Raw genomic sequence first — 126,123 nt, 5'->3', positions numbered from 1 at the left:
GAGAAATAATATATTTGCTTTCGGATCTTAGCACCCATTTAACTCTCTGTGGTGTTACATTTGTTTCAAACCTTCTGTTATTTAACACCCAGGATATCATTTGATATTTTAACTTCGTAATTCAAACAGTTTTATATAAAAGGATATTTTTTCATCATTCCTCATCCCCCAGTCAAAACCCCTTAGCGGTGTATTGTTTTAAGACCACTTCTTATTTGTATCCTCATAAAAAGAAATCAACTTTTTTTACACCCCCCTTAAACGGATTCCCTCCCCCCAACAAAGAATGCGTGTTTTTAATTTTTAATGGAGATTCCAAATAAAAATTTTCACGTCCATAACATCCTTTGTCTCCGTGATATAAGTATCCTCATAAACAAAGAATTAAACTCATAAAATAACAAATAAAATTTACATATGATAACAATGACATTTACAATAAGATACAAAAGTTGAAAACTAGAAAAGCGGCTGGAACTGATGAGATTTCTGGGGATATACTAAAGACAATGGGTTGGGATATAGTACCATATCTGAAGTACTTATTTGATTATTGTTTGGTTGGAGGAGCTATACCAGATGAATGGAGAGTTGCTATAGTAGCCCCTGTGTATAAAGGAAAGGGTGATAGACATAAAGCTGAAAATTACAGGCCAGTAAGTTTGACATGCATTGTATGTAAGCTTTGGGAAGGCATTCTTTCTGATTATATTAGACATGTTAGTGAAATTAATAACTGGTTCGATAGAAGGCAATTCGGTTTTAGAAAAGGTTATTCCACTGAAGCTCAACTTGTAGGATTCCAGCAAGATATAGCAGATATCTTGGATTCTGGAGGTCAAATGGACTGTATCGCGATTGACCTGTCTAAAGCATTTGATAGGGTGGATCATGGGAGACTACTGGCAAAAATGAGTGCAATCGGACTAGACAAAAGAGTGACTGAATGGGTTGCTATATTTCTAGAAAATAGATCTCAGAGAATTAGAGTAGGTGAAGCTTTATCTGACCCTGTAATAATTAAGAGAGGAATTCCTCAAGGCAGTATTATCGGACCTTTATGTTTTCTTATATATATAAATGATATGAGTAAAGGAGTGGAATCGGAGGTAAGGCTTTTTGCGGATGATGTCATTCTCTATAGAGTGATAAATAAGTTACAAGATTGTGAGCAACTGCAACGTGACCTCGAAAATGTTGTGAGATGGACAGCAGGCAATGGTATGTTGATAAACGGGGTTAAAAGTCAGGTTGTGAGTTTCACAAATAGGAAAAGTCCTCTCAGTTTTAATTACTGCGTTGATGGGGTGAAAGTTCCTTTTGGGGATCATTGTAAGTATCTAGGTGTTAATATAAGGAAAGATCTTCTTTGGGGTAATCACATAAATGAGATTGTAAATAAAGGTTACAGATCTCTGCACATGGTTATGAGGGTGTTTAGGGGTTGTAGTAAGGATGTAAAGGAGAGTGCATATAAGTCTCTGGTAAGACCCCAACTAGAGTATGGTTCCAGTGTATGGGACCCTCACCAGGATTACCTGATTCAAGAACTGGAAAAAATCCAAAGAAAAGCAGCTCGATTTGTTCTGGGTGATTTCCGACAAAAGAGTAGCGTTACAAAAATGTTGCAATGTTTGGGTTGGGAAGAATTGAGAGAAAGAAGAAGAGCTGCTCGACTAAGTGGTATGTTCCGAGCTGTCAGCGGAGAGATGGCGTGGAATGACATTAGTAGACGAATAAGTTTGAATGGCGTTTATAAAAGTAGGAAAGATCACAATATGAAGATAAAGTTGGAATTCAAGAGGACAAACTGGGGCAAATATTCATTTATAGGAAGGGGAGTTAGGGATTGGAATAACTTACCAAGGGAGATGTTCAATAAATTTCCAATTTCTTTGAAATCATTTAGGAAAAGGCTAGGAAAGCAACATATAGGGAATCTGCCACCTGGGCGATTGCCCTAAATGCAGATCGGTATTGATTGATTGATTGATTGATTGATTGATTGATTGATTGATTGATTGATTGATTTTCAATTCATTTACCCACCCTTAATTTGATGTTATCAAAACAAAAGAATGCTTGTTTCTTTATATTTAAAGAAGATTCCAAATACAAATTTTCATGTCTGTAACATCTTCAGTTTTTGAGATACGAGTACCCTCATAACAACAATTCAATCCCTTTTCAGTTCTTTTACACCCCTTTAAGTGGATTTAACGAAAACAAAAAATACGTGTTTCTTTATTTTTAAAGGGGACACCGGTCTTGAGGCACGTACAGATTTACCAACAGTGCCGCGCAAAACCATTTTTATTCCCCCGCGAAGTAATATGATTGGCTAACTTTGGTAGCTAAGAGAATGACAGCGCTGCGAGATATTGAACTGAAAAATTGCAACGCAAAATGCATTTAGTATCGTGGTATCCGTAATGGAAAGCACCTTATAAGAACAAAAGAAGATAATGTTGGAGTATGTTAACGATGATGATGTGGATGCTTGTTGTTTAAAGGGGCCTAACATCTAGGTCATCGGCCCCTAATGGTTCGATAAGTAATAATATTTAAAATTTACCCACTGACTAGAATTTAAAAAATGATGATGACAAAAATAATAATAATAATTTCGTGTGGCTATTTCTAGCCGAGTGTTGCCCTTGTAAGGCAGACCCTCCAATGAGGGTGGGCGGCATCTGCCATGTGTTGGTAACTACGTGTTTTTGTGCTGGAGGATAGTGTTGTGTGTAGTGTGTGAGTTGCAGGGAAGTTGGGGTCAGCACAAATACCCAGCCCCCGGGCCACTGGAATTAACCAATGAAGGTTAAAATCCCCGACTCGGCCGGGAATCGAACCCGGGACCCTCTGAACAGAAGGCCAGTACGCTGACAATTCCGCCAACGAGTCGGACATGACATAAATGATTGTTATAAATTTAAAATAATCGGTGGATCTACTTCGCAGTGCCTTATTTTATAAAATAATTTAAAATGTATTTAAATCGAATATAAAAAGGTGAGTAGAGGACAGTTTTGTTCGTCTGAAAATACTGTGTAAAGCCACTACGTTAAATCTTATTCATTCCATTCTTAACACTTTACAGCATGAAATATTTTTCGATTCCGTTTGGTGACGAAAATTTCAAGCTTTAATTTTCAACTGGCGTTCAATATCTTAGACTTACCAAAATTTCTTAAGCGGACTAATGCCTTAACACTCGTATGTGATGTCGTTTGCTATAATGGAAGATAGCCTATACATGATTTTTCGCAATTTTTCGCTAAGGCTTTAACATTCAAAGACCGATCCCTACTGCCTACTTGCCGGATATTGACGGGATTTGAATACCTTTGCTTGTAGTGCTGTTTTGTTTTATCGTCTGCTATGTAAAAAAAAAAAAAAGGCATCACTGGTACATGTGTTTAATTGATTGTACAGTTGAAGGTGTGCCGTAAGATTAATTCTTTTCACAATCTATATTAATTTGCACAGGGCAGAGAGGTGTTAACCCATCAGAATATGTAAACCGACGTTTACGGATCGTTTGCTATAACCGAACAACAAATTTAAGCATTTAAGAAATACCTTAAGTTAGGTGAGCTTTCTTATAAAAAAGAAAGAGGAACAAACGGAAAAAAATATATATATACCGATGAGTACACCCAACGAATTGTTGAATATGTTAATTCATTCCCAACACAAGATAGCCATTACTCCAGCAAAGAAACAAAACAGTATTAGGGCTCTGATTTAAACAGAATTAAGACACAACATAGCTTTTAATGATAAACATCATGACAATAAAGTTTCCTACAAATATTTTTGTGAAGTATTTACAGCAAAATTTCCTGTCTTTCGTTTCGCCAACCACGAACTAATACATGCAACTAAATAGGAGCAGTCCTACTGATTTCAATCAAAATACCATCTTGAATTACATCTCCGAAGAGCTAAAAAAGATCACATAAAATCACAAACCAGTGGCACTTGTACACTTAGTATCGACCTGTAACAAGTTATTTACCCCCTACATCGACATACAGTACAATAAAATATACTATTCCAGAGAGCTTTTAGTTTACAAACGGTATTCACGTTGGGGACAACAACAGTGCGTATAATTTTCTGGGACACGAAGATGTGACTGGTAGAGGCAGCAATGAAATTTCTCCAGCTGTTTTAAAGGCTTTGCATTGTAAAACCAGCCACAAGAGAATTTTTTTTCACTGTCAAATGCGGCGCCCGAAACAAAAGCAAGATGCTGCTCTTTTGATGGTTTTATTTAATTTCAGAAGGGTTAATTGATGCAGTTGAAGAAAAATTTCTCGTTAGAGGATATTTGTATTTAATCTGTGATAGTGATTGTGCACAGATACAACAACGAAAGCGAAACACACGATATAAAATACCCCTCGACTAGTTAAAATTATCACTTCTGCCGTACTTGACGATCCTCTAATGGAAAACAATAACTTTTATGACATCAAGAGAGCAGCTGAAGCTTCACTTAATACACATAAAATAAACATATCTCAAGTCCAATGGATAAATGTGAAAAAAGTAAGCCTGGAACAGTAACGACAAGGAAGGCTTTCAAAGATGTAGAAGATTGGGCTTAAACTCGTGTTTTTAAGAAGGATGCCACTATAAACAACATAACATCTTACCTTTCACTTTTGCAGTACACTAACAGGCTCAGTGTGGTTAAAAAGGACTTAAGGGACATGATGGGCTATTTAAAAGATGAGAGTATTTTTTATGAATAATTATTAAATCACTAATGTTCTTGAAGTAGGTCTGCCATACTTACAGAAATTAACATTCACTGATTGAATATTATTGTGAGTTCTTTCTTGTTATTACAATATCTTTTGTACTTTATGGAGGTTATAATAACATTTTCATTTTAAGACACAGACAGATATTCAAGTAAAATATATTTGCACATGACAAGCTCAGTGTGGATAAAAAGGACTTAACGGACATGATTGATTTAAACATAGCTCCCCTCGCGTGGCAATCGTCACTATTCTACATTGCCTCCGACATATTATTAGTTCAAAAAAGAAAGAGATAACAGGGAGGAGTGGGAGGTGATACTACAGGAGTTTGGTAGTTTGTTAGAAAAATATACACTGACTGACAGAGCAAATGCAACACCAAGAAGGAGTGGTCAGAACTTTATGCCAATTGCAGGGTAGACTGACGTCACTGAGGTATGCTCATGATGTGAAATGCGCCGCTGTGCTGCGCACGTAGCGAACGATAAATGGGACGCGGCGTTGGCGAATGGGCCACTTCGTACCGTGATTTCTCAGCCGACAGTCATTGTAGAACGTGTTGTCGTGTGCCACAGGACACGTGTATAGCTAAGAATGCCAGGCCGCCGTCAACGGAGGCATTTCCAGCAGACAGACGACTTTACGAGGGGTATGGTGATCGGGCTGAGAAGGGCAGGTTGGTCGCTTCGTCAAATCGCAGCCGGTACCCATAGGGATGTGTCCACGGTGCAGCGCCTGTGGCGAAGATGGTTGGCGCAGGGACATGTGGCACGTGCGAGGGGTCCAGGCGCAGCCCGAGTGACGTCAGCACGCGAGGATCGGCGCATCCGCCGCCAAGCGGTGGCAGCCCCGCACGCCACGTCAACCGCCATTCTTCAGCATGTGCAAGACACCCTGGCTGTTCCAATATCGACCAGAACAATTTCCCGTCGATTGGTTGAAGGAGGCCTGCACTCCCTGCGTCCGCTCAGAAGACTACCATTGACTCCACAGCATAGACGTGCACGCCTGGCATGGTGGCGGGCTAGAGCGCCTTGGATGAGGGAATGGCGGAACGTCGTGTTCTCCGATGAGTCACGCTTCTGTTCTGTCAGTGATAGTCACCGCAGACGAGTGTGGCGTCGGCGTGGAGAAAGGTCAAATCCGGCAGTAACTGTGGAGCGCCCTACCGCTAGACAACGCGGCATCATGGTTTGGGGCGCTATTGCGTATGATTCCACGTCACCTCTAGTGCGTATTCAAAGCACGTTAAATGCCCACCGCTACGTGCAGCATGTGCTGCGGCCGGTGGCACTCCCGTACCTTCAGGGGCTGCCCAATGCTCTGTTTCAGCAGGATAATGCCCGCCCACACACTGCTCGCATCTCCCAACAGGCTCTACGAGGTGTACAGATGCTTCCGTGGCCAGCGTACTCTCCGAATCTCTCACCAATCGAACACGTGTGGGATCTCATTGGACGCCGTTTGCAAACTCTGCCCCAGCCTCGTACGGACGACCAACTGTGGCAAATGGTTGACAGAGAATGGAGAACCATCCCTCAGGACACCACCCGCACTCTTATTGATTCTGTACCTCGACGTGTTTCTGCGTGCATCGCCGCTCGCGGTGGTCCTACATCCTACTGAGTCGATGCCGTGCGCATTGTGTAACCTGCATATCGGTTTGAAATAAACATCAATTATTCGTCCGTGCCGTCTCTGTTTTTTCCCCAACTTTCATCCCTTTCGAACCACTCCTTCTTGGTGTTGCATTTGCTCTGTCAGTCAGTGTAAATTTGACATTTTTTCGTCTTTTTCTGAGAAATACAACTTTTTCTCTAAATTTTAGTTTTGTCACTTAGCCTATTATATCTTTCCACTCCTCAGGTGTACAGAGTCTTTAATAAAACTTCACCGGGACGATCTCCATAGTAACTGTCTTTACAGATCACGGAGCTAGTTACCTGCTCTTGGACTTAAACTTTCTCATGGCTCCCGCTGCTATTTCCCTTACATTTCCACTGCACTGCAGAAATATATAGAGCAAAAATTCGTCATTAGCCAATATCGTGTAAAAAGAACCGTAAGAGAGATGCAACGAGTTCGATGATTTGGGGCCCCTTCCGAAGCATCCCCTCCTGATGAATGTTTTCGGACAATTCATAGCTAAGATCTTACTCGAACATAATTATTCTAAGCTGAAATGCCAAGTTATAACATTCACCACCCATTTTCGCGTGAAGCTGTAACAGACACACACAGATATTAACTCGGCGAAGGTCATAACAATGACGTCAGTATTCTTGTCAGAATACCGACTGGAATATCGCTGTTGAAAACAAAGCTACTGTATCATATGATCTTATGATTTATAAAGTTACACTTGCTTATGATTTACAGACAATACTACTCTGGTGTTCAAATGGTGCCAAGTTCCAGAGCTGGAATGACCCAGCCACAGAGAGTGTTAAATACTGCCCTGCCATTTTCCGGTAAGTGCGCACAATCCTCATTCCTACCAACACCTCAGAGCATGGCTCGAATAGTTGGAATACTATGAGGAAACCGTGTGTCACGTACAAGTAATTATTAGAACATAATAAATGAACCAGGCGAATGGTATGTTAAAAAAAAGAATGTTATCTAACACCCCAGCTACTTCCCGCCAATATTCAAGCAGGCTGTTCTACTCGGGACACAGAAGTAATCTCATTTATCGGAGATGAGTGGCAGCAGAAGAGACAAAGCACACCACAACAAACAATAATAAATGTAATATTATTGTTGATCAGTTTTATGAGCATTCGCTATTGTGGGTCCTCACATTTAGTTTTCTTCTGACTTTGTAATATTAGGGCATTTAAATGTAAATTGAGTCCTTCCTTCCATCATGACCCCTTCTCGTCTTATTCTTCAAGCGAGCGTTCCTGTACGATTTTTTCTCACTTTGACAATCATCTTTACTCTTTTCCTTGCCGATATGGACTGATGACTGTTGTGTACAAAAGCAAACACTTGTACAAACACGAACTTAATTTTATTGATTCAAAAAAGTATTTCTTGCTGGTGATCATAAACAATTAGAAGGCCTATGTACATTATTTACAATGATGCTTATTACTTATTAGAGTGAATGACTGTTGTCAGTTCCTGAGCGTGCTTTAAGTCACAATAATATTCTCGTTGCCACAACACAAATATTAATATTAATCTTAAAGCACATGAAATCAAAAGTAAGGAATAAAGTCCTTCTGTACAATAGAATAAGTCACGAGTAAACTGGAGCCAAAGGATACTACAGTGAGAGGGAGAAAGGGAATGACTGATTGCGCGTGCAGAGGTGACATCTCACAACCTGTGTCGGTCCACCTGTCCAGACCACATTTTCAAATAGGGGGTATCCTACGTGGCGCAGTACAGTGTAGACAGATTGGGGTACGGCAATGCTTTGCAGCTTTTCTTTCCGGGGGCCCCCGATTTTACGCTCCCCCAGCATGGCAATCGTCATTATGCTACACTGCCTCCGACAAGCTATTAGTTCTATGAAGAAAGAGGTAACAGGGAGGAGTGGGAGGTGATACTGCAAAAGTATCCGCCTGTTTCCATGCCAGACATACTACCAGATAGATGTTTGTGTTGGTGAAGTGGTGTTGAGGAGAGGTATTAAGTGTCAGGGCCTACATGGTGAAACATGACTTTTGGTAGATAGCGCATGCAAGGATGTGGGCTGGAAAAATCCAGATATTGTGTTAGTTAGGAATATATGTCATGCAGTCATGACCATTTCCTTGCCATTGTCAATTATTATGGGGACCAGTCCTTCTTGTCACTGCCGGGTGCGGCTCGTGACCACTAGCGTCTGGGCTTTGGGCCACAGGTTCGTCCTATTGTCTAGGAGCCAGTGGTCGCTGGTGCCAAGTCTCCGTTTGGAGAAGGGGATTAAGAGCCAAGCCTTACGTACTGCAAGGAGCTATCTTCTTCCGCCTGACGATGTGCCTCTCGTACGGTGTTACTGGAACACACTTCTCACTGCAGCTCTGTAACTGTGCTAAGGTAATTGGGTACAATATATTTACAGACGTCCGTTAGAGTGCGGGCTTTGCAGCTCATGCTGCATGCCAATTTAAAGTGTAAGTTGGCGTGATATCATTATCCAGTGCTGCATTTTGGCGTGGTGGCTGCAGATGTAGGTGCGTGGCGCGCAGCTCAATAAGGGCACCACAGCAAAGATCAGGCTGTTTTTCACCTTAATACAATTACGACAAAAACCACCACTACTGCCAGTAAGCACCATTTAATATTTATTCGTTAGCGATGCTCAGTGTTAGAGTAACAGCGCCCACGGCACCACCCGCATTTAAGTCAGGTTTAGAACTTGATTTTGAACAATGTAGGTAAGAATAGTGAAGAGTGAACTTACCTCTGGTCAATTTCTCTATCACGTTTACTCTTTCTTCCCAGCCTCTCGATCAATTAGTGTGTCATTTTCCATCGACAGAGAAGGTTACTTGTACTTCCAATAAATATCGTTGCGAATTTTATTTTAAGTGCATTAGACATACTTTTCTTTCGGCGTGCTTTCTTTCATTATGCCCTACCCTCCACCTTAACGAATTTTATCTCAAAGGGTGATAAAATATTGTATAACGATCGTTGGACTTGCACCATTCATGGAGACCAATAACTGTTTTCACCCTAATCCACCCAGCTGTATCATGATCGACATGCGAGCTCTAGGGTCCATATGCTCCATTAAAACGTAAAGGCGCAATTATCCAGCAAATTCTTAGAGCTTCGAAAAAATGCATACACTTTTGCGGAAAATGTAACTTTAAATCACGCATTTATGCTCCACTTGGTACGACTAAGTGTTTTGGGTTTTAACAGATCAAGCATGTACAAAAACACTAAAATGAAAGCCATTGTGTTCCTAGAAGACTACTGGACTAAGGAAGATAATGCACATGATTTTTCTATTTGTATACATACATACATACATACATACATACATACATACATACATACATACATACATACATACATACATACATACATACATACATTATCACTATAGACTGTTATGCCTTTCAGCGTTCAGTCTGCAAGCCTCTGAGAATTTACTAAACGTCGCCACAATCCTCGATTTGCAACTAGTGTTGTGGCCTCATTTAGTTCTATACCTCTTATCTTTAAATCGTTAGAAACCGAGTCTAACCATCGTCGTCTTGGTCTACCTCTACTTCTCTTACCCTCCATAGCAGAGTCCATTATTCTCCTAGGTAACCTATCCTCCTCCATTCGCCTCAGATGACCCCACCACCGAAGCCGGTTTATGCCTACAGCTTCATCCATCGAGTTCATTCCTAAATTAGCCTTTATCTCCTCATTCCGAGTACCCTCCTGCCATTGTTCCCACCTGTTTGTACCAGCAATCATTCTTGCTACTTTCATGTCTGTTACTTCTAACTTATGAATCAGATATCCTGAGTCCACCCAGCTTTCGCTCCCGTAAAACAAAGTTGCTCTGAAAACAGACCGATGTAAAGATAGTTTCGTCTGGGAGCTGACTTCCTTCTTACAGAATACTCCTGATCGCAACTGCGAGCTCACTGCATTAGCTTTACTACACCTTGATTCAATCTCACTTACTATATTACCATCCTGGGAGAACACACAACCTAAATACTTGAAATTATCGACCTGTTCTAGCTTTGTATCACCAATATGACATTCAATTCTGTTGAATTTCTTACCTACTGACATCAATTTAGTCTTTGAAAGGCTAATTTTCATACCATACTAATTGCACTAATGTTCAAGTTCCAAGATATTAGACTGCAGGCTTTCGGCACAGTCTGCCATTAAGACCAAGTCGTCAGCATAGGCCAAACTGCTTACTACATTTCCACCTAACTGAATCCCTCCCTGCCATTTTATACCTTTCAGCAGATGATCCATGAAAACTACGAACAGCAAAGGTGAAAGATTACAGCCTTGTCTAAACTCCTGTAAGTACCCAGAACCAAAAACTCATTCTACCATCAATTCTCACTGAAGCCCAATTGTCAACATAAATGCCTTTGATTGATTTAAATAATCTACCTTTCATTCCATAGTCCCCCAGTATAGTGAACATCTTTTCCCTCGGTACCCTATGCTTTCTCTAGATCTACGAAACATAAACACAACTGCCTATTCCTCTCGTAGCATTTTTCAATTACCTGCCGCATACTGAAAATCTGATCCTGACAGCCTCTCTGTGGTCTGAAACCACACTGGTTTTCATCCAACTTCCTCTCAATAACTGATCGCACCCTCCCTTCCAAGATGCCAGTGAATACTTTGCCTGGTACGCTAATCAATGAGATACCTCGATAGTTGTTGCAATCCTTCCTGTTCCCTTGCTTATAGATAGGTGCAATTACTGCTTTTGTCCAATCTGAAGGTACCTTACCAACACTCCACGCTAATTTTATTACTCTATGAAGCCATTTCATCCCAGCCTTCGCACCCTACTTCACCAGTTCCGGTCTAATTTCACCTATTCCTGCTGCCTTATGACAATGGAGTTTATTTACTATCCTTTCCACTTCCTCAAGCATAATTTTACCAACATCATTTTCCTCCTCCCCATGAGCTTAGGTGTTTGCAACACCACCATGATGATTTCCTTTTACATTGAGAACACGTTCAAAATATTCCCTCCACCTCTCCAGTGATTCCCTGGGATCTATTATGAGTTCACCTGCATTACTCAAAACACTGTTCATTTCCTTTTTCCCTCCCTTCCTAAGATTCTTTGTTACTGTCCAGAAAAGATTCCCTGCTGCTTGACCTAGCCTTTCCAGGTTATTACCAAAATATTCCCATGACTTCTTTTTGGATTCAACAACTATTTGTTTCGCTCTGTTTCTTTCATCTACGTACAAATCCCTGTCTGCCTCGGCCCTTGTTTGGAGCCATTTCTCATAAGCCTTCTTTTTACGTTTACAAGCTCCTCTCACTTCATCAGTCCACCAAGATGTTCGCCTTTTTCTAGCTTTACACACAGTTGTTCCTAGGCATTCCCTTGCTGTTTCTACTACAGCATCCCTGTATGCCACCCATTCACTTTCTATATCCTGAACCTGCTTACTGTCTACTGTTCGAAACTTCTCACTAATCGTATCCATGTACTTCTGTCTAATTACCTCGCCCTGGAGATTTTCTACTCTTATTCGTTTGCAGACAGATTTCACTTTCTCTACCCTAGGCCTAGAGATACTTAGTTCACTACAGATCAGATAGTGGTCTGTATCATCGAAAAGTCCGCGAAAAACTCGTACATTCCTAACAGATTTCCTGAATTCAAAATCTGTTAAGATATAGTCTATTATGGATCTGGTACCCCTAGCCTCCCATGTGTAGCGATGAATAGCCTTATGCTTGAAGAATGTATTCGTAACAGCTAAACCCATACTAGCACAGAAGTCCAGCAAACGCTTCCCATTCCCTTTAGCTTCCATATCATCCCCACATTTACCAATCGCCCTTTCGTATCCTTCAGTTCTCTTCCCAGCTCTCACATTGAAATCGCCCATTAGCACTATCCTATCCTTGCTGTTGACCCTGACCACGATGTCACTCAATGCTTCATAAAACTTGTCAACTTCATCCTCATTGCAGCCTCACATGGTGAATACACGGACACAATTCTTGTCCTAATTTCTCCAGCAGACAAATCTACCCACATCATTCGCTCATTTACGTGCCTAACAGAAAATATGTTGCGTGCAATGGTATTCCTTATAAAGAGCCCTACCCCAGACTCTGCCCTTCCCGTTCTAACACCCGTCAAGTACACTTTATAATCTCCTATCTCTTCCTCATTATCTCCCCTGACCCGAATATCACTTACTCCTAGCACATCCAGATGCATCCTCTTTGCTGACTCAGCCAGTTCTATCTTCTTTCTTCCATAAGCCCCATTAATATTGACGGCTCCCCATCGAATTCCATTTCGTTCGCCAAGTTGTTTCCAAGGAGTCCCTCGCCTGTCCAATGGGAGTGGGACTCCATTACTCCCATAGGTCCGAGGCTTGCTTAAAGTGTTCTGAGCTCGGTAAATTCATGAAGCAGGATGCCACCTCACTTGCACATAGTCCAAGTGAGGATCTCTCCTCTAACGGGTTATGGACCACCGGTGAATTGTATAGTCCTAGCCTCCTGAGCACAAGGAGGGCCACGACTCAGAATATGTCCGAGATGCCCACTTCCATTCCATAGCAACTGGTATCCCGACTTTCACGACCACTTACTAGGCCACTCGGCCGTTGCCCATGGTTCACGAACTAGGACGTGGCTACAGTAGAATTAAATGTACACGCGGCTGGGAATATTTTTTAACTCTCAGGGACACTAGACTCAAAATTTACCTGCTGCCCTCATACGCTACCGTGCTTAAATATGACCTACTGTATAACAATTCGGTGGGAACATGCTTTCTAATGGTAAAATAATTATCGACTGCCATTCAGCTATTCTCTCTATTACCCCCTCCCCCTCACACACACAAACACACACACACACATACAATCACAAACTTCCTCTCTTTAAGATATTACTATAGATTAGAACTGTGATAAATAGGATAACCATTTAGCCAACTACTTATATTTTAGGATATATGTGAGCTTTAATTCTTAGAACATTAACCTGATCCAAAATAACTCTTGGAACAGCATACGTCATATTGAAGTTCTGCACATTGAACGATGATCAGCAATATTCTTACAACATTAGATCTGGAATAAGAAATAGCTAGTGCTTAAAAATAAGTAGTTTATTTCAATTTATTATAAATACAAGATACAAAATAAAGTATACAAGAAATAGTGCACGCACTTTGGTGAGCTTGGTTCTAGTTTTGAATCAACATTTCACATGAACCCACATGAAACTGCACACATTCAATGTATACAAATTAGCAGCATAGCACAGTTCCTGAATATTATTGATAAAATTATCATTGATTGTTGTTTTAAGAAAGTACAGCAACCATCCACTGGTCTCACGCCATCGTAATCACATCAGTCTCGCTAAAATTGCTCTTTATAAATTCCATATATTTTAGGATATAAGTATATAATTTACATAAATACAGAATAGGCAATCAAACAAACAGAAAATGTGTGTGTCATTTTTTGTCATTTGCATGCGATCAAGTATCATTCAGTACAATTAATACGTTATTAATTTACAAATCGTTTTTACTTTTTTTTCATTTCCTACGACTGATCTTGAGATGGATGCCATCCTTGGAAGCCGTGACTATAGAGCTAGGTTCATATCGTATTGGTATAACTGTGCGCTTGCTTGGTGAAAACTGGAAATCCCTCAGCAGAGTCGCCATTCCAAGTTTGGCTTGCAGGAGTCCAAATCGCATACCTGAAAATGGAGACACATTTATGAGGATATTAAAAAAAACATTTGTGAGGGATCCAAGGATATTTAGCTAAAACTTTCAGAAGTTAGGAGTTTGGCTTCGGTTATGTCAAAACTATTTGAAGAGTAAGGAACAGTTAACGGAAGTTATTTACATAAACTAGGGTCAATACTCTGAGATCCAATCATTTCTACCACTACTGAAAAACAGAATCCTATAAGGATTCATTCTCCGCCCTTTATTTTTCATTGATATAATTTAATGATATCCCACAGCCCGAGGCCAGTTCAGATGTTGTATTACGTGCTCTCGACTTGAGAAAATTATGTACCTGTAGCTCTAGATAAGATTAAGGGGATTATTTATCAAATAAGACGACATTTGCAAAGTGTAAAATATAAACTATTTGAATCCATCTCTGTAAAATTTGACAGCAATAAAATAGAATTCTTTGCAAGTGGGATGTAACCTTGCAAACTGAACAAAAAAAAAATATCTCGTTCATAAATTGAAATGAAGTTCTGATTTAACTGTAAACAGTAACGTAGTAACATAGTAATACGTAAATAATAATAATATAAGCCTCGACAACCCCTTCAGTGCATACGGTCCTCAGAGATATCGTGGCGGCATAATGTTGCACAGAATGTTGTAAAGTTACTGATCCCGTCCTTTCTTTCAATTGGATCATCAATCAGCATCACCACTTCTCACGTATTTCGGTACTCTTCAACATTGGACAACTATAACTGAATTTACACCGTTTACCTAAGCATAGAAAGCGAGCGCCAGCATTTTCTAGTAGCTCTCGATTTGGGGAGAGATTGTGACCATTGAGATACCATCCGAGTCTGGCACTGTTCCCACTTGTGCCAGGATTCTCGGTTACAACGTCGTTGGCCATTATTGTTTCCTTCCGACTCAGATGGTATTAGGTTTGCTAGTTCTGAGTATTTCTTGCTTTCCACACCCATTGTAAACCTCATCTTTATTTTGACGAACTTATTTTCCGAAGGATGTACCCTTTTCCTTCTCCTTCCGATTAGATTTATGAGAGGGTGGGTACCTAACTGTACTTCCCCTTGAAACGATTTTATCCACCACTAATCAAATGTGCAAGAAACCAATAACCTTTCTTACTAGCTTTGGCTCCCTTACGTTTATTAGTGATCCCATGAGTCACAACATCCTGCAGTGTTCATGTAACACAGCGCAAGTTCATGGAAGATGAGCTGTCGCTTTCATAAACCTTTGCTTTTCGTTAGATTTTGCATACAACACCTTATAACGAATATAATATTGTACCAGTCTGTACTGGTCCTGATCTGTTGGGAAGGGAAATATGCCATGTATAATAGAATTTATTCTTTTCGTCATTCGAACGGGTTGGGACGAGAAGCTTTGGGGCTGTCCTTGACCTTGAAACGCAGCCAGGGGCTGACAGTCGATCCCTTGAAGCGGTATGTTTCTTTCTTCTTCCGAGTGCTTGCTGCAAGCTAGGCTATATGAAGGTGAACGCATCGAACAGTATTCCAGAATAGATATTTCTGGAACTCTCATCGGGGAGAGGGATTAACCGTTGATCGTCAAAACAGTGCATAACGTCCAATAAGAGAGTGTTTGACGTTCACACGTACCTGGAATACGAGTTAATATGAACTGTGACAGTCTCTCTGTTATATGATACTTCGCTTATATTCTCTTCTTGGAACGAAAAATCTCTCGTACGAAAGGCTTGCACATTGAATATTCTACTATATTACAAGTTACCAGTTTAGAAGATGGGAAGTAAGACATTGTGCTGGTCTCTGCTACAAAGGAAAGTTGGACTTTATGAAAATTCAAATCGGCTCGCCTGAAGCAAAATCGACTTCATGCTGCATAAAACATTCAGTCTTCCAGATTACAATTTCAGGATTAGTGATGTAGTGATTTAGTTCAAGCTGCAGTCAATGCACCACGACATAAGTTAAGAATAATTCAAGACGAAGACTTTTGTGCTATAAACTGGTCACAAGCACATCTTAACTTCTTGTTAGTTTCAGCTAATGGAAGGAAAAACCAAGAGGACATCGGTCTTCAGTCCACCACATCGTTGAGGGATCATCATATTGTACACACCGGGAAGAACGGAAATCCAGCCGAAATCTCCAACGCGGGGCAGCACAAACATCATTTGCACTTAGACGGGATATGCTGCCAGGACCATGGAGTGGATCACCCGAAACCATGAACTACAACATCCGACACTATGAAGAACTAGATGAAGAATTGACTCCCATCAGCCAAATATGAGTAAAATTTTATGTTAACATTCCTTCATTTCAGTAGATTATAGTACGATCTTCTTAAAGTTGATGAATGAAATGAAAACCTACAACCTGTTTTCCAGTCATTGACCGGGTCAGGGATGGAATGAATGAAGCAGATATAGGCTATTAGTACGATGGGGTCGCCACTCCCAAAGTGATTTATTAATGACTGACAGATGCTATGAAATGAGAATGGAGAGTGTTGCTGGAATGAAAGATGACAGGGAAAACCGGAGTACCCGGAGAAAAACCTGTCCCGCCTCCGCTTTGTCCAGCACAAATCTCACATGGAACGACCGGGATTTGAACCACGGTATCCAGCGGTGAGAGGCCGACGCGCTGCCGTCTGAGCCACGGAGGCTCCTCTTAAAGTTGATATTTACTATTATTTTGCGGTTGTATAGAAATCTTTTCACTTACGTATTTATTAGTTGTTGGTTTAATAGAGAATGTCTACTGTAGTTTTGATTGAGAATGGAGTGCAAGTAGTGATAATTAAAATGATACGTATCATCAAGTAATTAAACTAAAAATAAATGATGTAACCGACAATTAATACATTAATTTAATAATTTGGAATTATTTTGTATCCAATTTTGAGTTGTGATGAATTTACTAGTGGCATAAATGGCGCTATTCCTGGAACATTTTCACATGTTAAAGACATGGTCATCAATTCAAGTTCATATCAATTATGGCCTAAAAGTAATAAGCTAATAATAAAGCTGAAGGTTATCAGAATAAAATCCAGAATAATTTATAAAAGCGTTGTTGGGCATATAAATAATGTTATGATTGGGAAAGGTTGCTACTAATGATGATGATGATGCTTGCTTTTCGAAGGGGCCTAACATCTAAGGTCATCGGCCCAGTTTGTTAATGAAGCGAATAAGCGCTCAATTCAACCGGTGGAATAGACGGTTTGGCAGAGTCCATTTTTGAGTTTGGAGATAGTAAATAAATGAGTAGAATGATTTTCTAATGAGCACGTGTTGCCATGTGCGTGCAACTGGGAGCTAAATTAATAACTAATCATTCTGTAGCATGCTCAATCACAATAAATAATAGAAGTAGCTATTAATCCCAGACGAAAGGTATTATATGGCAGAAATTATAGGAGAAGATATCTTCCAGTTGAATTTCTAATGTGGCATACTGGTTTGAAACAGAATGTTAGTGCTCTAAAGTGATTTCTAAATGATTCATTCACCCACTGAATAAGTTGAGGACGTATAATTCGCGAGGCAGGAGAAAAATAAGGTCATCAATTGAATAATTGTTATGAAGAGTATTTAATAATCAATGTTAAAAATCCGAGAAATTTGTAATCACGAACATACATTCATTTGAGTGTGGGTTGTGTGGATTAGATTGTGTTTATCGCCATTCATATCTCCTATATTTCTTTTGCCAAGTAAATATTATTAAGGGACATCAGAACTTCAAATGTTCTGCCACGCCAGAAGGTTCAGATCAGTGTCGAACCTAGGAATTTCTAATCGTGAAAAAAGTTACATTTTGCTTTGTTATGGCAAGATAACTTAATACTTGCTCAAGTGATATGTCATTAAGAAATTATAGCGTTAATACAAAAAACATAATCTTATTGTGTTCTATTGATAGGACCAGCCAATGAAACGAAATTAATAGACTTTATACAAATTAAAAGATTGTGAGTAAGGAAACAAAAAGTCAGGATTGAAAGTTCATTTCATTCATAAATTAATCTGTAAAGTTAAATCTGTGCGGATCAAAATAATGTGTATTATTCTAATAATGAATTCTTAAGAACTTTCATGATATTCTGATAGGAAGATTTAAGAAGGAATTAATTTGTGAATAAAAATTAAAGTGACAGAGGATTAGAGAATTATTAATAATTAGAAGATCAAGTCTAAAATTAGCTACGGACTAATTAATCCTGCTGATAAAGTTAATAGGAAGGAAATGATTGATGAATTTATTTACGAATTAAAAATAATTCTTAAATGAAGCCATAAAAACTGTAAATATTATAAATATTGTAAATGATATTGACGAATGATTTGATTAAGAGGATATTAATCAGGTTAATAAGAATTTTTTCAGATATTATTCAGAATTTACGTGAGACATGATTGTAATATCTTTTAACATGACCGCATGGTCAAGATGACAATTCAATTCATGTTGAAATCGGACTGATTTATTGAATATCAAAGCTCTGTTTGTGATAATTACACCTGAAAAGTTCAGAAAAAAGATGAATTAAAGGATGTTAAACCTCATTAGAGGAAATCCAGATTATTAAGCTTTAGCCTAGACTATTTATACTGAGCTCGATAGATGCAGTCGCTTAATTCCAGTATTCGGGAGATAGTGGGTTCGAACCCCACTGTCGGCAGCCCTGAAAATGGTTTTCCATGGTTTCCCATTTTCACACCAGGCAAATGCTGGGGCTGTACCTTAATTTAGGCTACGGACTCTTCCTTCCCACACCTAGCCCTCTCCTGTCCCATCGCCGCCATAAGACCTATCTGTGTCGGTGCGACGTATAGCAACTAGCAAGAAAAAAAAAGAGAATATTTATAGATGGAAATATTCTTCGATTACTAACAAGTTTTAAATTAATGGGCCGGTCCCGTGGTGTAGGTGTAGCGTGCCTGCCTCTTACACGGAGGCCACACGTTCTATTCCAGGCCAGGGCAGAGATTTTTACCTGGACCTGAGGGCTGGTTCGAGGTCCACTCAGCCTACGTGATTAGAATTGAGGAGCTATCTGACGGTGAGATAGCAGCCCCAGTCTCGAAAGCCAAGAATAACGGCCGAAAGGAATCGTCGTGCTGACCACACGACACCTTGCAATCTGCAGGGCTTCGGGCCGAGCAGCGGTCGCTTGGTAGGCCAAGGACCTTCAAGGGCTGTAGTGCCATGAGTTTTTTTAATTAATGGATACATGTTTATTTTCAATAATCTTTACACCCGAGATACTGGAACCAGGTAGAAAGAAACCCACATTTTTATGAGGAAACTAGCTCAAGTTATTGTAAAAAGTGAGATTTTGAGAATTGTTTAAATAATTTCGATTCCAGAAGTTATCATCAAGCAAGAACTATGCTATGATATTTTATTCAGTTTAACAAATGTTAATCTGTGTTGAATTTTCTGTGTCATTTGTCAAATGCCTACAGTCTCGCACACTTAATGTTTACAAATTTGTTAAAAATGCCCGTCATAAAATGTGATCTTCACTCCCGAACGTGTCATGCTGGGATACCTCATATCTGCTGGCTGAGCTGCCCCGGACAAAGGGGTTAACATACAGTACTTCTTGAATAACAACCTGATATATTGCGTTTTGTACCGGTTGGGCCAAATCGTAGCTGATGTCAGGCTCAGTTTAATTTGTGCCTGTTTGTTCGTTTGTTTGTTTGTTTGTCTGTCTGTATGTTACAACTGGATAGATAAATATTCATGAAACGTGATATTATGTTTATAATAAGGGCGAGTAGGATCATATCTATAGTTGTACACAAAATAAACAAGAGGAGCTTCAGATGGTACCTAAAATATATAAAGCAGTGTATCTCCTTCACAGTTGATTTTTCACGATAACTGCTCATGAAAACATTTATTAAAAATATAACTTAAAATCGTTTCGTTCAATATGTTTTCCGATAAAGTGAAAGTTGAGGGAAATATCAGTGGTGGTCATTTGAAAGTTTAAGTCCAAGAGCCGATAATTTACCCTAAGATGAATTATACGGAGATTACCCCGGCAAAGTCTCAGGAGCGTTATACATTCGTCTGCAAATTTTGAATATCAACTCGACACTTGGATGTTTTACCATAAGGAATAAATCAAATAGAAAACAGCGATAATGCAAAAGAATTGAAAATGCAAAGGCCCTAGAGAACCAAGAAGCGAGTATGTCATGCCCACCTATGTGCTTCAGAATAACAGGAGCAATATGAGGGATAGACAGAAATATAATCATGGACATGCTAGGTTAATATCCCATTAAGGATGGGTATAACAGATAGTTTTTGACTAAGACAAAACATGTTTGAAAATTGAAACGAAAAAAATGTGTTTAGCTCTTCTTGTTTGATATCGGGATATATAATATCATCTTACTCTCTTTCGCTCTGTATGGGAATTAATTTGAGCTCTAACTGAATAATGCGACTGGAATATTATAATATGGAGAACGTTCCATTCAGTATAGCTCTTTGAATGGTATAGAATGATCCTTGAAAAGCTAGGTCGTACAGCTACTGTGGAGAAACACTTCTTAGGTCATTTGTCACCGATTATATTTACCATGTTACTTGCATATGGGTTTCATTTTCTAGTGGCACAATAACGATATAATTAATATCCTTTCTATTGATGTAGATTATTAAGAAATTCAAGGTATGCGATCCTTTCGATAGAAATTCATTAACTTGCTGTAAGTCAACGACAATATGCTCCTGTTTCTAAACACCTCGAAATGTCACCGAACTCACCTAAGATCTAACACGCTATCTTGGCAACAAAAGGAGAAAAAGAGTCGTTGCACGCTACCCAGATCAGCAAGTGAAAAATATTTAGGAGTTTGGACACATTTACGAAATCTCTTACTTAAGTACCAATAAAGCAATTTTTTCAGATAAAATTGTTAGATTAGCGAATGTGCGTGAGAATCGATTGTCCTAGTAGAATTCCATAAATGCCATATTTGATAACGATCATAACAATCTAACGTTGTGCTTGCTTAACATTAACTGCGACGGAAATCACATGAAGATAGATTAAATGCTCTTAACCTTCGAAGTTTGCCTATCTTGGTCATTGTTTTATTAATTGATTGACTGTATTTTTAACGAAGGCATTGACGTTTTTATCTCCAGTTCATTAGTAATGTAAATTAGCGTCCCCTGCCGAGGTGTTACAAACATTTTCAGGCACCCCTCCACCCCCCTCCCCTATGGAGGTGGGCTGCATGTACCTTTTCAACCACATACTAGCCCCACTGCTAATCGTAAATTTCAGGCAGTAACGGGTATCGAACCCAAACATTCGGGGATGGCAGCAAATGACGGTTACACAACGGAGGTGGATGGTTCATTATTGAAGAAGTATTGACTTCCTGAAGATCGTATGTAGTATGTAATGAAAGATGAGGAAAGGAAGAATATTTCATAGATATGGCCAACTCAGTCCTGATTGGAAAGGAACTAGAAATCATTCCATTTCGCCAAGTTGGTACTACTAGTGTACACTTAGTTGAACTTATTAGGTTAATCGAAGTGTTAGATACAATACAATTGAATCTTACCAATACAAATTCGAGGTCCTTCACCAAAAGGCAGGTAGGTGAAGCGATGTCTACGTGCTGTATTTTCCACATCAAATCTTTCTGGGTCGAACCGCTGAGGATCGGGGTAGAGTTTAGGGTCGTGGTGAAGCGCAAACACAGGGATTACAATTCGTGTTCCCTCTTCTACGGTGATATTCGTCTCAGGGATGACGTATGGCTTTGTGCACACTCGGAAAAGGGTACCTAGGGCAGGGTATTTACGTAGAGATTCTGAAACATACAGAAGAAAAATATATTGATCATAATCATACCATGCTGTACAAATAAACATACATGATACATCTATTGTGTGAACATAGAAGCCAGGCCTAGCTGACTCTGCGACTGTGGTATACCTCTTTTAGCACCCTCTAAATGAAGACTTGTTTTTACGTAGCTAACGAATTAGCACTATTCTTCAACATACAAGAAATGGTTACATTTTTTCCTGCCACTCCCGCAATTGTGATTCACCGCTCCCTTTTCTTAGTTTCAGTTGTACTCATTCCAAAGACCACTCTCTCTGTTATATCAGAATGTTCTTTGAGTCGCTATGTGCTTTCGGAGTACACCATATAGTGTGACATTTCAATACCTGGTTTTGTTGAGCGCCAGACGTTGTAGAGAAAGGCTGGGGGATGAGGTGATTATCTTTACAGTTGGTAATTACCAGTTAGAATAACTTCCAGCAAACTATCGCATTGTGAATGTGAATCCCTCTTCTTTAATGGTCTTTATTAGCATCTGCGTTTGACAATCATGAAACTAGTATTTTCACAAAGTCTTCAGATGAATTCCGATTATATCTTGACAAGAAGAATTGTGCTATTTATGTATAAGTGGATTTTATTCGCTCTTCCCTTTAACTAACAGACTAAATCTTTTTAATATTCAATGAAGAATATTCACGATCTCAATTTGTATTTATGCAATATTTACTGCAAAATGTATGAGTTATTAGTTATTTTACACAGAGATTCTGATCATGGATGAACTGTTGCGAACCTACAGTTTTAATATTGAAGGGAAGGAAGGACACTGTTATAGTGAGTTCAAAGGAAAATCGGTGTTTATACTGTGTGATAACAGTGTATTGTTACGTGCCGGCCCCGTGGTAGCACCTTTCGGTATTTCCACGAAGGGGCTGGTGACTCAAGATGACCTGGAATCTCCCAGCCGGTCTGTGGGGGTGGGGCCGGCCTTTCTGTGTATTGTTCTCGGCGGCCGGCTTACCTGTGAGTTCCTTGGAGATTCAACGGACATGTTCTGCCTGTAGTGACATCGCGAAATTTATGGATCAAATCACGTGAGGTATAAAAAGGGAGACTAGCCGCGGACAGTCAGTCAGAGTTGGACTCCATGTGGGAGTCAGTTTTAGAGTGAGTTAGAGTTAGGCTCCGAGGTGGAGCCAGTGTGACACTCAGTGAGTTGGGTTTCGGTGGATGGGCTGAGTGCGGCAAAGGTGCTGACTGTCGCTAGTGTCCCACCGAGGTTTGAACCAGAAGTTGTGTCGGAGAGACCAGCGATTGCGTAACTGCTAGCGATAGAACGGCAGGCTGTACTGCGTGTTCGTGATTCTGTGGACTGAGGATCGCCGTGACCCAGCGAGAGAACGCGCTATCGTGAGTACGAGGATAAATGGACCTGTCTTAAGGTCACTGCATGGGACTGTGTGAAGTGTGGAGTCCAACCAACGAACAGTCGTTGTGTGTTGTATAGCTAGCTGTCAACGCACAGTGGGTGTAGGAGGTGGCTGGACTTGAAGGAAAGGGAAAGTAAGGATTAGTGCCCCAGGTAAAGGAACGGGCTTGACAATTACTGCGTCATAAGGTAGAGAGATTTTTAAATAGACTGGTAATTAGTAGTGGGGTCATTCATTACTGGTTAGAATGTGTTTGAATATGTGTGTGTGCATTTATTAGGACCGGGCGAGTTGGCCGTGCGCGTAGAGGCGCGCGGCTGTGAGCTTGCATCCGGGAGATAGTAGGTTCGAATCTCACTATCGGCACCCCTGAAGATGGTTTTCCGTGGTTTCCCATTTTCACACCAGGCAAATGCTGGGGCTGTACCTTAATTAAGGCCACGGCTGCTTCCTTCCAACCCCTTGGCCTTTCCTATCCCATCGTCGCCATAAGACCTATCTGTATCGGTGTGACGTAAAGCCCCTTGCATTTATTAGGCCATCCTGAAATGAATTAGAGTAATGAAACAGATGGAGTTTTATTCGTAACAAAATGGTGTCAGAAGTTAGAATAGACCCCATATGTGATACTTCATTGTAATCAGCGGACCAGGTACTGCTGGTTTCGACCGCCATTGGGAACATTCGAGAACGTCGGTATATAGTGAATGCACATTCATATTTTTTTTTCATCTTTTATTAATTACATGCCAGTTCAGACCAGAGGCCACAAAGAGAATGGAGGCACCGTTAAATACGCTCTCCGACATGATGAAGAAGATGGAAGAGAAGATGGAAGAAAATAAAAAAGAATGCGGTGGATAGGATAGAAGAAAATCAAAAGATGGTGGAGAAGATGGAAGTAAATCAAAGGAAGATGGAAGAAAGTCAGAAAATGACGTTGGAGAAGTTGGATGTTGGCTACAGGGAGATGTAAGAAAGCCAGACGAAGATCGTGGAAAGTCGGGAGAGGTGGATAAAGGAGATGAAAGACGGCCAGAAGAAAACAGAAGACGGCCAGAAAAAACAGAAGACGGCCAGAAGAAGACGGAGAACGACCAGAAAAGGAAGGAAGACTGCCATAAGGTGCCAGACGACGGCTGAAAGAAGACTGAAGACGGCCAGACTAGGGAGGAGGATGGTCAGAAGAAGTCGACGACCACCAGGAGAAGACGAGAAATGGTCAGAAGAAGACGGAAGATGACCAGAAAAGGACAGAAGACAGCCAGAAGAAGCTGGAAGACGGCCGAAAGAAGACTGAGGACGACCAGGATAAAATAGAGGGCCAGAAGAAGATAGAGGACGACCAGAAGAAAACAGGGGACGGACAGAAGAAGAAGGGTGACGGACGGAGAAATGTCGGCGAGGGTCCACGTGAGATAAAGCATGTTCCGCTGGTCGACGCTCTGCCCCCTGGGCGACTGTCCTAAATGCAGATCACTAGTGATTGAAAACATTCAACATCCTCAAGATCTGTGATCAGTGGCACCACTGTATAACACGTGTATACTGAGGATTTGTTGTAATAGTGATTCATTTGTCACGGACGTCGGAGATCAGATGGTGCTTAGGAGACCTGTCCGTGCGCACCCTGTTTAGACTCTGCAGGCAGTAACTGTGCTGAGTTTAGAGGTGAACAGCGTTTGGAACATTCATTCCCTGCCGGCGAGTACGTGCTGTTGTGGGCCTGAGGAAAGCTTGATAGTCGTATCGACGAATTGCTGCACATATTAGGCACATTGTATCGGTGGTGTGTCACTGCTTTCATTCCCACACCCATAGACCAGGCTCCGGTCATCCGTGTAGTACAGACGCACGTCAAGGTGGACACAATGTGCAAGCAGCGATGGCTGATCGAATATCATCCAGGAACGAAATCCGGTCACATGTTGCACCTGATGTGCCACTGGCAGGATCACGATCACGTGTGCCTGTTTCGAGGCTGTTACTGATACCACAACAATGCCAAGCACGACTATACTGGCGTCGTGAAAAAGTCGACTGGAGAGGAGAATGGCGCTCTGTTGCCTTCAGTGACAATAGCAGGTTCTATGCAAGTGATGGACGTACACATGTACGGCCTATTCCAGAGTGCATTCGCCCACGACACCCAGGTGAGGGGAGTCATCAGTTACAACTCGCGGTTACAGTTAGTGTTTCTGCAGCTTAAGGGTACGTCCAAGATGCACGCTGGTTTTCTGAGTCAGACAGTCGGCTCTGAATGTCTGACTCCGAGTAGCAGGTGGGATGTGGCCATTATGAAAGCTGGTTGTCAGCGCAGACAGAGCTGCCACAAAAGAAAAGATATGAAATACAACTGATCAGTGTAGCATGGAACTAACAAGAGAACAGGCTGCAGCTCTATTGCTGCTAAGTGACAATGTTACAAAACGAATGAGAAGTGATATACATCCAATTAATGAATTAAGATCTATTTATGGGGAGTACAAACACCTTTTTCCACAGTTACTTGTCGACGAAAACAGATTTTTGAATATTTCCGAATGAGTTCGGATACGTTTTGTTTTATTTTGTTAAAATTTGAACACAAGCTTACGAAGAACTGGGCGAATTACCACACTCAACACGAAAATCAACAGCCTGCGCGGCAGGTTGTCTGAAACCAGAATGAACGAATCATTCCGGTAAATATCTGAGTCAGACCACCAGTGCGCAGGCTTCCTGCGCGCAGGTGCATTATGGCCAGTCCCGCTTAAAAACACAGGACATACTTATGTCGACTCGGTGCCGACTGTCTGACTCAGAAAACCAGCGTGCATCTTGGACGTACCCTAACGTAACTGGTGCCCGCTACATTGCACAGGTTGTTGCCCCCGTGCTATCGTTATTTCTCGACAGGACAGTGCACGTCCACATACAGGTTGCTCTACGTAGTATAAAACAATGGTACTGGCCAGCAATATCACCTGATCTCTCGCCAATTGAACACGAATGGGACGTGATGAAGCGGGAACATACGTGTTCTCCACAGTCTGGAAGAACTATTGCCAAATTGATTGGGACAGTCTACTGCGGAATGCTATTCGCCAAAGGGGGTGCACTGTGTATTGATTGACTGTTTGGGCACCCTTTACTCTGACATGTGTGTTTCATTTTGTCTATATTTGTAATGATACACTCATGAAATGATGAAGTACCTGTCACATCACTTGTGAATAAAGCGACCTTGTCCTTATGGGTATTGCATTTTTTTCGGCGGTGTATTATCTCAGAAACATTCACTGTCAAAAATTAACATTAAAGTAAGGAATTACGTAAATTCACAATGAAGTAGAGAAAAATAAGACGAGCAACTCATTTGAGCCAGCCATGTTTCTATAGCAATGCTACCACTATAACTAACGTCCGCCTCCGTAGCGTAACGGTTAGTGTAATTAGCTGCCGTCCTCGGGGGCCCGGGTTCGATTCCCGGTACTGCCAAAAATTTAAGAATGGCAGGAGGGCTGGTATGTGGTTGAAATGGTACATGCAGCTCACCTCCAATGTGCCTGAAAAGAGCTGCACCACCTCGGGGTGAGGACACGAGTTTACTTACTATAACTAACGAATTTGTTTCTACAAGTTAGAGGAAACGAAAACCTTCTCTGACACTCCGTTTAGAAAATGTAGATGTTTCAAGAGAAGTGTGCGGAAACGGAAGTAAACATCAACCACTTGCTTCTGGAGAGCAAATTTAATCAGGAATTTTAAAAACATATTTTGGTATGTAAATCATAGTATATACAATTTGTATTTGTAACGTTCTAAACATTTTCTGACGGCTTTGTAGAAGAGGATACAAGGATCGCCCACATGGGTTTGTCTTTTAACGACCAGTCTAACTGCCAGGGCTTTTACCATCAACTATGTGAGTCACTTCGTAGCATTTCTTCTTCATGACATATTGCCGTCCTGTTCGATAATTGATTCTGTATAATCATTCATTTTTATCTACTGATACCAACCAAACACCAGGTCAGGTGTTATGGCATAGTTTAAGGAACATGTTCCCTAAAGAAGCCTTTCCTTTATCTCCGTGTCGAATATTAATGAACAATTATGGAATTTGCTGCAATTAAGTAAAGACGATAAAATTTAGATTGGATTTCAAACTATTGTCATCGAATTCGTAATCGACGTTGACGGTGCACAAAGGAAACGCTGCTTCTATTCACAGCAATTCACCAACAGTTGGTGCAGGAAAGTCTTATCTGCTCTACCGTTAATGGACTGAGAAAGGTATATTAGAATAGTCGCCTTCAAAGTGGGAGCCGCAGAGAGTCATAAAAGGGGACGCCGAATCTAATCGAAATATTTATATTTCATATTCTATAAAAGGAATTTGCATTCCTCAGATTCTCACATCCATGAACGTAGGAAAGAAGCTCATCTACTGCCATTCAAGACTAATAAACTCGTACTTCTTGCTGTCTTATTTCACAAGAACTGACCAGTAGATCCTCCTAGCACGTATTCTGAGAAAAGGTGCTAGTAACATTTCCCACACAGCACCCTTTCACCCTTTCACCCGCCACCCGCAACGATATCAACTTACCAAGCACTTAACAAACACTAATGACAATAGGCCACTTGACAATGTGACCGCCACTTCCTTACAGGAATAGATTCTTCTATTTCTACCATTGTCGACTCGATTTCAGTCACGCCTTTGCAGTCAATTCAAAGACAGTGAGTGAACAGGTGAATTTTGCTGCATGTTTAGTGGAAATGGTTAGCCCGATTTACAATAAACTGATATAGTACAAGTACCGCCATACCCATTGATAAGTGGCTTATTATCAGTGGTAAAAATAAACCCCATGGATGTGACTTATCGAGTGCTTGACCTCCTTAGAAAATATTCAGTAGTAATAAAGAACAAGATTTGAATTTAATCAAAGTATATTTTTCTTCTGCTACCACAAGCGACATTAATTCTATACCTAAACACAAAGTGCGTGGATACCAAGACGATTATTTGAAATTTGCTTCTCCAGCATTGTTTTGAATAATAGACAGAAGCAAATACTATAGATCTCGTGAACCGTTTTTGTGCAAAGTATCCTATGAGAAGTGTAAGAAAGGAAAGAAGAATAAGGAGGGGGAGTGGGCGCTAGATATTTCATATTTCAGAAGGGGGGCGCGACTGAAAAAGTTTGAAACGCCCTGTATTAGAGGGCCGTCTTAGTATAACAAACTCGTAGCACGAACAAGCCAACCATTTAAATTCACAGGTATTGTACTTCAGAGTGCTTTCTTTATGGGAAGATCGGCAACTTACCTAGTTTCAAAGTGATATGTCTCTAGTGTCCCTTTTAGTTCATACTATAGATAAGTTCTCTATTTACATCCAGAATGATTAGAAGCTTACCCGAGATCACTTTGTCCAAGTATGGCATATCCTGAAGTGTTTCGTAGGTTAATTTTCCACCGTGTTGTTGTAGAACTGTCTCCACCTCTTCTCTGGCTCTCGCCTGAATATCTGGATTGAGAGCCAGTTCGTATAGAGCGAAACTCATCAAGGTAGAAGACGTCTCGAAACCAGCCAGGAAGAATACGAAAGCTTGGGCGGCCAACAAGTTGTCTGTCATATCTATAAATAATAGTGAAGATTTAAGAATAACTAATCTAATGTAAAATTGTTTTATTTTTACTACGCACAATTAGTAATACTTACTGATATCATCTTTGGCGTTGGTGGGATCATGGCTGATTTTTGTTTCGTCTTCGTCATTCAGTTTTCCTCTCTGTTTCAGTTGAATCAACAAATGCATAAAATCATCCCTTTTTATGTTGTGTTTTATCCTATATTGTACAGTTTCCTTCACTGCATTCAGAAAAAAGTCATCCACTTCTTTGCCTGCCAAACTAAGGTTCAGAAGTTTAGCTAATGGTTGAAGGAAAATAATAGTGAGGCGTCGGATTAAATTGGTAAAGGTAGCCTCGAACACTTTGCGTCCCATGCGGCGAAATTCAGAATCAGAATCCTTCATAGAGTTCATCTCCAAACCAAATGCACACGTACCAATGATATCTGTGGTGAACTGTGCCATAACTTCACGCATTTCCAGCTCCTCTCCTTTACTAGCTGGCTCCTGTAGATAGCCACGTAGTTGTTCGCTGCACTCTGCCATCAGGTGGTACATCATCTTCATCTTACCGGACGTGAAGGTTGGAGTGAGCTTTACCCGAAGTGCACGCCATCGTGGGCCTGGTAAGTTAAAGAGATGAGCACTCAATGGCTGATTTTCCTCGTCTACGGGAATACCGCGGTCGTGGAAAGAAGAGAAGTTCTTAACCATGACATCTTTTATCAGGTCAGGATCTCGCAGAAGAAGGGTAGGCTCTCTGAACTGGAATAAACCAACAAATCTCTGCCCTTCGAATGAATCGTATATTCTCTTGTACAAAATGCTTTCATAAACTTTTCCCAGGACTGCGTCTTTGATATTTCCAAAGAATGGAGTAGGTTTTTCAAAGGTGACTCCCCTCTTTTTCCAGTAATCGAAATTCCAGGTGAAGTACACATATAGGAGAGTCAACAGACTAGCCACTCCAACGCTAATGTCCAGTAGTAAGGACTCGAACAGTAGGGCCATTTTTACCTGTGAAGAAAACAGATTTAATATAGTTAATATATGTTTACTCATGTTATTCAGAATTATTTGGCTCAAACCGAGTGAAAGGCTACGCGGTTAGGTTCATATACCTGTCAGCTTGTATACGGAAAGTACATGGTTTGAAACTCACTGAAGATGCTTTTCATTCCTAGTTCTCAGTCTTTCCTATCGTATTGTCGCCGTAATACCTAGCTGTGTCCAAGTAACGTAAGGATAATAATAATAATAATAAAGGTATATACTTAGGTTGGGGAAATATGTGAATTTATAAGAACTGTATCCATAAATCTATTTAGCATTTAGCACTTATAGAACGGTGCAGCGACTGAGCGACGTAGAATACTAACAGAGAGTTCTAAAAATCAGGAAGTATTCCTCCAGAACATACAAAGCAAGAACATCCTTAGATGTAGGGATAACATGAAATTAAACAATTAATCTAGAAATCAAAGGAAGTTATATTGTAAACGAAAGAAGTACCATCTATATTAAGGACTGTCTAGAGACATGGAGTAAAATTTTAAAAAAGACAAGAAATATGTTCACCTCGTTCATAATGTTAGAGAGAAAGCAAGCTTATTTTAGGTGACGCTGGCATCGTAATCAGGATTACGTGACCACCTGTTTTACTTGCATACCGAATCAGAGGGATGCTTTTGCGTCCATATGCATTGGCCGGGATGAGAACTGCGGCCGTCCTAGTGAGAAGTCAGTGACGAACGTATTCGTCTCTACTATGTTCCCGACCCTCGTTGCAAAACTTCCATTTGGGAGAAGAATATTCAAAACAGGTCCTAGCGAGCTGATCTTTCATCTGTGAGCTTACATTCGGGAGATAGCGGTTTCACACCAGGTAAATGTACCTTAGTTAAGGCCACGCTGTGTCGGTGCGATGTAAAGCAAAATTGTAAAAAAGAAAATTAAGTTATGTATTGCTACACATCTCCATCGTATTATTAGGAATAAACCACTGCCTGTTTTATCGATTTAATTTAAGTCAGGAATACCAATTAGTACATACACTTACAATTATATTCGATCATAAATGACCTCACTCCAACTTATTAACGTCAATTTACAAGTCTCTGGCAGGAGGACTGCAGCTGGGCAATCTTTACCTGGTACTGGCTATAATGCTTATTGACAGGCTTCACTTTGCATTTTCGCTCCGCACGGTCAGTCATCTCACACGCCACAGCTGCAGGCAGACAGGTTTAAACACGGGACTGCTGACCAACACAACACACGACGATTGTTCCTTGACTTAAATCCAGAGGAAATCCACCACTTACACAATGAACACAGTCCGGCCGCTCCAAACAGTCAACTACTCAACACTAACAATTAAAAACATCACTCAACATTGCTAACGATCACTACAATACTCCGCACAAGAGCGACAATTAACACGGCTCCAGCTCTATTCACATCAACTGTACCACACACGGACTCCAGGGCAGTCCACACATGGAACTCAGTACTCCGTATTCCAACATGACGAGATACAGGCACTGACCCTGGTGGAACACCCACCACACACTCGAAACTCCAACACAACTACTGACTCCACGGCAGTACACACCCAGTATTCTGCTTAATACACGACGATATTCTGATTGCTGTGAGATACTGACAACAGCCAGCACTACTGACATCCCACTCCCATTATTGTCTGGTCGTTATACCCTGATGGAACTAGAATTATGGGGGCTCGACCGTTATGGGAACATTCTCGTTTCATATTCCAGAAGGCGCAAGGAGAATCCAGACGAAAGCACAGTAGAAGGAGAGCCCGTTGCATATCCTCGTGCTGGCTGAGAGGTCCCCGGCATGGCTTAGTCATTTCCTCAAGGAAATACCGAAGGAGGCTACGACAGGACTGGTACGTAACAGTATCAAATCGTTCAGAAAGAATTACTGTACTACATACACCTGCTGGTGTGTCCAAACTTTTACCGTATCCGATAACAGCTGAATGACCCACCAGGACGAGAATGACAGGAGATCGTGGAATATTTGATTAGGACAGTAATAGTTTTCTTTGTTAATTTCTATTGTTTCCTTATGTTTACCTTAAATCTCTATAATAATCTATGTAGATGATCTTACACCAATGAAAACCAAGAGATATTAACATGATTGAGAGAAAAATTGAGAATATTTGGAATATTCCTACAGCGCATTTACTTACTGTAGGAACCCACAGCATGACTATTTGCAAAAGGGGGACCACTTACTTTTTTCACATAATAGAACTTGTAGTTCAATATCGTAATTATAAAAAAGAATGTTGGATGACATTATTTTATGGTTAATGTATTAATGCTACCGAACCTCCGCATTTCACGCACATAACTTATTAATTAATGGCGCGTGGCTTCCGGAGAGACCTGGTGCAGGTCTTTTGATTTGACACCGGTAGGCGACCTGCACGTCGTGATAACGATGAAATGATGATGAAGACGGCACATACATCCAGTCCCCGTGCCGAGGAAATTGACCAATTATGGTTAAAATTATCGACCCTGCCGCGAATCGAACCCGGGACCACTGTGACCAAAGGCCAGCACACTAACCATTTAGCCATGGGGCCGGACACATAACTTATTAGGCAATAGGCCAATAGTATAGTATATTACGCAGGAGCCCATAATGGCATTTATTAAGGCGAGAATATCTCTATGAAACGAGTGTTTAATGATAATCTTTCAGTGCAACACCGTGCGTGAAACCGCCTACGAGTAGGCTACTTCAAGATTCCAGCATTCCAAGACAGCGGGTTCAAACCCGGAAGAGGCAGCCGGATTTTTGAAAAGTAAAAGAAAGTCCATTCGACGCTCCATGTCGTACAATGTCGGTTTGTACAAGATCTCTGGTGACACATTTGGTGTTCACTCGACAAAATTCATTAAAACTCAGCCATAGACGCCCAATAGAGATTCGGTTTTTTCTGCCATCTAGTAGTCCTAGAGTAAAACGGAATGTCGAAATTGACAAGCAGACAGCCATATGGCGCTCAAATTGAAATGTCTGCACACGGTAGCTGAGCCCGCACGATTCTTATTAGAATTATATAGAATTGTGAATGAACATACACATGGAACAAGACTGAGGCATGTAAGTTATTTTCAGGTCATCAGGTACTACAACAAGTTGTAGTTCCTAAATTTTAGATAAGTTGCCCTCAGAACTGACACACTTGAACACAAAATATCAACCAAAAAACATGCGAAACTATGGATCATAGATAATAAAATTACAGTTTAAAAATTTGTTCATGAATGAAAAAAGTACTAAAGACTTACCTATTTTGAACGATACTTTCAGGGATAGAGAAAAACTCACAACACGGGACAAAATAACAATGCTAATGCAAATGTACAGACCTTATTAAAGTTGTAAATAGTAAGTAGCCTATTGCAACAATGTATACAAATGTGAAACAACCTCACCGGCAGATAAGCACATCAAGTGTTTTGCAGGTGTAAATAATTGCAATTATAATGCATAATATCCTACGTTATAAATAAATAAATAAAAAATAAATAAATAAAAAAAATAAATAAATAAATAAATAAATAAATAAATAAATAAATAAATAAATAATCTATACATTTATCCTAATAATTTAATCCCACAGTGTCAAAAGCTTGAGTGTTTCTACCATTGCTATGGATATTATTATTATTATTATTATTATTATTATTATTATTATTATTATTATTATTATTATTATTATTATTATTATACTCTCAAAAATATTTGCTATGAATCAGTCATGAACAATTGCTTCATTTATGTATATGATGGTTTCATATTTGGCATGATTGTTTCAGCACTGCTGTGATAATTTCGTCTCGTAAAGATTGAGATCATAGAATTTTTTCCGAAAAGATTCAAGGAATTTACGGATCATCCCGCAAGACCTTGTTAGAAGTCCTGTTACTTCTAGATGTTTCAGATTATATTTTTTTCTCAATATACCCAGTTTTTGGCTCGTATATATTCTTTTTTTCAGTATTTACTTCTTCTGGCTGATTTCTTCGAGTTTAAAAATTTAATTCTGATGATCTCTGTGTATGCTAAGATTTCTGTGCGTCTAATAGAGCCGTTCATTGTAACGCAGGATACTTCTCTTCAACATCCCATGAATTGCTTTTCAATGCTGCCGGGATTAGTGTCCTTACTTGATGGTGTCGAAGTTTCTAAGATATAAACCACGGTCACATTACCTTTGAAGGGTTTCATTTCACGGCTATCCATATCTGCATCGGTAACCATCCAAGGACCGACCGCGTATTATCTTACTACCGCAACATTTCCATTCATTTTCAGGCAGGTAACACATGACTTGTTGGCTATCCAGTGACCTCACTGTATAAACCCCTTGACCCTACTCATACAATGCTTTCTAAATATTATACTCACTCTGACAAAGAATTTTCCTAGTAGCTGATAATCCGTTGTACAAGAGAGATACAGATTATTACATTATGCTTTAAATTCTTCTTCTAGAAGCCCTAAAGTTTTCACATGGGGATTACTACATCACAGATTAATAAATAAATAATAATATTATAATTTTTAAGATATGCCTCCCAAGATGCTCGTACCAGACCCAAATCTTTTAACTTCTTACAGGTATATAACATTCTATTAGATACGTCTTATGGTAAAAGCAACATTTATCCGTATCTCCTATCGTAACAGTTTTTTTCCGGAAGTTGTTGAGTTGGTGCCATTTCCAAAGGGTATATATATTTTGGTCATATGTACTGATTTAAAAAAATGAGCTTCCGACCATAACGTAGCATTGGTGCTGACACTAAGTTTCCAAGCTGATTTTAAATATTTAATATGAATGAGACACGATCAAATGTTATCTCTTATTTGAATGAAACACCTAAATATTTAATGGATTCACCTTATTTGATGCCTCTTGCGAAACAATTGGTATAATGAGCCAGGTTCTTTTCTGTTAGTTTTCCCTGTTTAACATTTATACAACCCGATTTGCTTTCGTTGATTTTACCATCATCACTAGTTCCAGAGCTGCGGTCATGTTATGTCCTATTACAATATTATCTGCGAAAGCAGCTGAGATCGTTTTTCCAAAGTGTTAAATTAAAAAGAAATGGAGATAAAGGTGACCCCTGGAAAACTCCCTTATGCAGCTCAATTGTATCAGAAATTTGATTGTAATGATGTATTCTCATGAAGTCCCCCCTTGACAAGACTTAACTAAATTACGGAGTGATGCTGAAATTGGTTGAGAATCTATACGTTTATCCCAGTACTCTAATCCCACAGTGTCAAAAGCTTGAGTTTCTTCTACCATTGCTATGGATATGTTGGCCTTATCATTTCTAGTTCTTCGCAAACATCAACCAAAGAAGCATTATCAAATGATGTATAAATCCTCTCTGATTCTCACGTGCTATGAGCTAAGTTGTTTACAGTACCTCTGGACAGGGTTGTACGCTGTTTGTCACCCGCCGCCTGTTCGGGTGTAAAACAGACACCAGGGATCTTGAGAAAGTGTGGTAGAACTTCATGCTCCGTTGCTATGCATGCATTGAGACTGGCGGTCGTCACTTTGAACAATAATTGCTATAAACTACGTTATTGTTATGCGGTCTAAGCTGTGAATATCCATGTATGTATGTATGTATGTATGTATGCATGCTGGGTATTCAGCCCGAAGGCTGGTTTGATCCTCTGCAGCTCCGCCAAGAGCTGTCATAAATAGCCTAGGCGTCACTGAAGAGGCGTACTAGGGAAATGAGGAGTGAGGTAGTTTCCCGTTGCCTTGCTCACCGAACCAGCCGTTGCTATTACATATCAGTCTGCCAAGCCCACTGAAATGCATGCACCAACCGACCCTATGAGCGATATTTTCACACAATTCATAACAGGGATTGGCTACATAAGCAATGGTATTACTAGCATCACTCATACCTCAGTCACTTTCATATTGTCAAAGCCAAGGATGAGACTGAGACAGGTCAATGAAAGTAACAAATTTGATATAGCCCATACCAGAAGACATAGTGCACTGTAAACACTACATCTCACCAGCAAAGGCACTGTATGTCCATAAGACAATAAATATGCATTTCCAGCTATTATTTTTCGTATCTCAATATAATCGGTCGTGGACCCACTATCATCTGTTTCAATTTGACCCAACAGGTTTGAGACACTCTGTATAAAATATGGCCGGCCCTGTGGTGTACGGGTAGCTTGCCTGCCTTATCTGAAGGCCTGTAAATAATACGTCGACTGTCGCTTCATCTGAATACCTAGATTATGTCCTGCTGTTTGTGTACTCTGGTCAAATATATTATTGAAGATAATTGATGTTTATGGCAATCTATAAACATATTTAGTAGCCTCCTTGGCTCAGGCGGCAGCGCGCCGGCCTCTCATGGCTGGGTTCCGTGGTTCAAATCCCGGCCACTCCATGTGAGATTTGTGCTGGAAAATCCGGAGGCGGGACAGGTTTTTCTCCAGGTACTCCGGTTTTCCCTGTCATTTTTTCTTCCAGCAACACTCTCCAATATAATTTCATTTCACTTTTCATTCATGAATCATTGCCCGACAGGAGTGCGATAGGCTTCGGCAGCCGGCACAATTCCTATCTTCTCCGCTAGATGGGGGCTTCATTCGTTCCATTCCTGACCCGGTCGAATGACTGGAAACAGGCTGTGGGTTTTTTCATTATGCTGTTCTCAAGGAAATTAATAAATACAAGGGCACGTATGTGCGAGAAAGTGGAAGTGATACAACGGAAACAATATGAGTATGAGCTATATTTTCCACTATATTAGAGTGTTGTCAGTGGTTGTAGGTGATTATAGGCAGCTATGATTGAATGAAATTCCGAATACCCTTAGAACGGATTGGTAATTCATGAGCTAAATAGTCATCAAATAAGAGAAAAATTAATACTTTAACAACAAGCTCTCTTCCTCAGAGAACTGACATTTTATGGTCGCTCACCAGAATGAAGTTAAAGAAAATTAAAATTTTCGTTCAAGATAGTGAAGAAACTGCTCATATACTAAAGAAGTACATATTTATATATGTAAAATTGGATGTTTGTATATTTTAAGTTAATAGACTCAAAAAGTACTGGACCGATTTCGCTGAAAATTTCACAATTTGTTCTTATTACACCTGAGAGGGATTACGAAGTGGTTTGAACGAAATCTGATTGATAGTTCGGCACTGAGGATGAGAAGGGGTGAACAAGAAAATAGGGGAAGATAAGCAAACCGCAAGACAAGTCTGATCAGCGGGTTGCCTGCCCAACAGTATGTGAAGATTATGATGTCTTTCTTAATTATTTATAAAGATATAGGCTATCGGTTATACGGAAATACTATTTCATAAACCTCTCGATAGCTCCATACCCTCGAGTAAACCTTCATCACAAGAATACTTAAGGGGTGTACCGGGAGCAGCAGCTACAGGACTGGCGAGCCGAACATGTCCTTCCTCCACTAAGAACCATCTTCCTTCCTTCATCCTTCCTTCCTTCCTTCCTTCCTTCCTTCCTTCCTTCCTTCCTTTCTTTCTTTCTTTCTTTCTTTCTTTCTTTCTTTCTTTCTTAATCCGTTTACTCTCCAGGGTTGCTGTTTCCCTCGGACTCAGCGAGGGATCCCCACTCTACCGCCTTAAGGGCAGTGTCCTGGAGCGTGAGACTTTGGGTTGGAGATACAACTGGGATGGAGGACCAATACCTCCCCAGGCAGTCCTACATACTATGCTGAACAGGCGCCTTGTGGGGGATTAGAAGATAGGAATGCGTAGACAAGGAAAAGGGAAGGAAGCGGCTGTGGCCTTAAGTTAGGAATCATCCCGGCATTTGCCTGGAGGAGAAGTGAGAAACCACGGAAATCAACTTCGAGGATGGCTGAGGTGGGAATCGAACCCCATTCTACTGAGTTGACCTTCCGAGGCGGAGTGGACTCAACTTCGAGGATGGCTGAGGTGGGAATCGAACCCCACTCTACTGAGTTGACCTCCCGAGGCGGAGTGGACTCAGTTCCAGCCCCCGTAACAATTTTCAAATTCCTTGGCAGAGCCGGGAATCCAATCCTGGCCTCCGGGGGTGGCAGCTAATCACGTAACCACTACACAGTAGAGGCGGACTACTAAGAACTATACGCTAAAATACATCTCTGATATAGCCGGATTTATACTAATTTGAGACAGATAATATTGTGTACGTAAAGAAAAAGCGAGCAATTAGTTTCAGAATTGTGGCTTTTCTTCTGGGTAAAATGTATTTTCCTCCAGAATGCTCCAGGTGTAACTTATGCTATGTTATGTTATGTCATGTCATGTCATGTTATGTTATGTTATGTTCCGTTGTATTAAGGTGTTGTTTGTGGTTGTAGGTGCAATTGTATGGGCCTTGAGAAAGGTACCATCCCGAAATTTGCCTGCTGTTGAAATGAGAAACCACGGGAAAAAATTCAAGTATCGTCGACGAGGTAATCGAACCTACCTGTCTCTCGAGTACAGAGGTCGTATGAATGACTGGCCGTGCCGCCTCATGGGCGTTTCTCAGTACCTTACTTAGTAATTCTTTATCATTCCAAATATCTCTAAACCAGTAGTCTCTTATTCCTACCCTGTCTAGCATATTTTCGTATTTGTTTACTCCGTAGATCGTTCATCTGATGTTGGTAAATTATTACAACATTTGGGGCATTGACATGGGAAGGGTAGAGTGTCATAAAATGTGAATTTTACGTGAGAAGAAGGAAATAGTTTTTCCAACAGTCTGAAGCAGATGTTACTGAAAATAAATAATGTAAAATCAACTAATACATTTACCGGTTTAACACCACAATTTATGCTAATTATGATTCGGGCACAAACTGTGACATAAAATACGTTGTGAAAAATCACTGTGTAATCAGTTTATCAGCTGAAGTGTATGTTTCAAGCGGAAATTTTACGATAAAACTTTCATCCAAGATATCCAGCATAGCCAATAAGTAATTCTTTCCATTCGCTGATGGTTAGTCTCCTTCCGAGTGGTTGTAAGGTCTGTATGTTGCTGATCACATGATAGGATCGTCCTCTTAAGGATAATGTGTTCCTTCCACGGTTCTAACTCGTTGAATGATTACCTTGTCTTGAGTGAGGAAAGTTCGGTTCTTGAAATTCTTATCCATCTCACAGTGATAATAATAAGGCGATGAGTATTTAAATATCTCTTGCTTTCCGTTGCAAAGTCTCAAAAATCCCCGGGCATCATCATGATTACATGAAATGGTCGAAAGTGTTTAGCCTTCCTGATTATTTGCACATCTCCTTCTGGAACTATTAGAATATTGGCCACACGTAGTACCTATTTTTGAAAAAAATAACTAGAATGAAAGTCATATCAATATGTTGACTATAATGACTTTCCATTTTGAATAGAATAAGTTTTGGAGACATTCTGGCAACTGAAGTATCACTATGACGAACTATAATAGCTATAAACAAGGTTTAAACGCAGTTGACTTTCAAAAAATGGCAAAGGTTGTAGACCTACCTAATTCCACCAGAGTCACGCGCTGAGTTTACTACCTTCTCTATGCCAAACCTCGCGGACTTAACACAGGTTCCGTCTTGCACCAATCGTAGAAACTAATCTACTGCACCAGTTGACTTCCTACCTTTTCCATGCCGTTGGCATGAGTGTTTACTACATTTTCCATGAAAAATTTTAATTTTCATTTTTTTACTTACTACCTTTCCCATTTCAACGCCTCATTTCCTACTGTTCGCCTTCATTTTTATGAATACTTCATTCATATTATATCTACACTGGCGGTCAATCAGAAGTGGATCACTTTGTATAAACGAAATCGTAATTGTTAAACACCAAATATTAGAGGGAATTGTTCCATTAATTGCATTAATTTTTATATTAAGGCAGTTTTAAATGTGTATTTTGCAGTTTTGGAAAGGAATTTGATGTTTAGAGATCATAAACTTAAGGAGCCACTTTTTACCTCTGTGCTAGACACTCAATTTTGTTGCATCGACTAGCAATAACATCTTTCAAGTTTTACGATACTGGGGTGGAAGCTATTAGTGGATGATCAGTGTGTGACACAATATATGTCACAAATGAACATTGACCTTCAGTTTCTCTTTGACATTTGGCAAGTTAAAATGCCTCTTAACGCAGAAAACGTTGCCTTGTTAGATGATGGACGCAGCATTCATTATGCGACTAATGCCATCTGTGCAGGTAAGGAAGCGTCCAGCATGTTCTAAGACGATGTCGAGAACTTGGTATCTACTACAGTACGACCTGCATCAGGCCGTCAGGGCTCTACATCTTCTAGGGACGTCAGGTTTCTGGTCGTCCAAGTCTTGAACGAACGTAAAACTACCAACGTCCACGCCAGAAATTGACTCGAGACAGTAAAAGATGTCACTGTGACTCGGAGGACAGTAAGACGAAGACTCCAAGAAGCCAATTTGACCTCAAGAAAACCTAAAACTGGTCCGCAGCTTACCCCTAACACAGAGCAGCTCGATTACAGTTTGCGCGTCAGCATCAGAATGGACTGTGGAGCAGTGGTCAATGGTACTGTTCACAGATGTGTCACGATTATGTTTCCGGTCACCTAATGGTAGAGAGAGTGTGTGGAGAAGTCGTGGGGAGAGATATTCGTCTTGCAACATCTCTCAGAGGTCACCATTTGTAGGTGGCTCCATCATGGTATGGACCAGTATCAGCTTTGAGGCCCAGACGGAAATTCTTTTCAACAGCGGAAGTGCTCTGAATGCATGCCGTTACATCGTAGAGGTGTTAGCAGAGTAGGTGAAAACTTCATCCTGATGCATGATAATTCATGCCCCCATTCCGCTTGCTGCCTGGCGGAATGTCTACGCGACGTCATGATACGAACCCTCGACTGGCCAGCTCGCAGTCGAGACCTCAGTCCCACAGAACACTTCTGGGATATGCTTGTTCGAAATGTCTGGCGTCACAACTTTGACACCCTCAACGAAATGGGGGCAATACTACTGGAAGCGTGGGCGCTCATCCCCTAGGAAACGACCCAGGACTAGCTAGCATGTTGCAAAGGATGGAGGCTGCAATCATCGCCAGAAGTTGAAACAAGGCTAGATAAGTGTAGAGGGTCATCAAGTAAACTTTCAGTGGTATATTCATAAGTTTTCTCAGTGTTATGCATTGTTAATTTAAGGAAGTGACATTTTCATAAATTAACCTACAGCATCTAAGGATATTTTGGTTAAACTTAAAGAGAAAAGAACTGCAATAATCAGCATTAAGTATGCAGAGCACTGGTTAACTTCATTTTGAAATAATATGTTGTAAGAATTAAGAAAATGCAAGACTTAAGATAAATAAATTTTTCTTAAATTAAAGCGATCCACTTGTTTTGTCCTCCAGTGGGGTATTCGTGTTGGTAATCACAGTATATCTTGACATAGTATTATAAACCAATAATTAGCAGTGTATTCTGGTAGTTCAATTATTATTTTGCTAGCTCTCAGCTTGCATTCGGGACATAGTGGATTTAAAATTAACCGGCGGAAGCCCGGAAAATAGCTTCTTGTGTCCATTTTCACACTAGGTAAATGCGGGGATGTATATTTATTAAGGTCACTGTCGGTTCCTTCCCAATCTTAGCCCGTTCCTCTCCCGTCGTCTCTATAAGACCTGTCTGTGCTGATGAGACGTAAAGCAAAATTTTAAAAGAGATCAAATCGTCGTTGCCGGGACAAAACCTCCTATGTGATAATATTTTTGGAGATATACTGACCCGCAGCACATACATTATGAAGAGCGAGAATGCCTTGACAATATTCACACAATATTGTACCTTAGATGACAGAACCTTACCGGCCAGAGTCCTAAGCTAAAATATTTCACCTAGGAGGTTTTGTCCCGGCAGCGACGATATATTATTTTGCAAAACTTGTCAGCTGCCTTCTTCCATACACCAGTTTCCTTCCCCATGCAATTATCTGGATTTTATAGCCTATTAGGATTTGAAATATATCTGAAAGAACAGGTAATGGAAGTGAAATTAAAGATTTGACAACTCGTGAAATTTGAAGGAGAAAATGCCAAACATTTAATTTTCAATGGCTACCTGCAAAATAATTTTACATAGGCCTATATCAGGGCCTCTCAGGGTGCATGCGCGTGGTGCATGCACTGTGCACGGTGCAAAAGACGACTTGGCTTGGTTGATCAGAGTGCAGACTCCCACTCCTCGATTTGGAGCAATAGCGCTAACTCTCTCTTTCCTCACGCCTGTCTCGCTCGCTCCCCCTGTCTCCCTCTCCCCCACTTGCGCCGTAGCGCTCCAAATCCGGGCTGAGTTGAGCCGAGTATAGCCTAGTAGAGCCGAGCATAGCCGAGTAGCCCAGAGACGAAGCGTTGATCCGAGCCATACCAAGCGGCACCGAGCGGCACCGATGCACAGTGCACGGAGCTCTTGCGCCTCGCTCTGCACGCGTGAGATTTTGGGCGTTTGAGAGGCCCTGGCCTATATATACACACGTTTCAGGTAATGGTAACGTAACTATATATACCAATATTATGATTATGTTTTTAATACATGATATGTACATTAGTATATGCAAATAACAGCCTGTCTCCTTCTTCTTCCTCTTCCTCTGCCGCTTTTCCAACACCTGTGGATTCGCAGGTGCGGACTTTGTCGCACATGTAGATTTGGCCTTGTTTTACGATAGGATGCCCTTCCTAACGCCAACACTATATGCAGGGACGCAATAACTATTGCGTGTTTCGGCTGTGGTTGGTAGTGTGATATGTTGTGTAAGTGTTAACAGGAGAGTATTGGAAATGGAACAAACACAAACATCCAGGGCCGATTGCAGAAACGGCATTTAGACGATGTCTTCGGTTAAACAATGCTTAAGTATGGCTGCTGCATTGCAGAGACGTTAATTATCACTTAGACACTGTCTAAAGGCGATGTTCAACCGGCCATGTTTAAACACTGACGAGAGCACTGTTTAACCTCAAATGGGAGGAGTGAATGACAATCTGAGGTTATGTACCATGAAATATGCAATTTGTATATCATGTTGAGACAATTCCGGGAAGAAAGGTTAGTCCGACGGGCTCTCTGTGGGCCGCCCGCTGCTAAATCGCAGCAATTCATTTGACATGCACCGAGAGATAGATCTTAAAATAAGGTTTCGCTTTTCGAGATACTTGTTTCTTGAGACTGACAAAGTGACAGACCAGTAACTGTCAACTTTAATACAATTCTTGGCTACCTATACAGTATATTTTATTATATATATGGGGTATTTTCCATGGAATTATAGGTCACTTCGACTACATATATATCAGAATTACGTGTCCCGATCGTCAGAGGGCTGTCACATACATCAACCGGGAGGGGTTCACTTATATTCACTGCCAAGTAAACACACATTATAGTGAAAATTAAAAAGTAGGTTGTATGGGTTTTTAATGAATATAATCGTATAAGTTTTCGGCAACTATCAGAGAGGGAAAGGCAAGGGGTGGTGAACATTTTTTTTTGCTTTACGTCGCACCGACAGAGATAGGTCTTATGGCGACGATGAGGCAGTAAAGGCCTAGGAATGGGAAGGAAGCGGACGTGGCCTTAATTAAAGTACAGCCCCAGCATTTGCCTGGTGTGAAAATGGGAAACCACGGTAAAACCATCTTCAGGGCTGCCGACAGTGGGGTTCGAACCCACTATCTCCCGGATGCGAGCTCACAGCTGCACGCTCCTACCCGCACGGCAAACTTGCCTGGTGAACATTGTTGAAAGAGGACTGGGGAAGAAGAGCCGTGGCCATAATAACAGCCCTAGTATTTGCCTGGTGTAAAAATAGGTTAACTAGAGAAAACTATCTTCACGGCTGCCGATGATGAGTTTCGAACCTACGATCTCCAGAACGCAAGCTACATCTATATGGCCCGTACAACACACTTGGTTACACATTGCTATTGCTTCATATTCCCTTCGTCGAAGCTACCGTATTTATGAGTAAATTACACTCACTGTAACAACGCTATAATGAAACCCACACTTCCCCGTACGGTGGCGTGTCTATAATATTATGAGATTTAATTTCCACTGGAAGCGATGCTCTTATCTGTGGTCAAGTCATGCTCAGCTATATTTGAGTAATGTGTAGGAAGGCAAGCAGCTGACTGGCGTTCGGCGCGCGCACCGACGAATTTCATTGGTTACGACGAGCAAAGATTTGCATGAAAGATACTTCTGTCTCCACTTCCAAACCAAAATTGAAACTTTAAGCGATGTCTAGTTAAACATCGACTGAACATTGTTTATGCAATGGAAGATCGTGTTCGACCTGGACGTTATTTAGGTAGACGGTGTCTAAGGCTTAAAACTAGTCATCGTTTCTGCAATCGGCCCCCAGTGTCCGGGCCAGAAGAACAGGAGAGTGTTCGGACAAATACAAACACCCATTGTCCGAGGCGGAGTATTTAATCCGACGGGATTAAAACCGAATTCGAAACCCTCTGAACCGAAAGCCCAACGCTGACCATTCAGCCAAGTACATGCACTGTGCAAATAGTATCCCATGGAGAACATACAAACAAGATTTATGAATACATATGTTTATGATATGTATGCATACAATCTCATGTCTTGCAGGATATTTTGCATTTGGTGTTCGATGCAGTTGAATCCACTTTGTGGTTGTCAAATGTCATCCAGTGACGAAATTTCTGTTAATGTGTCCAGTGTCCAGCTTGATGCAATAGAAATGCATGGAGGAAGGGAAGGACATCAGAGAGTTGGAAAAGATTTGGTGTGGATTGTTTTCCATGATATTTTAGTGATCGAAGGTCTGCTGGATGTAACCTGGGAGTAATATGTCAACGGAGGAATCATGTTTAGGAATTCATCGTGTTCATCACCGCCAGCAGCTCTGAAGATTATGCGATAACTCGATAACTGTTGGGACTAACCTTAATAAAGTTCACGGCTGATTCCTTTCCAGTATTGACCCTTTCCTATCCCAGTGTCACCGAAAATCTGTAGTCTTTGTGTTAGAGTGATGTCGAACCGTTTAGGGAAATAACATTTTTTTAAAATACACCCGCATGTTAAAATGTTTGCAAGGCATTTATTTTAGTGCTAAAAGAAAAAAAACGGCAGTTAGTGAATATGAATCCCTTACGGTAATGGAAAGGATTCCTTTTCCAGTCTCCATTTCTCTCCGAACCATCCCGTTTTTGCGACTCCTTAGAGTTCAGTAAACCTTTCCTGTAAACACTTCACGTGAAAACCAATCTTGCTCTCAAGAGACATGCAAATGTTCCCTTTTACTATCATCGTCTAACAAAGGCTCATGGGACACATTAAACGAGCATAGCTGGGCTGAGCGGATCAGACTGTTGAGGCGCTGGCCTTCTGATCCCAACTCTGCAGGTTCGATTCTGGGTCAGTACGGTGGCATTAGAAGGTGCTCAAATACGCCAGCCTCGGTGTCGGTTGAATTACTGGAAAGTAAAAGAACTCTCGTGGGACAAAATTACGGCACCTCGGCGTCCGGAAACCGCCCATAGTACTTAGTGGGGCGTAAAAAATAACATTAGTATGGTAGGTAAGGGTTATTCTGCCCGAAGGCAGGTGCGAATCTCCGCAGAGGTGTTCCTGAGCCGGAGTTTACGTGCGGTAGGGTGGCCAGTTCCTTTCCACTCCTCCAGTCCCTTACTCCCAACCAACAGCGCGTGGCAACCCATCCAACATTAGTATGAAGTGATCATAAATAGTTCTGTTGGATTTTTTGCTAGTGGCTTTACGTCGCACCGACGCAGATAGGTCCTATGGCGACGATGGGATAGGAAAGGCCTAGAAGTGGAAAACAGCGGCCATGGCCTTAATTAAGGTACAGCCCCAGCATTTGCCTGGTGTGAAAATGGGAAACCACGGAAAACCATCTTCAGGGCTGCCGGGAGTGGGATTTAAACCCACTATCTCCCGGATGCAAGCTCACAGCCACGCGCCTCTAACCGCACGGCCAACTCGCCCAGTTGTTGGATTTTCAAGGTGTGTTATGCTATCAGTAATAATACTAATAAACTTACTAATAAAAATATCCGTGCGATTTGCAAATGTTTTAATATACATAGAGTTGTCTAACTTCCGTCACTTATCTTTATTTAGCATAATAGAAGCTGTCGCCAATGAATCACCTTCAAATGCAATCGGCACCGAACTCCGTACCTTGGTAGCAGAGGGTCAGCGACTTACAGACTAATATCACTAAGCTCGGCTATTACACAAGTAACCAGAACGTCATGAAGAAAGGCTGATGATCTCTGATTTTATAATAATACTCTTTCAGAGGTACAAAACATCGTCAAAACAATGACTTCAACATCGAGACCTTTCTGTTTTCTTACAAGTTGTTTTACGTCGCACCGACACAGATAGGTCTTATGGCGACGATGGGACAGGAAAGGCCTAGGGGTTGGAAGGAAGCGGGCGTGGCCTTAATTAAGGTACAGCCCCAGTATTTGCCTGATGTGAAAATGGGAAACCACTGAAAAACATATTCAGGACTGCCGACAGTGATATTTGGCTCCACTACCTCCCGAATGCAAGCTCACAACTGTGTGCCCCTAACCCTACGGCCAACTCGCTCGGTATATCAAGAAAGTAAGTAGCGATATCTGTATATAGTGCATCGTACTATTATACAAAGAAGAAAATACATGGAAGTAAATTCTGAGAGCTATTTTGTAATAATTTTAAGCGTAACAATGACGTAAACAAACCTGTAAATCCACTCCTTATGTGGAAATCCTCAGTTCTACACAACGCCAACAGGACTGAGCCTACTGATATCAACCGTGGGTTTTAAAGCCGACATGTTGCTGAGTCATCTAAGTTGCAGATATTACCTGTCTTGCCATCTCATGTGAGAATTCATTATCTTGATCTCGCCCATTCGCACGTGCTTTGCGATGACATAGAAATATTTTTGTCATTTTTCCTTATACAAATCTACATGCCTCCACCGATCAGTAGAAAAAATTTGCACCAAGACTCAAGAGGCACCCGGACGGGTGGTGGAGGTGTAGTTATATCGTCAAAGTACGGCTCATAATATGTGGTATACGGCTAGAAATGTTTCTTTTTTTTGTGACACCGTTTTTTATATCAAAGCTCTTAAGGAATAGAATGGACTCACGAAAAGCATGGAACTTTGAATGGTAAGGAATAATAGATTGTACACACTAAAAGCATGTAAGAAAACTGCAACAAGCGAGGAACTTGCTATCGGATTGGGCAAGCAGGAATTAAATAAAATTTAATGAGAAGATAGAATTAGTTAGTTCTATTTAGAAAAGGAGATAAATTAAATGAATCAGAGCACATATCGTGCAATAACATCCTCCTTCGCAGTTAAGCAGTTTCAGATACCGAGTTGTAACCTTTCAGACCACGTGCAGCAGTTTCAGGATTCATCTACGATCTTGAATGGTCGCTGCGTTTTAAGAGCGATGAATGGCATTGAGAACATCACATAAATCGCGGTAAAGACAGCCACGGTGCTCTTTCTAGCAAAAGTGTTAACTGCTGCTAACCTATGGGCTGGAAATTATAGGAGTATTTCTTAGTGTGAAGCAATTAGAAGATCTGGAAAAGATAAAATCTAAATATCTAAAGTAAGTCATGAGTGTATCAAATACAAGATCACGACTTGTTTACGAGCTTGCGAGGAGAAGTTTCCTGTTCGAGGACCTGGGAGGTATACTGTAGTAATTTCTTTTACCAGCTTTGCTCCACTCGACAAATGTATGTATAAGCAAAGAGAGAAAATAAAAAGGAGGGACATTTGGGATGCTTCTGCTTTACCGTGACCATGACGGATTTGAGGTGTATGGAAACGGGCTACCAACTGAGACATACATGGTCACAATACTGGCTGTTCACAGTACAGATATTATACCCTGGTGCCACTGAACACAGTCCTTGAGGATATTGCATGTTTATTTCCTGGCAGTGTATTTTTGCTTAAAGGCCGAAATTGTCATCAGAATTCCTTTACATGCTGGCATTGTACGACATAGGTTTATGAATAATTTTTCTTCGACTACAGGGTTTGAATCCATGATTTTTAAATTCTAAGTCTGACACGCTACCATTGAGGTTATTTTTATTTATTTATTTATTTATTTATTTATTAATTTATTTATTTATTTATTAATTTATTTATTTATTTACTCCATTTACTCTCCAGGGTTGGTTTCTCCCCCGGACTTCTTGAGGGATCCCACCTCTACCGCCTGAAAACAGTGTCCTGGACCGTGAGACATTTGGCCGGGGATACAACTGGGGAGGAGGGCCATCACCCCGCCCAAGATGCCTCACCTGCTATGCTGAACAGGGGCCTTATGGGGAATGAGAAGACTGGAAGTAGCCTACTAGTTAAGGAAGAGTGAAGGAAGCGGCCGTGGCCTTAAGTAAAGTACCATCCAGGCGTTTGCCTGGGGAAGAAGAGGGAAACCACCGAAAATCACTTTGTGGATGGCTGTGGTGACAGTCGAACCCCCTCTACTCATTGGACCCCGTCCCAGTCCTCGTACCAATTTTCAAATTCCGTTGCAGGGCTGGGAATCGAACCCGAGCCTCGGGGGGTCGCAGCTAATCACACTAACCACTACACCACAGAGGCGGACTGAGGCTATATTACGAAGGATAAGTTATTTATTTCAGTTCGTATAATACTGGTACTAGGATAATAAGTATACTCCGTTTTAATTTTATGTCCTTTTCTTTAATATCTTAATGAAGAAGTGTTATAATAATAATAATAATAATAATAATAATAATAATAATAATAATAATAATAATAATAATAATAATAATAATAATCGTCAACATTTAGTAAGAAAATCAAGTCCTTGAAGAAATGCACCATAAAATTGTGGAATATTTCTGGTCGTTGTGAAATTCACACTAGAACTGACAAGATTGTTATCAGGATCATAATTCGTCCATCAGTAGTTTAGGTGTTAATAATACACTCATTTGAAAACTAATTTGTGCACCATGATGAAGCTATCGCAGGGAAACGTTAATTGTGTCCATGTACAGAATATGGTTGTATAATAACCTCTTCAAAGTATTGTACCACACGTAGCATTTATCACAGGGTAACAAATACTTACTTGATGCACTTAGTGCAGTGTTGGATCACTCGTAGCACGGAGAAAGACGGTGATACTGCCGGACATAGAGGCATACAGTCGTCGGACGGTCTCCTGTCATAACTGACCCTCCAGATGTGCCGTAATTGCCGCTCGCCAGAAGGAAATAAAGAGATTAGGGAAGTAATGAAGGTTGGAAAGAAATAGAGTTAGTGATTTGTGGAAGTAACGTGAAACTGAACGTACTTACCAGAAAAAGTTCACCAAAGAAGTCGGCTAAGGATAACATGATGGCAAGCATAATTGTCACTCATGTGCGTTTTAGTGAAAAATAGAAGGTGATGTATAGGTGCGCAAAGCAGAAACAGGTTCCAGGAAGGTCATTCCGGGATCAATGACCAAAGGGGATTGTCATTGATTTTCTGTTCTTTGATCAATGATAGTGCAGGCTATGGTGTGCTGGTCACCTATTGTCCGCCATGGAGGGAGGGTGGTCACTGATAGGCCGTTCTTTGTCCAATGGATTGAAACAATGTGGAGCTCGGTGTTGGTCAATCTTCTTTGCCGGAGGCAGGCAACTGATCACTCGTTGCTTTTTGTGGCCTGCCGCGGCCGCCGTGTCCTTTAGGATTTATGGTTTCCAGGGCTGGAAAACAGGCCTTTTTGACCCGTTCAGATTCCTCCTTACGGTTAAATCTGTTGGTGTGCTTCAGGATTTCGGTGGCTTCCCTTTGTAGTCGGGCGTGTGAAGTACAGTACTTCGGTGTTGCTATACTGTATGTCGTTGTCTGGTAGCAGAGTACTGATGACCTTTGTGCTTGTCCCGGTCGGCTGTACCGATTGTGCTCCTTCAGTGAGGTGGCGATGCTGCGTTTCGGAGTTCCTTGTACACCTGGCCGTACCTGCACGGGATCTTGCAGACACCTGCTGTGGAGAGAGGATGGCAGTTTGGTCTTTCTCATTCCTGAATTCTGTGCTTAAAGTTGACACTTTGAATTATCTTATTACTACCGCTGTTTCTTTTAAATCGGCTGCCTTAAAGGTACTCCCGTGTTTTAACCACAAATCCACAGCGAATTAATTCTTCCTTGTGTGATCTATGTGCTAAACTACTGTACTTTCAAACTGAAATATGATAATAGTATTTTATGATTATTGAAATTAGCAGAAGAGGAACAGAAAGCCTCCGATGGTAGCTGCCGAACGACGAACGAATGTATTATAACAAACAGGGTTGATAATATAGCTGTTACATATCACATGTGGTTCCCGATAAAAATTAGACATCTGCTATTAGAAGACATTTAAACCTAAAGGAATCTCAACTGTACAACTTAAAAGCTATTGAGTCTGTCGAACACACCATATAATCATTACACTATAACATATCAGTAAAAAATTCACTGTTAAAGAAGGAATAAAAATTCAAATTTTTAAACGATGAACGCAGTCATTATAATACTGTAAATAGGTATGTTATAGTGTAATATGTTGGTCGAGTCATAAGCCATGGCAATTATTTTTTTTCTCGCGAACAGGAGCCAACACGGAAAATCTAAGATATGCATATGATATGTACTTGCTTATGATGCCACTAGATGGTGTATATAAACAACAGTGTGAGTCTAAGCATGCCCCAAGTTCAGTGTGTGAGTGAGAGCGTCACAAAATGGAAGTGAACAAGCTGGAGCAACGATCGTATATTAAAATAGCGGTTCTCCGCTGCAGAAATATACGCCAACGCCATGTAGAGCTGCGGGAAGCATTAGAACAGTAGTGGCGAGGTGGGTGGAGACGTTCAAACGGGGTAAAGTATCAACTGCCGATTTACCTCGCCCAGAGTCCGTCTTGTCTCTTATTCGAGAGAAAAACAATAGTTGCCATGACTTATGACTCCACCCTCGTATTTATACTGTACCACGAATGCTGGTCCGAGATAGTCCCCGATGTACAAAGTCATATTCCGCACCAAGCGAGCACATCCGGCAACCTGCAAGCAAGTCAGCTGTGAGCGACGTGGAGCTTGTGACGTCACGATCTGCAGAACACGGTCAAGGCCAAATTACGTCAGCCGATAGAACATTCCAAACATTGTATCATCAATAACTTTTAACTAGATTAACGTACGAGAAAATGAACTATGCCACCGTGTAGCCCAACTTTTTGTGATCATTATTCCCGAATTTGAAAGAAATATGTCAAAGATTAAGGGAGAAATTGAATGCATTAAAATAGCCTCAATTTCCCAAGATCCTGTATAAAAAAGCAGGCATATTCGCTGTAAAATCAGTGTACTATGTGGCACAGTCGAAGCCGGTCTGCCGTCTGATGGTTATTCTCCGCCGCCGTGATGTAATTCACCAGTTCGATCCTCGACGAGAGTTTAAGTCCGTGTTACAAAACTCTAACTCTACAACGCTACGATCAGACTTAGTAAATTTCAGTATCGTTTTGCGTGTGACAATCAAAGTTCCATTACAAGCTACGACGTGTGTGTTTCAGGTGATTAACTATTTCTGTGACCAGTCTGGTTCTAACTTGTATTTTTCTCTCACGAGTACGGTTCTACTTTACCAAGTACTTGAACATAATTCGGTGTCTGAATTTAACAAGTGATCGAAATTTTATGAGAGTGAAACGTCAAACTGTACGTTTTCTTTAGAAAGTGATTTAACAGAACCCAATATTTGAATTCTAAAGGTGACAGAATTTTTCTGACAGTGAAACATCAACCTGCAATAGTCCAGTATTTAAATTTAACAAGTGATAGAACTTTTCTGAAGTGAAACGTCAACCTGTACATAATTCAGTGTTTAAATTTACCAAGGTGATACAATTTTATGGTAGTAAAACGTAAAGGTGTACGTCTACTTTACCAAGGTGATAGAATATTTCATCGAACTGTACATTTACTTTACCAAGTGACTGAAATAGGTAACTGAGTTAAACACCGCCAACGAACTTAGATTTTTCCCAAGTGATCCAATTCTTGGTAGGAATTAGTTTCAAATCTGTGATTCAATAAACTGGTGTATTTAACGTGCGAAAGACACTTCTTGCTTCTTAGAATAGAACTTGTATCGAACTCAGGACTGTTCTAGAACAAACTGTGTTTTCATTTCAACATTATTAATTGTGAACGGGACTAATTTCACAGGATAAGATTCTTTAGTTACAGTTTATTACAAGTGATTGATTCGAAATAGAACTGTGTGAACTTGAAAATAATCACAAGTGAAATACTTTATTTTCTACGATTATTCAGCCAACATTATTAGTATATAGCCGTGATAAAGTTATCTATCACGGATTTGATCCCAATTAGCATTACGATTTCAGTTTGATTCCATATTTAACTCGATCTAATAGTACTAAATGTGTGAACTTAAACTTCAGTGACATTCTATCGTAATTATCAAGTGCGATCAAATTTTAGGGACATTCTATCGTTACCTGTGATCTGTTTGAAATCATTATTAATAATAACTTTATTTGTGCAGAGGTCGAATGTCTTAAGTACACTTTGAACACTAGTGCAGTGTCGTGTCCATTTTTACAAGTGCTCCTAGATCTTCAAGATCTTCCAGAAATTCGAGATATTCCAGACCTTCTCGGAAAATGATGCAGGTGTAAATTAACATTGCGAACCCGAAGTGTACCAGTACCAGCCCAATTCAAGGAAGGGCACCCACTGTAAATTCTGTACTGAGGTGATGTTGAATTTTGACCTTCACTTTATGAATAAACTCTCCAACAAACTTAGAAAAATTCCATTATACTTATTTCTTGCTACCCTCTCCTCTGTAACGATTCAGATAGAGACCTGACACACCCTGTGTCAAGTCTCATGCGTTGCATGAGGTACAGCCCTAGTATTTGCCTGATGTGAAAATGTGAAACCACGGAAAACCGTCTTCAGGGCTGTAGACAGTGCGGTTCGAACCCACTATCTCCCGAATGTAAGCTGATGGCTTCCTGACCCAAACCGCACAGCCACTTGTTCGGTTGGACTGTGAGTTAGAGCACCCCCACTGATTTTCAAAACCCAGCACCCCTACTTTCTAATGGTAAAATAATTACGGACTTGCGTTGAGCGATTCTTGCTATTAACCTCCACACACATACATATTCGGCATTGTTGGATGCGCTTGAGAACGGCTGGCTGTTGAGAGAGCTCTTGCATTATTGTAGTGATAAAGTAGTTAAAACCTAGTGAAATAGCTTAATTTTTTGTATTTGTGATTCATTTAGTGCTATTTATATAGTGGTGTTTAGTGCTTGTTGGTAGAAATTGGGAGTAGTGATATTTATTTAAATTTTATAACAAGTAATTCAGTTGGTCTTCAGTAAATTACGTTTTCTAGGTTAATAGGCTAGCTAGGTGTACCTTGTTTCGAATATAGGTTTAGGAAATACTTTAGGTAATAATATTAACTTTAAAAATATTTGTGAATATCTGTAGGTTCGTTGGTATAACACTTACAAAGGCAGATTATCGTAAGGAATAGTGCCGTAACTTCCGCCGAAATTTCTCCGGTATTTTGTATAGATATCCGTCCAAACTATCGCGAAGGTAATAATTTACTACATTAAAAACAAGATACGCCTGTAAACTTCCATTTAAAAAGTAGTTAAAGAGATTACACGGTAATAGTTAACAGTCGTTGTGTTGTTATTGACTATTGTCGCTTCTCATATTCAAATATTGCATTGTTGGCTAGTCGTGCACAAAGGGAGTAGTGTAGTCAAGTAAATATAAATAAAAATCAGCTGACCTTGTATTCCAATCATTTGTACTTCTGAGTAGGTAGTTAAATTATCCGTAATTTATATTTCGCTCCCTCGATCGTTCAGTGTTTATGAGCGGTTAGCTAATAATAATAAAGTTCATATATGCCAGTAATTGCTGTTCAAGTCCCTGAAGTAGTAGTAGTTTTGATAGAAATATTTGAGAAATTATTGTGGACAACCTAGTATTTTTCAGTAGGCCTAATTAAGGACACCTTCATTCTCCGTCCCGTGGAGTAGGGAAAATAATAGTAATCCACCAGCTGTAATAATCACATAACCACATTTCAATAGAATTGTAGTGAACATAAGGTATAATATATTAGATTGTATATAGCCAGTTATATTCGTGTTTTTCTTCGTGTACGGCAATCCTTTCACTACTTAACCCACGAACCTGCTACGCTGGCGTAGCAGGGGGAGAGGTGATACTCCCACGTGGCGCGTCCCAGGTGGCGGATAGGGGGGTCCTAACCGGCTTGCCGGCGGACTTGAGGGAAATAAAATACCTCTCGCGGACCAAACACACTACCCCCTGCGGGTGGGGGACGCACATGTAGAATACACCCGCAGTATCCCCTGCCTGTCGTAAGAGGCGACTAAAAGGGGTGCCCAAGGGCTGACTGAATTAGAACCATGAAACTAATTTTGAATCGTACCATCACGCGGGGAACACCATAGGTTGCCTGTACTTGCGAGTAGTACCACTAAATTCGGTACGAAATAGGTTTGTGATTAGTAGCAGTTAAAGCCTGGCCTGGTGGATTCCAGTACCCGTGCGTCGTACCCTTCTCGGTTTGCGTTGACTCTGAGTTGGGCCATTGTGTGAGACACACCATAGGTCTGCGTTACTTGTACGTATTGCAATACTTGTGAGTAGTACCATATTTTGTGGAACACCGTGAGTCTTCGCTAGTTCTGATTAATACCCCAACATGACACATACCATGGTTCTATTTTACTCGTGACATGTACCATTATGTGGGGCCTTAGACGTGGATTTTGCACCCCCTTTAGACACCAAGCATCATTGTGCTTTATAAGTGGTTCCTTGGTCTGTAATAATGTTATTTTCGATCTGTATTGAGTCCGATCCACTGGTTTTTGTTTGTTTGTTTTGTGTTTTGTTGAGTTCCTGTCCATCCATTCGTTCTTCATGCCATATTTTATTTTTATTTTGGTCAGTGGATGCCTTTGCAATTTTTGTTCTTTCATTTCGTACCATTAGGGGCCGATGACCTTTGATGTTAGGCCCCTTAAAACAACAAGCATCATCATCATCATCATCATCACTACTTAACCATTTAAATAAACTCAGTGTAGTGTACCGGTAGTGTAGATACATTGTAGTATAGATACAGTACATTTAGATAGTGCCGTATCTTGCCTGCTATATTCGTGTGTATTAGACCATAACACTAATAATAAATTGTCTAAGCATTTAGCTTCGTTGGTAATCTTTGAGTACAGTAGTTCTTGCAAATTTCATTTCTGTTTGTGCTTAGTAGTGACGTACGGTACCGGTATTGTAATTAGGATACGTCTGAAAGTAGTTTAAAAATTACTGTAGTGTACTGTACAGTAGTATACGAGTAATATCCTATTAGAATTTAGTGTGCTTATTTTATTATTGTAAAATATTTGTGTAGTACTGGTGTAGTAGAGGTATCCGTAGAAACTCTTACTAAAATACTGTTATTGTAATTAGGATAGGCTTAATTGCAGTTTGGAATTGTGTAGTTCTTGTGTATTACTTTCGATATTCAGTAATTAACAGTAGTTTTAATCCTGTTAGGGGTTGTAGGGAAAAATAGAGCACGACTAAGTAGTATTGTAGTGTAGTCGTATATTAATTACCTTATTGTGTGATATTTGAGTACTATCCCAGCCAATATATCGCTCCGTTCATTAATTTTTTGCAAATAAGTTATTTTATTTTTAATTTCATTTTTTCCTTAAAGAATGGCTAAGGAGCGCGAGTGTACGAACTGTGGGTGTGGCGAGGCACTGAGGGGTATGAGGGAGGAATTGGAAAGTTTGAGGGAGATAATTAGGATTCTCACAGAAGACGGGAAGGAAGACAGGACTCCCTCAAACAATGTACAGGTTACAGTAGGTGTACAAGAGGGAGGGGAAGGAAAAGGGGGAGTTGTAGAAGACAGGTGGTCTAATGTTCTAAGGGGTAGGAGATTGCAGGCTAAGGGCTCTATTCAGGATAAGAATTCAGGACAGTTGTCTGTGCGAAATCGGTACGAGTCACTCCAGGTAGAACAACAGAGGGAAGATGAGGGACAGGGAACTGTTGGTGAGATGTGTGGAAGTGGGAGGAAGGGAAAAGGTAGGAAAGGGAAATGTAGAGTAGAGGAGAGGAAAAGACAGGTGGAACAGGTTCATGGGAAGGAGAAAAGGGAGGAGGAAGTAGCTTCTGCAGCTATCAGGAAAGACAGGGCTGACCATGAGGGGAGGGGATCAAATGAGGTGGGTAGGGTTGAGGCTCTGGTCATGGAGGATTCCATCGTTAGACACGTGGGGAAAGTGTGTGGAGGAAAGGGAACCAGGGTAGAATGTTATCCAGGAATTAGGTTGAGGCAGATGTTGAGGAAAGTAGAAGAGAGGGAGGAGGGGAAGGAGAAGGTGGTAGTGTTTCACGTTGGTACGAACAACGTAAGGCAAGCTGATATAAGTACCAACATAGTTGGAGATGTGTGGGATCTGGTAAATACAGCACGGGTGAAGTTTAAGAAAGCGGAGATTGTTATTAGTGGAATACTGTGTAGGAGGGATACTGACTGGAGGGTGATTGGGGATTTAAATGAGACTATGGAGTGGGTATGTGGGAAACTGGGAGTGAAATTTCTAGACCCTAATGGGTGGGTAGGAGATAGGGATCTGCGCTCAGATGGCCTTCATTTAAACCGCAGTGGTACGTATAAGTTAGGAAATTTGTTTGGAAGGGTAATAGGGAGGTACATTCAAGGGAACGGGATGGCCTAGGGAGCGGTGATAAGGGAACAGGGAACTGGAAATCAAGTAGGGATGACATAACATTGTTACTGTTGAACTGTAGAAGTATTGTAAAGAAAGGAATGGAATTAAGTAATCTAGTAGGTATATATTTACCAAATATTGTAATAGGAGTTGAATCATGGCTGAGAAATGATATAATGGATGCAGAAATTTTCTCATCGCACTGGAGTGAGTATCGTAGAGATAGGATAGGATTGGTGGGAGGGGGAGTGTTCATTCTGGTGAAAGAAGAATGTGTAAGCTACGAAAAGGTTCAAGATGAGACACATGAAATTCTAGGTGTAAGGCTCATTTCAAAAGATAATAGGCAACTTGATATATTTGGAGTGTACAGATCGGGAAAGGGTAGCATTGACGCGGATTCGGAATTATTTGATAGGATAGTCAGCTATGTGGGAAACGACATGGAAAGAAATGTGATTGCAGCGGGAGATCTGAATTTGCCAGATGTCAATTGGGAAGGAAATGCGAACGACAGGAAGCATGACCAAAAACTAGCAAATAAGTTAGTATGGGAAGGGCAGCTGATTCAAAAAGTGATGGAACCAACCAGAGGGAAAAATATCCTGGATGTGGTGCTGATAAAACAACCAGATGAGCTCTATAGGGAAATTGAAGTAACAGATGGTATTAGTGATCACGAAGCTGTTTTTGTGGTAGTTAAAAATAAATGCGATAGAAAGGAAGGTCTTAAAAGTAGGACTATTAGGCAGTACCATATGGCTGATAAAGCAGGCATGAGGCAGTTTCTAAAAAGTAACTATGATCGGTGGAAAACGGTAAATATAAATGTAAACAGACTCTAGGATGGGTTTAAAGAAATTGTTGAGGAATGCGAAAGCAGGTTTATACCTTTAAGGGTGGTAAGGAATGGTAAAGACCCACCTTATTATAATAGAGAAATAAAGAGACTAAGAAGGAGGTGCAGACTGTAAAGAAATAGAGTTAGAAATGGCTGTGGAAGTAAGGAGAAATTGAAGGAACTTACTAGAAAATTGAATCTAGCAAAGAAGGCAGCTAAGGATAACATGATGGCAAGCATAATTGGTAGTCATACAAATTTTAGTGAAAAATGTAAGGCTATGTATAGGTATTTTAAGGCAGAAACAGGTTCCAAGAAGGACATTCCAGGAATAATTAATGAACAGGGGGAGTGTATATGTGAGGATCTTCAAAAGGCAGAAGTATTCAGTCAGCAGTATGTAAAGATTGTTGGTTACAAGGATAATGTCGAGATAGAGGAGGAGACTAAGGCCAAAGAAGTAATAAAATTTACAATTGATAACTGTACCGGGCGGTACACCTCCACGCCGCTAGTTCAAATATTGCGCCAGTTCAAACTCCCCTACAGGAGAAAGCCTGAACTTTAACAAACTGAATTAACTCAACGGTTTCTCTGAAGATGTCACCGCTGTAAATTTGGTAATTTTGAAGTGTTCTGAACTGTGTCTATTTCGATTTGTGTTTGTTTGATCCGTGTCAAGAAGTTGGGACATTCTCTAACAGATGTCTCTACCAAAAACTATGATAACGCACTCTGGTGTAAAGGAATGTAGTCTCCTGAAGAAATGTTGTATCCCTAAGTTTTGTTTTTACTAAATTTTGTTCTGTGGTTTGTGGGTTGGCAATATAAATCCTTTCTTTCCGCCTGTTTTGAATACAGCCAATCCCGAATTTTCTAAATTAAGTTTCCTCCAGTCCTAGGTTTCTTGTTCATGTTGTGTGTAACTTTTGATGTTAGCCAATAAAGGGAAGGGGTGTGGCGCTTTTATTTCATGAAAGGTCTCGAAGCTTCCTTGTGGGTATAAAACTGCTGAGGTTCATGGCTCGTCGCCACTCCATCGACATCTTGCTTAGTGTGTGAATATGTAGCAGGGAGCGGGAAGCGCCTTTTTTCTTCGGGAAGCTCTTTATCAACAAGGTAATGGCCGTTTAATAACTTTATTTCTTGCTAGCTCAGCAGTTTAACCCCCGGGGCAGGTTCGAAACTTTTCTCATGTAACCTACCTTTATAATGTAAAATACATTTGGTAAAAATTCCGTCTCGTTAACTACAAACTGGGATAGAGAGTGCCTTACCCTCTCGAGCTCCCACTCATATTGTTTTCAGGTGACTACGTTTTCATTACCGATTTTCTTCTTTTCTTAATGTAATGAAGTTTTCTTCTACGAGTTACCTCCTTAGTATGGGATTAGCCCTTGTGTAAGCGGCCTAGTGCCAAGTAGGTTTTAAAAGTGTATTAGGAGTGCTAGCTACGCCTCCAGTCAATTTGGAATCTTGGGCCATGTAAGTAACCTGTTCCTTTTCTGAGTAGGCCCAGTAGGTTGGGTACATGGTACCCCTGTGTAAATTTGTAAGTTTTGCCTCCAGGCATGTGATTGTAAAAGTCGAGGATGCCTTAAATAGGCGTGAGTAACTGAGAGCCGGTCGCTCGTTTCGAATTAGGTTTTGAGTGCCTCTAGAAGGCCGGAATGTGTTAGGTGAGAGCAAGTGCTCTTTGATTTCAGGGGAATTCTGCTCCAGGTAGTCTGGTTGCATATTGGTAAAGTGGAGCTTGGAGCTCATTAATTATTCACCCGGGGATTGAACCCCAGCAAATGTAATTTCTTAACTTGTTTTCCTGCTACTTGGTACCTGTTACTCTGTTGTTGTTATTTGTTGATTTTGAAAAGAAAATATAACCTTTGTTAAAGTTTTAAATTAACTTTAATTTGGTAGTAGAGACCTATTCCAGCCCGCACCTTCTTTCACCTCTGCTGTTCCACAGATACCTCGGAAAAATAACAATGACGTTTACAGTAAGATACAAAAGTTGAAAACTAGACAAGCGGCTGGAATTGATAAGATTTGATTAGACAATGGGTTGGGATATAGTACCATATCTGAAGTACTTATTTGATTATTGTTTGGTCGGAGGAGCTATACCAGATGAAAGGAGAGTTGCTATTGTAGCCCCTGTGTATAAAGGAAAGGGTGAAAGACATAAAGCTGAAAATTACAGGCCAGTAAGTTTGACATGCATTGTATGTAAGCTTTGGGAAGGCATTCTTTCTGATTATATTAGACATGTTTGTGAAATTAATAACTGGTTCGATAGAAGGCAGTTCGGTTTTAGGAAAGGTTATTCCACTGAAGCTTAACTTGTAGGATTCCAGCAAGATATAGCAGATATCTTGGATTCTGGAGGTCAAATGGACTGTATCGCGATTGACCTATCTAAGGCATTTGATAGGTTAGATCATGGAAGAATACTGGCAAAAATGGGTGCAATTGGACTAGACAAAAGAGTGACCGAATGGGTTGCTATATTTCTAGAAAATAGATCTCAGAGAATTAGAGTAGGTGAAGCTTTATCTGACCCTGTAATAATTAAGAGGGGAATTCCTCAAGGCAGTATTATCGGACCTTTATGTTTTCTTATATATTTAAATGATATATGTAAAGGAGTGGAATCGGAGGTAAGGCTTTTTGCGGATGATGTTATTCTCTATAGAGTGATAAATAAGTTACAAGATTGTGAGCAACTGCTACGTGACTCGAAAATGTTGTGAGATGGACCGCAGGCAATGGTATGTTGATAAACGGGGTTAAAAGTCAGGTTGTGATTTTCACAAATAGGAAAAGTCCTCTCAGTTTTAATTACTGCGTTGATGGGGTGAAAGTTCCTTTTGGGGATCATTGTAGGTATCTGGGTGTTAATATACGGAAAGATTTTTTTTTTTTTGCTGGGGCTTTACGTCGCACCGACACAGATAGGTCTTATGGCGACGATGGGATAGGAAAGGGCTAGGAGGTGGAAGGAAGCGGCCGTGGCCTTAAGTAAGGTACAGCCCCAGCATTTGCCTGGTGTGAAATTGGGAAACCACGGAAAACCATCTTCAGGGCTGCCGATAGTGGGATTCGAACCTACTATCTCCCGGATGCAAGCTCACAGCCGCGCGCCTCTACGCGCACGGCCAACTCGCCCGGTGGAAAGATCTTCATTGGGGTAATCACATAAATGGGATTGTAAATAAAGGGTACAGATCTCTGCACATGGTTATGAAGGTGTTTAGGGGTTGTAGTAAGGATGTAAAGGAGAGTGCGTATAAGTCTCTGGTAAGACCCCAACTAGAGTATGGTTCCAGTGTATGGGACCCTCACCAGGATTACCTGATTCAAGAACTGGAAAAAATCCAAGAAAAGCAGCTCGATTTGTTCTGGGTGATTTCCGACAAAAGAGTAGCGTTACAAAAATGTTGCAAAGTTTGGGTTGGAATAAATTGAGAAAAAGAAGAAGAGCTGTTCGGCTAAGTGGTATGTTCAGAGCTGTCAGCGCAGAGATGTCATGGAATGACATTAGTAGACGAATAAGTTTGAGTGGCGTTTATAAAAGTAGGAAAGATGACAATATGAAGATAAAGTTAGAATTCAAGAGGACAAACTGGGGCAAATATTCATTTATAGGAAGGGGAGTTAGGGATTGGAATAACTTACCAAGGGAGATGTTCAATAAATTTCCACTTTCTTTGAAATCATTTAGGAAAAGGCTAGAAAAGCAACAGATAGGGAATCTGCCACCTGGGCGACTGCCCTAAATGAAGATCAGTATTCATTCGTTCATAAACAGAAGTCTGAATGAACTAAAGTATACAAAAGTAAGAAAAACTTCCTCTCTTTAGGATATTAGTACAGGTTACAACTCTGATACAAGTCAGCATTTCTCACGAACTCACACGAAACTGCCTACACTCAATGTACCTGCACAAATTAACAGAATCGTATTATTTAATATTAATTATAAAAATATAACTGACTATTGTTTTAAGAAAGTAGAACAATCCTCTCTTGGTCTCAGACCAAGGCAATTACATACAGTGCCTCTAAAACAAGAGTTTGTACAGTTCAGGAATTTTATGATAAAAGTGTATTATGCATATAGGCCTAATTACAGAATAACAATCAAGTATAAAACATCATAAGATGGTGTGTCATGTTCTGCTGTCATTTACGTGTGTTTATCATTCACTTGAAGAAATACGTTCATGATTTATCAATCATCTAATCATTCTCTTCGACTGATCTTGAGATGGATGCCGTCCGCCGAAGCCGTGACCAAAGACGTAGGTTGAAACCGTATTGGTATTGCTGTGCGCTTGCTTGGTGAAAACTGGAAATCCCTTAGCAGAGTTGCCATTCCCAGTTTAGCTTGCAGGAGTCCAAATCGCATACCTGAAAATGGGAATGGGAAATTTTGAAAAAAAAAACAAAACAAATATTAACCAAGATCCAAGGAGATTTAGCAAACACTTTCATACATTAAGAGTTTGTGTTCAGTTACGTCAAAATTATTTGAACAGCAGGAAGTAATTAACAGAGATTATTTGCAGAATACTTTGAGATCCAATCATTTTAATCACTAGTGGAGAACAGAGTCCCAGAAGGATCCATTCTCTGCACTCTAGTTATCATTACTATGATAACGATACCTCTACAGCTTATGAATAGTTTATTATTATTGCATTATGCTGATGGTACATCACTCTTGACTTGAGAAAATCTGCAGCTCTAGACATCAAATAAGACGATTTTAAGACGAATTTTTAACCCGTTCATCCCCATTTCCTTTTCAGCCTTATGCATGCACCATACCAGATTTTTATATATGATTCGGCAATGGTTAAAATAGGCTTAAAATATCTTGTATTTACACAGCTACTGAACATTCATGGAACGACAATATAGCAATAGTTTTATCTTGTCTCTTTTACCAAAACTTGACAATAATGATGGGTAGCTCGTGAATGAGTCGTTCAAAATGAACGCTTCATTCCTATGAAATGTGAACTAACCACTCAATTTCAATGAACTGGTAGTTCAAACACTTCACAGTTCTCGCACTTCATAACATTCACAGCTCATTCGATTCGTCCCTTGCTCGCTCACTCTTTTTCTTTCCCCTCCCACTATCGGGGTCACTCACCATTCCTTCACTCCCAGGCTATCCTAGCTGTCAATTGCGTTCTTAAAATATTTCCTTCTTTATATGAAACAGGGCCGACGACCTTCGATGTTCGTTCCCTTAAAACAACAAGCAAGGCTTTATATGAGACAAGCTTCTCTGTTTATAATATTAATAATAATTGACGGTGTAAAACCATGTAACAGCGTTGTGGCTAATATTTAACTAAGAAATGTATACATAAGATACAAAGGATGTATTTTTTTTTAATTCGTTAGGGCCATCTATGGACCACGGTGCTTGTGTTTTAGCTGTTTCTTGAAGTCATCGTCGTTGTTTGCCACAATTGGTGTTCTTAGCGGCTGGTTTGGCAGCTGTTTTCTTGTTGGTACCTCGAGCTTTCCTGATGGCCCAGTAGTCCTTCATTTTCCGGCTAAATTCAATCTTACGTTCCTCAGACCATTTCCTGGTCTCGTCTTTTGGTCTGTGGGTAACTTCTGTGAGGGATGTTACAAAGGATTTAGTTTTAAGAGTTGAATGATAGTTACTCCGATCAGCTATGTCGTTTTGATTTATGTGGAGTTCCGAAAGGTCCTTCTCCACTTGCTTCATCCACACGAACCCAGTAGCTTTGCCCTTGTTAGCAGCCTTGAAGATCCTATGAGATAATCTATTTGAGTCCATTCTGGATAGGTGTCCGTAAAAAGCCAGTCGCCTTCTTCTGATGGCATCTATGAGATTTTCTTGGTGTTTATATAGCTCACGATTTGGTTGATACCATCGGCTTCCATCTGGTAAAATTCTTGGTCCCACTATCCGTCTCAGGAACTTTCTTTCTTGTACCTCGAGGGCTCTTAGTGGGGTCTTCTTAGTTAAATATAGACACTCTGCTGCATAGAGGACTGACGGTCTGATTACTGCATTGTAGTGTCTTAGTTTGACATTCATCGACAGATTTTTTGAAGCATACAGCTTTCTACAGGCATGGTAAGCCTTATCTAGTTTGAGTCTCCTGTGTTCAAGAGCCATTGTTTCGCTGAGGTCCTCTGAGAACCATTCCCCAAGGTACTTTACACTTTTGACTCTCTTGATGTAGATATTATCACTGACTCTCATCTTTCCAGGGGCATCTTTGATGTTAGTAACAAACTCGGTCTTTCCTATGTTGATCAAAAGACCCGTTTTAGCCGCTATTGAGTGCAGTGTTTGGAGCTGAGTAGTAGCCTCCTGTATGTCATTTGCCAATAAAGTCAGATCGTCTGCAAAGGCTAGGCATGGTATCCTCAGGTTGTCTGCTTTAATCCCCATCCGTAATCCAGTGTTCTCTGGAAGGAATCTCATCCACTCTCTAATTATCTTTTCCAGAACGCAGTTAAATAATATACATGAGATGCCATCTCCTTGTCTCACCCCTGTTTTAATGGCGAAACTCTCCGAGAGTTGTCCTCTAAACTTTACTCTGGCTGTGGTATTGTGCAAGGTTGCTTGCACCAGCCTGTTGATCTTGTCGTTAAGTCCTAGTTCTCTTAATGTATTGTAAAGAGTAATTCTATCTACTGAGTCGTATGCTTTCTGGAAGTCGACAAATATAGCTACCCATTGTCGAGCTCTTGATTTGCTGTATTGAAGGATGGTCTTCAGATTTTGTATCTGCTCGGTACAGGACCTCGATGCTCTGAACCCTGCTTGATATTCTCCTAACTCTTTATCCAACTGTCTTGTGACATGGCGTTCCAGAATCTTGGAAAATATCTTATAGGTAACAGCAAGGAGTGATATTCCTCTGTAGTTACTGGGATCTGTTTTGCTTCCCTTCTTGTGGATTGGATGGATAATGGCTGACGTCCAATCATCTGGGAGCCTCTCACTAGTCCATATGTCCAGAATTACTTTATGTATGCTCCTGAAGGTGTGTTCTCCGGCATGTTTTAGCATTTCTGCTACTATCCCGTCTTCTCCAGAAGCTTTATTGTTCTTGAGTAATTTAATTACATCTCTGACTTCTTCATACGTTGGAGGAGGGATAAACTCAGTATTGGGGTTAGTTGGTTCTGTAACTTGGAGACGTTCAATAGGTTCTTCTGCATTTAAGAGTCCTTTGAAGTAGTTAGCTAGGGTCTTGGTACAATCGCTGTCATTAAGACACAGCGATCCATCTGGTCTCTGGAGATGTAAAGCAGGGGAAGCGAATTGGGTTGTTTGTTGCTTGAGGCCCTTGTATAGATCTCTAGAGTTGTTCCTTACAAAATCCTCCTCTGCTTGCTTAATCAGTTCCTGGTTGTGCTTCCTCTTGGCCCCTCTTATGATGCTCGACGTAGTTTTCCTCTGTGCAATGAAGGCTTGTAAATTAGCTTCGTTCTTATGTACATTCCATTTGATCCACGCTAGCCGCCTAGCTTCTATAGCTTTATCACATTCGCTGGACCACCACGGATGCTTGTTCCCTTTAGGTCTATTGGGGATTGTTTCCTGAGCCGCTACTGTTATGGCATCCCTAAGTTGATCCCATTTTGTAGATGTGTTAATCCTGTTGGTATTATGAATCAGCCTCTCTTGGTAACTAGTGCTGTCTTCTTTGAGTTTGGTGATATCAAACCTAGGGATCTTCGTGTTTTTTGCTAACATACCCGTGGTCTTTATTAGTGGTTTCAGGTTCGTTTTAACCAGAGACAGGTAGTGATCAGAGTCAATGTTGGCTCCTCGTATCACTTTGACATTCATAATATCCCTGTGGTGCAGCTTGTCTATTGCTACGTGGTCAATTTGGAATTCACCCATCATGCTATTTGGGCATCGCCATGTCATTGCCTTTCTGGGAAGGTGTTTGAAAGCTGTAGACATCAAAAGTAATCCATACTTGGTGCAGACACTGATTAAGCGTTCCCCATTTTTGTTGGTTCTCTTATGGGCAGGATATCTTCCGACAATCTTCCGGTATTTCTGTTCTCTACCGATCTGGGCATTGAAATCTCCTAACAATATAGTCGTATGATGATTTGGTACTTTATCAAGGGTTTCTTCAAGGGCATCCCAGTACTGGTTTGTCATTTCTGGGTTTTTCCTGTTAGAGTCATTGGTAGGAGCGTGGAAGTTAATCATTGAGTATCCCCTATTCTGGCATCTGAAGGAAAGCACCGATGTTCTATCGTTTGGTGATGAAAAGTCAAGTATGCTTTTAACCAGTAGATGGTGTACTGCGAAACCAGTCCCAAGGAATGGTACATTTTCCATTACTCTATTACCAGGTTTCCCTTTATATATTCTATATCCTTGAGACTCTATGGCTTCTTCGTCCGGAAACCTAGTCTCTTGGAGAGCTGCTATACTGATGTTCTTGTCGTTCAGTACATCAAGTGTATGCTTAAGCTTTCCGGTCTTGATCAAGGAGTTTATATTGATTGTGGCTAGATACGTAATATTTCGTTTCAAGTTTCGTTTAGATCCGACTGGGTCACATGAAGGTGTAGGTCCCCCAGAATCCGATGACCTACTTGTGGATTGTCTACCACCTGAGGTATTATGTTCATTAAGTTTGTACTTCATGTTTGATACAGTCTATCACACAAGTGATTAGGTTAGGTCACCCGAAGGTAACAAGTTTTTAACTATCAGGGTTGTAAGCCCTGAAGACCCCAGCACTGATCGGTTCACTGACCCAGTTTCCGCTGGGATTGGTTACCCAACCTCCACTGGGTTGCTCAGTTTAGCAGGGACACCTCGTGCAGGTTACGTGCTGGAGTTGGAGTGAAAGAGGCTAGTTGGATTCTCTTGCTGAATCCAATATGTTATGTTGCAGATGGCCGGCAACGACGCATTTCACTCCCTTTTGTCCGGAGTCACATGGACTCCCCCCAGGTTCATTCCCGGAGCCAAAGGATGTATTAGTAATGTAAATATCAAATAATCTCATTATACAGTATTATACTCCAAAAAACTGGTTAGGTTACCTAATGATGTTTTAAGTACAATTAATTTTCTAGCTTTTTTTTTCGTAAGGTGAGAGTGTGAACAGTTAAATATATAACATCCAACTAAATCATATTTCCCATCGTTCTTTACAATAAGCTATGGAAAGCATAGTTTGTTCTGTGCCAGTTTGTTACAAAGAACTGATTTAATCTCGTATACATTGTCCCTATCAACCATCGTGTCCATCATCTAGATCAGAGGTGCTCAGCTGGGCGCCCATTGAGGCTAGCCCAGTGCGTCCGGGCAGGCGTGACGTAAATGCGGGCAGCTTGCGTGACAAGCATACGTCACAGTGAAGCGAGAGAGTGAACACGTTTTGCAGAGAAGGGAGGGAGCATTGACGTTCACTCGTGATCAAGAAGCTCACCTCGACTACTCAGCGAAATGCAGTATTTTAAACAAAGCTCTATAATCGCAAAAAAACAAAAAAGTATGACCTCTTCAAGATATTCCGGATTGATTTATACTGCTTTCGATATAAACAGTCATATTTTCTTATATTTATTCATTCAAAGAAAACTGACACGTTAAATGTTTTTGGTACAATCTACAAAGGTACATGGTTTAAGCGTATAAGCTACGATTTGCAATTCCCTGGATAGACATGACAGTATTTCCATTTTAAACACAAGGAAAATTACTCTTATTCATTAAGCTAAAACTGCTTGATATAGCACAGTTTTCTAGTGCTGTGCGACTTTCTGTGTTCACTGAATTTCTGAAAATAACATTCAAAATTTAACAGATGTACAATTTTAATAGCTAGCCGCTCATTGGGGAGAGGGAGTTTCATCACGAGTGAGGACATAGATACTTACTATGCAAGACTAAAGTACAACAACAATGTAAATACCGATAAATATACAGTATGCCTTCAAATAAATAACCTAACTGATGTTATTTGCGGTAAGCATGACTGGATTGTTCGTGAATTTATAACTTAAACCCCAACAATCGCATTCCACAGCTTATCCGCCTTAACTCCGTATTATATTAGAAATATTTTTAAAGCACCTTTTAAAATGTATTACTGCAAATTGTAATTCACTGCGTACATTATAAAAATATTTGATATCGTAGGTCTAACTCTTTATTATATCCGGTCAAAATACATAAATTGCAAGAAACGTAAATAACTTACTTCTCACAACGTAAATTTAAAATGGCGTGGATTTCTGCCCTGGTTCTACCATTAAATTCTGCCTCCATTTCAAATTCGGATATCGCCGAAGTGATTGAGTGAGACAAGGAAAACTTCGCCCAACCTTCACGGCCTGTGACGTAGCCGCCACAACGTCACTGTGGTTGAATAGCATTCGCTACGCTCATCGCCTGCCAGGCCGCACTCTTACAGTGCTGGGCGCCCGCCGGACGAAATGCCCAGCGTGAGCATCTCTGCTCTAGATGCTGTAAGCGGGTTGGCCATCGGATGTCCATAATGTCATAGCTCTGCCCTCTGTTGGTGATATTATTAAGCAACATGAAGCATTATTGAGTGAGTGAGACGCTGCGAATAAAGTCGCTGCTGAATGACGTAGTTAGCAGCTTCGTCACGCTTTAATACTTCGTGAACGAACTACTTCATTTGAACGATTCACAGTGTACCGGGCGGTACACCTCCGCGCCGCTAATTCAAACCTTGCGCCAGCTGAAACTCCTCTGCTGGAGGAAGTCTGAACTTTATCTACGGTATTAAATTTCAAGTTTCTCACAAGATGTCACTACTTGGAAATTTTGAAGTTTCTGAACTGGGTCGTTTTCGACGTATTTTTGTTTTTCCTGTAGTAAGAAGTGTGAACATTCTCTTCTAGAGGACACTACTGAAGAACTACAATGGTGCACCCTAGTGCGAAGTGAAAGAACTATGTTTTTGGAGAAGTTTTGAATTCATAAGTTTGTTCCTTGTTAAATTTCTTTCAGTCATTGTTTAAGTTGGCAATATTAACTCTTTCCTTCCCCTTGTTTTGAATTTAGCCAATCCCGAATTTCTTGAGTTAATTTTCCACCAATTATGTGTTTCTTCTTCATATTGTGTAGGGGTTTTCTTGGTTATCCAATAAAATGATTGTGGGCGGGTGTTTTCATTCCTGAAACGCCTCGAACTTTCCACGAGAGTATATAAACTGCTGATTTTCGGGTCTCTGCGCCACTCCAGTAACATCTTTTGGTGTGTAAAGTACATAGCAGGGGGCGGGAAGCGCCTTTTTCTTCGGGCAGCAGTTCATCCATAAGGTAATGGCCGTTTAATAACTTCTTTTCTTGCTAGCTCAGCAGTTGAACTCTCGGGGCGGGTCCGAAGCTTTTCCACCATGTAACTTTTCCCTAAAATGTAAAGACTCTTAGCATCTATTCTCTTTTAAAGCTACATATTGGGATAGAGAGTGCTTAACCCTCTCGAGCTCCCACTCATATTATTTTGAGGTGAACTTATTTTTCACAACCGATTCTTCCTTAACGTAATGTAAATTGTTTCTTTATAAAGTCACCTCTTTAGTATGGGATTAGCCCTTGCATTAACGGCCTAGAGCCAGATTAGGTTTCAAACAAAATGTATTAGGAGTGCAGATCGCCTCCTCTCAAATTGGTATTTTAGAGGCCATGTAATTAACCTTTTCTCACTTAATAGGCCTCAGTCGGTTGGGTATTTTACCCCTGTGTTTATGTCCTTAGAGGACAACTTGAATGTGGAGTTTGGTGTGGCCTTTGATAGGCTTAAATTTTGAGAGCGAGTTGCTCTTTCTCGAAAACTGAGTTGTTGTATGCCTCGAGGAGGCTTTACTGTGTAATTTGGAGCGAGTGCTCCTGGGCATGAATGGGGATTTCTGCCCCTCTGTTAAAACTTATTTTGGAGTAAAGTTGGGCTAATTGCCCAAGAATTGTGAGTTCGGGGCTCGAAGCCCAAATCCTGTAAATACTGTAATTGTACTTTTGTTGCCTTGCTACTCTGTACCTGCCATGCTTGTTATTTCTTGATTTTGAAAAGAAAATATAACCTTGTTAAATTTTAAATTAATTTTAATTTCGTAGCCTGAGACCTGTTCACCCCCGCACCTTCTTTCACCTCTGCTGTTCCACAGATACCTCGGAACAAGTGGTAGCAGAGCGTGGTTGAATGGGTCTCAATTTAGCCCCTTTTGACGGCTAAACATTGCTTTGATTACAACTCTAACTATTTTCTCACTTGCTGGAATTTTTACTTTTTCCTTTTTTCAAAATTGTTCTGTCATCATGCCCGGCCCTCGCGATGTTCACCATCTTAACTATTTGCGCAAGGGGGAGTTGATCTATGAGTTAACTATTAGAAATGTGCAATCTGGAGGCACGGTTGCGGTAGACACAAATAAGCTTAGAGAGTCCCTTGATTTGCCCATTTCCATCCCCACGTTGGGAGAGAAAGAAATTGACGACTCTCTTTCCACGATCACTGACAATACTACTGAGCTAGCATCTGTAGTTAGTTTTTTGAAGAAAATGATCCTTCTCCTAATCAAATTAAGCGTGTGCAAGCCAGGCTATTTCATTTTTCAAATAGAGTTAACGATCTGTTGTCTCTGAAGTTGAATGACGTTCAGAGGAAGGAAGTTAGTATGGTTCTCGAAAATCTTTCTGAATTGTCCAGTAAAGTTACCCAATTATTAACTGGGGAAGTTCCTCCCAAAACTGATCAACCCGTCACGGTGAATGTAGGTAGCGAGGAAGAGCCTCCTAAGGGAGACGTCAGTAGGAAAACCGTTGCAGCTCAAACAACCTCTGCCCCATTGGACAACGAGTCTGAACACCGAACCTCGTTGAATAATGTACGTTCTGAATTAAAGTCTTTGCCACTTAAACCTTTACCTACTATGTCACCTGGGTTCAGCAGCTTGCCTCATCCATTAGCAATGCTGCTCAGAGGTATCTCTAAGTTTTCTGTTAATACCACTAGTGAAGTAATTTCATTTTTAAGGTTTTTAGTTGAGTTCCAGGACCATGCTCTTGTTTTTTCTCTTTCTCCATGTCAGATTTTGCAAATCATCTATCCCTATGCAATTGGTATTCTCTCAGACAAAATAGTAAGAGCCATTGCCGAGCAATCATCTATTGAGGACTTCCACGCCCACTTGTTAGCTAACTTCATCCCGGCTAGGGCAAGGTCCTCCCTTATTCAGAAGTACTATTATCGTGTACAACGGTTGGATGAAAACTTGGCAGATTTCATCCAAGATATTAAGTTTTATACGAGGGTGTTTGCTCTTCACTTCCCGGAGGATCAGATCGTACAAGCTATTGTGGAAGGTATCTCACCATCCTATAGGTCATATTTGTGTTTCGCGGCGTGCCCGCAAACTTTCTCTGAACTTGAAGCATTGGCTGTCTCAGCGGAAGGAGTTAGGTACGCCGATTCCTTGCGTGTCGCGAAAGAACCTCCTCCTTCTTTTGGTAATCCTCGGCCTCCACCTCGCCGACCTGTTACACCTCGTAAATGCTATGCTTGCGGGTCACCTGACCATCTTCGCAATAAGTGTCCATTGATCAAATCTAGTAGGGCAAATAATGGAGCTGGTTCATCACCAGGCTGTTTTAAATGTGGGGCTTTCTCACATATCGCCAAGAATTGCCCAAATTCGAATAGCACCCCCTCCTGCTCAACTTCTGGTGCAAATTCCACCAATGCCAATAATAAAAAATGACTAGTGGCTTCGGCTGAGTCGATTAGTCCCTCTTCCCGAGGCTCAGCCCCTGGTAAACAGGTCGTAAATTCAGGGAAAATTCAGTCCTCAAATTCATCTGTTGAATGCCCCAAAGAATGTCTGAGGATTGCGGCGGATACCCCAGCACCGGTGCCTTTTCTCAAAATTGAGTTAAATAATGAGCCTATAACTGCTCTATTAGATTCAGGCAGCGTTTGTTCTATTATTTCGGCTGAATGGTATTCAAAATTGAAATCTGTTTGTAAACTATCTGACTATGGCTCATCTCCTGTTCAATATGTTTCGGCTAATTCATCTCCATTAGAAATTCTAGGTTCTGTAAATGTCAAAATCCGCATTTTTAAATTTACATGGAAAATTAAATTGTTTGTGGCCAAGCACTTGTCTTGCCCCATTATATTGGGAGCTGACTTCATTTCTCACACTGGTCTTGTGCTCGATCTTCGGAGTAGGTCGTGCACTTTCAAATTTGCGTCTAATTGTAAAATTCCATTATTGAAATGTAATTCTGCATCATGTTCATCTATTTCGCCTACCCAGGATGAGATGTTGTTAGACCTTAGACATCTACCTGAGGAGCAGGCTGATAGTATTCGTAAGCTGTGTCAGTCGTTTCCAGAGGTGTTCTCTGATACTCTTGGTGTTACTGACCTTATTGAATACAAAATTGAGGTCACGGATTCCATTCCTGTCCGTTTTCCCCCATATAGGCTATCTCCACCTAAAAGGAAGGCTCTGAAAGAAATCATCGATCAGATGTTGAAGGATGGTATTATTAGGCCCTCTAAGTCGGCGTATTCTTCGCCTATTTTTCTAGTCCCGAAACCCCAAGGTGGTTTCAGGCCTGCCATTGATTATAGGGCTCTCAATCGGAAGGTGGTGTTGCATTCTGTGCCCCTTCCTGACCTTCATTCTTGTTTTTCATGGTTTCGTAAGGCCAAGTTTTTTACTATCTTGGACCTGAATCAGGCCTATAATCAAATTCCCCTAGCGGAAGAGTCTAAACACCTTACAGCATTTGCCACGGATTGGAATTTGTACGAATACAACCGCGTGCCTTTCGGGCTCCCCACGGGAGCAGCTGTACTCACTAGACTGCTAGATAGGGTCTTCTCCGACATCAAATTTGAGTACTTGTATCACCACCTGGATGATGTCGTCGTATTTTCGGAGACCTTTGAAGAACATCTAGATCATCTGCGAGAAGTTCTCAATCGCCTTCGTAAGGCTGGGTTAACTGTTAAGTTGTCCAAGGTTGCCTTTGCTAAGCCCTCTATGTCATTCCTAGGGCATATTGTCTCACCTGATGGTGTTGCAGTCGATCATTCTAGAACACAGGCCATCCGTGATTTTAAACCTCCTAAGGACATCAAAGGTATCGCCAGGTTCATTGGAATGGTGAATTTCTTCAGGAAGTTTATTCCTAACTTCGCTAATAGAGCGGCGCCCTTGAACCTTCTTCGTAGGAAAGGCATCAAATTTGAGTGGGGACCTTCTCAACAAGCCGCTTTTGAAGATCTTAAATTAGCTCTCTGTAATGCCACTGTCCTTGCTATGCCTGATTTCTCAAAGAAATTCATCGTCCAAACCGACGCGTCGTCTTCGGCGGTAGCTGCAGTCCTTCTTCAAGAGACTGAACTAGGGAGGCGACCCATTGCCTATGCATCTAGGACTCTATCGGCTCAAGAAGCCAAGTATTCCATCTATGAGCTCGAAGATTTGGCAGTCTTATTTGCCCTAGAAAAGTTCCGTCTCTATCTGGAACATGTCAAATTCGACCTGGAGACAGATAAACAAGCCTTAAGCTGGGTCTTAGGTAGGCCGCGTCGTACTGGTCGTATAGCCCGTTGGGCCATCCGTATTTCTGCCTTCCAATTCGATGTCAGGCATATCAGAGGTACCGAAAATGTTGTTGCTGATGGACTCAGCCGTATGTTTTCCAACGACGTTGAGACCCATGAACCGGTCGACAGTTCATCACCTCCCGAGTCCATACTATTTGATGTTAATGCCATCTTAACAGATGCTCCCATGCTCTTTAGGGATATCGAGAAATACCAACGTGAAGATCCGACGCTGGCTTCGATAATGGAAACCCTTTCTTCTGGGGAACATGTCGTCCCTTATGTACTGAGGAATGGTGTTTTATGTTGCCCATCGAGGCATGACAAGATGATGAAAGTTGTCGTTCCAGCTGTTCTTGTACCTATGATCTTCAAGTACTATCATGAGACCCCATTAGGGGGGCATCTTGGAATCTTTAAAACTCGCGAAAAGATTCGTGAATGGTTCATCTGGAAGGGTATGGACGGTGAAATCCGTGAACTAGTTAAGGCTTGTAAATCCTGTTTGCTTAGTAAACCAACCATGTCCACTAAGGTAGGCCTGTTGTCTTCTCATCAAGCGTCGCGCCCCATGGAACGCCTGTATATTGATTATGTAGGACCCTTCCCCCAGTCAAAGGGAAATGCCAACAAGTTCATCTTTGTATGTGTAGATGGTTTTACAAGATTTTCCTGGTTATTTCCGACTAAGCTGGCTACCGCTCAGTCCACCATTACTTGTCTAAATTCTATCTTTGCTTCTTTTGGTCCGTGTCAATATATTGTATCTGATAATGCTAAGGCTTTCACATCTAATTTATTTCGTAAATTCTGCTTCGACCTGTCCATCTCTCATGTGACAACTTCTGCTTATTACCCTCAACCATCTCTGGCTGAACGGGTTAATCGTAATCTCAGGTCCGCACTTATTGCCTATCATCATGAAGATCATTCTAGGTGGGACACGTCCCTGCATTGGTTAGCTTTTGCTGAATTCGGCGGTTCATGAATCTCACAAGTTTACTCCAGCTTCGCTGATGTTCAAGTTCGTTCCCAACACGCCGCTCTCTAACCTCTGGTCTCTGAGTGACATTCTACCTGAGACAATAGATCCGGATAACATTAAAGATCTTTGGAAGAAGGCTAAAGCCAATCTTAAGGTGTCTCATGAAAAGGTTAGGGAAAGATATGATCGTGGACGGAGACCCACCCATTTGAAGGTAGGTGACCAGGTGATGGTCAAGAATTTTGTTCCCGCGGGCAAGCTTGCCCCCAGATTTCATGGGCCGTGTATCATTCTCGATTTCCTTACTCCCGGTACCTTATTGTTAAGCAATCCAGCCACCGAGAGGATATTTAGGGTTCACCTGTCACAGGTGAAACCGGTGTAATTTCTGTGTTAACTTGCTTCATATAATTTTGAAGGAAATATGCAGGTTATATTTTTTTTGAGGGGTTTCACTTTTAAGTCCTTCTGCTCTTGGAAGCTGTTTCCTTTGTGTGTAATTATTTATTGTAAACCTTCCCCGCACAGTTAAACTGCCATCCTGTCCTTGCCACGGCCATTACCACGCTCCCGTCTCCTGCTATCATAACACTCAGTGGCTTATACTTGCCATGAATATCTTCACGCCGCTGGCCCCTCAACCTCTCCACAAGCCTGTGCCCTCAAAAATGATAATGGTCCAACAAAATTCTGCCGCCGAGCTTTAATGTTTCAGTGCCCCCGCAGCAGTGCGGCGCCGTACCGCTACTGAGGCAGGGTATGGGCCCGCCCTCCTCCAGTGAGGCCAACCAGTGTACGGCGAGCCGGAGTCCTCCTCCCGGCCAAGTCTGATGTGCGGCGCACAACCTGCAACTGGCCCGCGACCTGCATGTTCGCCGCGGGCGCGGCGTGCTTCAACTCCACTACTCCTCTCATAGTGCGGGCGAGCGGTATCTCAGGGTACTTGAGGGGTCCGAGCGGCCTTCTCTGAACTCAAGCAGCGGCGGCTGGTCTGGCCGTCAAACTGATCAACGTTTAAAGTACATATCCAGCTATATGGACATTCCTGTTCAACAATTATTACCCTTTTGGATTTTAATGCAATATCTGGTGGACTTAAAAAATTTTCTTCTCCTTCAAGAATTTAAAGTTTTTCCTCCTGAATTCAACTTCTACAAACATAAAGACATTACATCAGCAATAACTATAAAGAATTTTGAAACTGGATCAAACCCAAATTCAGAATTTTTTTAAAATGCTTCTGCAATTTATCTCCATAGCAACATCATAACTTGGACCTTGTTTTCAAACAATTTCATGTGTCACCCCTGGAGGGACTTTTGGGGGGGGAGGTCTGTACCGGGCGGTACACCTCCGCGCCACTAATTCAAACCTTGCGCCAGTTGAAACTCCTCTGCTGGAGGAAGTCTGAACTTTATCTACGGTATTAAATTTCAAGTTTCTCAGAAGATGTCACTACTTGGAAATTTTGAAGTTTCTGAACTGGGTCGTTTTCGACGTATTTTTGTTTTTCCTGTAGTAAGAAGTGTGAACAATCTCTTCTAGAGGACACTACTGAAGAACTACAATGGTGCACCCTAGTGCGAATTGAAAGAACTATGTTTTTGGAGAAGTTTTGAATTCATAAGTTTGTTCCTTGTTAAATTTCTTTCAGTCATTGTTTAAGTTGGCAATATTAACTCTTTCCTTCCCCTTGTTTTGAATTTAGCCAATCCCGAATTTCTTGAGTTAATTTTCCACCAATTATGTGTTTCTTCTTCATATTGTGTAGGGGTTTTCTTGGTTATCCAATAAAATGATTGTGGGCGGGTGTTTTCATTCCTGAAACGCCTCGAACTTTCCACGAGAGTATATAAACTGCTGATTTTCGGGTCTCTGCGCCACTCCAGTAACATCTTTTGGTGTGTAAAGTACATAGCAGGGGGCGGGAAGCGCCTTTTTCTTCGGGCAGCAGTTCATCCATAAGGTAATGGCCGTTTAATAACTTCTTTTCTTGCTAGCTCAGCAGTTGAACTCTCGGGGCGGGTCCGAAGCTTTTCCACCATGTAACTTTTCCCTAAAATGTAAAGACTCTTAGCATCTATTCTCTTTTAAAGCTACATATTGGGATAGAGAGTGCTTAACCCTCTCGAGCTCCCACTCATATTATTTTGAGGTGAACTTATTTTTCACAACCGATTCTTCCTTAACGTAATGTAAATTGTTTCTTTATAAAGTCACCTCTTTAGTATGGGATTAGCCATTGCATTAGCGGCCTAGAGCCAGATTAGGTTTTAAACAAAATGTATTAGGAGTGCAGATCGCCTCCTCTCAAATTGGTATTTTAGAGGCCATGTAATTAACCTTTTCTCACTTAATAGGCCTCAGTAGGTTGGGTATTTTACCCCTGTGTTTATATCCTTAGAGGACAACTTGAATGTGGAGTTTGGTGTGGCCTTTGATAGGCTTAAATTTTGAGAGCGAGTTGCTCTTTCTCGAAAATTGAGTTGTTGTATGCCTCGAGGAGGCTTTACTGTGTAATTTGGAGCGAGTGCTCCTGGGCATGAATGGGGTTTTCTGCCCCTCTGTTAAAACTTATTTTGGAGTAAAGTTGGGCTAATTGCCCAAGAATTGTGAGTTCGGGGCTCGAAGCCCAAATCCTGTAAATACTGTAATTGTACTTTTGTTGCCTTGCTACTCTGTACCTGCCATGCTTGTTATTTCTTGATTTTGAAAAGAAAATATAACCTTGTTAAATTTTAAATTAATTTTAATTTCGTAGCCTGAGACCTGTTCACCCCCGCACCTTCTTTCACCTCTGCTGTTCCACAGATACCTCGGAACACACAGTAAAGAGTGTGAATGAGTGAAATAGTTCACACGAATGAATTGGTTCGACCCACTGCTACATGGAAATGGCATGATGAATGTCCAGCTTAGGTATGTGTAACGTGAAAAATATCAGTAACGTATTTATTTGGGCATATCTGCCGTATTGTATTGTATTGAAATGTTATCTACTATTATCTCCCATTGTTTGGAACGCTCGTCAGTTTGTGAAGTCTACTATGCAAATTTCATTTAAATCTCTATCTCCAGTTATTACTTCATTGCTGGTTCTTCCTGTTTCGCTCGATTTGTGGATCGATAAGTATCACGCTTGTGCATCGCGTACTTCTGCTCTTTGCGCTGCGAGCTCTGTCACTTCCGGCTTCACCAGGAGCAAGGAGCCGGTTGCCAAACTCCCAGCGTCCAAGATTGCTGTGTTCACCCGTGTCCTTAAGAAGACATTTGGCATACGCGGAGAGTGTTGTAAATGGAGTGTGACCCTCCTGGATAAATGTAAGAAATCTAAGGCTATGCCTTGTCTTTATTTTCGTACGTGTACTTCAACCTAGTTTCATTTTATTAGCGTAGGAAGAAAACATTGTGTGAATGTTAATCTTTACGGCTAGCTTATAATGGTGATGTAAGTTCTGAAACTGGATATTGTACACAAATCTGTAAGTACTGGAAAATCATTATTATTTCGGCAGATCTTATAAAGCCGTGGATTATTTGAAGTAAGAGACCTTACCGTGAATTTGGCCTACACATTTATGGATCAAATCGACAACGTTTGTTTATTTAATTGAACTGTGTTTACTTAGGCAAATCAAATTTTCTTGTAAAGGTTTTGATTATGGACTAACATCTCTAAATCTAATGGTAATTTAATTGTGAGGAAATTTGGAATCGCTGGTTATGCGTCTCTGAGGTTGTATACTGTTCTATTTGTTTAAACTTATTATCTTATCGTTCGTACTACTATTCTCAACTCATTCTTCGGGATTATTATTATTATCGTTATCATTATTATTAATATTATTATTAAATTTTGGTCTGTATTTTCCTTTCTAATTTTCTTCGTTCTTTGTATTTGCTTTCTAACTGTACTGTTATTCCGTGTGTTGCAGTGGCGGCGCGTGACTTTCGTCACTGGGGGTTCAACAGAAGGAAAAATCCCTCCCTCAATATCTGACCTCCCCCCTGTCACCTGTGCCATGACTAAGTTAAGAGAATGGACATAACGGTGCACATAATGTGCATGCCTAAAATCTTCCCTGATGAGAACTTCCGCCCTGAATGGTGACCACTCGTTACATTTGCTCCATCGTAACCTTGTGAAATCAACTTATCTCTATTATCCACAACTTAGCTCAAAGAAAATTTTAAACACTCTGCTATTGTCTTAGCATCATGACTAGAAGGTAGAGGAAACCCCAGAATCTTTCAACTAGCTTACCGTTGGGAAGAATGATAACACATTGTGCTGTAGTTGATATATCGGTGGTCTCATCTGCGATTACCGAAATGAAGTGCGCTGTGGTGATTTTTTTTTCTCACGACAGATTTCATACATGCGCGAAAGCAAATCATTCTAAATGTCTTTCGAGGTGCCTTTGAAAACAGTAGCTTTGGACAGCTGGTCTCTAATGCAACGCCAATTTCAGAACTAAAATTGACGGGGCCTCGAAATATGCCAGGATTCGATTATTCACTTGTTTCGTCATGCCCACGCAGTGCCATCTCAAACGCGCCACAGAACTTTACACAGCACATAACGAATTTTCCGTACTTGGTCGTTGTCTCTTTCCACAGACTGCCTGTAAGCAAGTCAAATTACTGACGGTTATCGTGTCTTCCCAGGAGATCGAATTGTAACTGAGCAAGCATACGAGATTTAGGACTTCTGTGTTTCTTTATTATTTTTTGGACAAATATCCTATATCTACCACTCCGACTTTGGTCCAAGTCCCTTCGCTTTCAACACTCATGAATCATAAAAAAGGAAAACAAGTCAACATGTTAGTAATTTCGCATCCACAGATCCACTCGATTCTTTTATACGGTATAAATCCATTCTGAATTTACGCACGATTTCATTACTTTTACTTTTAGGATGCCTCGTTATATCAAGATCAGACATTGGGCGTTCGGCATCCTTAATCTTAATCTTAAGTTTACGCTCAAGAGAGAGAGAGAGGTAGAGAGAGAGAAGAAAAGTTTGTCTTCTTAAGTATCATATCACTGTTCAAACTCATTGTGTAGCCCCTTACCTTTCCCGGGAACAAAAATTATGGACGCAACTACAGTGCACAAAAGTACACACACGGAGAAAATATTGTCATGTCCTAAAAATTCAGTTTCTGAACGGCATAACAGTGCAGAAAAACACTCACACGCTTGCACAGCGTACAATACTATTACGAATTATAATAACTATTGCAAACTGTTGTAAACAGTAGCATCACACTTGAAAAAGAGAGTAAACTTTAGGGATGTATGTTCGCAATGTTGGTAACTTAATTTTAAGAACTCCTGTGGCTAGGCAATTAGCGTTTTCTTTGGTATTACATTCCCGCTACTCTTTGCCTCGGTGATTTTTAAGTTAATTTTCTCAAAAAAAAAAGTAATTATTCCAAAGAAGGCAAATGAACGAATGTTTAGTAAATATTGATGTATTTGGGAAAAGACATCAATTGGAATTTGGCAGTTTAATGTGACTGCTGGCAGTAATGATGCTCTTCAACACTAGCGCTAATTATGTGCACTATTTTCTGCTACGTAGTTGAATTCCTGTAAGGGCAACAGATGGCAGGCACATACTTACCCCAACACAAGGTCATTCTAGACAGATCTTGCCCCAACACCCCCCGACAACACGACTAGAGAGAGTGGCATATTGCGCATGCGTAAACCAAGGATATCTGTTTCTGCGATATCCTGGTCTTGTCTACGTGCCGACCAATCTCCCCCCGCACCTCGCCACTCCCTTCGTCCAGGTACGGACGGAGAGATTTCCTTCCAAGGGGGTTCATTCCGGACTAGTATCCAGCCACGGAACGTGCGCAGTTCACATGAATTGAAAGCTAGTACGAGTATATTACGGATAGATGGACTAAGCAAGAGCTTCGAGATTGACAAGGGAGTTATGAATATTAAGTAGTTGAATAAAATTTGATATAAACTGGAGGTTCATTGCTCCATTGCGCTATACCAGAAACTGCCACTGGTGTGTTGCCCGATATTTTGTTATGGAATCGTTATTTGCGTTTTTCTGGGGTCTGAATTATATGATACCTCGTGCATGCATCTGGCCTCATCCAAAGCCCCCCTCTGTTAGAAATTAACTAAGCTTTTGGCGAACTGTTTGATGAAATGTAAATTAAATTTCGTACTGTCATCCATGATAGTAATAATAATAATTTTTATTATTTTTTTCTCTATATAGTCGAGTCTGTGAAGACTTGAAATTTGCTTGTCGACTTTAAATTTTATATATGCATTCTGTTAATGTTCTCTTGTCACATACTCCCCATTGTTTGCGGTCTTTGCCTTTGTTATTTATTGCGTCATATATTATTTGATTTGGTGGCTTTGGTTACTTTTAAGGAATGATAGCTTGGCGTCGGTAACGACTTGCTCCAGTTGTGTGCGGCCGTGTTCTGTTATTAATTGTGGAACGTTTATATTATTTTCCCCTTGTGATATTTAACTTACTTGAGAAAGTATTCTGTTATTTGTTTTTCTCATTCAAGCTTATTGTGTAAATTTTATTCGGGGTTGAAGCCACTTTTTGTTATGGTGCGTGTGTCCTTGTGTGTTGATCATTGTTATTATTATAGGAATGTATATCAAATTTCAATTTTAAACAGTTTTTGTAGTTGCGGGCCTGTAGCCTATATTATATATCAAGTGGGTATTATTTTTAAGTAATATGATAATCTATTTAGTGGTATTAATTTATGAATTTTCCTTATGTTTAAAGTAATTGAAATAATTAAATGGGTTGCAACCTTTTCAATATTTTAATTAAATATTATTTATTAGTTAATTTAAAGATATGAGATTATAAATTTTCCAAATATTTAATTTTCAGTTTAATTTTCTTTGAGTTGTTGGTTTTAAAGATATTTACGATATTTAATTGTACATATACATATAAGGAAATTTAAAGCTTTATTTTACAAGTAAATTAATGAATTTAACTTTTAATCTCGCTTCTCATTTAGTAGTTAGCGATATTGACCTGGCAAACTCTCATGCATTGATGTTAAGTATCCAGTCCTCTTTATCCTTTATGTTTGTGTCCTCCACGCGTTATATTTGATGCTATTGCCCTCAAGGTGAGTAATTTGGGTTTTGTGTTCATATTCCCATTTATGTGTTTTCATTGTTGTGTCTCTGTCCTTGTGGGGTTGCAGTTTGTTCCAACACAAACAGGCATAGTTTTCAAACTGTTTGACGCGTACGCGGTAAGGAAGGAGCGTTCCAACAATCTTGAAACTCAAACGCGGTCTGGAGTCGGTTGTTCCAACAGACTGTGGAACGTTCATGAACCAGTTTGCTGACTGACAAAGCAGTTCCTGGTCCAGAACAAGAACTGTGATATGCGCAGTACACCAAACTTACTGTGAGCTGTGCACTGTGGTCCATAGGTGTGAACAGCTGATCGGTCATCATTATACGACGGGAGCAAACGACACAGTACTCATACTATCACAACTAAACACAAGTATGTTGTTATTATACAATTAAAAAGTTATATATGACTACACACTAGCAAAGTGACAGACATTCGATAATAATAAGAATGATAGATGACGATAATGAAGGATATTCTTAAAATTTTGTCGACTCCGACTCCAGTGAAGATGATTTGGAGGTACATTACAATATACCAAAAGCAAAAAAAATGACCATTATTTAGGCAAGTTATTACTTTTAACTTGTTTGCAATTATGTTTAAATGATATAAGTTACAAGTAGTGAAATAAATAATTTAGTAACCAACATTCCCTTTCTTTCTCTCTCTCTCTCTCTATCTATAGAAGAAACAGTGCCTTGCTATGATAATGCAATGTTCAAGGAGCATTAACAAACAGAGCAGAAAAAGAACTGTTTATTTATCCTCAAACGTGCTGACCATGAACCTCCCGCGTAATCTGAACGCATGCGATTTGTAATTTACCTTCATCGTTCACGAACCGCTCCAAGAGGCTACTGTTTAGCGACAGTTCCCAGCGAGTACATAGCTCGCGCATGCGCTTTCATCAGTCCATGAATCGGTACGAAACCGTAACCAAACTGCTTGTTGGAACAAACCTCTGCATCTTACACATAGGCTTATCATAATTCTGTAAAATTTCTAAAATATAACCTTGGCTCATGGTTTCTTTACACTCCTGAGCACCCATCTCGGAAGACAGCCGTGAAGGAAAAACACAAGGCGCACAATTATCGCCAAAATATGGTAAGGCGATTTACGAATTGCCCTTAACAGAAGTACAGCGTAAACTGAAGTCATAAGTGCAGAAGAGCTCATTGCTTGAAATCCGAGTTAACTCATATTTGGGACAGCAGGAGACATGTTGATATCCGAGTTAACTCGGGCATGACATGGAAAATGTTAGAAGTATTAAAGGAAAATTATCTGTATCGGGCTGTATAAAATTTTACAGGAATAAATTATTAATATCATTTGTAAGTAGATTACAACCTCTCAAACGGAACAGAATAAAAAGAGTTGTTAAATCTAATTGAAGTTCTGAGCTAACTCTATACAATAAAATAGTTTGATAGAAATAATACTAACACTAATAAAAATAATAGGCCTTATACTTCGGTGAGTGAATCCAATTAAACGGACTAGATACAGTGGCCTTGGCGGCCAGAACAAAAAGGTGGAGGTAGCTTTATAAATCCCCGGAACATATATAGGTGCTTTTCTGTAAATACCAACATTCACCATTACAACATTGGCATAAATCTGGTATCTCTCTGAGTCAAAATGCCTTTTCCTATCTCAGAAATTTGCGTAATTTAGAAGAAATGCCAAAAACTGAAGTTAAAGTAAAGTGATAAGTCACTTATTCTTATAGAACCAACTTTCAGGTTGTAAACGGTTAAGTTTAATAAATATACAAGTCCACACGACAAAATAAATCAAAGTAAATATTTCCATTTTCAATCTACGACCACCATAACAAATCTGTCTACCTATGTTTGTCCCACAAAACCAAACTAAACGTAATTATTAGACCAATGTCTTACCTAATATAAATTGAAAGAACGAAAATTGAAAATAAATTGCCTTAACAGCTGACGAATCGAAGCCGCATTCGTAATGCAAGTACTACGTAAATCAGCTAAGTGTTAACACATGGCACTATCAATGGATATCGGACATCTGAACGATTAAGTATTAAGTCGAGAAATATAATAAGAAACTAAAGTTCATTGAATCTGAACGTGTGTGGCTAACAGCAATAATCATAATAAATCTCCATTAGCTAAGTATCCACGCTGAACAACCCTCACATTTATGCCACTATTGATTCCATGCTATTATGGAAACACCTTCTGGCTAGTAAGGATTATGCCGAAATATGGCCTCAGTAATACTTTGCTAACACTCTTCGCATTTGCATTCACTCCTGCAGACACTAACATCGTTCAAGTCAATTCGCAAAACACCTAACCTAAGACTTGACTATATACAAACGACACCCTAATCCTGTCGTCGAGCCTACAGTGTCTACACATCCTCACAATAAATTTTATAACACACGCAGCATCCCAAATCTATCGTTGAGCGGAAACTGGGACGTCTACTCAACCGTATATTCATATGATACGCGCAACATCCTAAACCTATCGTTGAGAGAAAACTAGGATTCTACTCATCCATATATTCATATCGTCGCTTCACCGGTAAAAGGTTGTATTCCACAAATCTATTCCTATCAAGTATTCTCCTTAAGACTGGTCACGCCTCCCAGCCACGTATGGATATGCAGTCCATCAGAACAAATTTCGTTGTGTTCACTTTCCTATGCCCATGGGTAAAGGAAAATGATCCTTACTGTACAGTACTGTAGGAATGTACGTTTGCATTATGTATTTACGCACTCCTGGTGCATAATGCATGTAAGGTTCATTTTCGTTTAATCGTCGGCATAGGAAAACGAACACAACGGACATTGTTCTGATGGACTGCGTATCCATACGTGGCTGGGAGGCGTGACCAGTCTTAAGGAGAATAATTGATAGGATGAGCTTTGTGGGATACAACCTTTTACCGGTAAAGCGACGATATGATACGCGCAACATGCTAAACCTATCGTTGAGCAAAAACCGGGATATCTACACTGCCTCCACAATGTCAGACGAAATCGAAACTTCAAGCACAATCACTGATATTTTAAACCTTGTTGAAACTCTAACACAATGAAATGAAGCTTGCCACAGAATGAACTCAAGTCTGGAAATATAACTATGTACATTCCTTCCAATAAAAACGTGAAATTGAAATTAACAACGCGCGGCTACTTTAATCTATGACTCAAACACAATCTCAACACACGCAGTGAAGTTTGGAAAATAAAGTATAAATTCAACACTCATCTAACTTTACGTAAATATTGCCAAAACCCTAATCACCACCATCACGAAACCCACAGTGTTTCTCAAGCATGAGAATTCCAAACGGCCTACCATCCTGTACGTTCCAAATATGTCTATCCATGAATTATCCAGTGAAGCAACTTTCTATCGAACTACAAAAGCCAGACGATCACACTAATAACGTCCAATATTCTATCCGACAATGTTTCCAATTAAATGATAATTTCGTCTCGTAAAAATATACAGAATGGAATTTGTTTACAGTAATTAAATCAGACCTCGACCGTGTTTCAGAATGCACTTTGTTCGTGAGGTCAATTATCATAAAATGCACTACGCTGGTTTTACATAGAATCGTCGTTTGGACTTAACCGCCAAGAGCTACAATCTTCTAGAGAAATTGGTTATCATGGGAGATTCTCGCGTTACAACGCGCTCACCTAGATTATGACCACTATTAAATCAGTCAGCTGTTGCGAATTGCTAACACGACATCGTATACAGCATGTATCATAAATATAAAATTTTTAACATACAGCCTGTATCAAATTCTCTCCATTAACAAACATAGCCTATCATCACGGCAACGCCCATAAAATACAGGCTTCCTCTGCCTTCAACGTTTCATTTCCAACACAGTCCATTTCTTCCTGACCAAAACATTTCAAGTACACATATTCCCATGATAAACAACGTTATAAGAATCTTTTTATTTACTTCATTACACCTTTCCGACCTCAAGAACAAAATATATCATACCGTGATTTTCTGTATCACCAATACACAGCGTCACAAAATTTAAGCTTCCCAAAAATAAATGTTAACTTTATCAGACTTCACTAGATTTCGGAAAATCGCAAATCTCACTCGACATTACTGTTAAATACATGTTTTAACATATAAAAATTTATCCCGATGTAATTATTATTATTATTATTATTATTATTATTATTATTATTATTATTATTATTATTATTATTATTATCTGAACTCATATGATATTTAAATTTATCATGTTCACCGCGACTATATTATCGCTATCATATTCATAACTTTTATCAGCCTGAACATTATTTCATTGATTTTAGCACGATATTTAAACTTCGCATTTGATCGCTTCTTAGCGTGATTTTAAAAGCATTCAAGAATTTTGCACGCCGACAAGAACAATAGACACTTCGCCTGAACATTTTGAAATACTTCTTCGACACACGCATTGGTCAATTTAGTGGGACAGGAAATTACAATCGAACTACTTTTTTTTTCTTCTTTTTTTTGCTATTTGCTATTTGCTTTACGTCGCACCGACACAGATAGATCTTTTGGTGACGATGGGAGAGGAAAGGCCTAGGAATGCGAAGGAGGTGGCCTGGTGTGAAAATGGGAAACCACGGAAAACCATCTTCAGGGCTGCCGAGAGTGGGGTTCGAACCCACTATCTGCCAATTACTGGATACTGGCCGCACTCAAGCGACTACAACTATCAAGCTCGGTCAATCTAACTACAATATTAATACAAAGTAGACAGACATGTTAATGAAGTCATCCTGGAGTCCTTGCTACATTTTAGCTGGCTTGTCTCAGATTCAGCCACACATGACTGGAGAATACATTATCTTCTTATACGTTACTTACAGTTACACAGATTTTACAACCGCTATTAATTTTAAAACACAAATGACGCACTATTCTCGCTCGTTATCACGCGAACGTATTTTCCGTCTACCGGAGAACAACGAACTGTTTGCAAGAGCTACTTTTCTCACACCCCAGTTAGTCCGGGTGTTCAAGAGATATGAGACTAGAACCAGTCTCTGGCTAGTCTCCTAACTCCCTTCGTTGATTTACAACACACAATAGTAAAAATGAAAGCCAGATACGTATTTTAGTGAAAAATGTCTATGCCCTTACGGTTTTCGTAGGCGGAAGTTCAGGAATTTTGTATCAATTCCACTAAATATTCTAACTCGAACCAACTACATGAGTATATATCACAAGTTATTCTGAGGAAACAATTACCGAACTTCTTCTCGGAGACACGCAGCGCGGGTTCCTTCGACCGAACCTTCAAAGAGAGTGTGTGAATCTTCACGTGGGGGGGGGGGGGTCTATTTATTAGGTCTGAGATGACGCTACCCAAGTCATGAAGTTTTGTGGTGCAATCCTATAATTTCATAACCACTGGACCAATCTTCCTGAAATTCACTCCAAAAATTCAACAAAAATTCCAATTCACAATGGTGGTGTTTTCATATTTTCCCCACACTTGCAACGGACGTAATTAATTAATTTCATGCAGGCGACAACGCGGGGCTTTTTGAGGGTTTCACTTCGACACGTACTACTAAACTGCCGATACAGAAGCCGACCTTTTTCCAGGCTTAATTACATTCATTTCCACCCTGTGGATTCTATCTTAATTTAGTAGATTAACTATGTTACCAAAATCTCTCGTTGTGAAGGTTTATTACAGATCGTTAATTAGTTAGTACTCGAATTTAGCCGAGGTATTTCGACATTTTGCGAGCGGGTGGCTCGCTTGCCACAGTGAGTACGGTCCCACGGTAACTGCTCATGGCTATGAACGGTGGGATAATCTCGCAATACAGAATATGGCTGCACCAATAGTTATTTGTAGCTGCAATATTTATCTGCAATATCTATCATGGTAGAACTATGGGTTCAATCAATCAATCAATCAATCAATCAATCAATCAATCAATCAATCAATCAATCAATCAATCAATCAATCAATCAATCAATCAATCAATCAATCAATCAATCAATCAATCAATCAATCAATCAATCAATCAATCAATCAATCAATCAATCAATCAATCAATCAATCAATCAATCAATCAATCAATCAATCAATCAATCAATCAATCAATCAATCAATCAAACAATCAGTTAACCAATACTGATCTGCATTTAGGGCAGTCGCCCAGGTGGCAGATTCCCTATCTGTTGCTTTCCTAGCCTTTCCCTAAACGATTTCAAAGAAATTAGAAATTTATTGAACATCTCCCTTGGTAAGTTATTCCAATCCCTAACTCCCCTTCCTATAAATGAATATTTGCCCCAGTTTGTCCTCTTGAATTCCAACTTTATCTTCATATCGTGATCTTTCCTACTTTTATAGACGCCATTCGAACCTATTCGTCTACTAATGTCATTCCACGCCATCTCTCCGCTGACAGCTCGGAACATACCACTTAGTCGAGCAGCTCTTCTTCTTTCTCTCAATTCTTCCCAACCCAAACATTGCAACATTTTTGTAACGCTACTCTTTTGTCGGAAATCGCCCAGAACAAATCGAGCTGCTTTTCTTTGGATTTTTTCCAGTTCTTGAATCAGGTAATCCTAGTGAGTGTCCCATACACTGGAACCATACTCTAGTTGGGGTCTTACCAGAGACTTATATGCACTCTCCTTTACATCCTTACTACAACCCCTAAACACCCTCATAACCATGTGCATAGATCGGTACCCTTTATTTACAATCCCATTTATGTGATTACCCCAATGAAGATCTTTCCTTATATTAACACCTAGATACTTACAATGATCCCCAAAAGGAACTTTCACCCCATCAACGCAGTAATTAAAACTGAGAGGACTTTTCCTATTTGTGAAACTCACAACCTGACTTTTAACCTCATTTATCAACATACCATTGCCTGCTGTCCTTCTCACAACATTTTCGAGGTCACGTTGTAGTTGCTCACAATCTTGTAACTTATTTATCACTCTATAGAGAATAACATCATCCGCAAAAAGCCTTACCTCCGATTCCACTCCTTTACTCATATCATTTATATATATAAGAAACCATAATGGTCCGATAATACAGCCTTGAGGATTTCCCCTCTTAATTATTACAGGGTCAGATAAAGCTTCACCTACTCTATTTCTCTGAGATCTATTTTCTAGAAATATAGCAACCTATTCAGTCACTCTTTTGTCTAGTCCAATTGCACTCATTTTTGCCAGTAGTCTCCCATGATCCACCCTATCAAATGCTTAAGACAGGTCAATCGCGATACAGTCCATTTGACCTCTAGAATCCAAGATATCTGCTATACCTTGCTGGAATCCTACAAGTTGAGTTTCAGTGGAATAACCTTTCCTAAAACCGAATTGCCTTCTATCGAACCAGTTATTAATTTCACAAACATGTCTAATGTAATCAGAAAGAATGCCTTCCCAAAGCTTACATACAATGCATGTCAAACTTACTGGCCTGTAATTTTCAGCTTTATGTCTATCACCCTTTCCTTTATACACAGGGGCTACTATAGCAACTCTCCATTCATCTGGTATAGCTCCTGCGACCAAACAATAATCAAATAAGTACTTCAGATATGGTACTATATCCTAACCCATTGTTTTTAGTATATCCCCAGAAATCTGATCAATTCCAGCCGCTTTTCTAGTTTTCAACTTTTGTATCTTATTGTAAATGTCATTGTTATAATATGTAAATTTTATTACTTCTTTGGCCTTAGTCTCCTCCTCTATCTCGACATCATCCTTGTAACCAACAATCTTTACATACTGCTGACTGAATACTTCTGCCTTTTGAAGATCCTCGCATACACACTCCCCTTGTTCATTAATTATCCCTAGAGTGTCCTTCTTGGAACCTGTTTCTGCCTTAAAATACCTATACATACCCTTCCATTTTTCACTAAAATTTGTATGACTGCCAATTATGCTTGCTATCATGTTATCCTTAGATGCCTTCTTTGCTAGATTCAATTTTCTAGTAAGTTCCTTCAATTTCTCTTTACTTCCACAGCCATTTCTAACTCTATTTCTTTCCAGTCTGCACCTCCTTCTTAGTCTCTTTATTTGTCTATTATAATAAGGTGGGTCTTTACCATTCCTTACCACCCTTAAAGGTACAAACCTGTTTTCGCATTCCTCAACAATTTCTTTAAACCCATCCTAGAGTCTGTTTACATTTTTATTTACCGTTTTCCACCGATCATAGTTACTTTTTAGAAACTGCCTCCTGCTTACTTTATCAGCCATATGGTACTGCCTAACAGTCCTACTTTTAAGACCTTCCTTTCTATCACATTTATGTTGAACTACGAGAAAAACAGCTTCATGATCACTAATACCATCTATTACTTCAGTTTCCCTATAGAGCTCATCTGGTTTTATCAGCACGACATCCAGGATATTTTTCCCTCTTGTTGGTTCCATCACTTTCTGAATCAGCTGTTCTTCCCATATAAACTTATTTGCCATTTGTTGGTCATGCTTCCTGTCGTTCGCATTTCCTTCCCAATTGACATCTGGCAAATTCAGATCTCCCGCTACAATCACATTTCTTTCCATGTCGTTTCCCACATAGCTGACTATCCTGTCAAATAATTGCGAATCCGCGTCAGTGCTACCCTTTCCCGATCTGTACACTCCAAATATATCAAGTTGCCTATTATCTTTAGAAATGAGCCTTACACCTAGAATTTCATGTGTCTCATCTTGAACCTTTTCGTAGCTTACAAGTTCTTCTTTCACCAGAATGAACACTCCCCCCCCCCACCTCCCACCATTCCTATCCTATCTCAATATAAACACACATGCCGGCCGTACTGCCAAACTTAAGTTTCTGGTAGAAACGAGTATCGGACCCAAGTCTCCGAAGATGGCAACTAAAAGACTTAACGCTAACAGTTCCACTACGGAAGTGGACAGTTGATTAGTGAAAGAGAAGTATCGACTTCTGAAAGATCGTATGTAGCATGTAATGGAAACCGAAGAAAGGAAACATTTCTTTGATATGGCCAACAATAATATTAAAAACGTACTGCACCGTCTCTGCATTGCCCTGCAGTGGTGTCTCACCATCACATTAGACCCACCGTCTCGGAAAGATGTAGCAATCTAACTGAAGAACTCACAGCTACACTCGGGCGAAACGCTCGTAATTTCAAGATCAAAAAGGCCTAAGGAACTTCCATGATTTTAGTAAGATTGTTGTTGACGCCATTTATCTTCAATCACGGTTCCAGTAGTAACACTTTGATATTCCGGGATGATACACAGACTGAGGTCACCGGAATTATATTATTTTTATATCCAACTATGGATTCGACATTAATATCGGTAGATTTCGATTACTTTTATATGTCACTCTCTCCCAACCTACCCTTCGGGGTGCTAGGACTGTCTCACAGCCACACTACGTTTTTTCCAGATATTATCTCGTATGTGTATGAAGTTTGGTTGAGGTCTGTACTGGAACATACAGACATAGGAACACATATACATCCTTAATCTCGGTCATTTAGGACATTTTCTTTTTCATCCCTTAACATAAAATGCCGATAGGACCTAAACTTGAACTTCAACGGCATCCGAAGTATAACTATTCGTTTCAACGACCCCGAAAACTATGTATTGGGCAATAATATCGGTCGTATTTTAATTGTTTCTACAATTCACTCCCTCTTCACCGCTATCCCTAGGGTGTTAGAGGTGGCCTATCCCCACATCACTTTTCTGCACACAGTATATCATATGCGTACCAAGATTGGTTGAAATTGCTCCATGTGTTATATAGCTATTCTCGAACACACACGCATACCGGTATATAAACACTAGCTCGCTGTTGTACTCGGTTCTGCTCGGACACTATTTTGAATGTTTAATTTTAGGATTTTTATTACCTGTTTGAAGTGAATTTTTTAATGAATTTTTGTGATGTTGATTGATATTTTAAGAAATCTTTAGAGTTATTGTTTTTTGTTTTAGTTTGAGATTATTTAGTTTCGCATTAAATTTGACCTCGTGGCGACCTAGATTGACGTTTCATCAATCAATCAATCAATCAATACTGATCTGCATTTAGGGCAGTCGCCCAGGTGGCAGATTCCCTATCTGTTGCTTTCCTAGCCTTTTCCTAAATGATTTCAAAGAAATTGGAAATTTATTGAACATCTCCCTTGGTAAGTTATTCCAATCCCTAACTCCCCTTCCTATAAATGAATATTTGCCCCAGTTTGTCCTCTTGAATTCCAACTTTATCTTCATATTGTGATCTTTCCTACTTTTATAAACGCCATTCAAACTTATTCGTCTACTAATGTCATTCCACGCCATCTCTCCGCTTACAGCTCGGAACATAACACTTAGTCGAGCAGCTCTTCTTCTTTCTCTCAGTTCTTCCCAACTCAAACATTGCAACATTTTTGTAACGCTACTCTTTTGTCGGAAATCACTCAGAACAAATCGAGCTGCTTTTCTTTGGATTTTTTCCAGTTCTTGAATCAGGTAATCCTGGTGAGGGTCCCATACACTGGAACCATACTCTAGTTGGGGTCTTACCAGACACTTATATGCCCTCTCCTTTACATCCTTACTACAACCCCTAAACACCCTCATAACTATGTGCAGAGATCGGTACCCTTTATTTACAATCCCATTTATGTGATTACCCCAATGAAGATCTTTCCTTATATCAACACCTAGATACTTGCAATGATCCCCAAAAGGAACTTTCACCCCATCAACGCAGTAATTAAAACTGAGAGGACTTTTCCTATTTGTGAAACTCACAACCTGACTTTTAACCCCGTTTATCAACATACCATTGCCTGCTGTCCATCTCACAACATTTTCGAGGTCACGTTGTAGTTGCTCACAATCTTGTAACTTATTTATCACTCTATAGAGAATAACATCATCCGCAAAAAGCCTTACCTCCGATTCCACTCCTTTACTCATATCATTTATATATATAAGAAAACATAAAGGTCCGATAACACTGCCCTGAGGAACTCCCCTCTCAACTATTACAGGGTCAGACAAAACTTCACCTACTCTAACTCTCTGAGATCTATGTTCTAGAAATATAGCAACCTATTCAGTCACTCTTTTGTCTAGTCCAATTGCACTCATTTTTGCCAGTAGTCTCCCATGATCCACCCTATCAAATGCTTTAGACAGGTCAATCGCGATACAGTCCATTTGACCTCTAGAATCCAAGATATCTGCTATATCTTGCTGGAATCCTACAAGTTGAGTTTCAGTGGAATAACCTTTCCTAAAACCGAACTGCCTTCTATCGAACCAGTTATTAATTTCACAAACATGTCTAATGTAATCAGAAAGAATGCCTTCCCAAAGCTTACATACAATGCATGTCAAACTTACTGGCCTGTAATTTTCAGCTTTATGTCTATCACCCTTTCCTTTATACACAGGGGCTACTATAGCAACTCTCCATTCATCTGGTATAGCTCCTGCGACCAAACAATAATCAAATAAGTACTTCAGATATGGTACTATATCCTAACCCATTGTTTTTAGTATATCCCCAGAAATCTGATCAATTCCAGCCGCTTTTCTAGTTTTCAACTTTTGTATCTTATTGTAAATGTCATTGTTATAATATGTAAATTTTATTACTTTGGCCTTAGTCTCCTCCTCTATCTCGACATCATCCTTGTAACCAACAATCTTTACATACTGCTGACTGAATACTTCTGCCTTTTGAAGATCCTCGCATACACACTCCCCTTGTTCATTAATTATCCCTAGAGTGTCCTTCTTGGAACCTGTTTCTGCCTTAAAATACCTATACATACCCTTCCATTTTTCACTAAAATTTGTATGACTGCCAATTATGCTTGCTATCATGTTATCCTTAGATGCCTTCTTTGCTAGATTCAATTTTCTAGTAAGTTCCTTCAATTTCTCTTTACTTCCACAGCCATTTCTAACTCTATTTCTTTCCAGTCTGCACCTCCTTCTTAGTCTCTTTATTTGTCTATTATAATAAGGTGGGTCTTTACCATTCCTTACCACCCTTAAAGGTACAAACCTGTTTTCGCATTCCTCAACAATTTCTTTAAACCCATCCTAGAGTCTGTTTACATTTTTATTTACCGTTTTCCACCGATCATAGTTACTTTTTAGAAACTGCCTCCTGCTTACTTTATCAGCCATATGGTACTGCCTAACAGTCCTACTTTTAAGACCTTCCTTTCTATCACATTTATGTTGAACTACGAGAAAAACAGCTTCATGATCACTAATACCATCTATTACTTCAGTTTCCCTATAGAGCTCATCTGGTTTTATCAGCACGACATCCAGGATATTTTTCCCTCTTGTTGGTTCCATCACTTTCTGAATCAGCTGTTCTTCCCATATAAACTTATTTGCCATTTGTTGGTCATGCTTCCTGTCGTTCGCATTTCCTTCCCAATTGACATCTGGCAAATTCAGATCTCCCGCTACAATCACATTTCTTTCCATGTCGTTTCCCACATAGCTGACTATCCTGTCAAATAATTGCGAATCCGCGTCAGTGCTACCCTTTCCCGATCTGTACACTCCAAATATATCAAGTTGCCTATTATCTTTAGAAATGAGCCTTACACCTAGAATTTCATGTGTCTCATCTTGAACCTTTTCGTAGCTTACAAGTTCTTCTTTCACCAGAATGAACACTCCCCCCCCCCACCTCCCACCATTCCTATCCTATCTCAATATAAACACACATGCCGGCCGTACTGCCAAACTTAAGTTTCTGGTAGAAACGAGTATCGGACCCAAGTCTCCGAAGATGGCAACTAAAAGACTTAACGCTAACAGTTCCACTACGGAAGTGGACAGTTGATTAGTGAAAGAGAAGTATCGACTTCTGAAAGATCGTATGTAGCATGTAATGGAAACCGAAGAAAGGAAACATTTCTTTGATATGGCCAACAATAATATTAAAAACGTACTGCACCGTCTCTGCATTGCCCTGCAGTGGTGTCTCACCATCACATTAGACCCACCGTCTCGGAAAGATGTAGCAATCTAACTGAAGAACTCACAGCTACACTCGGGCGAAACGCTCGTAATTTCAAGATCAAAAAGGCCTAAGGAACTTCCATGATTTTAGTAAGATTGTTGTTGACGCCATTTATCTTCAATCACGGTTCCAGTAGTAACACTTTGATATTCCGGGATGATACACAGACTGAGGTCACCGGAATTATATTATTTTTATATCCAACTATGGATTCGACATTAATATCGGTAGATTTCGATTACTTTTATATGTCACTCTCTCCCAACCTACCCTTCGGGGTGCTAGGACTGTCTCACAGCCACACTACGTTTTTTCCAGATATTATCTCGTATGTGTATGAAGTTTGGTTGAGGTCTGTACTGGAACATACAGACATAGGAACACATATACATCCTTAATCTCGGTCATTTAGGACATTTTCTTTTTCATCCCTTAACATAAAATGCCGATAGGACCTAAACTTGAACTTCAACGGCATCCGAAGTATAACTATTCGTTTCAACGACCCCGAAAACTATGTATTGGGCAATAATATCGGTCGTATTTTAATTGTTTCTACAATTCACTCCCTCTTCACCGCTATCCCTAGGGTGTTAGAGGTGGCCTATCCCCACATCACTTTTCTGCACACAGTATATCATATGCGTACCAAGATTGGTTGAAATTGCTCCATGTGTTATATAGCTATTCTCGAACACACACGCATACCGGTATATAAACACTAGCTCGCTGTTGTACTCGGTTCTGCTCGGACACTATTTTGAATGTTTAATTTTAGGATTTTTATTACCTGTTTGAAGTGAATTTTTTAATGAATTTTTGTGATGTTGATTGATATTTTAAGAAATCTTTAGAGTTATTGTTTTTTGTTTTAGTTTGAGATTATTTAGTTTCGCATTAAATTTGACCTCGTGGCGACCTAGATTGACGTTTCATCAATCAATCAATCAATCAATACTGATCTGCATTTAGGGCAGTCGCCCAGGTGGCAGATTCCCTATCTGTTGCTTTCCTAGCCTTTTCCTAAATGATTTCAAAGAAATTGGAAATTTATTGAACATCTCCCTTGGTAAGTTATTCCAATCCCTAACTCCCCTTCCTATAAATGAATATTTGCCCCAGTTTGTCCTCTTGAATTCCAACTTTATCTTCATATTGTGATCTTTCCTACTTTTATAAACGCCATTCAAACTTATTCGTCTACTAATGTCATTCCACGCCATCTCTCCGCTTACAGCTCGGAACATAACACTTAGTCGAGCAGCTCTTCTTCTTTCTCTCAGTTCTTCCCAACTCAAACATTGCAACATTTTTGTAACGCTACTCTTTTGTCGGAAATCACTCAGAACAAATCGAGCTGCTTTTCTTTGGATTTTTTCCAGTTCTTGAATCAGGTAATCCTGGTGAGGGTCCCATACACTGGAACCATACTCTAGTTGGGGTCTTACCAGACACTTATATGCCCTCTCCTTTACATCCTTACTACAACCCCTAAACACCCTCATAACTATGTGCAGAGATCGGTACCCTTTATTTACAATCCCATTTATGTGATTACCCCAATGAAGATCTTTCCTTATATCAACACCTAGATACTTGCAATGATCCCCAAAAGGAACTTTCACCCCATCAACGCAGTAATTAAAACTGAGAGGACTTTTCCTATTTGTGAAACTCACAACCTGACTTTTAACCCCGTTTATCAACATACCATTGCCTGCTGTCCATCTCACAACATTTTCGAGGTCACGTTGTAGTTGCTCACAATCTTGTAACTTATTTATCACTCTATAGAGAATAACATCATCCGCAAAAAGCCTTACCTCCGATTCCACTCCTTTACTCATATCATTTATATATATAAGAAAACATAAAGGTCCGATAACACTGCCCTGAGGAACTCCCCTCTCAACTATTACAGGGTCAGACAAAACTTCACCTACTCTAACTCTCTGAGATCTATGTTCTAGAAATATAGCAACCTATTCAGTCACTCTTTTGTCTAGTCCAATTGCACTCATTTTTGCCAGTAGTCTCCCATGATCCACCCTATCAAATGCTTTAGACAGGTCAATCGCGATACAGTCCATTTGACCTCTAGAATCCAAGATATCTGCTATATCTTGCTGGAATCCTACAAGTTGAGTTTCAGTGGAATAACCTTTCCTAAAACCGAACTGCCTTCTATCGAACCAGTTATTAATTTCACAAACATGTCTAATGTAATCAGAAAGAATGCCTTCCCAAAGCTTACATACAATGCATGTCAAACTTACTGGCCTGTAATTTTCAGCTTTATGTCTATCACCCTTTCCTTTATACACAGGGGCTACTATAGCAACTCTCCATTCATCTGGTATAGCTCCTGCGACCAAACAATAATCAAATAAGTACTTCAGATATGGTACTATATCCTAACCCATTGTTTTTAGTATATCCCCAGAAATCTGATCAATTCCAGCCGCTTTTCTAGTTTTCAACTTTTGTATCTTATTGTAAATGTCATTGTTATAATATGTAAATTTTATTACTTTGGCCTTAGTCTCCTCCTCTATCTCGACATCATCCTTGTAACCAACAATCTTTACATACTGCTGACTGAATACTTCTGCCTTTTGAAGATCCTCGCATACACACTCCCCTTGTTCATTAATTATCCCTAGAGTGTCCTTCTTGGAACCTGTTTCTGCCTTAAAATACCTATACATACCCTTCCATTTTTCACTAAAATTTGTATGACTGCCAATTATGCTTGCTATCATGTTATCCTTAGATGCCTTCTTTGCTAGATTCAATTTTCTAGTAAGTTCCTTCAATTTCTCTTTACTTCCACAGCCATTTCTAACTCTATTTCTTTCCAGTCTGCACCTCCTTCTTAGTCTCTTTATTTGTCTATTATAATAAGGTGGGTCTTTACCATTCCTTACCACCCTTAAAGGTACAAACCTGTTTTCGCATTCCTCAACAATTTCTTTAAACCCATCCTAGAGTCTGTTTACATTTTTATTTACCGTTTTCCACCGATCATAGTTACTTTTTAGAAACTGCCTCCTGCTTACTTTATCAGCCATATGGTACTGCCTAACAGTCCTACTTTTAAGACCTTCCTTTCTATCACATTTATGTTGAACTACGAGAAAAACAGCTTCATGATCACTAATACCATCTATTACTTCAGTTTCCCTATAGAGCTCATCTGGTTTTATCAGCACGACATCCAGGATATTTTTCCCTCTTGTTGGTTCCATCACTTTCTGAATCAGCTGTTCTTCCCATATAAACTTATTTGCCATTTGTTGGTCATGCTTCCTGTCGTTCGCATTTCCTTCCCAATTGACATCTGGCAAATTCAGATCTCCCGCTACAATCACATTTCTTTCCATGTCGTTTCCCACATAGCTGACTATCCTGTCAAATAATTGCGAATCCGCGTCAGTGCTACCCTTTCCCGATCTGTACACTCCAAATATATCAAGTTGCCTATTATCTTTAGAAATGAGCCTTACACCTAGAATTTCATGTGTCTCATCTTGAACCTTTTCGTAGCTTACAAGTTCTTCTTTCACCAGAATGAACACTCCCCCCCCCCACCTCCCACCATTCCTATCCTATCTCAATATAAACACACATGCCGGCCGTACTGCCAAACTTAAGTTTCTGGTAGAAACGAGTATCGGACCCAAGTCTCCGAAGATGGCAACTAAAAGACTTAACGCTAACAGTTCCACTACGGAAGTGGACAGTTGATTAGTGAAAGAGAAGTATCGACTTCTGAAAGATCGTATGTAGCATGTAATGGAAACCGAAGAAAGGAAACATTTCTTTGATATGGCCAACAATAATATTAAAAACGTACTGCACCGTCTCTGCATTGCCCTGCAGTGGTGTCTCACCATCACATTAGACCCACCGTCTCGGAAAGATGTAGCAATCTAACTGAAGAACTCACAGCTACACTCGGGCGAAACGCTCGTAATTTCAAGATCAAAAAGGCCTAAGGAACTTCCATGATTTTAGTAAGATTGTTGTTGACGCCATTTATCTTCAATCACGGTTCCAGTAGTAACACTTTGATATTCCGGGATGATACACAGACTGAGGTCACCGGAATTATATTATTTTTATATCCAACTATGGATTCGACATTAATATCGGTAGATTTCGATTACTTTTATATGTCACTCTCTCCCAACCTACCCTTCGGGGTGCTAGGACTGTCTCACAGCCACACTACGTTTTTTCCAGATATTATCTCGTATGTGTATGAAGTTTGGTTGAGGTCTGTACTGGAACATACAGACATAGGAACACATATACATCCTTAATCTCGGTCATTTAGGACATTTTCTTTTTCATCCCTTAACATAAAATGCCGATAGGACCTAAACTTGAACTTCAACGGCATCCGAAGTATAACTATTCGTTTCAACGACCCCGAAAACTATGTATTGGGCAATAATATCGGTCGTATTTTAATTGTTTCTACAATTCACTCCCTCTTCACCGCTATCCCTAGGGTGTTAGAGGTGGCCTATCCCCACATCACTTTTCTGCACACAGTATATCATATGCGTACCAAGATTGGTTGAAATTGCTCCATGTGTTATATAGCTATTCTCGAACACACACGCATACCGGTATATAAACACTAGCTCGCTGTTGTACTCGGTTCTGCTCGGACACTATTTTGAATGTTTAATTTTAGGATTTTTATTACCTGTTTGAAGTGAATTTTTTAATGAATTTTTGTGATGTTGATTGATATTTTAAGAAATCTTTAGAGTTATTGTTTTTTGTTTTAGTTTGAGATTATTTAGTTTCGCATTAAATTTGACCTCGTGGCGACCTAGATTGACGTTTCATCAATCAATCAATCAATCAATACTGATCTGCATTTAGGGCAGTCGCCCAGGTGGCAGATTCCCTATCTGTTGCTTTCCTAGCCTTTTCCTAAATGATTTCAAAGAAATTGGAAATTTATTGAACATCTCCCTTGGTAAGTTATTCCAATCCCTAACTCCCCTTCCTATAAATGAATATTTGCCCCAGTTTGTCCTCTTGAATTCCAACTTTATCTTCATATTGTGATCTTTCCTACTTTTATAAACGCCATTCAAACTTATTCGTCTACTAATGTCATTCCACGCCATCTCTCCGCTTACAGCTCGGAACATAACACTTAGTCGAGCAGCTCTTCTTCTTTCTCTCAGTTCTTCCCAACTCAAACATTGCAACATTTTTGTAACGCTACTCTTTTGTCGGAAATCACTCAGAACAAATCGAGCTGCTTTTCTTTGGATTTTTTCCAGTTCTTGAATCAGGTAATCCTGGTGAGGGTCCCATACACTGGAACCATACTCTAGTTGGGGTCTTACCAGACACTTATATGCCCTCTCCTTTACATCCTTACTACAACCCCTAAACACCCTCATAACTATGTGCAGAGATCGGTACCCTTTATTTACAATCCCATTTATGTGATTACCCCAATGAAGATCTTTCCTTATATCAACACCTAGATACTTGCAATGATCCCCAAAAGGAACTTTCACCCCATCAACGCAGTAATTAAAACTGAGAGGACTTTTCCTATTTGTGAAACTCACAACCTGACTTTTAACCCCGTTTATCAACATACCATTGCCTGCTGTCCATCTCACAACATTTTCGAGGTCACGTTGTAGTTGCTCACAATCTTGTAACTTATTTATCACTCTATAGAGAATAACATCATCCGCAAAAAGCCTTACCTCCGATTCCACTCCTTTACTCATATCATTTATATATATAAGAAAACATAAAGGTCCGATAACACTGCCCTGAGGAACTCCCCTCTCAACTATTACAGGGTCAGACAAAACTTCACCTACTCTAACTCTCTGAGATCTATGTTCTAGAAATATAGCAACCTATTCAGTCACTCTTTTGTCTAGTCCAATTGCACTCATTTTTGCCAGTAGTCTCCCATGATCCACCCTATCAAATGCTTTAGACAGGTCAATCGCGATACAGTCCATTTGACCTCTAGAATCCAAGATATCTGCTATATCTTGCTGGAATCCTACAAGTTGAGTTTCAGTGGAATAACCTTTCCTAAAACCGAACTGCCTTCTATCGAACCAGTTATTAATTTCACAAACATGTCTAATGTAATCAGAAAGAATGCCTTCCCAAAGCTTACATACAATGCATGTCAAACTTACTGGCCTGTAATTTTCAGCTTTAAGTACATGATCATTTCAAATAAATAATAACATTAAGTGTATTCTATATATTAACCCGTCAAGCTATAGATATCATGTACAAGATATCAGCTGTCACTGGAACTGTCACCAGTCAGCTTGACGACCCCAAGAACTGTGGGACTCAACACTAATTACGGTCATTTTGGACATTTTCTTTCTTTTCTCTTTGTCTAGACCCATGACGATGAAGGCTACTTGAGCTTAAACAGCATCCTTAGTGTCACAATTCATCTCAGTGACCGAAAACTATAGGTTCAGCACTAATATTGGTCATCATCGATAATTTTTACATGTCACCTCCTCCCCTAGAGTTACAAGAGGTGTTTTATTCATTAAGTTTTTTCCTCCAAATTGTTAGAATGAGGACTAAGATTGTTTGAGAGCTATGTTGGGGTATACACACATATATTCATAACCCCGGGCATTTTGGACATTCTTTCTCATTTATGCTCAATCGCTTTACCGATGGGTTTGAACTTGTACTTAAACGGCAACTGGAGTGTCACTGTTCATGTCGACAAGCCAGAAAATTATGGATTCGACACTAATATAGGCCGTGTTCGATTATTTCTACAGCTCAGCTCCTCCTCAAAGTTGTTTACCCCACAGATTGTGGATATTTTTACTCCTTTTCAGCTCTATGCCGATGGGGATGAACTTGGACGTAAAGGGCATCTAGAGTTTCACTATTCATCTCAGCGACCCCGAAAACTATGGATTCTACATTAATACCGGGCATTTCCATTTATTTTTCATCCCAGCCCCTAAGTGTGCAAGGGATATCTTACACCTACAGTACGTTTTGCTAGATAGTACGCCACACGTATACCAAATTTGGTTGAGTGCTATGATGTAACATACCGTACATATCGTCTCTTAAAAACAATACCGCGTATCTGACAATGCTCTTCCTATCCATTATGTTCCTTAAGACTGGTCACGCCTCCCAGCCACATGCGGATATGTAGTCCTTGAGAGCAATTTTATTTATGTTCATTTTTCTAAACCTTTTAAAGGAAAATGAACCTTACCGCACCATACCGTACCGTATGTTGGCATGTAGCATTTGTGCACTCCTACAGTAAAATGTGCTTAAGGTTCATTTTCCTTTATACAACAGCATAGGAAAATAAGCACAACGAAAATTGCTCTGATGGACTGCATATCGATATGTGGCTGAAAGGCGGGACCGGTCTTGAGAAACATAATGGATACGAAAAGCATTGTCAGATACGCGGTATTGTTTCTTAAGAGATGATATATAGCCTACATACATTTTTTCACCCCCTCTCACACCCGTTACCAGTGGGGGTGAACTTGAACTTAAAGGATATCAGGAATGTCACTATTTATCTCAGCGATCCAGAAAGGTATGGATTCGACACTATTTTTTATTAAAGGGGTGTATTGACCCCAAAGTGTTTTACTACAGATGGTAAATCACATGTGTGCCAAGTTTGATTGAAATTGCTCCAGTGGTTTATGATGAGATATGGCTCAAACACACATACATACATTCATCTATATATTAGATAGATAGATAGATAGAGAGATACATAGATAGATAGATAGATAGATAGTTATATATATATATATATATAGATAGATAGATAGATAGATAGATAGATAGATATTGAGCGGATAATGCACGAAACAGCTCAGAACTCGATCCATTTCGCCAAGTCCTGTATACATCATAGTTGGCTACGATGTCTGTTGTTCACCTAATTGGTTGATTTTTTCAATGTAGTTAGTTGAACTTATTAGGCTCATTGAAGAGTTAGATACAATACAATTGAATCTTACCAATACAAATTCGAGGTCCTTCACCAAAAGGCAGGTAGGTGAAGCGATGCCTAAGTGCTGTGTTTTCCTCATCAAATCTTTCTGGATCGAACCGCTGAGGATCGGGGTAGAATTTAGGGTCGTGATGAATCCCAAGCGCAGGGATTACTATTCGAGTTCCTTCTTCTACGGTGATGTTCGTCCCAGGGATGACGTATGGCTTTGTGCACACTCTGATGAGGATCCCTACAGGAGGGTATTTACGTAGAGATTCTGAAACATAGAGAACAAATATTTTGTTGATGCGGTACAAATAAATATAAATTATACGCATTTTGAATGACCATACAAAGCATTTAACAACATTGTTTTTGTGACAGGGTCGAGGTAAATCTAGTTATCAACCTGACTCCTAGCTGTTTCCATTAAATGTTCAAACTTGTGTAACTGTCGTTTCTTTGTTGTATAATTTTACAATTAAATTGAGGTGAGTTTTTAAATATTGTTAAAACATTCATTGATTGGTGGTATGGTGATTAAAGCCATGGAATTTCCAGAATTTTGTCGAGTATGAACCACCGGAACGTGATGCGTTATTTCAAAAATCCGAAATATGTTGACCGGAGTTCGAGCTGCGGCCACTTTAGTGAGAACTCGGATATTATCTTCCTGTAAATATTGTTCTTGGCTACTTAAAGGATAGTACATGTTCACTCTTAAGTCATCTGTGAATTGTGTATACCGGGCGAGTTGGCCGTGCGCGTAGAGGCGCGCGGCTGTGAGCTTGCATCCGGAAGATAGTAGGTTCGAATCCCACTATCGGCAGCCCTGAAAATGGTTTTCCGTGGTTTCCCATTTTCACACCAGGCAAATGCTGGGGCTGTACCGTAATTAAGGCCACGGCCGCTTCCTTCCAACTCCTAGGCCTTTCCCATCCCATCGTCGCCATAAGACCTATCTGTGTCGGTGCGACGTAAAGCCCCTAGCAAAAAAAAAATGAATTGTGTATATAATATTCATGATAACACTTGCCAATTTTCTCAATGTGGAACAATATCTTAAATAGTGGGGAATACTGAGTGATAAGGTATTTCGAGCCTAGAGATACAATGTTTGAGTTTCAAAGTTTTCTTAAAGCAATTTGCGTAAACATCACAACAGCATTAAAATTCATCTGGGCATACTTATTTGCGATCAGCTGTCCAAGAACACATCTCTCATAAACAACAGTCATATATTTATCTGCTATGTAATTCCTTCAGGGGAGTTTGAATATCATATCCCACATATGATGAAATTGCCAAAAATATGTCCACTTCTGAAATTTCTTCTGCTATAATTTTAAAATTGGTGAATCTATTTTCGAATCATGTTAAATTAATTCCACTGAATAGGAATTAAGTTACTTTGCAGACTCGTATGCGTCTAATTCAAGTAGTGAGAAAATACTTGCTCTAATTTTGGTTCAATGGTCTCTCTTTTATGATTTAAAAGCTTTGAAGAAAATGTGTATATTCTCCATTGTAATGAGAGGTATTGACACACATTGTGTTGGAAGTATCAAATACTAAAAATTAACATCGCGGTAATGCATTACGTATATTCACAAAGAAGCAGTGAATTACAGGCCGACAAACTCAGTCGCGTCTACCATGTTTCTATGGGAATGGAGCCAGTATAAATCGATGGCTGAAAGAAAAGAAAGGGTTACAATTAAAAAATATGCATTTTTTTTAGATTTCACCCTCAGTGAATATCCTATTTTGACCTCTGCAAACTCCGAAAGTGTTTTATTAAAACATCTGGTATATTCATGGCAAGATACACTTATAACAGTTTTCATGTTCTGCTGTTAGTCACTTTGCTTAATTAGAAACGGTTACATTTTGAATTGCAACTCTTTACCATATTATGATCAAGTATTTGTTGCTGGACAAAACTGGTGCATTTTGAGTTGCATATGTTTCCCAGTATTTTTTTCTGGATCAACAAGTTTCATAAAAGTCTGATAAGTTTTCAGCAACACCAAAGGTTTCGCCGTTATAGAGGAACTGCAAAAACCAATGGCAGTGCTGTAATGAGGAGAAGAAGGCATGACGAGGAGTGAAATAATTAAGTTGCTGGTTTCCTCGCTGGTCAGAAAGAGCCACCACATTACTTTATCTTCTTATTATTAGTAGTTTTGGCATGTGTTTGTCATAATTATTGTAAATTGGGGGGAGGGGGTATCAGAATTATTGCAAATAGGCGGGTTTTTATCTCAAGATATAAGAATGATGCATTAGTATTGTTGGTTTAATAGGCATGGCTGCGTGATATTTGAATGACCTAAAGTTTGTAGCGATCTAAGAATGGAAAGCACAAGCATACGTTTTGTTAATCTAGTATTAAAATCAAGTAACCAGAAGAAAGAAGGAAGCGAGTCATTGCAAGTAATTAAACGAATCGTAAAATATTCAGACAAGAGACCAGATGGAAATGTATTTATTATTAATTAAATTTATTTATTATTGCCTTGTTCAGTGGCGAAGTTAGGGCCCTAGGCACTCTGCTACAAGTAAGGACATTTTAATTACCATATAAAATAAAATACTAAAATAATTAAAATTGTTAACATTGATGCTTTCACGGCCCGTACTTTTCTGCTTATGCCGTATCAATGCCTTTTGCATTCCGATCAAAAATTTGTAATCATAAACACTTCAATCTGTCCCAGTTTGGTATATAAATTTCAGACAGTACCACCACAAAAGATTCCAGTCAAATTTACAAATGACGCCGATATTATGGTTAGGGGGGCATTAAAGGAAATTTTGCAACTTCCCATGGATGTCCCGAATGATATGATATACGCTGAAATGAAATTTAAAGGTCTGGGTTTATTTTGTGTATCATGGGAAATATATCTGCAACATATTAATGCATGCAAAATTTTGAAATCTTCCAATAGTAATTTTCTACATTCAACGAGAAACTTATGTCAAGAAATCAGCACAAGCCTTGCCGTATTAAATGTAGCAGAAACAGAATCTATTCGAGACAAAAGACATGGCTTTGTAGATACAAAGAAAGTCCGACTCGAACTGAGAAGAAGAGCCTTTGACAACTGGAGCAAAAAAGAGCATAAAGGCAAAGGTGTAGTCCTATTTAAACAGTATACTCCAGCGAATACATGGATTCGTGATCATAAAGGATTGTCTTGCAGTGAATGGTGTGATGCAATAAAAATGAACGCCAATGTCTCTGCTGTGCGTACTGTACCTGGCAGATCCCAGGGCAACAGCCTCTGTCGGCGTTGCCACAGAGAGTTCGAAACTCTTTCACACGTCCTGGGAGCCTGTCCACATGGTGAATTACTGCGCACCTCACGCCATAATGTAGTCAGATCAATGATAGCTAACGCTCTTAGAGGACAAGGTTATAATGTCTATGAAGAAGTACACGGTCTCTCCAACAGAGGAAGCAACCGACGCATTGACATTATTGCTTTTAAGCCATCCTGTTCTGAAGGTTTCATCATTGATCCAACAATTAGATTTGAGACCAACGAAAACCAGCCGGAAGAGGTCGATGCAGAAAAAAGAAGAATTTATGAAGAAACGGCGGACTTCTACAAGCAAAAATATAAGCTCTCATCCATTTCTGTAATCGGCTTGATGTTAGGTGCTCGAGGAACAATACCTGCATTTTTTGTTAACTTCTGCAATACCTTTGGGCTAAATAGAGATTTTATCTATAACATCGCCATTACCACACTCAAGAAGTCCATCATGATCTTCAAGAACCATGCTTGCGGACCTCAAATAAATGTTTGACATGCCTCACTCGACTGCCTACATTTAACATCATACGAACACATTATCTATTGTATCCACATCCATTATTGTTGTGAAGGTACTCTTTGTCTTTGGGCAACCTGCAGCTGTTGCAGGAAGATTGTATAATAATAATAAAATTGTTGGAACTAAATATATTAACAGAATTAAAAATGACTTAAAATTATGAAGTAAATTAATATTAAAACTGGCATAATATAAATTAAATTTAATATAAACATCACATAATTAATATCATCGAAATTGAGTACGAGAAATATTGAATCCTTGTATTAAATTTATCTAAGAGCAAGTATAAATACAATAATAAAACTAAATACTGCAAGGCTCAATATATGCAGTTCATAATACCAGAGGATAATTCGTGGAAAACACCAAAACAGAATCAGTAAGTTAGACAATGATGCATTAGAAAGTACAAAAGGGCACAAAAAGAGTCTTGATAGAGTCGAGTCTCACTATTGTTGAAAGTGCATAAAGAACAGAGTATTAAAAAATATGAATATTATTATAATGTGCAGATTATAATTATGTAAGTTCTGCAAAGAACGCAGGATACATACTCATCAGTTTTTCATTATCTAAATTTGCCATTTCATGTGCCTAGAAAAGATGAGGGATGTGTGTGTACAGGGTAAGGTAACGGCAATGAATCTGATGAATTGAATTGGCAAAAGAGTTGTGATTCACACATAATGAAAAAATTATGCCAAGACCTGAAAAGAAAAATAGTCTTTGAGATAGCTCAAGTAGGCTAGTAAAACTGTATGTTGTTTCGCCCTCTAGGCTGTACTTCCATCACCATGCGAAGAATGTTCCTCTCTGTACTATAAGAGGACACTATCGTGTTTTAAATTAACCATCTATGATACTGTACAGAAACAAGCCTATTGTTTCTTCTAGTTCTTACGAGTCAGAGGAAACGAAAGCATTCAATGTCATTCGGTTTAGAAAATGTTGAGGTTTCGAGAGGAGTATGCGGTAAGTGAAGTCATTTTATCTTTTAGTAGACATCGCCATCTTGCATCTGGTGTACGAATTTAATCCGGATTTTTAAAATTTCTTTCTGGGATGTAAATCAAAGAATTTACACTTTCTACTTTCAGTGTTCCAACTCCCTTATTATCACATGACTTTATAAGACAAGATAGAACTTATGTTGTGGTTAAGGATCATCCGCGTGTGTTTGAATGTTAACGTCCAGTCTAACTGCTGACGGATTTCAACATCAGCTATGTGAAACAGCTCGTGGAATGTCTTCATAATGAGATATTGCTTACCTGTCCGATATTCTGATTCAGTATAATAATTTATTTTATCCACTAATTACAACCAAGTACCAGGTCGGTTGATGAAACTAATTAACGCATAGATTTAGATACATGCTCCCTGACGAGGCGTTGTGTTAGGAATTCTTCATCTGACTCTATATTTATATTAAAACATGCTTTATTTTTTCTCCTGAAAACTATATTGAAATTCACCTACTGCAATGTTTATAAAGAAAAACAAGAACAACAACAACCACATTACCCCATGATAGTTACTTACTCCAAGGAGCTCTGAATCAACAGTTCATAGCGATAACAATTTCATAGAGTATAAACGAAGTATTTATAGCATCTCCCACCTTGGAATTGTGGGAACAATTTCAAAACTTACTCTTCTATGGGGTCCCCCAACACACCCCACTTCTGTCACAGTACTTGCTGTTAGCTGTCACTACGCGACTACTTTTTGTCGCATACGAACTCTGTCCTGATGTTGTCCCTAAGTTCAGTTCTCTTTTAAAAGTTTTTCTTGTCACTATCTACCTCCAGCGGGTAAAGTCTTTCAATTGGGCGAATCAGAACTCCATCTTTCGTTTTCACTTTAGCCACACGCACTGCACCGTCGCGACCAGAGAAGAGCGTTAAAATTCTTGCCAAAGGCCATTCTACCCTTTTCAGTTTCTCAGAACCGAGTAATACCATGTCAACTTCCTTGAGAGATGTTGCCTTCTTTCCTTTGAGACGTTGGACCAACTGTGAGAGATATTCTTTCCTGAATCGCTGTTTCAGTTCTTGAATTAAGTACTGTCTGAAACGTAAGCGAGAACAGAACTTTTCTCCCTCTAACTTATCTAGATCTGATGCATGATTTGCATTGATCTCATGTAGAAACATACTATGGAGTTAAGTCTTCTGGATCCTCTGATACATATGTTAGTGGCCGGCCATTAATCACCGACTCCACATCACACAGTGAAGTTGACAGTTCTTCATAAGTCAGAACAGACTTCCCGAGCATCCTCTTCAGCAGCTCCTTGACAGAACGAACCAGGCGATCCCACCAACCTCCTCACCAACAACCTATGGGAGGATTGAACTTCCACTCAATTTCTTGTAGCTGAGATTCATTTAGAATTTTCCGGACAGACATTTCTTTTAGCATATTTGCAGCTCCAATAAAATTAGTTCCGTTGTCACAATATGCAATGGATGGACGTCCTCTTCTTGCAATGAATCTCCTTAATGAGAGAAGGAATGCTTCAGTGCTGAGTGAAGATACGAGTTCTAAGTGTACTGCCTTATAAACTGTGCACGTATACAATGCAATCCACACCTTCGAATCATTCTTTAAAATCAATGGTCCAATGGTCAATTCCAATAACTTCAAATATTGCAGTATTCTTGATACGATCTTGTGGTAGCTGAATACTCTCTGATTCTGCGTGCTTAACCCTGTGTCGCTTGCACTGTATGCACTTGGAAATCACATTTCTAATGGCTCTTCTACTTTGAATGATCCAAAACGTTTTCCTCAGATGTACGAGAAGTTGTATGCCAGCGAGACAGTGAACTTTGTTCTTTGATCAAGGCATCAACTATATCATGATTCCTGGGTAATAACAAGGGGAATCGGAAATTAAAGAGGTCATTTCTCATTGTGATCTTTGTCTTCACCTGGACCAGTCCCTTACTGTTTCGAATTACTTTCAATCTGCTGACTGTGTCACATTTTTGAGGAAGTAACTCCTGTTGTACACACTTTATAGTAACTAATTCTGCTTCTCTTAATTCTGAAAATGTTAGTGGACCATCTTGCGTCTCTCTACTACATCGAGCGTTGTTGTAGAACCTTAATACCCATCCCATTATTCTTACTCTTTGAGAATAGGTGAAGTCACTTTTTAGATCAATGCTCTTCATTGTTACAGGTCCGTATGTGTTTCTCTTTCTCCCTGAAACAATGATATCCTTATTATATTTGCTGTCATCAGCGTGATAAACAGGCCACTCCTCTTCAGGACCTCTTAGCCAGAGGGGTCCCTCACAGCAGTTGGATTTCGCCAGTTCTGATGGATAGCACCCTTTTGACAGTAGGTCTGCAGGATTATAAACTCCAGGTACATGCCTCCATTGTTCTCGGTCAGTAAGTTGTCTTATTTCCTTGACTCGGTTGATGACAAACGTACTCCATGGTTCATTTCTTCTAAACCATGCAAGCGCAGTCGTGGAATCACTCCAAAAGTAACTTTTCACATTTTCTAAAGAAATGGATGATATGACTAACGAAGCAAGACGACTTCCTACAAGACAACCTAACAATTCTAGTCGAGGAATAGTGACACTTTTGAGAGGTGCTATTCGATTGCTAGTACTAACTGAACTGATATACCCTTCTCATCCTCGGTTCTGAGATACACTACTGCTTCGTAGGCATGTTGACTGGCATCAACAAAAGTATGCAGTGACCAAGACTGTTTATCTGTCTTTCCACCAGTTACCAGTCTTTGAATCTTTATTTCTTCTAAGTGGCCAATTTCACGGTAACGTTGGTTGAACTCCTTTGACATTATATCAGGTAGAGGAGAGTCCCAATTTGACTTAAATCCTTTTTTACTTAATTTCATTGAAGCTTCTATATTCTATGACTCCTGTAGCAATAATTTGAATGGAAGGAGCGCAGGGGCGAGAAACCCAATGACGTCATGAATTTTCTGTGTCATTGAGAGTAGAATTCTCTTGGTATTTCTTTGGAGAATGGAAAGTGAGCAACAATATAAACCCCCAATGTATCCAATCCCCTGTTCCACTTGATGCCTAAAACCTTTGTGACATACCACCTACTGTTATTAATATGTTCATTGTTGCCCTAGATCTTCGAAAGTTCACAATTCTTATTGTAGATTCCCAGCTTCTCAGCTCCATCTTGGCTTCAGCTAGAATCCGTGTACTTTCAGAACGAAACACACAGTATTCTTCTACAGAAGCAACTGATGTTACACGGTTAACTATGTACATAGATTAAATCAGTTTCCGTGCTATCTGTTCATCTTTATAATTAACAGTCGAAAGATGATAATCCAATACAGCACCCAATATAAACGGACTACACATGGCTCCAAAAATAACTCTTGAATGTCTATAAGTCTTCAGTTTCATACTTCTGAAATCCTTCCACCATAAAAATTGGTGATAGTCGCGATCTTCAGCTCGTACTTCAATCATTTGGAACGCTATTCTTATGTCTGCAGTAACACCCAGCTCTTTCTCTCGAAACCTTAGAAGAATTTCAGGGATAATTTGAGCGTAATAGGACCTTTTATTAAGCAATCGTTTAGTGAATGCCCTTCGTTTGTTTTTGATGAAGCATCGAAAACTGGTCGAACTGGATTAGTGAGATTTTCAGCTTTGATTACAGGTCGGTGTGGAAGATAATGACAAGATTTCTCAGTCTCTTCCTGTGGCACTTCTTCTATAAAACCTTCCGCTGTCCAGTCGTATTGTGAGAGGAGACCTGTCTTTTGCAACTTCTGCGAAGTCGACTGAAGGCTTTTTTCTGCTATTTCCTTATTGGACTGAACTTTCGGATGACCATCATTCCAAGGAAGGCCAACTACATAACGCCCATCTTCTTTTTGGGTTAAAATATTAAGTAGATATTGCCTCGTTTCTCGATCTTGTTATTCAGCTGATTTTATTTCTACTGGATCCTGAATACCAATCGTTCCAAGATTCCACAAATCCGTGATTGAACCACCTCTGTAAGCCATCGTGATTGTTGTATTTGCCATGTTCACTTCGGTAGAGTTGTCAGTTAGTTCTCCACCCAAAGTCCATCCTATCTTTGTTTCAGTGGCTGTAAGACCATTCTTAAGTCGAACAATATTTCCAGTTAAAATTTTAGCATAGACATCCATTCCAATAAGAAGCTGAATTTCTGGACAGTTATCACCCACATCGCTGATCCATATTTTCTTCATTTTAAGTTCTTGAAACAACGTAGAGCACGCTGAAACTCGTGGGACTGACTGGAAAATACGTGGTTGGCCCCTGTCTTCGACCTCGCAATCAACGTTACCGCCTGGTTTTTGGAGCTTGATTGTGTACTTCTTATGATTTATTTCCGAGGTCTTGCTTCCAGCAAACAGAACATGGGAAACCAATTCTTCAGCGTGTGATTTCAATCCGAGTTCTTCAGCTGTTTTTTTTTTTTCAAGATGTAGGATCGTTCAGAGCCACAATCCAAGAAAGCTCTCACTGTTTCTCTTCTGCCATTTCCGTGGACAGTAACTATCAGGGTTTGTAGTATTACTTGACGAACAGATGTATGACAAGCCATATTTGAAGTTGTGTGAAGCTGACTGGCTTCCTCTTCTTTCTACGATTCATCCTCATCTTTCTGCAAAAGATCAGGACACATAACCGTTGCATGCTTATAACAAAGCAAGCACCCAATGTTTGATTTACAGTTCTGTGACAAATGATTAGGTCGCAAGCACGTGAAACGACGCTTTTCCCTCTAACCTTTGATCTTCTTTCCTCAATTGTCATGTTTGTTGTTTCGAAACACTTCTAGCTGTCATGGCCCTTTTCACAGAAGATACATAAGTCTTCTGAAGTATTGCTACGTACAGCCACTGTAGGTGAACTCATCTTATCTTTAATGTGCTTCCTATCTACTTTTGAAAAAGATCCCTTCTTTTCAGTCTTTCCTTTCGCTTCTGTATTACCGAAACCTGACTGTGATAACAGGATTTTCTGCTCATTTCGGACTTCAGTCTTGATAAACTCAATTAAACAATCGATTCGAGACATCCTAGGTTCCATTTCATTTACACTCTGTTTAGAAAATTGAATCCTCTGCCATGCCCGTAACGTTTCTTCTGGCAGACTCGACTCAACCAAGGGAAGTAACCATGTACCTGGATCTGTGCTGGTCAGGTTTAAGGTACCGAGTGACCGTAAATGCGATTCTAATTTAATTGATAAAGTTGAAAGGGGAAGTTTATAATTTTGAGTAGCATTTGAAATTACTAGTTTCAACAGTTCTCTTACACCGACTTGCATCAGAAGGTCATCCCTACCGAATCGTTCTTTTAACGATTCAATGGCTTTTTGGTAATTTTCTGCTGTTTAAGAGTAACTAAGAACAATTGTCTCTGGTTCTGCGCCAGGCTTCATTGCCTGTAATAAATACTGAAACTTGTCACTGTTGTGCAAAGTATCATCTTTGTGTATCTTTCGGAACTGAGACCAAAACCCTAACCATTCCTTAAGATCTCCATTAAATGTCTTCAGTTCAATTTTGATTAACATAAAGGACCTTCGTTTACTGTTATGATTGCTTACATCATTTTCGAACATCTCGCTAGGTGGTGGACAAATTTTTCCTGTGAGATAAAGCGTATTGTTTACTTGAACAAAAATAACCTCAAGTTCGTCACTATATTTCTCAGAACTTTCTTTTTCAGCTAAAATAACATTATTCTCCGCATGACTGTCTAATAAATGATCCATTATATTCACGTCAATTTCATGAAGCTCCTCCATTAAACTTTCTAAGCGGTTAAAATCTGTCACGATTCTGTTACAAAAAACTCTTTAATACATTGAAACTTCTTTGTCACACATTGCCTCACAGGCGTCTTACCTTTCATTAGCCGTTCCATGTTGCTTCCTTCTCTTCTTGGATAGGAATAATTATTCAAGATTACTCACAACATATATTCCTCTCTCGCCATGGACAGGAATGTTCACAGTAATTTATATACGTTTCCAATCACGTCGGGGGTCACCAGATGTTAGAAGTTTTTTTATCTGACTCCATATTTATATTAAAACATGCTTTATTTTTTCTCGTGAAAACTATATTGAAATTCACCTACTGCAATATTTATAAAGGAAAACAAGAACAAGAACAACCACATTATTCGCATATTACCCCATGATAGTTACTTACTCCTAGGAGCTCTGAATCAACAGTTCATAGAGAGAACCGATGATTAATGTGCGATTACGGAAATTACTGTAACTGGAAATAAATCAAAACGGGAAAACAGAGTTTCAGGAAAGAATCTATCCCGTCCCTGCCTTTATCTGGAATAAATATTCGAAAATTTCACTTAGACATCCTTGCATATTTATTACGATCAAATTTCAAACTATTGGCAGTGAATTCCTATTCGAAGTCACTGGAGCTCAGAAGAAAAGCTGCTACAAATCTCAATAGTAGTATAATTGGATGGTTCTTGCGCCTCCTCCTCCTCCAGCTCCCAGGGGCCCGATCCTCCTCCTCCTCCTCCCGAGGGGCCTTTCCAGGGGCCCGCTCCTCCTCCTCAACCCGGGAGGCCTTCCCAGGGGCCCGCTCCTCCTCCCGCGGAAAATTTGAATTGGTAAACAAAGCCACGTGCTTTTTTTGACAGCCACGTGCTTTTTGACAGACAACAACGCATCAATAACCTCAGTACTGCCATCTTAACGGGCCTAAACCTCAATGCTGCCAACTTAACTACACTAGCGCGATTCACCAACAGTTGCTACAGCGAAGTCGTGTCTGCTTTGCCGTTGATGGACTGAGAATTTTATTGGAGAACCTTCTCAGTACAAGCAGTACTCAATAAGTTGTATTTTACAGTTATGGTATTTGATCAAGTGGATGCATTCTTATAGGAAGATTCAAACCTTACTCTATTTTACCGTGATAGTCCTCCAGAGTTTGGCTTGGTTTATGCCCTCAGTTTAAAACTAGGTATATTGGAATCTTACCTGAGACTACTTTGTCCAAGTACGGCATGTCCTGAAGTGTTTCGTAGGTTAATTTTCCACCGTGTTGCTGTAGAACTGTGTCCACCTCTTCCCTGGCTCTCGCCTGAAGGTCTGGATTGAGAGCCAGTTCGTATAGAGCGAAACTCATCAAGGTTGAGGACGTCTCAAAACCAGCCAGAAAGAACACGAAGGCTTGAGCGGCCAACAAGTTGTCTGTCATATCTGTCAACAACAGCGAATATTTATAATTACCTAACCTTATTATTATTGACTAACTTATGTACAATTAAATTCCAAGCGTAATACTTACTGATATCATCTTTGTCGTTCGTGAGAACATGGCCGTTGTTTGTTTTGTCATCATCAACCAAATTTCCTTTATTTTTCAGTTGAATCAACAAATGCATAAAGTCATCCCTTTTTATGTTGTGCTTTTCTCGATATTGTACCGTTTCCTTCACTGCATTGAGAAAAAAATTATTCACTTCATTGTCCACGAAACTAAGGTTCAACAGTTTAGCTAATGGATTAAGGAAAAGAATGATGAGGCGTCGGATTGAAGTAATGAGGGAAGCTTCAAACACTTTGCGTCCCATGCGGCGAAATTCAGAATCAGGATCCTTCATAGAGTTCATCTGCAAACCAAATGCACACGAACCAATAATATCTGTGGTGAACTGCGCCATAACCTCACGCATTTCCAGCTCCTCTCCTTTACTCGCTGGTCCCTGTAGATAGTCCCGTAGTTGTTTGCTGCACTCTGCCATCAGGTGGTACATCATCTTCATCTTACCGGACGTGAAGGTTGGAGTGAGCTTTACCCGAAGTGCACGCCATCGTGGGCCTGGTAAGTTAAACAGATGAGCGCTCAGTGGCTGATTTTCCTCGTCTACGGGATTACCGCGGTCGTGGAAAGAAGAGAAGTTCTTAACCATGACATCTTTTATCAGGTCAGGATCACGCAGAAGAAGAGCAGGTTTTCGGAACTGGAATATACCGACAAATCTCTGTCCTTCGAATGAATCGTATATTCTTTTGTATAAAACACCTTCATAATCCTTGCCCAGGGCTAAATTTTTGATACTTCCAAAGAATGGAATAGGTTTTACAAATGGGACTTCTCTCTTTTCCCAGTAGTCGAAATACCACGTGAAGTACACATATAGGAGAGTTAACAGGCTAGCCACTCCAACGCTAATGTCCAGTAGTAAGGACTCGAACAGCAGGGTCATATTTCCACCTGTAAAGAGAATATGTTCAATACTTAATATGTATTTACTCAATTTAATTGTTGTTGTAGTTGCTTTGCGTCGCACCGACACAGATAGGTTCGACGGCTACGATGGGATCAGAAAGGGCTAGGTTTGGGAAGGAAGCGATATTCACCTTAATTAAGGTACAGCCCCAGGTTTCTGCCTCGAGTGGAAATGGGAAACGACTGAAAACCATCTTCAAAACTGCCGACAGTAGGGTTCGAACCCACTATCTTTCGAATGCAAGCTCCCAGCTGCGCACCACTAACCAGATGGCCAACTTGCCCGGTACCATTTTATTTCATAAGAATTTTCTTAAAACGAGTGAATGGCTGGGCGTTTTGGGTCACCTAGCTGTCAGCTTGTATTTGGGAGGTGATGGGTTCGAACCTCACTGTGGGGAGCCCTGAGGATGGTTTTCTGTGGTTTCCCATTTGCATACTAGGAAAATGCGAGGGTTCTACCGTAATGAAGGCGACGTTCCCTTCCTTTCCGGTCATACCCTTTTTATCCCATCGTCGTCGTAATACTTTCCTGTAACGGGGTCACGTAAAGTAAATCATATTTTAAAAATGCTTAGGTAGAGGAAGGATATAAAGTTATCGGAACTGTCCCCATATATTTCTCTAGTGTTTAGCAGGCTGACAGAAAAGTGCAGTGACTGAGCGATGTAGAACACTAAAAGAGCGGTCTAACAATCAGGAGGGATTAATCCAGAGCATACAAAGCTGTTAGATGTAGGAATAGTATGAAATCAAACAGTTACTCTAGAAAACCAAGGAATTCACTTTAAACGAAACAAGTACCAATTGGCTCGGAAACTGTCAAGAGGCACACCAGGCAACTGGTGGGGCTGTACCTTAATTAAGGCCACGGCCACTTCCTTCCAACTCTTAGGCCTTTCCTATCCCATCGTCGCCAAAAGACCAATTTGTGATGGTGCGACGTAAAGCCACTAACAAAAAAGAGGCATAAAATGAAGTTGAAAACACAAGAAATATATTCACCATTGACCACCATGTTAGGGAAAATCAAGCTTTATATATTAATTGACGCTGGTATCGTTATCTTATCTACGTGACCATCAGTTTTACATGTACTCTGTGGTTTCCCATTTGTATACCAGGAAAATGCGGTGCTTCTGCTCTAATTAAGGCGACGTTCCCTTCGTTTCCTGTCATACTCGTTTTATCCTATCGTCGCCATAATACTTTCCTGTGTTGGAATGACGTAAAGAAAATCATATTATTTTTAAATTGCCTAGGTTGAGGAAGGATCTAAATTTATCGGAACTATTTACTTGCAATATTGACCCACTGCATGACTGTAGCTCTACAAGAAGGATACACTTAACGTTTTCTTTAACTTTTCATTTTAAATATTCCACAGGCATTCGCCGTGATGAGAGATCGGCCGCCCTAGTGAGAATTCAGTGATGAACTTACTTGTTAACTATGTCTCCGTCCTTCCACGGATTATAAATGGTGGTCAAACAGTATCGGTAATTTCGAGAAAATTATAAACCAGCCTTGAAAGGAACTGGAGATTCAAAACCCTTTAAAATCGTGTCGCCACGCACCTTCATCAAGTCGTACAGAAACAATTATTGTGCTATATACAAGCTATAGAACTCATCAACTGCTGGTGTGACCAAGATTGTACCATATGTGATAACATCTGATTGATGTACCAGAAAGATATTGACGGCTGAATATGGAATGTTTCAATATATCTGTCATTAATCAATAATACTTTCATTTCTTAATTTGTTATTGTTCGTTTTTATCACCTTGCGTACCGTTCTGCGGATAATTTTTACCTTAAGCCTATATAATAATTGCGATAGATCGTCTTTCGCTAAAGAGAACCTATTGGCATTCACTTGATATCGAGAAATGCTGAGAAAATTTTGGCACATTCCTATAGCGTATGTACTTGCAGTATTGACCCACTGCATGACTGAAGTTGTAAAAGAAGGATTAACTTAACGTTTACACTTGTAGAGTACTTGGGTAATTATAAAAAATAATTGTTGATTTTAATTATTTTATGATCAATGTATTCATGATATTGAAAATCAGCAATTCACACTTATAACTTTCTATTCAATATGTTAAAATGAAAAGTACAACACTTATGAGTAGACACTGTGTTTCAAAATACCGTTATTGTAGGAGTTAAGTGTTGATTTGTACTTCAATCAATGTAAAGAACACTACTATTACTCATCAATCAGAATCAAAATTGAACAATCTTTAACATTACTGATTTTATATTTCTCAAATGTCGCTGACAACTGTAAAGTAAATATTCTTCCACACTGAACCTTAGGTCAAAGTGCGCAGTGATCATCTTCTGTCTGTAATTCAATTTCTTCACTTGGAGTTCAAATAATATATGGCTTTTTCTGGCTAATGCGAATGTGCTTTAAGCTTTCCTTATTTACCCCGAGATGCCTCTAGTGGTCTAAAAATCTGAAATAAATATGTTCCAGCATTTTAAATATTTTATCTCCGAGAATGTGAAGAAATTATGACAGAACGCACAGACGGGATAGTTTTCAAACGTCAGTGCGGCCGGAAAGTGAGATATTCAACAACAACAACAACAACAACAACATTCTGACTTTTTTACGGTAGGCGTCTTATTGTCAAAAAAGTTGTTCATCGACTCTCTTTGTCTGCAAAATTTCCATGGCATGCAACGAGGGAAAAATTCGACCAAGAGATATGTTATTAATCTAATGTCGTCGTTCCTATGCCAAAACTGCGAATGTGACAATGCTCTTCCTATCCGTTATTTCCCTTAAGATTGGTCACGCCTCCCAGCCACATTTTGATATACAGTCCATCAGAACAAATTTCGTTCAGTCAGTTTTCCTATGTGAGTCTGAAAAGGAAAATGAACCTTACTGTACCGTACTGAAGGAATGAATTGTATGTTTGCGTGACATACCCGCTCCTAGAGTATGAGGTATGAGCTGGGTAGGTCACTAAATCTAGGTTATGAATAACTTGATGAAAGCGCAAATTTCTTAAAGGATACGGGTGAAAGTTTAAAAGCTTGTCTACAAACAATTGGGGACTTAAAACTTGGAAATGCTTCTCTGAAAAGAGAATTGCCCGAACTGAAATCTGGTTTAGATGATGTTCAGCATTACGGGAGGAGGAATACTGTTGAGATTGCGAGCGTTTCACAGCCAGCTAACGAGGATACATACGGAATTGTAAAAAAATTGTTGGTATGATGTTAGCTCTACGGTAAATGTAACTAGTTAAATGATAGATGTTTGTCATCACTTAAAGAAAGGAAATAACCAGAATGCCCCCAGTATTATTGTTAAATTTCTGTGGCGTAGTGATAAGGACATGTTTGTTATTAGAAGCAAAATTAAGGTTTTATGCCAGAAATGCCCATTTACATAAATCAGAGACTGAACTCTAATAGGAAATTTGTATTTGAAAAAGCTCCTAAACTGGAAATGGAGAAGAATTTTATTTATTTATGTTCCGGGGTACTTGTGGAACGCAGAGAGAGGTGAAAGAAGGTGCGTGCTTGAATGGTCTAACTGCAACATCAAGAATTGAATTAAAATTTTAACAAAGGTTATATTTTTTTCGAATTTCAATAATTAACAAATAACAACATAACAGGTACAATTAGCAATCTTGAAACAAGACTTGGAAAAATCCAAGATTTAGAACCTTAACAATTTTGGGCATCAAGCCCCTAGTTTTACAATTCCTGAGCTACGGCCTCAACTTTACACAATTTTAATTCAAAATGAACAATATAGTCAAGGGCAGAAATCCCCTAATTCAAGAGCGCTTGCTCCCTAAATTACAATATCTAACCTTGCAGAGGCACTCTTTACTGTTATAAAACTTTGAAAAAGAGGTAACAGGCTCTCAGTTTTTCCAGCCTACTCGAGGCAACATTACAACAACAACAACAACAACAACAACAACAACAACAATCTCTGGCCTCTCAAGGCACTATTTACAAGTTGAAATATTTTTTACACAGGGGTATCTAGTGCCCAACCTACAAGGACTTTGCGAAAAAAGAACAGGTTAAATAAACGACCCGAACACAAACTGAATGGAGGCATACACTGCGCTCCCAGATAATGTATTAAAACCTACAGGGCTCTCGGCCGATGGAACAGGGGCTAGTCCCAAACTACTGAGGTGGCACGCATGGAAATAACTGTAATGCATTACAGAAAAGAAGAGGTTGCGAAATTGTAGTCACCTCAAACCAAGATGAAGGGGAGCTCGAGAGGGTAACTCACTCTCTATCCTTGATTTACAGTTAAAGACTTTATGAAATTTTATGAAGTTTTACATTAGCCGAAAGGAACCTTACATTTTAGAAAAGTTTTGTTACATAATTAAAATTTCGAACCTTCCCCTCGGATTAATTGGCGGATACAGCAAGAAAGATATAATTTATGTGGCCATTACATTGTAGATGTTTTGCTGGCCGAAGACAGAGGCTCACCGCCTCCTGCCTTAACACACATAGAGAAAGACGATGATCAATTGACAAGGAAACATGAAAAGCCGCAGTTTATATACCCTCAGGGAAGGTTATAGAGAATTCAAGACTAAACTGGCCACACCCTCTCAAAATTTATTGGTAAATTCAAAGTGAACAAGAAATGCTGGATTGGTTGAAAATTAATTACAAAATTTCCTGATTGGCTAGATTCAAAACTGGCGGAAAGAAAAGGAAGTGTTGCCAACACAAAAATAAATGAACATAGAGTCAGTTATGGACAATCTAGAAATACGAAACTTCTCTAAGTTATAAGTTCTTTCACCTTGCACCAGAGTGCATGATCAGAGATTTTGGTAGCGTCATCTGTTGAAAAATGTCCAAGCTTCTTGATGTATAGCAAAACAAAACAAGGAGAAATTCAATCAGTTTAGGAAACTTTACAATAAAAAGTTACTTAATATTTCCATAGTGACATCTTCTGATTACAGTGCTAAGTTCCAGTAGTATCACTTTCAACTTTTGGTCGATAGAGGAGTTTATTAAGGTGCTTATTTTGAATGAGCGGAGTTGAGGTGTACCTCCCGGTACAATTTATGTGTAGATAAAACTGAAAATGTGAGGTTACCGATCGATTTGATTACATCTTAAAAAATGTAAAAGATGTTGATGCTTTGCTGCAAACTATGGACACAGTAGAAACAAGTATATTTATTTACTATCAAACTCTAAGCTGATTTAATACGAAACTAAGTAATCTATATACGAGAATTCTTGCAGCAGAGTGCAACGTTCTGGTTGCCCCTGGGAAATTGTTGTCAAGCAGTATATATAACAGTGAAATAGTTGATGTTAGGTATAATGTTTTTCGGCATGATCGTATGAATAGCTCAGTGGAGCAGTTTACATTGCTGTAGATAAAAGTATAACAGTTAGTAAAAAAGAAGTAAGAGTTGGTGAGGCAGAGTTAGTGTGTATTAAGTTGTACCTATATTATGGAGTATATTATTTTTTGCGGTATACTTCCCTCCGAATTCTGAATTTGAATCATATTATGAAATTTTTGTATCTGTGAGAGTGTTAAAGATTTACAGTACAAAAAATCATTATTGTTGGAGATTTTATTATACGAATCAGTGATCCAGACTGTGATCTGCTTCAAGGAGACACTTAATATATGACCCTCAAACGTTTTGTGTCCTTATACAGTTTATATTTACGTAATTATGTTCAAAATGAATTCAGCAGAACATTGGATTTTGTACTTTATTAACTAATGAAAAATGTCAGTTTAAGAGTGAAAAATTGCTAACCGCTGTTACCGGTATTAGAAGACCGGTATTACCCAAGATTAACTTTGGAATGATTATCTAACGTAAAATAAAAACAATTCAAAACTACTCCGGGAGTAGACTATAATTTTGAAAAAGCAAATGTTTACGTGCTTTATATGCGATTATAAAATGTGAATGGTAATGATTTAACAAAGTTTACTGATCCAAACAAAGCCTTGGACTCCTTTTATGCTGTGATTAATACTGTTGTAGATAAAATCATGCCTAAGAAAACATGTTATAAATGGAAGCGATATCCACGTTGGTTCACCAAATATAATAGAGATTTTAAAACTCAAGAAGTATCATAGGAAACGTGCTAAGCACTCAGAGTGTTTGTATCGCGATCTGCGTAGGAAGTCATATTGTATGATAAGTTATGCGTACACGTGTTACATACGTGAATCTGAAATAAATATATATAACAATCCCAAATATTTTTGGAATTAAACTAAACGAAAAACGAATAACGGACATCCGAACAACAGGGGCTACGTCGTTCAATGGTAACATTTCAACTAGTACTCAGAATATTGTTGACCCTTTTGCATCACATTTCAAAAGTGTATTTAATGTCAGGCACCCTCACATTCACTGGTAGTGGAAATATCCTTAAAACAGCTCGGCTTTTATCGACTGATTTTATAGATGAAGTCGAGTACAAAACAGCAATAAATAATTTGAAGCTAGTAAAGTCAAGTGATCCTGACTGCATAACTCTGTATTTGTTGAGAGATCGTGCCGATCCATTTATATTTCCTTCATGTCTCATGTACAATTTAACACTAAACACTCAGGTATTTCCAGATTTGTGCAAACTGAGCCGAATTATTCACATTTTTAAATCGGGTGATACTACATTTATTGAAAAATATAGACCAGTTTCTATTGATTGTGGTCCTGCAAACGTTTTTGAACAGATTTTATATTTTCTTATGTAACCGCGTCAAACCTTATAGGCCTATATCACAATCCCAGCATGGACTTTACAATCACCGATCAACTTCTACTAACCTGATTAACATTGTTCAGAGTGTTAACACAATAGACATGCGTTTGCAAGTTGGCACGATATACTTGGGCTTCTCCAGGACGTTCGATTAATTGGAACATGATATACATCTTTGTAAATTGTCATCATTGCTATTTATTCAAGACATGTTAAAACTCACTGTCTCATATCTTTCTTGTAGAATAGAATTTATTCTTTTAATCTCATGCTAAGTCCTATGTTTGCAAGGTTAATTCCAGTGCTTTTCAGGATTCCAATCTGGGCTCATTGTTTCCCTAATATTTATAAATGATTTGCCATATGTTTTACAGTTCTCTAGTTGTTTGTTGTTTGCAGACGATGTTAAGTTGTTCAAAGGAATTAGTAACTATAATAATGCACTTCAGTTACCTGCTAGTGGATTGGATTCACCTTAATAACTGGGGTACAGAAAACAAACGTCATTCTTACGTGCTTCATATGCGATTATAAAATGTGAATGGTAATAAGTGCTCTGTAATTTTTTCTAGAATCAGCAATAAGATCGACTTCGAATAGGCCTATAAGTTGAATAATGAAACAATACAAAGAGTTAACACTGTAAGAAATCTAAGTGTTACTTTAACACGAATTGTTTCCTTTAATTTGCATATTGACAAATTTTGTAACGATACTTATACATTACAAGGATTTCTTATAATAAATAGCAGAGATTTACAACATTCGATCTCAGTTTCAACAATCTTTAATTTTTTATAAAGAAGTCGTCTGGAAATTGCATCTATAGTTTGGATGCCGTATTATAAGTCACATATTGACAAAGTGGAGAGAAGACATTGTCGGCAGCCCTTAAAATGGTTTTCCGTGGTTTCCCATTTTCACACCAGGCAAATGCCGGGGCTGTACCTTAATTAAGGCCACGGCCGCTTCTTTCCCACTCCTAACCCCTTCCTGTCCCATCGTCGCCATAAGACCTATCTGTGTCGGTGCGACGTAAAGCAACTAGCAAAAAATAAAAATAAATACTATTCCTATACTTTAAACGACAGAGAAATATCGCAATTTGTTTTCTTATAAAAGTGTGTGAATGGCATATTGGGCAATAGCGTATTGCTGGAACAGTTAAATGTGGAAACGTCAAAATTACCTCTAAGGCAATTTTTCTACTGTAATCAAAGCAAAATTCTCTACCATAAAAATTCCCCACTGCAGAGAATGTGCGGAACATTTAATAATTTTGTATTAAGGGGAATAGATATTGACTTCGATTACAAATTTTTAAAATTTCTTGCTTTGACCAAAGAAATGTTCAGAATGAAAAATCCGAATGTCGCTAGTAGTAGACTTATTTCATCTCATTTATGTACTGTAACAGTCCTATTACGAGAGCTATTTTTACTTTTGTTCTTGTTACCAATTTGGCCATTGCTGTAAAGAAAATGTCGTAGCTAACCGAATCTTAATAATCTTCCATAAATCACTGTGCATGTTACTCTAACAGTATAATTATAAGGCTGTATTTCTATTTTTGCTGTAAGTTTAGTCTCTAGTTCAGTGTTAGTTTAGTTTTACTATTACTATGAGTTTTAATATTCGCATTTCATCACATTATTTTTGTTATAGTTTACAGTAATTGGATCATTGCTCTGTTGTAGACACTATTCAATATATAAATAAATAAAATAAACATTGTCAAAACAATAACAACTTAAACATCGAGAAAGTAAGTAGCGATATCTGCATATATTGCATCGTATTATTATACCAAGAAGAAACAACATGGAAGTAAATACTGAGAACTAGTTTGTAACTATTTCAAGCGTAACTAGGACGCAAACAAACCTGAAATAATCCGCTCCTTACGTGGAGATACTCAGTTCTACACAACGCCAACGAGACTGAGCCTACTGATACGAACCGTGGGTTTTAAGCCGAAATGTTGCTGAGTCATCTAAGTTGCAGATAAATGTCTTGGCATCTCATGGTTGGGTAAGAACTGAAGGTGTCCTCACCACTGATTAAGAATGCGTTATCTCGATCTCACTCTTTTACACGTGATTTGTAATGAAATAACAACATTCTTGTTATTAATTCCTTTGTTCATGTTTATACTTCATGAAGCCCTATCTGCAAATGTGTCAGTAAGGATGACGCATCTTAATAATAATAATAATAATAATAATAATAATAATAATAATAATAATAATAATAATATATTATAACCAAAGTCGATAGTTGCAGTCCCTTATATGCGGCCAGTGTCTGGTATTCGGGTGATAGTGGATTCGAACTCCACTCTCGCCAGCCCTGGAGATGGTTTTCCGCGGTTTCTTGTTTTCACATCAGGCTGGAGCTGTACATTAGTTAAGGCCACAGCCGATCCCTTCCCACTCCTAGCTCTTTCTTTTTCCATCGTCTTCACAAGATCTAACTGTGTCGGTGCGACGAAAAACAAGCAGCTTGTAATAATCATGAGAAGAAGAAAAGGAAGATAAAGAAGAAGAATCGTTTTATTTTCCTATCTGTTCGTACTACTACCGTTTTAAGAGACTACAGACAATTCTTTAAGGTGCCGTGGTCTTGGGAGATAATGACTTACATTGGTGGCCTCCGGCCTCAGACAACATCGAATTCACTAACTTGGAATTATCTTCATGGACACTCACTCGCTGGCAAGTATAAAGATGCTTTCCGAGTTCATATAAGCTGTGTTGCAACGCTGGCAAATCAAAGCTGCCAGAGTTCCCTTTTTATTACAAGTTGCTTTACGTCGCACCGACACAGATAGGTCGTATGGCGACGATGAGATAGGAAGATGCTAGGAGTGGGAAGGAAGTGGCCGTGGTCTAGATGAGGTACATACCGGCATTTGCCCGAGTGTGAAATTGGGAAACCCCCTTCAGGGCTGACGACAGTGGGGTTCAAACCCACTATTTCCCGAATACTGGATACTGGCCGCACTTAAGGGATTGCGGCTATCGAGCACGGTGCCAAAGCTCCTTGATGTTAACCCTCTACTGCATGAATTATTTTTTGGTTTTCGTTCGGTGAAGAAAATTCCGAGCTCTAGTGTTCAACATACGTTCAGTGTTTTAGATATACCATCAATTCTTAACTGGGGCTAATAGCTTAACAAACGTATGTGATGTGGATTGCCATGATGGTATATACACTGACTGACAGAGCAAATGCAACACCAAGAAGGAGTGGTCAGAACTTTATGCCAATTGCAGGGTAGACTGACGTCACTGAGGTATGCTCATGATGTGAAATGCGCCGCTGTGCTGCGCACGTAGCGAACGATAAATGGGACACGGCGTTGGCGAATGGCCCACT

General features: G+C 39.8%; 2 protein-coding genes across 2 annotated transcripts; both read right to left on the bottom strand.

Annotated features, from left to right (window-relative positions):
- Positions 1-13,563: 13,563 nt before the first annotated feature.
- On the bottom strand, positions 13,564-46,984 carry LOC136875581 (probable cytochrome P450 6a13). The gene is made up of 5 exons (XM_067149127.2): positions 46,938-46,984; positions 29,176-30,103; positions 28,870-29,091; positions 21,797-22,048; positions 13,564-14,183 (listed from the first exon to the last, which is right to left on the bottom strand). The coding sequence occupies exons 2-5, from the start codon at positions 30,095-30,097 to the stop codon at positions 14,017-14,019; spliced, it is 1,563 nt and encodes a 520-aa protein (XP_067005228.1). The 5' UTR covers positions 30,098-30,103; positions 46,938-46,984; the 3' UTR covers positions 13,564-14,016.
- Positions 46,985-62,023: 15,039 nt separating this feature from the next.
- Positions 62,024-124,760, bottom strand: LOC136875570 (probable cytochrome P450 6a13). The gene is made up of 5 exons (XM_067149119.2): positions 124,630-124,760; positions 115,020-115,949; positions 114,710-114,931; positions 102,862-103,113; positions 62,024-62,343 (listed from the first exon to the last, which is right to left on the bottom strand). Exons 2-5 carry the CDS (start codon positions 115,939-115,941, stop codon positions 62,177-62,179), a joined length of 1,563 nt encoding a protein of 520 aa, XP_067005220.2. The 5' UTR covers positions 115,942-115,949; positions 124,630-124,760; the 3' UTR covers positions 62,024-62,176.
- Between the last annotated feature and the right edge of the window lie 1,363 nt (positions 124,761-126,123).

The sequence above is a fragment of the Anabrus simplex genome, chromosome 1 (assembly GCF_040414725.1).
Source record: "Anabrus simplex isolate iqAnaSimp1 chromosome 1, ASM4041472v1, whole genome shotgun sequence".
In the NCBI taxonomy this organism is placed as follows: Eukaryota; Metazoa; Arthropoda; class Insecta; order Orthoptera; family Tettigoniidae; genus Anabrus; species Anabrus simplex.
The sequence above is the reverse complement of the archived record's forward strand: the minus strand, read 5'-3'. Positions and strand labels throughout refer to the sequence as shown.

Coding starts and splice junctions, on each gene's coding strand:
- LOC136875581 (XM_067149127.2), bottom strand. CDS start 30,097: ATGGCCCTACTGTTCGAGTCCTTACTACTGGACATTAGCGTTGGAGTG. Junction 22,049..28,869: donor CTTGGACAAAGTGATCTCGG/GTAAGCTTCTAA, acceptor TGTATGTTTCAG/AATCTCTACGTAAATACCCT. Junction 14,184..21,796: donor AGGACCTCGAATTTGTATTG/GTAAGATTCAAT, acceptor CTCCATTTTCAG/GTATGCGATTTGGACTCCTG.
- LOC136875570 (XM_067149119.2), bottom strand. CDS start 115,941: ATGACCCTGCTGTTCGAGTCCTTACTACTGGACATTAGCGTTGGAGTG. Junction 114,932..115,019: donor GAACGACAAAGATGATATCA/GTAAGTATTACG, acceptor TGTTGTTGACAG/ATATGACAGACAACTTGTTG. Junction 103,114..114,709: donor CTTGGACAAAGTAGTCTCAG/GTAAGATTCCAA, acceptor TCTATGTTTCAG/AATCTCTACGTAAATACCCT.